At 34.2% G+C, this 107,800-nt stretch overlaps 10 protein-coding genes, 1 non-coding gene and 3 pseudogenes across 14 annotated transcripts; 6 read left to right on the top strand and 8 right to left on the bottom strand.

The window, feature by feature from the left end:
* Positions 1 to 3,586: 3,586 nt before the first annotated feature.
* LOC120208952 (sec-independent protein translocase protein TATA, chloroplastic-like) lies at positions 3,587 to 5,963 on the top strand. Its single transcript, XM_039208061.1, has 2 exons — positions 3,587 to 4,070; positions 5,666 to 5,963. The coding sequence occupies exons 1-2, from the start codon at positions 3,729 to 3,731 to the stop codon at positions 5,798 to 5,800; spliced, it is 477 nt and encodes a 158-aa protein (XP_039063992.1). The 5' UTR covers positions 3,587 to 3,728; the 3' UTR covers positions 5,801 to 5,963.
* Positions 5,964 to 6,014: 51 nt separating this feature from the next.
* Positions 6,015 to 7,110, bottom strand: LOC120208951 (auxin-induced protein 22D-like). Its single transcript, XM_039208060.1, has 3 exons — positions 6,834 to 7,110; positions 6,431 to 6,733; positions 6,015 to 6,321 (listed from the first exon to the last, which is right to left on the bottom strand). Exons 1-3 carry the CDS (start codon positions 7,019 to 7,021, stop codon positions 6,246 to 6,248), a joined length of 567 nt encoding a protein of 188 aa, XP_039063991.1. The 5' UTR covers positions 7,022 to 7,110; the 3' UTR covers positions 6,015 to 6,245.
* Positions 7,111 to 16,081: 8,971 nt separating this feature from the next.
* LOC120208940 (auxin-responsive protein IAA16-like) lies at positions 16,082 to 17,743 on the top strand. Its single transcript, XM_039208050.1, has 5 exons — positions 16,082 to 16,571; positions 16,891 to 17,129; positions 17,216 to 17,351; positions 17,429 to 17,490; positions 17,651 to 17,743. Exons 1-5 carry the CDS (start codon positions 16,330 to 16,332, stop codon positions 17,686 to 17,688), a joined length of 717 nt encoding a protein of 238 aa, XP_039063981.1. The 5' UTR covers positions 16,082 to 16,329; the 3' UTR covers positions 17,689 to 17,743.
* Positions 17,744 to 19,467: 1,724 nt separating this feature from the next.
* On the bottom strand, positions 19,468 to 23,116 carry LOC120208943. Its single transcript, XM_039208053.1, has 3 exons — positions 22,762 to 23,116; positions 22,350 to 22,696; positions 19,468 to 20,114 (listed from the first exon to the last, which is right to left on the bottom strand). Exons 1-3 carry the CDS (start codon positions 22,932 to 22,934, stop codon positions 20,032 to 20,034), a joined length of 603 nt encoding a protein of 200 aa, XP_039063984.1. The 5' UTR covers positions 22,935 to 23,116; the 3' UTR covers positions 19,468 to 20,031.
* A 1,742-nt stretch (positions 23,117 to 24,858) lies between these two features.
* On the bottom strand, positions 24,859 to 28,216 carry LOC120208950 (protein WVD2-like 1). 3 transcript variants are annotated; one of them, XM_039208058.1, is made up of 8 exons: positions 27,968 to 28,215; positions 26,649 to 26,916; positions 26,568 to 26,603; positions 26,039 to 26,136; positions 25,817 to 25,907; positions 25,646 to 25,717; positions 25,457 to 25,567; positions 24,859 to 25,306 (listed from the first exon to the last, which is right to left on the bottom strand). In XM_039208058.1, the coding sequence occupies exons 2-8, from the start codon at positions 26,910 to 26,912 to the stop codon at positions 25,004 to 25,006; spliced, it is 975 nt and encodes a 324-aa protein (XP_039063989.1). In that variant the 5' UTR covers positions 26,913 to 26,916; positions 27,968 to 28,215; the 3' UTR covers positions 24,859 to 25,003. The 3 variants fall into 3 exon arrangements, with proteins under 3 accessions (XP_039063989.1, XP_039063990.1, XP_039063988.1); XM_039208059.1 differs by having other exon boundaries at positions 26,649 to 26,893; XM_039208057.1 differs by having other exon boundaries at positions 26,568 to 26,916; positions 27,968 to 28,216.
* Positions 28,217 to 41,006: 12,790 nt separating this feature from the next.
* Positions 41,007 to 41,896, top strand: LOC120208944 (annotated as a pseudogene).
* Positions 41,897 to 42,171: 275 nt separating this feature from the next.
* On the bottom strand, positions 42,172 to 42,540 carry LOC120208953. The gene has a single exon (XM_039208062.1). It carries the CDS (start codon positions 42,538 to 42,540, stop codon positions 42,172 to 42,174), a length of 369 nt encoding a protein of 122 aa, XP_039063993.1.
* Positions 42,541 to 58,326: 15,786 nt separating this feature from the next.
* Positions 58,327 to 60,973, bottom strand: LOC120208948. 2 transcript variants are annotated; one of them, XM_039208055.1, is made up of 7 exons: positions 60,760 to 60,973; positions 59,798 to 59,941; positions 59,517 to 59,584; positions 59,354 to 59,404; positions 59,193 to 59,252; positions 58,670 to 59,110; positions 58,327 to 58,498 (listed from the first exon to the last, which is right to left on the bottom strand). In XM_039208055.1, the coding sequence occupies exons 1-7, from the start codon at positions 60,890 to 60,892 to the stop codon at positions 58,460 to 58,462; spliced, it is 936 nt and encodes a 311-aa protein (XP_039063986.1). In that variant the 5' UTR covers positions 60,893 to 60,973; the 3' UTR covers positions 58,327 to 58,459. The 2 variants fall into 2 exon arrangements, with proteins under 2 accessions (XP_039063986.1, XP_039063987.1); XM_039208056.1 differs by lacking the exon at positions 58,327 to 58,498 and adding an exon at positions 58,500 to 58,565 and having other exon boundaries at positions 58,623 to 59,110.
* A 576-nt stretch (positions 60,974 to 61,549) lies between these two features.
* On the bottom strand, positions 61,550 to 62,792 carry LOC120208942 (phosphoenolpyruvate carboxylase kinase 1-like). The gene is made up of 2 exons (XM_039208052.1): positions 61,890 to 62,792; positions 61,550 to 61,795 (listed from the first exon to the last, which is right to left on the bottom strand). Exon 1 carries the CDS (start codon positions 62,479 to 62,481, stop codon positions 61,909 to 61,911), a length of 573 nt encoding a protein of 190 aa, XP_039063983.1. The 5' UTR covers positions 62,482 to 62,792; the 3' UTR covers positions 61,550 to 61,795; positions 61,890 to 61,908.
* A 15,518-nt stretch (positions 62,793 to 78,310) lies between these two features.
* On the bottom strand, positions 78,311 to 78,383 carry TRNAR-CCG. Its single transcript has one exon. It is a non-coding gene; the product is annotated as a tRNA-Arg (tRNA).
* Positions 78,384 to 79,816: 1,433 nt separating this feature from the next.
* On the top strand, positions 79,817 to 87,100 carry LOC120208946 (cell division cycle 5-like protein). The gene is made up of 4 exons (XM_039208054.1): positions 79,817 to 80,169; positions 80,921 to 82,633; positions 83,140 to 83,421; positions 86,292 to 87,100. Exons 1-4 carry the CDS (start codon positions 79,993 to 79,995, stop codon positions 86,946 to 86,948), a joined length of 2,829 nt encoding a protein of 942 aa, XP_039063985.1. The 5' UTR covers positions 79,817 to 79,992; the 3' UTR covers positions 86,949 to 87,100.
* Positions 87,101 to 89,224: 2,124 nt separating this feature from the next.
* LOC120208947 lies at positions 89,225 to 92,223 on the top strand (annotated as a pseudogene).
* Positions 92,224 to 95,777: 3,554 nt separating this feature from the next.
* On the bottom strand, positions 95,778 to 103,695 carry LOC120208945 (annotated as a pseudogene).
* Positions 103,696 to 106,466: 2,771 nt separating this feature from the next.
* LOC120208941 (pentatricopeptide repeat-containing protein At1g08610-like) lies at positions 106,467 to 107,223 on the top strand. The gene is made up of 2 exons (XM_039208051.1): positions 106,467 to 106,682; positions 106,732 to 107,223. Exons 1-2 carry the CDS (start codon positions 106,467 to 106,469, stop codon positions 107,221 to 107,223), a joined length of 708 nt encoding a protein of 235 aa, XP_039063982.1.
* The last annotated feature ends 577 nt before the right edge of the window (positions 107,224 to 107,800 follow it).

Genomic DNA, 107,800 nt, shown 5'->3' with positions numbered 1-107,800 from the left:
ACAACTGAGATGAAAAATATAAAATTATTCAATCAAAAAATACAAAAATAAATAAAAAAATATAAATATATTAAGACATATGTAGAAAGAAAAAAACTCTACCAAAAAGATTAATCATACTATACTTGCGCATCTACTACTAAAAAACGTATTATAAAAAGAACTTTTAAAAGTAATGTAAAAAATAATTTATAAAAATAATTTCTATGAGTACAATTTAAAATATAACTGTTTGAGATTGTTTAAAAAAAATAAGTTTGAAAAGATAAATATCTATTATATATATTATGTTGAAAAAATATTAATTTTAATAATAAAAATAAATTGCCATTCTAGTTTTTAATTACAATGTTATAATATAATAAATAATAAAAATTATTTTAGAGTCGACAAAATTTATAATATATTTAACATGATACATTACTCTAATTTTAACTTATTAGATCAATCTCGAATAATCTCTCTTTTTTAATCAAAAAATATATATTTTTGAGTGTTATATCAATTAAAAAATTTATATACACAAAAACCTCTCTATATAAACTATATTTACTACTAGGACCATTTATTTTGGTTAGTTTAGTTTTATAAATATTTATGAATGAATAATACTTATGTATATTTATGTTTTAAATGGTTTTCTAATTACACAGTGTTTAGACAATTTTATATAGTTTATGATACAACACTAAACTGTCTAACTGTTGCCCAAAACTGGATTTGTTCGAACGATTAAATAATATTTTATGATTTTACAGATATCGGTACTGTTTATTTAGTACCGATACTCACATTCATACATGCCCTATTTTGGGCACAAAAATGAATCCCGACTTCACCCATTTGTCCTACTAAGGCTAGCAAAATTAATAGAGTCTTATTTGAGGTCTTAGGGGTCAAAAGTAGTCACCTTTCAGTTTAAAAACATCAAACATAGAATTACCATGGATTACTCTAACATGATTCATTAACTTAACTAACCATTTATGCACATCTAATGATCTACATGTGGTATGGACAAGTTAAAACATGGTATCTTGTTGCTTAGCTGCTGAAAAACATCCTTAACTCACCTAAGGACTAGCTTCTCTTTTCCCCTTGCCTTAGAGCTTTCTCCTTTCTATTTCACTATTCAAAACAAGGTAAATGAGTTGGTAACTCATTTTAGAACTTAGGATGATGCTAGAACTTTTTCTACAACTTAAACCTCTTCAAAAATGGATTTAAAATCCTAAGGTTCCATAAACCCTACCAAAACCCACTTTTGGATAACTAAACCAAATCTTGCAAATGAGGGCTTGAAATGGAGCTTGGAAAGAGTAGATTAATGTTCTTAAGGAGCTTGAAAGGAATAGATTGAGGTTCTTACCTTGGAGTTATGGTATAGGCTTGCAAAACTAAAAAGCTTGAACCTTTGCCTTGACTTTGAGAGGAAGAGAAGAAGAAGACAAGCTTTGGTGAGGAAAAAGAGATGGGGAAAACATAAATGGGAATTCGACATTTGTTTTGGAAAATAAATTATTTACTCATTTAGTCTTTCCTCTTTTGGTTCATGATTAAAGCACCCATTTTTTCTCTCTTATAAGGCTCATTCAAAGCCCAAACTGAAATCCACTTAAGTCAAACCTTTCATAAGCTAAAGGAATTTATTCTAAGGCCTAATTGGATAGACCCAAAACTCCTAAACCAAGATTTGGGGTGTTAAAAATGATCCGACTGTAACGGTCGTTAAAAAAAATCCCATTAGGTGACACTTATCGTATTATGGTAATTTTGAAGATTTTTTAAAAAATAAAAACTTAAAAAAACTTAAAAATTTACATAAACCTTAAAAAACTTAAAACTTTGAAAAAAATTATTTCAATCCCTCCATCCATGACATTCACCACCATTTGTCATCGTTGTTATCGATTGAACTCCTCTCGATCGATCCTCTACCAATGACACCATCACTGTCACTAACTTTGAAATCATTCTTGTTGTCCTCACCCAATTCTAATATTAGGTAATACTATAAAAGGAGGGGGAAGGGAGGGAGGGAGGGCTAAGGGGCTAAGGGAATGGGGGACGGAAGGCAGAGGAAAGGGTGCCAGGCAGAGGGGGAGGGAGGGGGTTGGGGGATTTTTTAAAGTATTTTTAATATAATAATTTATTTTTAATTTTTTAAATAAAATCTTTAAAATTATCATAATATGATATGTATTATTTAACTGAATTTTTTAACAGTCGTTACGATCGAAACACTTAAAATGATAACGTTTATAGCATCAAACATTTAAATTGACTAAAAAATAATTCAGACACCTAAATAAAAAAACGATATAATTTATACATTTATTTTTATATCGAAACTAAAAGATACACCCAATTCTAATATTAGGTAATACTATAAAAGGAGGGGAAGGGAGGGAGGGAGGGCTAAGGGGCTAAGGGAATGGGGGACGGAAGGCAGAGGAAAGGGTGCCAGGCAGAGGGGGAGGGAGGGGGTTGGGGGATTTTTTTTTAAGTATTTTTAATATAATAATTTATTTTTAAGTTTTTCAAATAAAATCTTTAAAATTATCATAATATGGTATGTATTATTTAACTGAATTTTTTAACAGTCGTTACGATCAAAACACTTAAAATGATAACGTTTATAGCATCAAACATTTAAATTGACTAAAAAATAATTCATACACCTAAATAAAAAAACGATATAATTTATACATTTATTTTTGTATCGAAACTAAAAGATACACCCAATTCTAATAATAGGTAATACTATAAAAGGAGGGGGAATGGAGGGAGGGAGGGAGGGCTAAGGGGCTAAGGGAATGGAGGGAGGGAGGGCTAAGGGGCTAAGGGAATGGGGGATGGGAGGCAGAGGAAAGGGTGCCAGGCAGAGGGCGAGGGCGAGGGTTGGGGGATTTTTTTCTAAGTATTTTTAATATAATAATTTATTTTTAAGTTTTTCAAATAAATTTTTTAAAATTATCATAATATGATATGTATTATTTAACTGAATTTTTTAACAGTCGTTACGATCGAAATACTTAAAATGATAACGTTTATAACATCAAACATTTAAATTGACTAAAAAATAATTTAGATACTTAAATAAAAAACGATATAATTTATACATTTATTTTTGTATCGAAAGTAAAAGATAATAAAAAATAGATCCTATCCTTTTTTTAGCGGGAATAAAATGATAGACGCATTGACGAAATCTGCATCTTTTGATAACTTGGAACATTATAGTTTTTCGTTCTCCACCTACTTGGATAGCTAATCTCTTGCACGAAGAATAAGATAATTTGGTTGTCACGGTTGATGGTCCAGTTTTGTTTTGCTGGTTTAATTATGTTTGTTTGTTTTTACTTGATGTAATTTTTCATTAATACACATATTATTTTCCTCCCATTAGATTTCAATGAGGAATGTATTAATTTTTTATTGTATGATTTTCTCGTAAAAAAATGATCATTTCGGTTGTTAACAAAAAAACAAACATTTCAATTAAAAATTTAATCACCTTTTCATCAACACATGTACTCCACGAGTTATGACCGTTTTCACCATCCAAATTACAAGGATAATCAGTTCCCAACCATACGCTCCCTGTTATCTTTTCCTCTTTGAAATTTCATTGCTAAAAAAGCCTCAACTTCACACTCGTATAAACTCTTAAATTCTCGAAAACATATCAAAGTTCTTCGAATTCAAAGATCTTGACTGGGAATACCATGCAGAGTTCTTCTATGACTCTTTCATTTTCAAGACCCCCAGCAGCAGCAGTTTCACTTTTTCTCTCTTCTCCCCAATCCAATTTTATCAGCAGCAGTAACACCATTTCTTTGTTGAGCAGATCAAAATCCCAGAAAAAATCTGTTTCCTTTGTTGTCGGTCGACCAGGACGGAGGACAACAGCCGAGCCTGCTAGAAAGGGCCTTACTTGCAATGCTTTGTTTGGTCTTGGTGTGCCAGAACTTGTCGTTATTGCTGGAGTGGCTGCTCTTGTGTTTGGACCTAAAAAGTTGCCTGAAGTTGGCAAGACTATTGGGAAAACTGTCAAGAGTTTTCAGCAGGTTTGTCGATTTCCTCACCTGGGTTTTGCTCAATATGTAAAATGAACAAGAATTTGAATCCTTTTCTTCCTCTGTTCAAAAATGGTTCCTTTGTTATTGGGTTGTTCTAAAAATGGAAGCTTTGGTGTTTTCACTGAGGAACTTTTAGGAGGGGAAATGAAAAATGAGGAAATTCTTTACTGCTGTTTAACTAGGTGAGCAATTAGAACATTCAGATGGCTTTTTATGGTGTATTGATTGAGATTCAAATTTGAGAGATGATTGAGCTAGGAAATGATAAATTTAATTTGATTGTTTCTTAAACGTCCCATGTTCTGCATTTGAGTGATATTTTGCATTTCTTTGAATCATAACTGAAGGTAGCTCTACAAGCTTGGGTTCCTTGGAATCATTACTGAAATTTCATCTGTAGATCAATAATAATGATTATTGAGTTTGAGTAACTTCAGTATTATACCTTTTTGACTGCCATTCATGGTGCACTCATTGTCTTTGTGGAATTTTATCTGAATAAGTAGGGTTGCTAGTTCTACCAGAAGTGTTCAAGTTGCTACCAGAAGTGTTCAAGTTGCTAGCAGAAGTTCGTAGCACTGTCGGATTGCTTGTTGTTGGTGAAGTCTTTATTTCAAACACAGATGAATCACATAGCGAGAATGAAATAAACAACAACACTAAATTACATTTGTTCTGCTAAAGCAATGTATAATACCAATGGAACTAAAACAGAAAAATTATGTACCTTCTTTCTTGTGTTCTGTCAAAAAAAAAAAAGACAGTAGGAAATCCAAGTGTGAGACAACTCTGTTTTCTTAGGAGTTTCGTGTTTCAGGTAAAATCACTACGTTATTCAAACTGACATCATGTAGTTTTCAAGGGATGGGTTATTACTTGATGGTTCCTGTTAGTGAACTTCCTATTCTTACAATGAACTGTGTTCTTTTGATAGGATTATTTGGGGACATTCTCAAACTTCGTCATGCCTGTCTTTCTGCATTCCGATAGCTAAAGAAGATAATATACATGTGTGTGTGTGTATTTGTTTAGGTGAACTTAATCTATGAAGCACCTCTTTGTGATCATCTAAACTTCAACAGTATAATACTGTTTTTGTTGCTTCCAAATCCCAATTGAGGGTAATCTCTTTGTATTGTATCACTCGTCTATTCCAAAACCATATTTTCAATGGGATAAATATGAAGAATGTGCAACTAGATGATTCGAAATCAGAACTAGGTACAGCTTGCTTTACATTCTTCCTGTTTTGAAGAAGGTTCATTTTTGTTTGCTCGTTGAAAAAAAATTCCATTTATGTGTCTAGTAACTGATGTGTGTTATAGATTGGTTGTTGGAATCGTTTCCTTCTGGATTGAATTTCCAATGATGTTCTTGTTTGGCTCGACTCGAGCATTATGAATCATGGAAAACATTTTGGCTACTCATGCCGAGTGTTCCAATGTCTCCTTGTTTGCACAAAGCTGCCAAGATCTGTTCTTCCACGTTGTCAAGATGTTTCAATATTTCCACTTGGATATACCCTTGCTTGCACACTACACCGATGATATAAGACTAAACTCAATATTATGTAAATATTGTAGGCAGCGAAAGAGTTCGAGACTGAGCTGAAAAAGGAACCTGAGTCTCAAACAGAGCAATCCGAGGAGAATTCCACAGCCGTTGGTGAAGAGAAGAAACCAGATCTTGAGGTCTCTATCTCAAAGGAGAACGTATGAGTTCGCGAAACCATTATTTAGTCGATAAATTTTCTGAACTCGTTTGTGTCTGTTGTACCATGAACATCGAACAAATAATTTTGAATGTAGATTGGTTATGTTAGTGATTGTTTAATTAAACGGTTAGACAATCTTTCAATACACTTGATTCCGGTAATGTTTTGACTGTTGAGTTGCTCATATAATTACATGAAAGGGGAGATTTGATTCACAATTTACATGGGAAAAAAAAGGAAAACGTTGTTATGAACTTCATATGTTTTCCTTTTGTACAGATTCCATAAGGAAATAAACACAAACTCGCCAGACTGTACATGAAAATATGTTTTTCTTCTTCCTTTTTCAGGTTATGCCTCAGAAAAAAAATCAAGGATCAATCTTCTTTAGATAGACTCAAGTTAAAAGGGTTTGATCTTTTTCTTCATGAGTTCCTGTCTTCATGTTTTCATACAACACAACCCAACCCTCTTGCATCTGATCCTTTCATGATCCTCAGCTTTTTGCAGCAACCGGTGAACATTCTGCATCCCAAATAAATTTTCTTAAGGCACATGATACATAAAATCGAAATTTTATGATTCGAATCTTAATATCTGCAATCCATACAAATAAGGGAAGAAAAGAACTTACTCCCAGGGGACATCTCCAACCAACATCCAATCACCATCTTTATCTTCATAAGTAGGCACAAATTCTGATCCATTATATCCTTCCCTCTCTGAGTATTCACCAGCTTTGAACTTGAACATGTCTTCCAAAGCCTTGATTAATTCTGGGTATCCTTTGAACACCTTCAAATCTATCTTTCTAAGGTAAGGAGCCCCATCCATGCTCACTTTCACATAAATCCCACTCATTTCAGCCTCACTTTTCTTGGGTTGCAGGCTGTTTTTTCTGTAAGATCTGATGGGTGGCCACCCCACAACTTGTGCCCTGCAATATTGTTTGTAATCAGTATCCATTAATCAATGAACAAGAAAAAGGAAAGTGGAATCTTTCATTTTCGATGGGAGAAAAAAAAGGATTTGCTTACTTGGTGTGTGGAGCAGTTTCTTGGTCACAGTTCTTAGAAGTTGTGGCCATATTAGCAGACACGGGTTGTTCGGGCAAGGCTCTTTTGTTGCTCCGGTGAGTTGTGTTCTTAGCTGACTCGTCGGAGGTTCCCGGTAAGCCTAGCCGGAGCTCCGTCGCCTCGAGGTTGAGCTCTCTCTCAGTTTCCATACCTTAATTCCTGTGTGTTTTTCAATAAGCTGCAGGCTAGCTGAGTTCTTAAAGGAGAAAGCACAGATGCATGCCTTACTCAAATTCAACGTTATCTTTATAGCCGGGAATGATAGGGTAACAAAAGCAATAATTAAGGCTAAATTATGGTTTTGGTCCCTTTATAATGTTTAAATTTGGAATTTAATCAATATATTAATTATAGTTTATTATAAATTTGGAATTGTGATTAAATTAAAATAATTAGATGGCATTTACATATTTTAATCATATATATATATATATATATATATATATATATATATATATATTAGGGGAAAGGGTATCTTTTAGCACATGGGATCGGACGTGGTGGGCAGCCAAGGTGTTTGCAACAATGGAACACCATAATTGAGGCACTTTGTCTTAAAAGTATGGGGACAAGGTCGGGACAAATCTTAGCTGCCCATACAATATTGAAGAAGATCAGAAAAAATCCAATGGATTCAATTGAACGGACCACCTCCAAAAGAAGAAATCTCGAGCGTTTGATATGATGACCTTCCATGGGTTAAGTGATCGGATTAAGCCATAACACAATTTTTTTTCGAGAGAAAATAACGTTCTCTTTAATCACCGAGGCTATTCAATGAATTAATGAATAAAAATAATAATTTAAAAGGATAATTTAGTACCTAAATTATCAGTTTTGATCAATTTTTTAAATTTTCATTTTTTTCAAAGTCATACCTAAAGTTTAGTTTTTATTTTATTTTAGTATCCCGTTCAAAATTTAAGGTTAAGTTTTGAATTTTTTTTAAGTTTAGGTATTAAAACGGACCAAAATTGATAATTTAGGTACTAAACGCGTTAAGTTTTTAATGGTATGGTACTAAAATGAAATAAGAACTAAATATTAGGTATGCTTTTGAGAAAATTGAAAGATAAGGCACTAAAACAGATCAAAACTGATAATTTAGATACTAAATACATAATTTACCCAAATTTAAAAGTTAAACTACAGTACTTATATTGCTACGCCGCTTTGATATGAAGTAATATCAATGCCATGGCCCTCCATTTTCATCCTTTTCTTTTGAATATAGGGCGGAAAACAGTAAAACGGCTCCTCATGGGTTGAAAGGGTGGGAATATTTATGTTTTCAGTCCCTAAATAATTATGACGTGACAATATATGATCTATGTGTTATAACTAACCATTAAGAATTTCGATTGTTATGATAAAAAATTGACAAAGAACATATATAAGACTTATAATAATAATAATAAAAAGTTGTTATTTTTTCGTCTACCGGGTTATGAAGATTTCAGGGTTTTTTATGTTTCGATTAATTATAATCTCTGAATATTTTCTTTGATAGACTCACGTAATCTAATTGTATATACCATCTGATAGTCACATTTATTTACCTTGCCAACCTACAAATAACTATCATCACCGTAAATAAATCATCACAAGGCTGAAAAAGGGAGCACTGACTCTCTCTATATCAAACGACTGTTCATTATCATCTTCAACTTGTTTGTTCTCTTTATCTCCTCCACTGCATAATCGATTGTAACTTTATGTTTAATTTAGAAGGGAGTGAGCGGTCAAAAATCGTCACACTCTTTTCTTCTGAACAATAATTATTATTATACAAATAGAGTTAATTACATCATTTTAAATTAGTCCTCAAACTATTGAACGTTTTAGTTTCACCCCCAAATTGTATCCTTTATTCTAAATTGGTCCCCAAACATTTTCAACATTTCAATTTCGTCCCAATTATATGTATATACTAATCACATTCCATGTTAATAAAATCATTAGGCCAAGTTATATTATTATATGTTTGAAAAAAATTAAGTTTAGGTTAACTTATGGTTAAAATTAATTACATATTTGGATGAATCTGAGGATGAAATTGGAAGCTTCAAAAGTTTATGAACCAATTTAAAATAATGGTTATAGTTTGAAATAAAATGTTCAAAAGTTTAAGGACTAATTTGGAATTAGAATCATAGTTTGAAGATGAATTAGAATATTCAAAGCTTAAGGACCAATTTAAAATGAGAGTCATGATTTATGGGCATATAATGCAATTAAATTTATTGAAATATGTCTGATTAAGGATGTGATAGGAGTACCGACAGCCAATGTTCAAAATTTCAATGGGTGATTGTTCTCTTCGGAAACCAGACATAGTATATATATATATATATATATATATATATATATATATATATATATATATATATATATATATATATATATTTGTGTGTGATTTATCTGGGTTAAGTACAAGGTAATATTTGTTTAAAGATAAATTTTTAATTTTGACATTGAACACTCACACTCTTGACATCTATAGTGTTCGAACCGGTGTCTTGAAGGAATTAAAACAATTTCTTTATTACGGAAACCACTTGGTTCATGCATACATATATATATATATATATATATATATATATATATATATATAACCGTTGCTTTCATGCATGCAGGAGCACACGAGTGTGTGGATGTTTGAACAGTACGAGGGTCGACGTTTCGCAAGTATAATTTTGGATCAACAACTTGGAGGTTTTCATTCAAAGCTGCTCATCCTAATGGAAGAACAAGGACCACAGTGGCTGAGGCACAACAAAAAGGGTCCACAAATTAATCCTTTTTTCCTTTCTCCTCCTACTGTCTGGCTGGGAAATGGGGTCTCCTCCGTCCCATCCGCCAGCCACTGCCAGCTTATCAAACCACTTCCTCTTAACTCCAATTTCGGCCCCCCCCTGAAAAACCATCCACAGCTAATTTTGGTTATGATAATCTCCTTAATCAAAATCTTAATCGTAACAACCGACATTTTATTGTTTTTTTAATCAATCATTATAATATACAAACAAATAGGTCGATAATTATTATATATCTATATAAAATTATATGCTGTAAGACTTAACCTATAATAAAATCTTCACTTTGGAGATGATACTATGCTCCAACTCATCGTCATTGTTATGTTGGATTGTGACTTCGGACTACAGTGCACACTACAACTGGCGTTGCACTGTAGATGAGCTACATTTTTTTTTCTTTTCTTCTGATTTTTAGTTATTTTTTCTGATTTGAATGTTGAAGATTTTTTTCTTCTGATTTTTGGTTTTTTTTTATTATATGTAGAGATAGTGTTGGAGATAATGCTGGAGATGAATTATTGTTTCATTTTTAGAGTTGAGATAGAGATGCTGTAGAGTAAGATGAGGGCTGGAGATAACATCTCTATATTTTTCTTGTTTAATTTCCTTTGTTTCCCAACAAGTAAACAGAACTTAATTTAGTTTTATATATATATATATATATATATATATATATATTATCAAAATCACCATAAATTAAGATTGAAGGATCTTCTCAGATTTTTACATTTTTTTTTTAAATATGGTGGCCCCTAGATTATACTTTATCGTAAATTTTTTATAATAGACATCCTAACCATAATTCAAAGGATTTAATCAATGGAAGAGTTTTCTATAATTGTACGTAGGAATATGAACCTATAATTCTCAATCCTTTTCTCAATTAAAACCATGTTATGGTAAGAGGGAGACAATTAACTCGTGAGCTTTATGTTGCCACGTTTAGGCCTTAAATTGTCAAAGATGATAATAGGAATGTGCATAGGAGATATTAACCTACATTATTCCATACTTAAGAAATAAGTGTTTTTGATTAAGTTGATGTGATTATAAAGTAATATATATTTTAAGTATTCTCAATCATTATTTCATAATGATTAACCTACATGTGTACGCCTTTCAAGAATGAATTTTACATGGAGCATATCTTTGTAGGCACTTGTACGACACATTAAGGGATTAAAATATAAAGAAGGAAAAATAACATATTTAAGAGGAAACTTATGTAAACTTTGTTATAAAAAAGGGTAAATTACAAATTTGATAACCGAGTTTTACTCTCTCCCTTATTTCACTAATTGCACTTTAAATATTTTCAAACTTCTTAACTGAAATTTAATACATTGGATTTTCTTTTTTCAATCACTCAGTCACTCTCTGACTAACGACGTTGTAAATAGGCTTTTAAATAGATGTAAAACGATGTCATTTTGGTAAAAAAAAATTAGACGCCATTGTTTTAACGCCGTTACCTATTTAACGGCTGAGTGACAAAAAATTCAATGTATTAAGTTTAGTGAATTTGAAAACTTTTAATATTCAGTGAATAAAATAGAAGATAAAGTAAAGTTTAATGACGCAATTTGTAATTTACCCTAAAAATAAATATAGACTTGTAGTACATAGCGGGCAGGAGCATAAATCGAATTGAACATTATTACATAAACCTTATTTTCAATTATGCAATGAGTGAATGTTCTAAGATTATATTAAAACAATTTTTAAAAAATTATGTATAATCCATGTGTGTATAGTTGTGTTATAAAAAAACTTATTTATGTTTATCTTTCAAACAGAAATTTATATATGAAACTTTATAATTTTGCTAATAAATTTTTAAAATTTAATTATTAATTATTGAAATATTTAATAATGATAGTCACTTGATTTATGATAGTAAAGTATACAAACACGAATTACGGTGGGAGATTCAGTGATTCACAATACAGATAAGGATGCACACGTGTGGGGTCAGGAGGGACAGTGACAGTGGGCTTTTGTGGGGGCAGAAAGCCCAGAGGAGGAGACATTTCCTACTGTAGATAGGCTGGCAGTGGGGCCTATCTCTTTAATTTTGTTTTGTTTTGGAGCTCAAGGCTTGTCCTTGTCACCCCCTTGTTTTCAGTGTTGTGTAACCTTTTTGGCGTCGATTAAATGCGGATCGATGCCTCTTGTTGGCCATGCACGTGTTGCCCATACTATCATCAATTTATCTGTCAGTCTTTTACTCATCTTATACTAAAATATCATTTTAAACACATTAATAATCACTGTGAATTTATTAAAAACAATTATTTGGTTAAATATGGGTTTTTCTTATACGATCTAATCTAACCAAAACTTGCACGCTCTTCCTCACAGGCTTTTTCTGTGGCACTATATCCATAAACGAGTCGAGTCGAGTTTGAAAATTATCACGTTCATTTATAACTCGAAAGTTCTAAAGTAGAGCTCGGTTCAGTTTTAGTATCATTGATGCAATGTAATATTTTCGAGTTTTGATCATATTGATTAATTAAATCTACTAAATGATCTTAATGATAAAATGTAATGTTGTTTTTTAGAAGATTTAAATCCGAGTGGTGTAATTTACATGGTATGTGTGCGTTGTCAATGACTAAAGAATATTTTGAATAAATATTATTTTATAATTAACCGATTGATTATAAAACTTCTATTTTCGATGAGATTAATCATATAATTTAATGTTTGCAATAATTAATATTGATTATTTTAGTTACAAAAAAAATTATTGTATAGACATTATTCGTGATAATCATCAATAAGATAGAATATTTATACAAACTTAAGTAATTCGTATACCTTTATTCTATTTATAATATTTAAAAACTGCGTCGTATTTTTATTGTTTTTTCAACCACGTAGTATGGCACATGCTGGGAGAGCTCCGAAGATGCTAATTGCATTGGGCAGTGTTTTGAAAATCGGATCGGATCGGTCGATTCAATCGGGAATCGTTGCCTAGTCCGATTTAATCTACACCTGTTGAACCGCTATTAGTGAATCGGCCGGAACCGTTGAACCGTTCGAACTGGACCGGCTGAAAACCGGGAAAAAACCGTCATTTTTTTAAATTAAACTAAACGACGTCGTTTGTTAAACGAGCCAAGTCAAACTCGAGTATTGCTGAGCTCGACTCGAACTTGAAAACTTTAAAAGTAAGCTCAACTCGACTCAAACTCACAAGCTAAAATTTATCAAGTCCAACTCGAACTCAAAATATAATATTGAAACTTGAACTCGAAAAGGCTTGAACTCAAAAAAAATTTAGAAGCTCGATTGAAGTGAAAGAATAGTTCACTCAATGCTCACCAAAAGGCTACATGATTTTGAATGCCAAATTACCTCTATTATTTGTAGAAGTTAGTTGGGATGTTCTTTTATGTTTCTTAGCCATGTGTTAGACTTTTGGGATGTTCTTTTATGTTTCTTAGCCATGTGAGATTATTTTTAAAAAAAATTAAACCAAACAATATCATTTTGTTATGAATTTTTTAGCCTCAAATTTAATTTTTAATTATAGTTATATAATTATATTTATTATTTAATATGTTTTACCTTAAATATTATGTTGTAGTTAATTTGAATCATTTTGTTTCACGTAATCCTTATATTTTTTAACTTATATATGTTATGACTTGCTTTGAATATGATTTGTGATATAAAAAATTATTTTTTATTAAATATTTTTGATATTTTATTTAATTTTTTAAATAATGATGACATCGTCCGATTCTTCCGATCGATTAAACCGATTCGATCAATTGAACCAATTAATCAATAGCATGGCGGGTTTGCTAACTAGTCAGGTTATGAAAACCATGGCATTGGGTGAGTGGTGTCCAAAATCTCGAGAGCAAGAAGACCGTGTTTGGAGAGAGTGGGACCCGATGGAATCCCTTCCCGCCCAATCAACGCCCACACGCTTTTCGCTGACCTTTAGCCAAACGCGGTGTTATGCTTTTTGCGGGCCCCACCATTGTCCACTTGTCTTTCCGTTTATTCCTCCCAATCTCACAGTCAATTTTTGGGATCAAACGACCCTAATTGTCATTTAAAATAAGTATTTCTAAGGTCAAGAATATAATCATTATTCCTTCGCATTAAAAAAATACCAAGAAATCAATGCAAATCATTAATCATGCCTAAAATGATTAATTTGAGTTATGTTCTAATTGTATATCATTGTACGAGTATATAACCGTCCCTATATGACTTGGTCCAAATTGAATTACATGAGATGAAATTTAGCTTTGTTATACAAATTATTGTTAATAGTTCATTTGTTCGTTAATATTTTAAATTAAAAACGTATAATTATGTAAAAATAATTTAATTAATCATTTTTTCCTAAAAAAAGTTGCAAATTGATAAATCTAGTCAAATAAATAAGTGTTTTATTTGGCGGATTGTTTTCATTTGTTTTTATAATCCTTTTAAAATATAGTTACGGATCACAATTTAACCTGAAATCGATAGATATTGACCGAAATTTGAAAGGGTCAAAACTTTTATAAAAAATCAGGTTTAGGTCAGGTCTATTCGGATTTTTTAAGGGAGTGAGGTCAAGTTCGGGTGAATTATGAAAAAATTTGGATCGGACCCGATCGGGGGATAATAATGTAATTTCTTAAAAATACTATTTTTTTTAATTAAATCCTTATTTTATATCGATTCAGGTCGATTCAAGTCAAATTTATACTCTAAAAATTAAGGTCGAGTCTGAGTCGAGTGGAGGATATATATATATATATATATATATATATCTTTGGGTCGGGTCAAATAAGGTATAAGTAGGGATGGGCATGGGACCCGAACCGAAGGGTTCCGACCAGACCCGATCAAGTCGTTTTTTTAAAATCGGTTTTGGGTCGGGCCGGGTTGTTTTTTTTAAAGGTGATGTTCGGGTCGGGTCGGATTCGAGTTTAGGGTGAAAAATACTCAACCCGAAAAAATATATAATTTTACCTTATATATTTAGGAATAATTACAATAATACTCCTTTATATATATTTCAATTAAATCACTATTTTTATTGAATAAAAATAATATTTTTTATTATTTCAGTTCAGATCGGATTCGAATTTTATCTTAAAAAATCAAGTCGGGTTCGGGTCTGGTGGCGTGTATTTTTTGGGTCGGGTCAAGTCGGTAAAAGATGTAAAATTTTTGGGTTGGGTTGGCCGAAACCTGACCCATACCTATCCCTAGGTATAAGATATATAATTTTTTTTTGATCTAATCAGATTCAAATAAAGAATATATATTTTTCAAGTCATATCGAATTAAAAAAAACCAGATCAGTTACAATCCCTAAATATAGTGGGCACCCAAATGGGCCATGATATCATGAGCTTTTTAATGGTTACCACAAGAAGTGGCCAGAGTGTGGATAAGTATGGCAAGGGTAAAAAAGGTTAGTAATGGATAATCTTGGACTTTAAATTTTATTTACTTGTCATAAACTAAATTATCAGTAATAATTAGATAATGGTACACCCAAAAATCTAAATAAAAACTAAAAAAAGTTATATAAAATCGTAATTGAAAAATAAATGGTAATATCCTATAACATTTTTTAAAATAATTATTTCAAATGAAATAAATTGATTGATTTAATTGATTAAGGAACTTTTAGTATTTTGAAAAAAAGAAATATCACAAAATTATTTTTCTATATAGCTACATCAATTTAAATTAAGTCGTTTCTCAATTAAATTATATTAGTTAATCATCAATTTAGTCAGATCTCAAATAATAATATAGATGCATAGATAAAAAAATATTTATTTTTCTGTCATATGAATCGATAATTATTTAATTAATTAATTTATTAATCATGCTCTATGAGCAATTAAGCAGATATATAGTAAAGGAAGTGAAATCAAAAGTATACAAACAAAATTCATTTTTAGTGCATCTTCCATCATTAGTTGGTGGAGCCTAAGAAACAAAGTAATGATAACATCACCCACTTTGTTTGTCATCCCAGTGGTAAAAATAAATAAATAAATAATTAAATATTATTTGTTTGTTTAAGATCTAATATGATTTGTTTTTGTTTTTGATAAATTTTAAATTTAATACTAATTTTTTGAAAAGAATAAAAAAAATAATAATCGATTCGATTATTCGATTAAATATGTTTGTTCGTATTATAATTGTTAATCATTCTTATATGTACAAAAAATAATTTTATGAATCATATTTATATATTACGGTTAAACTTGAATGTGAAAAAATATTTATCTGAAATTTAACCTAAATTTTAAACCAAAAGCCGATCTATATTCACTGACTCCATTACAATCATCCTAGATATAACATCATCCATGACATCAATTTCCACGTGGCAACATCGTAGCCATTGAAGGTCCATAACCCAGCATTCCAAAACCATATATTATCTTCCGGGAAATCCAATTTTCGGCCTTCTTTCCCAACGTTTTTCACATATTCTCCACCCACTTCATTTGCCATTCCTCTAGCAAATACACTACAAACAAGAGAGCTTTTAAGAGAGAGAGAGAGAGAGAGAGAGAGAGAGAGCAAAAAAGTAGATTAAAGTTGGATTATCATAGAGTTTTTCACGTAAAAACTTGTAGTTGATAGCCATTATGGAGCATGAAAGGTATCACATGATTAATTTCGAAGAGACGGAGTTGCGTTTAGGGTTGCCGGGAGGCAAGGGAAATGACGGCGAGGCGACCAAAAACAACGGCAAACGAGGGTTCTCGGAGACGGTTAACCTGAAGCTTAACCTATCAACAAAGGAGGCCGAAGGCGATGAGTCCGGGAAGATGAAGGAGAAGAGCTCTATTGCTCCTCGTTCGACTGACCCTGCAAAGCCTCCTGCAAAGTAAGCTACGATCAATTATTTTTTTCATTTTTAATGATGTAGCAAGAACAAATTAATATATTGTTTGTTATAGTTTTTTTTTAAATATTGTTGAACACTAATTTGAACTTGAAGAGGATGAGTCTTGATTGGATCTTGGCCTTGTAAAATGGAAAAGAAAAGTGTTTAATTTTGATACTTGATGGCTTGGATTGTTTGTCGGGGAAAACAACACAACATGTGGAATCTCTTAGTGCTTTTCCCACCAACCAAGCAATAATTCAAAAGATTTTCAACAGGAAAGTGGCCAAGAAAGTCTTACATTTTCATGCTCTTTCAGGGCACAAGTGGTGGGATGGCCACCGGTCAGGTCCTTCCGGAAGAACATCATGGCCGTCCAAAAAGCCAGTTCCGAGGAGGAGGGTGACGGCAAGAAGGCCGGCAACAGCATAGCCGCCGCCTTTGTTAAGGTCAGCATGGATGGTGCACCTTATCTACGCAAGGTGGACCTCAAACTTTACAAGAATTACCAACAACTCTCTGATGCCTTGAGCAAAATGTTCAGCTCCTTCACCATTGGTAATTGCCATAAACCCAAAATTAAATATAATATTAGCCATTGATAAACAGAAAACTGAGCATTATTATATGGGTTAATGATCTAGATAACTACGAGTCACAAGGAACGAAAGATTTCATGAACGAAAGCAAATTGATAGATCTTTTGAATGGTTCTAAGTATGTTCCTACCTATGAAGACAAAGATGGAGATTGGATGCTTGTTGGAGATGTTCCATGGGGGTAAGTTAATTCTTCAACTCCCAATTTTAATTAATAGTCACCTGATCTATCATTAATTTATCTTTTAAATTTTATAGGATGTTCGTCGAATTCTGCAAACGTTTACGAATAATGAAAGGATCTGAGGCGATTGGACTTGGTTAGTTCGATTTTTTAAATCCAAACTCAAAAATTATAATAATCGTAAACCGATAAAATTAGAGATTTTTGAATCACTCGAATGCTCCTACTGTCTTGATTTAGAGAGATGAAATTTATATGTAAAGAAGTTTATTTGATAAATGAAATTATTAATGCAGCACCAAGAGCAGTAGAGAAGTGCAAGAACAGATGCTGAAGTTGGTTCAACAACAACAAGAAGAAGAAACAAGATCAAAATTAATAAAAAAAAAGGAATATTATGAGGAATGTATTTGGAGAAATAATAGAAAAAATAAATGTTTTATTTTCAATTGTTTGTTTAATAATATCTTTAAAATATTAATGTTTTTGGTTGTCTGGGTGTTTTCTTTTCTTTTTGCACTCCATTCTGTAATATTTTGCATGTATGAAAAGATTTTCCGAAATTATTATATTTATTATTATTTTAATGAATTTTATAATATAATTGGTTGAGGAGACAGATGAACAAGATCCATGAATAAGGTGGAGCAAAGGCCATGTGCAATTTGTCGGGAATCATTTAAAGAATCAATTATTGCCATTTTTTAATTCATTTTCAGTGCTGGTACTGTGTATTTTTATTGCAATTTGTCATAGAATTTTTTGTTTTGTTTTGGGTGGTAAAAAAACTGGTATCTAATAATTAATCACTGCTGCTCGTGTCAGCATCGTCTCCAAGTGTGTTGCTATCATCCTGTTGAAGCAAGGGTTGCATCCCCGTTGGCGGTTGCTGTAGTATCTGCAGTCCTGGAGATTGGTGGTTTTCGAGCTTAGCCATGAAGTCGGCTGCCTGGTTTGTTTCTCTCGGTGTGTGGATAACTTGTATATTCCATTCATGATCAAGGAGGAGTTGCTGAATGCGTCTGGCAAGTGCTACTCGGTGTGTGGACCATATAATTTAAGGATGAATTTTAGTATTATGCCGAAAGTAATTGGATAGAACATAGGACCATATGCTTTATCTTTAGATGGGGGAAGATCATACGTATATAGGCATGTAAATGAATCGAACGAACACCAGTGATTGTATGTTCATATTTGTTTGTTTAATTTTAATTAGATAAATAAATGAATAAGAACAACTGAACGATTAGAATTTCTTGTCCGTGTTCGTTCATAAGAAATATAGCTTGTTCGTGTTTATTCATATTTGTTTGTTAAAATGATAAACGAACATACAAGAACGAACATAATATTAATTGGGTTTATATTTGAGAAGATTTTTTTCTTCTCAAATAATTTTAGGGTTTATATTTTCTTAATTGATTTAGGTATTTTTATTTGTGTTTAAAATTAATTAGATTTTAAAATATTAATAGGTTCAAGGTTAAAATTTATTAGGTCTTAATATTTTAAACTAGTCTGGAGACCGGGCTAAACAAAAATGAACATAAATAAATAAACATAAATGAACGAATTACCGAACGTTTACGAACGCAAATGAACGGACGGGCCCTTTGTTCGTGCTCGTTCATTTAATTAAACAGACATAAAATCTCATTCATGTTCGCCCATTTAATAAATAAACAAGCATAAACGAACAGATTACCAAATGTTCATGAACGTAAATGAATGAACGAGTCCTTTCTTTGTGCTCGTTCATTTAATAAAACGAACATAAAATCTTGTTCATATTCGTCCGTTTACTAAATAAACGGACGGTTGAACGTTGATTTCGTTTATAGGCGTACACATATACCCTTTTACTAAGGTAAAATGTAGCAAGGTTGTAGTCTTACACTCTTACTATCATTATTCGTAACTTTAGCCCTCATTGTTTTGATATTTATCGCAATTGACGTCCCATCGCATTTCCTTTGTATTTAAATTTTAAGTTTATTTTTAAAATTAATTAAATAGAAAATGAGCGAATAAAATTGGTCTTGAACGACACTAATCTTACACAAAATTGGAACGTAAGTAGATGAAACACATGAACAAAACTCCACCGTCTTTCTCTGTTTCTCATCAGTAATCATTTTACATGTGCCCTTTTTATTTTTAATGACATCTTTCAAAAAGAAACATTTTTCTCTCTGTCTCACTTTCCACACAGTTCACATGTACCGTAAATCCTTGAACACATTGTGCACACAGTTTCTCTACCTTCAAACTCATCATTCTCGAAATTCTCAGGTAAACTCTCATCCTCACCAAACTGCTAATTCCTCAACTGAACCGAACCTACATGAACATTACACCAACTCTTTGACATCGGAGACTCGAATTCCGACGTGAGCTATTACATTCTAAAAGGTTAAAGAACACATTGTGGCTGACCTTTACATCGTCTAGATAAGAGTTTGTTTTCGAACATACAGACTGATGAGGGCAAGGGTTATGGTCGATGTGAACTGTGGAAGAACAGTAAAAGGGTGATGTAAATAAGAAAGTAATTCTTTTTGGAAGGTTACTGTAAAAATTAAAAAAAAATGTGTGTAAAAAAGATTAACGGTGAGACACAAAGAAGAAGGGACATAGGATTTTTGTTTGAAAACAAATGAGCATTTTGATTCTCTCAGCAACAAGACTGCTTTACAGAACATGCCACAGCTTGGGCCCAGTGTCTTAGCTTCGTCTTCACTTGCTGAGGACTATCTCCTGTATATAAAAGATTTTATTATGAGAAAATCGCCTCAGTGACCAAAAATGCCTTATAATATACGATTTTAACCAACTTTTTTTTGATTTGCCAAAATGACCAACAAAATCGCAACGCGATATCAAAACCGCAACGCGATTTAGAAAAGCGCAACGTTGAAAAGAAGATCGCAACGCGATCTTCCAAGAATCGCAATCGCAATCATAAAATCGCAACGCGATCTTCCAAGAATCGCAACGCGATTCAGAAAATCGCAACGCGATTCAGAAAATCGCAACGCGATTCAGAAAATCGCAACGCGATTCAGAAAATCGCAACGCGATTCAGAAAATCGCAACGCGATTCAGAAAATCGCAACGCGATTCAGAAAATCGCAACGCGATTCAGAAAATCGCAACGCGATTCAGAAAATCGCAACGCGATTCAGAAAATCGCAACGCGATTCAGAAAATCGCAACGCGATCTTCCAAGAATCGCAACGCGATTAAGAAAATCGCAACGCGATTCCAAGAATCGCAACGCGATTCAGAAAATCGCAACGCGATTCCAAGAATCGCAACGCGATCTTCCAAGAATCGCAATGCGATTCATAAAATCGCAACGCGATCTTCCAAGAATCGCAACGCGATTCAGAAAATCGCAACGCGATTCAGAAAATCGCAACGCGATTTAGAAAATCGCAACGCGATCTTCCAAGAATCGCAACGCGATTAAGAAAATCGCAACGCGATTCCAAGAATCGCAACGCGATTCAGAAAATCGCAACGCGATTCCAAGAATCGCAACGCGATTAAGAAAATCGCAACGCGATCTTCCAAGAATCGCAACGCGATTAAGAAAATCGCAACGCGATTCAGTAATTCGACCACGACCACGACCACGACCCGACCCGAGACGAGACGGCGGCGGCGGCGGCGGCGCGCGAGAGTCCCCCTTGTTCTCTTTCACTCAACAAGGAAATGGGAAATCCAAGCCTTAAATACACTTCCCAATAGTGTTTCCAATACTATGTGGGATTGAGCATTACTCAACACTTCAAAGAAAATATAGCAATTTTTGTAGCATGTTTCCCGCTTAATCCATATTTAAAAATATTAAAACATTTTATCATATTAAAACTATATGTATAAGTTTGAATTGAAATGTAGATATCTACAACTCTTTTAATTCTCTTGATAAAATGTTTTAATATTTTTAGATATGGATTAAGTGGGAAAATACTACAAAAATTGCTATATTTTCTTTGAAGTGTTGAGTAATGCTCAATCCCACATAGTATTGGAAACACTATTGGGAAGTGTATTTAAGGCTTGGATTTCCCATTTACTTGTTGAGTGAAAGAGAACAAGGGGGACTCTCGCGCGCCGCCGCCGCCGCCGTCTCGTCTCGGGTCGGGTCGGGTCGGGTCGTGGTCGTGGTCGTGGTCGTGGTCGTGGTCGTGGTCGTGGTCGTGGTCGTGGTCGTGGTCGTACGTGTCTTCGACACGTCCGCGCGGATACTATCTTTTTAGAGAAAATTCTTAAGAAAGAAACAAATGCAACAACTTTTGAAAGAATTTACTCATTTTCTTAATCGCGTTGCGATTCTTGGAATCGCGTTGCGATTTTCTGAATCGCGTTGCGATTCTTGGAATCGCGTTGCGATTTTCTTAATCGCGTTGCGATTCTTGGAAGATCGCGTTGCGATTTTCTGAATCGCGTTGCGATTTTCTGAATCGCGTTGCGATTCTTGGAAGATCGCGTTGCGATTTTATGAATCGCATTGCGATTCTTGGAAGATCGTGTTGCGATCTTCTTTTCAACGTTGCGCTTTTCTAAATCGCGTTGCGGTTTTGATATCGCGTTGCGATTTTGTTGGTCATTTTGGCAAATCAAAAAAAAGTTGGTTAAAATCGTATATTATAAGGCATTTTTGGTCACTGAGGCGATTTTCTCTTTTATTATTTTGTAATTTCGATTTTATTTAGGGTAAACTATATGGATAGTTCCTTTTGTTTTCGGTCTATTCTGGTTGGTCACCAGTTTTTAAAAAGTTTATAGGTCGAATTAGAAATTAACAACTTCTGTTAACATATTATGTCAATAATCTAACAGAGGTTAACGTCCGAGTGATCAATATATTATAACCCGAAAAACGTTAGTGACCAAAACCAAATGTTTTCAAAACCAGTGACCAAGGAAAGGGACCATGAGTGCAATTTACCCTTTTATTTAGTATTTGTATTTAAGAATTACCCGGGCTGTAAATTTTCCAATCTGGCTCGTTTTTGGGGCTTTCGAGATACGGTGATCTGCAACCGACTGATGCTGATTGTGATGGTAATGGTGTTGATGAATAACTCTGGCTTTGAGGGGATGGAAGTGGAGAAAGGCAACGGTTTACAGCAAAATAAAGGTCTAAAGCAGGCAATGTGTTGCATAGTTTTTGATCTTCTTCTTCGTTGAATCCAAACCCTAATTCTATGCACCCTTTGAGCTCCTTCAAATCTTCATCCGTCAATCCGTTCTCGTTCGCGATCACCCCTTTCCTTCTTCTCTCCTGACGGAGAATCTGTCTCCGCCTTCTCTCCCAAGCAACCTCCCTAAACACACGAAACCGATAAGATTATGCAACAACCTCTCTACAACGAAAATAAACACGACGAACCTTGAGGTCTCTAGCATCGACATTTGCTTTTGTAGGAGTTTCTTGTCGATCATCAACGGCGGCGGCCGGTGTTTCGACGCACTACGTTTCGGAACTTTCGTTTCGGAGTCATGGAATGATGAGGATTTAACGGCCTTCTTCGTCGCCGCCGCCTCCGATCCGTCGTCCTTCATCGTCTTCTTTTCCGCAAAGCCTATGATTCAAAATAAAACACAAGAATTCCGCTGTCTAAACCTTAGAAGACATCGAATGATAACCTTTTCTTTTCATCTTTTCATTTTGATTCGAAATCAAAATGAAATACAAAAGAAAAGTTTATTATAGCCACGACAGCGGCCGAAGCTGGCTCGGCTTATCGATGATGGAAAGGTGAAGGATGAAGGGAGCAGTGTTGAAATCATGTATATATCGAAAAGGAACATCGGAAGAAAATGAGGCGGAGATGCTTTAATGGAGAAAGAAAAGGGTTGACATTCATTGGAGGGATTTGCATTTGTTATTCAACCATCCAAATGTAATATCTTCTTTAGTCCATGTTAATTTTGTAGAGGGACGGCTTAGGTAAATTCTTGTGATTCTAAGATTCTACTGCTAAAACAAATCTTTGATGGTAATCAATATCCATAGGTCTGTATGCATGTCGTTGATACGGTCTAGCCGTTTTATTTGCAACATGAACTTTATTTATATCTTTTGATTTTGATTATTATAAAGTACAAACCGATTTCCGTAGTAAATGAATTGTTATTGTTATTTGAGGTTATGAGTTTGAGCACCAAGAATAGGAGGGGCGTGAGCTTCAAATGTCAAATGGTTGAGATATTGTCATTTATATTTACCCGAGATTGATAAAAAAAATTATTATAAATATTGTTAATATTTTATTTTTTAGAATATTAGTAATTAGTCTTATTAAGTAAACATATTCAAAATTATAATAAGAGTTTATAACTATCATCGTAAATTAAATATGTTATTTGGATATTTTACTATAACATTGAAACTGTCACTTTAGATCATACGAGGACTATATAATGAAAAAAGTTATAAAAGCTCAATCAAAAGACTCGAACAAAAAATAGATGCAAACAATCTAACTGCATCGGTAAACCAACCAAAAAATGATATTAAGCTATTGAAAGAACGTCGAGAACCGCAAATCAAAATCGAGTATCATGAGAAACTATTCATGAATGCAAAATCGAGTATTCAAATTCAATCCAAGGGTACATAACATGGAAGTTCAAAATGACTACAAATAGACATCATCTTGATCAGTCGTGACGTTGTCAAATCTAACATTGATAAAATAAGAAATAAAAATGACTAAATAATCGAGAAAGATGGTTACAATATGTCAATTTGACCAACATTTTTCATAGTTGACCGTTACAATGCTGACGTGACAGTCCATAATGGTTGATGACATGAAGGATAACATGACAGATGGACAAAATTGATTTTTTTGTTTTGTTGAGGGTCAAAATGATTTCTTAAAGTTCAATGGTTTATTTAATTTAAAAAAATATTTTAAAATTTAAATATAAAATTATTCAAATATTTTAATAAATAAATAGTATTAAAAATAAAATTAAATTATTACAAAAATTGAACACTTGATTTCTAAAAACCCATAAAAACCCCATTTTTGAAAAGCTAAGCCTAACCTTGAAATTTATGGCTCTAATGGAAGCTTAGAAGATGAAGAATAGATTTTTTAGCTTGATTGCTTCAATCTAAGCTACGGGTAAACTACACTTTTAGCCCTTTTCCTTTATAACTTAAATTAAAAACATCACTTTGCTTGACTTTTGGGTCAACCTTTAAGCCTAATACCCTCTCTAAATGGTCCAAACTATCTTAGGAGATCTAATGGGCTCTATTGACAGATTTTGGGTTGACCGAAAGTATTGACCCGGATTTCGGAGCATTACAACGGAGGACCGTCGCTACATGGACCGTCCTTAGATGACTTCCGAGGGGTTGAGTTGCTGCTCTCTTAAGTTCGAATTTTGTTTCTTCTGTTTAAATATATATATAAAGCTACGTAAGAATACAAACTGACAAAACATATACAATTCACATGAATGTAAGCCATTGTAAAAACAAGCTGTCTGCTAAAAATGAAACAAGCCAATTACTATTCAGTTTCACAACATCCATATGGCATGACAGTGCAGGAATTCAAGTCTATTTCCCAGCTTAATAGTTAGTATTTAGTAAAAAAAAAAAAACTACATGTTCATGATTCAACCGTGATGTTAGCATTACTCGCCTCGGCGATTTTAGCAGGCGTAGCTTTTGTCGCCTCTTTTACCTGTTTTGCTCGATCTTTAGCCCTGCCAGCGACATTACCGGTCTGTCCACCAACCCGGCCTTTACTTTTTAACTCATTTGCAGTAGGGGATCGCTCAGTATGGTTACCTAAACTGTGACGGTGAGTCCGGGAGCAAGGTTTCGCCTTTTCGTCCTGAGATGAGCGGACTGCATCACCACAGCTATTTCTCCGGGTAAGATTTGGTGACTTTGGCCGAGTCAATGGCAGCTGAAATGAAATAAAAGCAGGAATGAAATGTTCCATTATCCAGTAAAACTGCATGAAACATATATAGCCAACACCGTATATTTCATCCATGTTCGAACATGCAACTCGAGGACTCAAGAAAAACAGGGAGAAAAGGTCGACAGGGAATACCTTCTTCAGTTCAACCTTTCGTGGAGGCCCTTCATAGTAGAAATCAGGAATCGGATTTGCTTTGACAACCATGCTCTTTCTAAGCTGTTTAAGGGCTGCTTCTTGCTCTTCCTGCAAGAAAGCAAGGAGGGCCATTTTTGTTAAATCTAACTGAGTCGTACATAAGGTCCAGAGATAAATGCCACCTACCTTGGTCCGGGCCTCGCAGTGGCTTCTCTCCGCCTCCAAAGCTCGGTGTTTTTCCTCTAACTTTTGGTAAAACTGGATTGATAAAAGAACATTTTGGATAGCTTGGTAAATGAAATACGGAATAGATCGACAACTGAAAAGGTATAAAAAAGAATAGGACTAAGAATTTACCTCCCTCCGTTTCTCAGCTCGTTCAGCACTTTTAAAAGATGGAGCAGATCCAATAGTTACCCTCGACCTTGCAGTTCGAACAGATGCAGCTGTACTAGATGTAGCTAAGGAAGAAATATGGTAATAGTGTTCGGGTAGGGAAGTCCCTCGATAAAAATAATAATAAAAAACTGCTACCAACAAGCCGATAGTACTATGCCGTAACACCAAAGAAAAGGATATGAGGAAGTGACGGACCAATTATCTTCTTCATCGGGAATCTTCCTGCCATATGGTTGCAATGGCTTCCTCGACATTGGAGGGGTCACCGGAGTGTATGGCTGAGAAAAATGGCAAAATAAAAAAGATCAGCACCTTACACATATATCAGCAAATAAGTGGCATCAACGATCCGAAACCGAGCAATTACGCTGATTTAGACAAACGAAGGAAAACCGGGCATGGAATAGGCATTAAAAGCAAACCGTCAACAGAATCGTTTCAATATGCATATCAAAATGACTGTAAACCACAGATAAAAATTTCATTTTGAAAGAAAATTCAACATTATCACTAGATTTCCTATCGGAAAATTCACTACTGCCACAAATGGAAGTCTCCAACTGCACATGAAGAAGCAGGTGCTTATCACTTTCTTACAGATCAGACCTCTTATGTAGAAAACTGCCAATCCTCCGAGTGTCAAAAACCGAACTATATATCAAATAAAGTGGATCACAAAATTTCACTCTTACTCAGGAATTGGAGTTACCTCTGAACCCTTCGTAGAAGTAGGGGAGAGTGTAGTGTCGACATTTGCGGTGCCATTTACGCCATTAGATCTCGATGCAGTCGTGTCAAACTCGTTGTCCATGGACTTGTGATCTTCAGCCTTTTCATTTTTCTCTTCAGGGATGTCAGTGCCAAAATTAGTGCTTTTAACACCCAGCAGTTCTTGCTTCTCATGATCAATCTCGATGACCGAGTTTTTTGCGGTGCATTCCTTGACCTCATACCCATTCGACTCTGTGCCTTTTGGAACTCTCGGATTACCGTTTGATTTCACCACCCCATTTGGCTTATTGTCCATGTCAGCATCTGTGAGTTCCCTCCTCATTACACTGCATTTGAACCAAGTTGAGCATCATAACAATGCGGAATCGGAAATTCTTGGCACGGAAAAGGCAAACTTCATTCATTTACCAAAAGATAGAAAGAAACTACAAGTAAACAGAGTAAAGGAAAAAAAGGTAACAGACAATTCATTTTCATATTATGTCGATATGCATACGATGTTTCATGCACTTAGATCTTGAACAAAGTAAACATCGATGGACGAATTACACCTTACCAAGGTACAGGCATTGAAAAATTGACTGAAACAGGCAATTTAAAGATGCTAAAACAAGAACTACACTAACAATGTCGAGCATTGCATGGTTATAAGAGATTTGAAACAAGATTCATACGTAATCCACAGACTGAAAACCCAAACATCAAATAAAACCGACATTTCGTGTAGATCGGACTCCGATCTGCGGCCTGAATTTCACATCTGAGCTAAAACATGCATCCTAGTAAAGATTGAACAAAAAAAAAGCTTTACATTCAGTGATATTCAACTTTGTCTCCTCCTAATGGGAAGCTGACAACATGCTCATCAAGTGATTGGATTCTATTTCCAGAGAATCCCTTTTTCTTTTCCAAGCCTTGCAATACTTTCACTTTGTTTCATCATTGGAAGAATCTAGAAAAATATTTATGGAACCTTCAACTACAAATTATAAGGAATTTAACTTTAGGATGCAAATATGTTCCATTTATTGGCAAACATTAACATAAAGAATAAAGAAAAATAAATAAAAATAGAAACTTTAGATTTAACTTAAGAGAGAAGGAGAGGAATAGATTTCCACAAATCCAACACTTTGAGACGAAACTGAGAAAACCCAGAATAGATAAATCCCAGATGGACAAATAAAAACCCAGAAATTCACCAAAAACTCCTCATTTCCTAGCAAACATTCACATAAAACAAACACAAATCCTTAATAAAAAAAACAGAAAGATGGAAAATGAGTTGAATAGATGAGCCACATTGCTCATTTTAAGACCAAAAACCCAAAACAAAACAAAAGATAATAACTTTGATACAAATAGTATATATCTCACAGGTTTTAGTAGCTTGATCTGATAAGATCTTCAAACCCTTCTCTTCTTCTTCCTCTTCCTCTTCTTCTTCTCTTTCTTTACAGTTTCTCTCACTCTGCTAACTTGGTGTGTCTTAGAAGCAGACAATGTGCTTTCTGTGATTTTCCTTTTATATAGCTCTCAGGACAACCTTTGAAACTGTGTTATTTTTCTTCTTCTTCTTCTCCTCCTCTCTTTCTGATATTGAATTGTTCATTACTTCACAGCATATTTGGGTTCCCCCCCCCCCCCCGGGGACTTTTAACTTATTTTTTAATAGTTGGTGCACATGTAACTTTTGTATTATTAGTGATAAATAATATATAAAATAATACATCATCGGTAGGCCTGCACTGTCTCAGCTTCTTTTTTGGATTTCAATATATTTATTTCATGAAAAATATATATTTTTTTAAAAAAACGAATATTTTCTATTATGAGAATATATAATTTAATACATTCATATGTTTATACGTTACAGTATTAACTTTTTAGTTTAAAATTTGAACTTAAGAATAGAAGCATAAGCAAGATAGTAGTACATTATTAATGTAGATTAGGTAATTAATGAATGTACAAATGTTGTTAGTGTTTCAATTTATTAATCTTAGTTAGCTTTAACGTATCTTTTAAATGACTAAAAAGGCAAAAATAAATGAAATGGGATTCAAATTAAATTTTCCATTTTCTTCTTGTGAATTGAGAACAATTTTGACAGTAGAGACTGTTTGGACGGTGGGAAAAAAAGCTGAAAAGGTGGTAGATTTTTGAATTCGAGTTGAGAAGAGTGGGAGGGAATTATGGATGTTTGTTTGGTAGTAAAAGAGGGGGGGGGGCACTGTAATTATTAATAAATAATTTCATGTACACTCATTCATCAACCACATATTATCCAAAAGTTAAATATAAATTGGAACTGAGATAAGGGTAAATTATAAATTTGACCACTTAACTTTCTTTCTCATTCTAATTTTGGCTACAAACGTTTAAAAATTTTCAGTAGACTAGTTGAACTTTTAATTTGTTCTTATTTTGATCAGTTGGCTGTTAAATCACAGACGAAATGGTGGCATGATAGCCACGAATGCTAATGTGGGTTGTTTTTATTGACATGAAATTCATGTGTTATCCACGCTATTTCTCCTTTCTCGATTTTATATTATTCCTCAAAAGATAAAGTTTTACTGTTTTATTCACGTGCCACGTTGGTGATGCAATTATCGTTCTTCGGTGTTTTCTTCGACCACTCAAGGTGTCGATAAACTCGCCACAATATCTCACTTATTTTCGATTTTATTTATTTTTCAATAACCTTTATAGGGATTTTTTAAAATTTCTTTTAGAATCGTGTAAGAAAATAAATAAAAATAAAAATCAATGTCATTTTGATTTTTATTTTTGGGACCCGAAAGCAAGTAGACGTACCCATGCTATTTATTATTAAGGACATTTTTATTTTACTTTTAGGGTTTAGGTGTACCAATACCATTTATTAAAGTTTTTGTTTCAACTTTACGCATAACTTTTCTTACCAAAAGAAAAGCCAAAATATAGCACTCTTTATAGGTAACAGGGAGAGATGAATATCCAACTCAGCTGGTAGAGCACAAGGTTGTTAATTTTGAAATCGTGAGATCGAGTTTCACGGTAGACATTTCATAATTCGGAAGTCTTCTACGGAAGCTGCTCTCAATCTGGTGTTGGGGGCAGCCTACTATCTTACATCCACCTTACCCCATTACATATGGGAACAAGAGACAACCATTTTATAGGTACTAGGGACGGGCAAACAATGGGTAAAATTAATTTACTTGTTGTTTGCAAATGTATTTTGATTTTCTACTTTTTTAAATAATTAATTTTTTACATAAACATATGTACTAAAAATTTGTGTTTTGCTTTTTTATTTGATTTGAAAAAATTATTAACTTAATAATATCTGATTATTTCAAATAATGATAACATATAAACATATTTCAAATTATAAAAATAATTTAATCTTACTTATTTAATATTACAGTCAAGTCAATTAAAAAAAGTTAAAATATCAATATGATCATTATAATTTTAATTTTTTGGGTACAATTTCAGGCTTTATGGAGATAGAAAAATCAGGGAATTCATGTGGATGGTATGGATTTCGTGAGTGTATTAAGGTTTTTACGCCTATGTGCTTGAAATAAAAGATAACCAAGAGGGGGGCATTGAGTGTGTAATTTAATGAGTCAAATCAGAGTCTCGTCTCAACCAGGTCGAGCTACTCAGTCAAACCACCGTTCAATGTATATTATGGTTTTAATCGGGAGAGACATTTCGTTAATGCTGTTAAGCACTGACCAAGAAGCATAACAAATGAAATAATGAAGATCTGGGATCTTGGTACATTTAATTGAAAGATTTTTGTTTGTGATTTGGGAGGGACATTTCATTAATGCTTTTATGCTTGGGGTGGACCGACGTATATTTTTATGTTAGATTAAGTGATTGTACCCACCAATCTCTTTCGATTCATCTCTTGTTTCGTCCTTTTTCGAGCTTCGTTCGAATGTGTAACGGTACCGATACTTCTTTTCGACATGGGCTTAACGATTAAATGTGTTCTTTAGAGGTAGAGCTTGTGTTTTTGGATCAATATAACTCGAGTTTGTGCTTTAGGCCTTCCTGAATGATAAGTATTTAATCGAGTCGGGTATAAAACAATTAAGTTAATCAAGTTTATGGGTATTATTTTGTTATTTAAATTTTATTTTATTTTTTGAATCAATCCTAGTTTATGAACTTCGAGTCTAATTAAAATATATATATTTATTTGAATTTCTTTTCAAATTTAAATGTTACGAAATTAATTAGTCTCAATTTAAACGATTCTCTTAAACCACAGATGATTTACATACATTTACGGAATAAGTTAAATTAAAATTTCTTCAAGTGCTAAAATAAAAATAAAGTATAGTTTTAGGGGCCAATGTATCATTATTTGTTTTGGTTTGTCTTATTTATTCATGCTACAATGAAATAAAAAGGAAACAAAACTATGTTGAAAAAGTAATTTGATGTATTAGGCGAAGACAAAAGGGCAGGTATGAACTAGGAAAAGGCCATTTTTATGCAAAATTGAGCATGCATGCATTTGGTGATTAAATCATATCATCCACACGTTAAGAGAAAGATTGTTCATTACAGCTGAAGTTGGTTGCACCAAAAGAAAACATCTACTTTTTGAGTTGAGTTCTCACTTGAAATTGCTTTCATTTTTGGAGGCTGGGAATTTACAATTTTTTTTTCAATAGGGTAAAGTAAGTGTGCAATATCTAAATTATTAGTTTTGAATCGTTTTAGTACATAAATTTTTATTTTTTTTCAAAATCATACGTAACATTTACTTTTTCTTTCATTTTAGTACCCCGTCATTAACAACTTAACAGGTTGGCATGCAGGCCGACGACGCGTCTATAGTTGCTGGCCGCCGATTGCTCGGCTGATGAAGCCCAAACTTTTCAGCCTGCACCTTTTTCGATCTCCTACACGCGATTCTGATCTATGTTTCACTGGGAAATGCCTCAGTCTCTCCAAATTGACGATGGACTCTTCAATTTATTTATCCTCCGATCTCCATGGTCCAACGTCTGATGGGCTTGAAACTGAACTATGTTGGTCAACTCGTCATTCTCTCATGGTCCACTGTTCGGATTGGTTGTCCACATAGAAGCTATGAAACGTCAGCCTATCCGTTAAGTTTTTAACAACGATGTACTAAAATGAAATAAAAACTAAACGGTAGGTATGGTTTTAAAAAAATTTGAAGTTTATAACTACTAAAACGAATCAAAACTAATGGTTTTATACACTAAATGAGTAGTTTACCATTTTTAAATTATCCTTTTTCAAAGTTTAGTCCAAACGTAAAAAGAAAAAAGAAAAATAAAAGGTTTAATACTTGTTTACTCCCCTCTATTTTAGGAAACCTTTTACTTTGACCATTCTACTCTCATTCTATCAACGTTGTTAATTCCTCAGTGGAAGTACCATTTTACTCTCATTCTATCATATATTTAACTTTTGAATCTTTTTAATATTATAATTTTTTCAAGGTTTAGTCCAAAATTAAAAAAAAAAAGTTTAATACTTGTTTTAGTCTCTCTATTTCAGGAAACCTTTCACTTTGGTCACTATACTCTCATTCTATCAGAGTTGTTAATTCCTCAGTGGAATTACCATTCTATTCTCATTCTATCATATATTAATTTTGATTTTTTACATAAATAAGTAACAATATATTTTTAATTTATTCAAAACTTGACGTACTTTATCTACATAAATAGAACATAAAATTCAACCGTTAGATTATTAAGATACCAAATTTGACGAAAAAAGTATATAAATATTTTTCTCATATTTAAAATTACCAAGTGAATACCCACTTGTTCCCCCGTCCTTTCATTTGACCTTGCATGAAGAAAGTGAAAGTGGGTTCATGTTGCTGATGTATGGACCAAATTGAAGAAAATGTAGGATCTATGGTTGGTTTTGAATTTTATTTATTTATTTGATGTGATTAGGATATAATTGTAGCCAATCCATTATTTTTCTTACTTGTGAAAGGGAAACACTAATCAATGAAGTTGGAGTGGTAAAGTGGGTTCCATAAAAAGAAGAATGAGATAAAATTAGGTGACAATTTTTAGGCTAAATTAGTTAAATTTTCTAGTTATTTATTTATTTATTTTTGGCACATTTTATAAATGATAATAATAGAAAAAAAAAAGAAATAAGAAAATATAAATTTAATAGCTTATAAATGTTAGAGTATAGTACATAAATGGTTCACATATGTTATTTTATTGAGTTCCTGATTATTAAAAGTTATAAAATAATCCCTCAAATATAGGATGTTGCTTTATTGAGTCCCCTAACTATTAAAAGTTACAAAATGACCACTCGAATATTTATTAATCTGGAGACCATTTATGTGTATTTTGCCCTAACTATAATCGAGAGATCATTTGTGTACTTTACACTAAATGTTAATATGTAATATAGTTTAACCTTAGTCACCCTATAATTTTGGTCATTCTACTCTCATCCTATAATTTTGGACCAAATAATATACGTTATCGTTTAATATGAGAAATAAATAAAATGATTACAAAGTAGTATCTATTCTAAATACTCTCAATCATTTGACAATGAATGTTCAATCACCCTGCTACAGTCGTTGGCGCTCGAACTCGTGACCTCTAAGAATAACAATCATTCCTTTAACCGCTGATATAATTTAATTCGTGCAATATGAGAAATAATTTTAAGTTGTTTTTAGTGATGGTAATATAATTAAATTAAAATATGTAAACTTAATATCAATCGAAATCAAGTAGATAACATGCAGCTATTATGAGTTTCAATAATGGGTTGATATGTTTATTTCTTAACTAATTTTGATTTTGATCAAATAGAAGGGACAACTATTGCACTTTAGTAGGAAATTTCATCAAATTTTGTTCATATCCTGAAAAAAAAAGGCAATACGGGAGTGCAGTGTTGTGTTCATTTCACCAATAATATATATGTATACATTAGTGACGGATCCAAAAATTTAAAAATAGGGTCCAAAATTTTAATATTCTTTTATTGAAATTAATGGGTATGCTTTTTTTCATTTTTAACATGTTATATTAAATTTAATCATTTTTTTCAAAATAATGGGATGCACTTGACCCCCTATGGGGCCTAGTGCATCTACCCTGATACATATAGAATATTTTTTTATTAATATGTGGTGATTATAAAGTAATATATATTTAAATTTTTTCTAGTCAATTAACAATAAATGCACACACACTAAATACGTAACTACTCGAACCATTGACCTCAAGAAAAAAAAAACAATATTATTTACGATCGAGGTCGTTTAATATAAGGTAATATATTCACAATTTTCTCAATCAATTGATAATAAATACACACACATTGTAGATACAACTACTCAAATCCCGAACTTAAAAAATAAACTCATTTTTACCATTAAGGTCACTTGATGGATTCACTAATTTGGTAGGGTTGGCCATACAAATGTTTTGTCCGTTAGTGTATTTCTAGAATGAAAATTTGTCCCGATAATGATTTTTATGCTTGTATTGGAAGTGTGTATTTCGCACTGTGGATGTTGGGGAAATGGACTACTCACAAGATACGGCCAGTAGTCCCAATTATTTAGATTTGCTACCAAACCCTAGATTATATTATATTCATAAGCAACGTCCATTTCGAAAATCACCGACAATATCTTCAATCTTTCGTGGGAAAAAGAAAGAAAACTCAACTTGTCTCACGAAAAAGGAGAGAGCAAATTCTAAATGAACTTGATCAACCTTTGCCAGGATTACCAAACATTGCATACAACTCTACTTGCACTTATTCCATGTCTGGTTTTAATGCTGTCTTCACCAATTATTGCATTGTTTGATAATGAAAAACACAAGAACAAGATCGTTCCATGTGTGATATTTTGAGCTCGAGTTTGGGTTGACTCATATATAGACCCAAATTTGTTAGGCGGGTCCTTTTTGTTGCACCGGCTAATTAATAATCAGTGAATTAATTTAAGTTCGAGTTTTTGTGAATGTGAAAAATCTCATTTATCAAAATTAGGTGTGCGACGCAAGTCGGTCCAAATTAATTAAGATACTTGGAAGGCTTGGAAGTGGGAGAGAAAGAGAAAAAAATACTCAATTCTGCGATAAGAAAAATCCTTGGAAGAGATATATAATTTTAAACATTAAGACAAAACATTATTTATCATCGGGATCCAGGGTAACCGTGCAATTGAGAGGGGGTGTTGTAATTTAGTGCCTTCTCTATCTTGTACTACTTTTATGTGTAGATAAATAAATGTTAGGGTATAAATGAATTGAGTTTCGACGAATAAAATTTTACTCATGTTTATTTGTTTATTTTTTAATGTGTTCATATCCGGTTCGTATTCTTTTATATTTTTAGTATTGTGTGCTTGTTCCTTAATCTTTATAGTTTGAACTTCAAAGTTAACCTTATATTCACTTTAACACCTATTTCCATCAATATTTAAAACATAAACAAGAAAAATGAAAAAAAAAATTGACTAAGCAAACTTATAAACAAGTTGATAAACAAACTTATAAATGAGCCAATGAACGAGCATGTTCGTAAACATAAACAAACCAAATACATCTATTTTCGTGTTTGTTCATTTATTAAATAGACATTTTTTTACACTTGGTTATTAACTTAATAAATAAAAGTTATACGAATAATTTAAGAGCATTTTATCGAACACTCTCTTCATTTACAACCCTAAATAAATGGTTATTACTTAAAGCATTAATTTATCTTAATAATCAATAAAAGATTAGAAAATAAAGAAAATAGTAAATCCTAGCCGTTCTCTTTTTCTTTTTCGTTCTTAAATTGTTTTACCAACGACGAAGATATTAATCTTAAACTGATCTTCAATCTCAAACTTCTATATTTCATTTTACATATCTCAATTATATCGTATTATTCTATTTAATTTTTTTTCTTCTTTTTATTGGAAAATGGTGGATGTTTGGTTTGTTATCATAGAATGTTTTATTTTGTTGGTAGAAACCTCACAATTATCAAAGATATATCATAGTTGAGTTATGATAAAATCAATTTACCAACGAATTATTGTAGTTGCATACGTTTTTAAGTTACTGTTGATAGTATTTATCTTTCACTGTCGATAACGATAGAGTGGACGAAGCCGAGGTAGTGAACCCCAACAAAGACAAGAGACAAAAACTAAGAGACGCAGTGATTCATTTCCGAGGAATCGAGAGGAATGGAAATGGCGAAACAAGTGAACCTCCATGCCGGAAATGTTACCACAAGGCCGATCATGTGGGAGTTGTGTTAACATGCATCGATTGCTTCCTTAGAGGTACCCCACTATCGCTACGAATACAATGTGTCAATAATTACCTTCAATACTACAATGAATGGGACGCTGCGATGAGCCTGATGTGGTAATCAAGGGGGCGTTTGATTTCTTCCATAAACAGAGCTTCGGAGATTATATCTATTACTTCAACAAATGCGAGCACTTAGCGACCGCCTGTAAAACTGGGAAGCCCCGTTGCAATCAGGCATCGTTGGGAGCTGGAGTGGCCGGTGTCATCGTTTATAAAGTCGCTAGACGCGTTACAAAGGGCATTTTGTGGTAGGATTTAGTTCACAAATCATGTGGGAAAGATGCATTCATTAATGATTAACTGATGAAATAGGTTGAATATTTGTCTAAATACTAATTTTTTATGTAATATCTATGCTAAACTCAATCGGCATTAATAACATTTTCATACACGTTTTATCACCTTGGTGAGAGCTATCCCTAGAGATAAAAAACCACCGTGTTCTTCCCCGAAACATTGGGTATCCACGGCTTCAAAGCCTTTGATGTGGGTGCGGAAATCCGAGGGCCGCAACATATCGAGTTCCATTGCACCATCGTGTGAAACAGTCTCGATCCTCCTTGAATGCCAAACGAATGCTTTTTCTAAACAACAAATCAGTACAACTAGTTTGAGAAATCCACAAGCAAAAACAAATCCAATCTAAACAGTTCTATGGAATCACATAAAAGAAATATAAAGCAAGGAATGTGAGGGTCGGGAATGCCATAAACAAATGCAACTCACCTCTGCAACAGAAAACTCATGAGGCCGCAATGCTGATGGCAAACTGGTATAATCAAATGGATCCAACATGTGAGTGAGAAACTAATGCAGTCAAATGATAGATGTCACATATCGATAAATATAGAATCAAAACAGCCATATTAATGCACTCGATATTAGTGTTTTAGAAGACTATAAATACCTCTTGGGGTAAAGCTTGGAATGTATTTTTTTTTTTCTTTCGGTTTTTATAAAATTCTCTTAGTTTTGTTAAAGTTCTTTTTCTTTCTTTTTACTTAAAGTTTTCACTTTCTTTAAAAAAATGCTAAGTATGATTTCCATCATATTTAGATAAACTTTTATTTAGTCGATAGCTTAGCAATGGCTCAATTCATTTGGTGAGAATTGAAAATCATTTAATATATTCGGATATCATTCTTAATTTTCGGCAAACTTGGATTGACAATTGATATTTCTTTTAAAAATCTCAACACTTTCATTTCAAAAAGAGTTTGTTGGTTTGAATGTTGTTCTGATTTACAATTGGGAGGAAGAGTCGGTTGGTAGCAAATTCGACTTCCTAAGAAAACACTTAACGGTGGTACGCTAAGAGAAATTGAGATCGTTTTCGATTCTCATTGAGATAACATAATCAGAGTCGGGCTTTTCTGACGCTTAAGGTTGCGTCGGTGCTAACAACGATAGTCATGGTTAGTCCAAGTAAGGACTGAATTCTTGAGGTTGACTTGGGAATATCGGTTTACCGGAGACAAAAGCAAGTTACAAGGGTTGACCTTATAGACTATAATCTGCATGAATCCCGAAGTAAAATCCCTATCGATGATCGAAATGAATTGAGGCAAAATGAAACTTGAGGGTATTTTTCATCGTTATTGTTTTCAACTATTTACTTTCGATATTCATCATTTTTTTACTTAATTCATTTTACTTGTCTTTATATCACTAACCCACACCTTTTCTTTTTCTTTTTATAGTTTTCTTGGATCAGGATCAACACGACTCGATATCGGAAATTCCAAGTCCCTACGGATCGACCCTTTCTTCTCGTATTACGTTTTAATTTATTTCATTTAAGAAAAAAATAAATATTTATTTGAAAATTATGACGCTTGTCAACTACTGACAATGTATCCACTCTACAGAACCGTTCGATTAAAACTTCAAAAAATATAACAATTCCTTTAATCATTAATACTACTAATAATAGATTTAAGGATATTATACATAATCCAATTGCCTTTTTATGTTTTTTTCCTACCTATTCAGATAATAAACAATTCCATCATCCCATTCAAACCATAAGTTTAATAGTCTAATAATTCAATTAGATGAACAATTCCATACGTAATTATTTTTCAATTTCCTCTGTTGGATCAATTAATTTGATCTAATTTCAATTGCATTGCTATAAGTCTATGGCATCGATTTAAAAAATATTTTATCATTATTAATTAGTTGAATGTTTAATATTTTAACAGTGAATACTATCGATAAATAAATAATAATATAACATAATTAATATATAAATGAAAATCAAATTATAACATAATATTAAAAATAAATTTAATTTTATAATATTATATTAATATTCGATTTATTATTGATGTAAGATCAATACATTAATACTTTATATTTGTAAACATTAGCAAGCGTGCCACGACAAGTATGAATTGCCGAGTCTGATTAGGAAACATGGCAGAGATCACATGAAAAAAGACTAATTCAAAATTAAAATAAAGTTTATTTAGACTTGGTAATATATTATTTATTGGGTAAACTACATGTCCAGTATCTAAATTATTAATTTTGGTCTGTTTTAGTATTAAAACTTTTATTTTTTTCAAAATCCTACTTAAAGTTTAGTTTTTGTTTCATTTTAATATATTGTTCAAAATTTAATGTTATGTTTTGAAAAAAATTAAAGTTTATGTACTAAAATGGACCAAAACTGATAGTTTAGGTACTAAATGCATTAAGATTTTAATGACGGGTACTAAAACAAAATGAAAACTAAACGTTATGCATGATTTTAAAAAACTTAAAAGTTTAGATACTTAAACAAACTAAAACTGATAATTTATATACTAAATACTTAATTTACTCTTATTTATTTTACGTGACTTTGTCAACGTTCAAAGCCCGTGACTTCCCACCTTATTCAAGTCTTTTCCTGCGGCTTTTTAAGCAGTCAAGTCGAACCATTAACAAATCTTATTATAAATCTATGAACCCTAACATCAAAATTTGTACATCAGTACACAAACCAATCAATTCTTTCAAAACCAAATTTATTTACTTTCTTTTCATAAATCCCAAGGTTAATGGCTTCCTCTAAAGTTATGAATAACTTCACTGTTACATTCATTTCCGCCATTGTTTTGTTTATGAGCTTTCAGCATGTTTTGGCCACCAGACCTCTAGATGAAGAAGATAAAGTCCCATCATTCGACGTGAACCCTATTCTTCAGTCACTTCCAAGAGGTCCGGTGCCTCCGATGGCCGGGAATCCATGCACAAACATACCTGGACGCAGCCGCGGACGGTGCACGTTGACTGAAACGAACGCTGTAGGTGGCGGCGTTGCTGCTTTTCATGCTGCACCGCCGGCGTTTCCCGAGCTCGTAATGAAATTTGCTTCAGCATCGGCCGGTCGTAATACAAATAATCAAAAATAAGATTTTTTTTTCCTTCAGTAACTTTGAATTTTCTCGTGTGATGTATTATATAACATACAACTTCACCCACAACAATTCATTGAAGAAAATGTATTTGTTGTAAAAATCGTCAAAAGTAATGCTAAACAATTCATTAACTGATATTATTCAATTTTTTTATTGTTTTAAAATAAATTTTATATGAATTATGTTACGCATCCCAGTTTAAAATTAGATTAAATTAAAGATTATATATATTAATATGATTCGAATCGTATATAAATATTTTCGCATGTGAATAATAGAAGGAATTCTGTAATAAAAACTTTTAGGAGTCAGGACATCAACCTTTAATATTCATCCTATCATGATTTATTAAAAATATTAAACACATTAAAACATATTTAAAATACAATAATAATTTGTAATATGTGCATTACATAGGAAAACTATTAGTATAAAGTAAAACATTTGTGTTATGTAGAATTGCCCGTCCAGCTCAGTTGGTAGAGCGTAGTCTCTTAACCTTGTGGTCGTGAGATCGAGACCCACGGTAAGCAATTCATAATTCCGACTGTCGGAGGTATTCCACGGAAGCTGCTCTTAACCCGTTGGGAGTAGCCTACTACCTTACCTCCCCTCACCCCATTACATATGGGAATAGGGTTAATTAATTTATTTATGTTATGTATTTGAATAGTGTTGAAGAAAACTAGTTTCGTTGACCCAACAAGTCACCACTCACCTCTGTTTTCTTTTTCGATTCCAAGGCTTTGTCTTGACTAATCCGTATCGATCCGAGTCGTAGAACTGATTTTGGTGGATAAGTCTCTCAATAGAAATTTTTTGTCTATACAATGACTCAAATTTGAGATATGCTTAAACGGTATTAAATTGATTATCACTTAAACGAATCTACATTGATCATGTTGAAAGTTTTTAAAACCCTCAATTATTTTGGTTTTAGAAGATGTCTTTTCAATGATATTATTTGTTATTAAAATATTTAAAAAGTTAGTATTATTAACCATTGTATATTTTGATATTTTTCAAATAAATAATCCAGTAATTTCGTACTAAAATCGAGTCATTTCATAGAATAATTAGAAACATTATAATTAAACTACTATACATTATCTTAATACAGAATATATTATATTTTCTTAATTAATAATATTTATTTGAGTATATAACTGTTTCTCTCTCTCTTTTATTTATTTTTTGTATATTTTATTATTGGCGACAATAAAAAATAATAATGGAGTGACATTAAGTTTGGTATTTAGGGCAGTTGGTTGGATAAGGATAGGGCAATAAATTAGCATACAGTGGTGGATTCATAAATATATTATAGTGTGTGCATACATATGTTAATAATATAAATTTTTTAAATGAAAAGAATATAAATAAAATTTTAGTGTAGATATCATTAATAAAATAAATAAATAATTGAAGAAAATTAGGATTTCAGGATAAGTATGTGTCCACCCTCACCAAGCTGCGGCTGTGGCCCTGCCACTGCTAGTAGAAGTCATGGGACCCTTTCACATCTCTCGTAGAAAGAATTCATATTCAAAATAATAGGTGAGAAATTAAACACTTCACATTTGGAACCGACATGACGTTCAATGGTGTGCAAAGATTAGTTAACTCTCATAAGGCATGTTCAAAATGCAGCAACACCTGATGCAGATGCAGCCGTGGTTGCAGCTTGTTATCCCAACAATGTCACTACTGAACATATTCATCTGGCCCTCCCTTCCCCTCCCCTCTCTCTATCTCTCTCTTTTCTTGAGCTGGTGATCTTAGTATAATGCTAGTTACATTCATCTTCTCTCCAATTCATTGTTGCATCTTAGCTTCTTTGATGAAGTTGTACTTTAATGCCTGCAGTATCTGGACGAGAACAAGTGGTTGATCTTAAAGATTGTTGAGAGCCAGAGTTGCGGGAAATTGAGCGAATGTGCTGAGTAAGTGCCGATTAACAGTCCTCGACTTGCAATATATTATGCTCAATGGCTTGTTATAATCTAACCATAAAGTACTTGTAAAGATATTTGTGGTTGATGTCAGAGAAAGGTTAATAACTAGCCCTGATTCTTGCAGGAACAAGCAAGGCTGCAACAAAATCTCGTGTACTTAGCTGCAATTGCAGATTCGCGAACGAAACAGCCCTCCGTGCACGCTCAAGGTACAAGCTCAACCGATGACGCTGCATTCACTTATGGCCTCACCGGCTTCGATGTTGTTCGGTGACCTACCATTTTCAGCCCTGAACACCAACAACAACAACAAGCCTTGCTCAGTCAGGTTAGCATGAGCTCTGGCCTTAACATACTGCATAGTGAAGCTAGCACTGCAGGCGGCAGTGGAGGAGCACTCGTGGGCGCAGGGTTTCCGGATTTTTGCGTGTCTTTCCAGCATGGAAATGGCTGCCAGAAGCAAGCTAGATATCGGGGTAGCGGTCGTGTCACCCGAAGGCCGTGGAGGGAGCTCCGGAGGTCAGCTTGATGAAAAGGGTGAAACCCGTTACTTAAAAAACAGCTGATGATGGGAATTGAGAGTTCGTTATGGAGATCAAAGTATTATTGAAAGAGATCATAAGATTTGCAGGTTTTGATCGTTACATTTATAATATATAGCAATTTGGCTTGTTTTCATCTCTTTTTGGCAAATGACGGTTGGAAAAGAGAAAAGAGTTACGAATACTGAAAATCGAACTTCAGATATCATAATATATATATATATATATATATTCAGTACAAACTGTGTATCTTCCTGCAGAAATTCTAGTTATTTACGGAACAAGTTATGCTTAAAAATATTGAAATCACAATCATACAAAAATGGAAGGAGATTGAAATCCAACCAAATTCTCTGCAACACCTCTCCAAACAAAGCTTTCATCGAACAGTTCCAGTGAAGACATATCATACGGAAATGTATTCGTATCATCGATCTTTGCAAGCGAATCGGCTTGAAAATTGGGAATATCACGAACTTGATTTGCTTCCTCGGTAATTGAGCGATGCTCTCTGATATCAGAGTTCTGGCCAGTGAGTTGTTGAACGACTGCCCGAAACTCTGCTTCATTGCATGCTTTAACCATCACTGGACTCGAAATATATCTTATTTTGATGGGATTTTTCTTGGGTTTGGTGGGTTTTTGGGTTTTATCACAACCTGGATCTCTAAGTTTCCCCATGCTTTTGCATGAGATAGCTGGGTTTTGGTTTGGTTACCTCGAAATGCTTTGTTTTTATAGGCAATGGCGGGCGGAAGAGATGAAGACTAAACTAGGAAGTGGCAAAATTGACCATGACAGAAAATAGAAAATGACTGTTTGGGGAGTGGGAAAATTTTCTTGTTTTTCCAAATTGTCTGCTCAATGTCAGAGTTAGTAGAAAATGGACAAATTAAGTTGGTTTGTTTGACTTAAAAGTAAAAGATAGTAGGATTAATTTGCGTCTTGTATGTTTCAAAGTAGATATTTAGTTGTCTAGTTATTGTTGTTGTCATATTTGACCCAGAAAAGTGCATTTCTAGGCATAAAAGGACTGTTTTTCATGTTTTTCATGAATGAACAAACAGCATCATAGGTCCCTAAATTTTAATGTTATCTTCAAAAAAAAACTCCTCTTTTTAACTTGGTTCAGGCCCGATTATCGAGTTTGTTTAGTCAATTACGATTATGAGGGTTCATAGGATATTTATCAAACATCCTTATCATCATCTCACGACAACTACATCACCATAATCATCTTCACGCAGCTAATACATACCAGGAGAATTTTTAATTCGAATTCTTTTATATTTTTATTTATCTTTTCGTAATTCTGTAGATTATTTTAGGTGATTATAAGATTATTTGTCTAAAAGATTTTTAATTGTTGATAATATACATATATTCTATAGATTTAATTATTTAAATTTAAAATTTTTAAAATAATATTTTCTTTTATCATTGTGATTGTCTAATGAATCTATTAATGTAATAGTTAATATCATTAATAGAGTTAAATATATTAAATTCGTTAACCCTATTCCTATATATAATGGGGTAAGGGGGAGGTAAGGTAATAGGTTGCCCCCAACGCTAAGTTGAGAGCAACTTCCGTGAAAGACCTCCGGCAGTCAAAATTATGAATTGCCCATCGTGGGACTCGATCCCACGATCACAAGATTAAGAGTCTTGCACTCTAGAGTTAAATATATTAATTGGAGCTTAATCTAAGCCCAGATCTCAAATTGGGCTGCAATACAAACCCTTAATCTGTTTGACTTGGAAATTATACTTGGGAGCAATACGAGACAACAGACATGGCAGGTGGTACAGGGACCAGATTTTTTTAGCCCAACAGAGCATTTAAAAAAAAGGAAAATAAGGCACACAAGCTTTTATTTTCAGATGTACGATATTTGTTATAGTATTTAAAAAACTCGTCATATCATGTTAACGAATACTCTTAAATAATATTTTTTATTCAAGCTCGTCACGTTGAGGTGATTAATTTCAATAAAATATAATTTTTTACAAATTTTTGTCACATTGCGGTAAAAAAAATAATTTTTTTTATTAAAACTCGTCACTTCGAGATAATGAGTTTCAAGTCATTGTACCAAAAGCAGTAAATACCTAAATAAATTGCTTTGTGCCGTATTGAGATAAATAATTAGCCTGCATACGGTGTTAGACTAAAAAATCCCAGTAACCAGTGCTGCTTGGGCTTGAAATTGAACTGATGGCAAAGTCAGCCCAATACCGTAGGCGGGCTAATTGTCTAATATGGTACTAGATATTTTATTTTGGGAAATATGACATCCGTTACAGTGGCTTGAAACTCGTCACGCCGGGTAAAATATATTTTTTATTAGAATTTGTCACTCTGATGTGATAAAATCCTAATAAAAATTATATTTTTTGAAACTTATCACCTCGACATGATGAGTTTGAATAAAAAATATATAATTTTTTTACTCACCTGCCCTATTGGACCAATTTTTTCTAATAACAAAATCGGTAAAATAATTACTTAAAATATTATTATTTTAACTTAAAACATTAATTTTTTAATATTTCCGATAAAAGTGTCAAACAATAATAAAATCGGTAGAAAAAATAACAAAATCGGTAGCGCTTTACCAAATCTAGTAAAACGCCTAATAATAACAAAACCGGTTGTTAACTTTTTTAATTTAAAAATGGAGATGTCTCGGGTACGACACATCAATATACAGTGAAGAAAATACCCTACTGGTAATGTTAATATTTTTTTAACATTTCTGATAAAACAATCATTAATACCAACACATGCATAGTTGGATTCCAACATCCAAGCAATCATTAATACCAAACTTTGGTTTTGAATTACTAAATTGCAAATAGGAGAAGTTAATTAATTAGGGAAATATAATTGAAAGAGTGGTTACTAAACGTATTTAACGACCGGATTATTGGGTCAACTTGACAATTCATTTTTATTTAATCTATAAAATCTTAATTTAAATATAATTATAAACACACATATTGATGTGCTGGTGGGTTTATATGTGGTCCGAGTGGTGCAGATCAGAAAAGCTACAAATATATTATACCAGAATTTAACTTAAATGACAATTTGATAATTTTATACTTAAACAAGCTAATTTTACCTATTGGAAAAGTTGAATTAATTTTTTAACCTATCCTTCATTATTTTAATTATAAATAATTATTTATCTTTTTTTTTATATTTATTCGATCATGAATTCAAGATCCATTGAGAGAAGATACATATGAGGAACAAAACATATGGAAAAATGGGTAAATTGATATTTTATCCCCGAATTATTATGGGTTTATAAAAAGACTCGTGATTAGTAATTTATCTAAAATTTAAGAGTTCAAATAAAAATTAAACCTTTTTTTAATCAAAACTTATGGCAGCTAACGTCTCAGTGACCATATCTTAATCAAAACTAAACGAAGGTGACCGTAGATTATATTTTTTGAATCCAGCTACCGTAAGTTTATAATACTAAAACAAAAGTGACTATTTTTGTAGTTTACCCCTATAAACTTTTTTGCCAATAATAATGATATAGTAAATGTGAAAGAAAAATAAGAAAATAATTATTCAGCGATGCTTATAAGCATCCGTCGACATGACAAAGTACATAAACACCATGATCATGGTGGTGGCCTTCTTGGATTTGGCACATAACCGTAGCGTCCGCGATAGCGATATGGTTGCGGCGGCGGTGGAGGTGGTGGAGGCGGGGGTGGAGGAGGTGGAGGAAGTGGCGGCGGCGGTGGGGGTGACCTCATAGGAGGGGCAGGGCTTTGATACCTGCCAAAATTAAATGTAGGTGGCGGGGGTGATCTTCGTCGAGGATAAAACACCCTGGCCGAAACCACATGAAACTTATGAGAAAAGAAACGGGAAGAAACGTCATCGAAAGAGGAGCTTCGAACAGCTTCAGACTCGTCATCAATGGCGGCAGAAAATGAAACAGCTAGGCCAAAAATGAAGAACAGAAGGAGCAAGCATGTGGCATTCATGGTGGCAGTGCACAAAGGGCTAAAACCACATCAGAATACTGAGAATGAAAATTTGAGAACAGATTTATACACATTGACGGATACAAAAATTTGTCGGGTGTAAACATAAAAGGATAAAATTTAAATTTTTAGGGTGTCACCGTACACTGTGAAGCCAGCTGGTTCCAGGTGTGCTCCAAGTCAATGGCCATGGAAACTTCAACGAAAATGACTTAACTTCTTTTATATTTTTGAGTGATATCCCTTTTATCCGTGTCCTAAAGTCAACTATAAGGAAACTGTGAAAGTATTCCAAATCAATTAATTAATTAATTAATGGAGTTGTAGGTTCAAATACACACACGACTCACACGGAATATTTTAATAAATTAATTATCAACTTTAATAATATAATTATATTTACTTTTTTATATTTTTCTCGCTGACTTTAAAATATATAATATTCGATTATTTTTATTTTTATTTAATTAAGAGGTGGGCATTTATCTTTAGGGGTGAACAAAATTCGATTTGACTTGGCAAATCGATTTTTTTACTCGGTTCGACTCGAATTAACTTCGAGTTACAATTTCATAAACTCGACTTGAAAAAATTTCAAGTTCAGATCTAGTTGTAAAATACAACTCGAATAAATCAAATTTTTTAGTAATTAGTGGATTGATTTTCAAGTTTGAGTCGTGTCTTTTAATTTTGTATGATATATGTATATCACATATGAAAAGAATATGAAGAAATATATTTGTATTGTATATATAGTTATAGAAAGTCATTTAAATTGGAATAAAAAACATTATAATATTATAAATATTTACAATTAAATTTAAGTAAAAACTCAAAAAAAATGACTCGACTTGAAAAAATTTAAATCCAACTTCGAGTTGTAAAACATGTCTCATAAACTCGAATAACTCAAATTTTTTGACTCGATTCGATCGAACGCTCATCCCTACTTATCTTATCAACTTTTAAATGCTTATTCACTTAAATTTTGATGTTAGCGAGGAAACTAAATAAAAGTGATCGCATCTTGAATTTTGACGTTAGTGAGGAAACTAAATAAAAGTGATCACATCTTAATTAAATAAAAAGAAAGTGATCAAATATTAAGTTTTTTTGAATTTAATAAGAAAAATTATACAAAACTAAAACTAAAGTGATTAATATTGTGATTTACCCTAAAGATATTCATATCAAATAAATATGTGAGTAATAAGGATCAAAAGTATATTTTTATCAAGTTTTGATTAATTTGATTGATATTATCTTAATAATTAAGTGACTTGATTTACCCATTCAACGTTTAATTTTGGGTCAAAAATCATCATCGGTGGATGGAAACCGTCAGTCAGTTGACGGTCAATTATTTATATTTTGTAAATTATAAGTGAAGAACTCAAAAATTTATTCGGTGTGATGGATTAATAATGTTCAATTATTTGATAATAATTATGGACATTTTTATATTTTTAACATTATTTTAGCATTGCAGACTAAACAGCTATAATAAAGTTTAGAATATAAAGCGAAAATAAAATAAAACAACAATAGCTTCAGCAACCTTATACGGAGCATTTGGGAAGACAGACACAAACAAAGGAATTAAACAGTGAATCGATCATCAAACGAGATATATGATGGCGTTGATGACGATGACTACGACGGTGACTGATGTAAATCATGCACAGGGCGGCGGAGGAGGTGGAGGATTGTTAGGAGGAGGAGCCAATTGATGAACAATAAAATTATGCACAGGGTGACTAAACATTTGACTTAAAAATTAGTTTAATTATTTTATAAAGAGAAAATCGCCTCAGTGACCAAAAAAAAGTTATAATATACGATTTTAACCAACTTTTTTTGGATTTGCCAAAATGACCAACAAAATCGCAACGCGAAATAAAAATCGCAACGCGATCCCCAGAATCGCAAATCAGTTTCCAAAATCGCAACGCGATTCTTGAAAATCGCAATGCGATAGTACAAATTCGCATTGCGATTTTCCAAAATCGCAACGCGAATATGAAAATCGCAACGCGAACACATAAATTGCAACGCGTATCCGTAAATCGCAACGTGTATCCGTAAATCGCAACGCGTATGGGTAAATCGCAATGCGTATCCGTATATCGCAACGCGTATCCGTAAATCGCAACGATAATACATAAAATCGCAACGCGTATCCGTAAATCGCAACGCGATATTTAAAGCGCCATTATAATCGCTACGCGTATTTTATTTTCAAATTACAAAAAGAATATTAAGACAAAATCCCGTAATCGAAACTCATAACCTAAAACCTAAAATCACAACTCAGTCCCATCTCCATCTCTCACTCTCTACGGCGAAGAAATCCGTCCCCATCTCCGAAGATTTCCGTCCCCATCTCCGGCGAAATCCCTCACAACCATTCACGGTCAGAAATCCCTCACAATATTCAGAAATGGAAAATCAACCTCCGAGGGTTAGTTTTTTAATTATTTTTATTTTGAAATGTTTGCATTATTGTAGGTTTTCATATTGAAACTGATGATAAGTTTACTGGTCATTTCAATAATAGATTAACCATTTCACTTAGATTTCATTTCGCGTTACGATTCTGTCGTTGCGATTTTCATTTCGCGTTGCTATTCTCTCGTTCCGATTTTCAATTTAGTATTTGTCTTTGTCTTTGTTCTGTCTTTTGGTTGAAGTAATGCAATCCATTCAAGTTTCAATTTGCAGAAGAGTCGCAACGAGATAAATGAAAATCGCAACGAGAGAATGACTGTCGCAACGAGAGAAATGAAAATCGCAACGAGAGAATCGCAACGCGAAATGAAAATCGCAACGAGAGAATCGCAACGCGAAACCAAAATCGCATTGCGATTTCATTTCGCGTTGCGATTCTCTCGTTGCGATTTTCATTTCGCGTTGCGATTCTCTCGTTGCGATTGTCATCTTGCGTTGCGATTCTCTCGTTGCGATTTTCATTTCAACCAAAAGACAAAACAGTGTTGCAAATTTTAGTTTCAAGAATAAACTACTACTTTTTATGTTTATTGTTTTTGGTATATCTTCACAGTGTAGTTTTTGGTATATCTAACTTGGTATGTTTATTGTTTTTGTAGAAATTTTTTTCGGCTCAATTGACCTTGAGAAATAAAGTCAGCCTGGCCACTACAATTGCAAAGAAGCTTTCACCTGCTCAAAGACAATTGTTTGAGGAAACCTGCTTCAGGCCATGGCTGAGAGTACAGCATCCGGGTGGAGATGCTAATTTGACCCATTTGTGGCTTCAGACCATGACATCAAATCTACCCGACAGTATACAACGTGGTGAGGAAGAGATATGGTTTCATTTTCCACCAGCGTATACTTGTTTTGGGCGGAAGGAGTTCTGCTTAATCACTGGTCTACGATTCGGACACGATGATGTAGGCCGGTACACTCGTCATATCGCCCGCCCATCATGGTTATCCCGGGTTTTTCCGGATGAGTCAATGGAGAAGCCGAACCTACATGTCGACGACCTGAAGAAATTGTTTAATAAGAAAGCTGGTTTCACTCGGATGGATGACGTCGATGTTGTCCGAGTATGCCTTCTACTACTTGTGTATGCCGGCTTTTTAGGCAGAGAGGCCAGACAACCTATTCATCGGGAGCTAATAATATTGGTAGAGGACCTGAATGCATGGAATCTGTTTCCGTGGGGTTCGTATATATGGAAAGCTACCTGGACTAAGTTGTCGTCTGCCTTTGATGACCGCAAAAGTTTGCGGGGCGATGGGTCCAAATACACTTTGTCAGGCTTTGTTTGGGCCTTTAAGGTAAGAATTTCTATATAATGTTTCTAAAATTATAATTAATTATTTAACAATTACTAATTTTGTTATTATATTGTTTGTAGATTTGGATATTCGAGGCTTTCCCCAGCATGCGTACATATGCAATAAAAACGTCAAATGATATTCCCAGGGCTATTTCCTGGAAGAGGAAAACTCTGTTGGATTGGGAAGACTTAATACCATATGCCACAATAATAATGTAAGTTAACACAAATACTTTCATATAATATATAAACAAGTTATTAATAGTAGACGTTTAACTTTGTTTGAGTTTTTATATTTTAGGAGGCTAACATTCCATTACAAGACTGACACCCACGGAGGAAGAGCTTGCCACTGATTGGTGGCAAGCTAGTCAGAATTTTTTTGATGGCACGAATGATGAGCAGCATCCACTTCCTCCAATTCGAGAGCCATCACCTCACCTAGAGCCATCACCCGATCGACCCGACTATACACCTCTAGAACGAGAGCCATCACCTATCCCGTCACATCATCGAGCCTCTTCTCCACCATCACCTCATGATAGGCGACCGGCAAAGATGCCACGACTCCTATCTCCCTGTTCTCCACCTCCACCTCAACGGGATGAGTCAAGGGAGTTACGTGATGAGGTCAATGCCTTGCGTGAGGAGATCGGTACTCTACGCGATAACGATGGTGCATGGCGTGTGGAGGTGTCAACTTTACGTGGTGAGGTTGCCGCTCTACGTGAGATGATAGTATCGTTGCAGAATGAGGTTCATACTCTACGCAACGAGGTAAGTTTAAGATTTTCCATATTTAACTTAATGATAAATTTACTCGTAATTTCACTTAGATTAGCCATTTCACTTAGATTGCTTAGTAAATTTATTCGGTTGCTGCCAATTCTGCTAAACTGTGTATTCTTTAACACTGTGAAATAGTATTTGTCTTTGTTTTGTCTTTTGGTTGAAAGTAAATTTGTTCGGTTGCTGCCAATTCTGCTAAACTGTGTATTCTTTAACACTGTGAAATAGTATTTGTCTTTGTTTTGTCTTTTGGTTGAAAGTAAATTTGTTCGGTTGCTGCCAATTCTGCTAAACTGTGTATTCTATAACACTGTGAAATAGTATTTGTCTTTGTTTTTTCTTTTGGTTGAAAGTAAATTTGTTCGGTTGCTGCCAATTCTGCTAACTGTGTATTCTATAACACTGTGAAATAGTATTTGTCTTTGTTTTGTCTTTTGGTTGAAAGTAAATTTGTTCCGTTGCTGCCAATTCTGCTAAACTGTGTATTCTTTAACACTGTGAAATAGTATTTGTCTTTGTTTTGTCTTTTGGTTGAAAGTAAATTTATCCATTCAAGTTTCAATTTGCAGAAGAAGAAATAGTTTACTTCGCAACACGAAACTTAAAATCGCAACGCGAAACCAAAATCGCAACGCGAAATGAAAATCGCAACGACAGAATCGCAACGCGAAACCAAAATCGCAACGACAAGATCGCAACGCGAAACCAAAATCGCATTGCGATTTTCATTTCGCGTTGCGATTCTTTCGTTGCGATTTTCATTTCGCATTGCGATTCTGTCGTTGCGATTTTCATTTCGCGTTGCGATTTTGGTTTCGCGTTGCGATTTTAAGTTTCGTGTTGCGAAAGTAAACTATTTCTTCTTCTGCAAATTGAAACTTGAATGGATAAATTTACTTTCAACCAAAAGACAAAACAAAGACAAATACTAACTTCAGGGTATTAGTTTGAAACATATTTTTCTTTGTTATCTGATGCATTTTGTGAACTATGATAGAATAATGACTTGGGTGAATACAATGCAAATTTGAAACATATTTGTCTTTGTTTTCACTGTTTAAATATCATGTCTGTTTATTTACTGATTTTTGTATTTAATTATTTAGCGGCCCGATAGAGTGGATGCTTTACGTCGGGTTATGCTTGCACGACGAAGTTCACGCATCAGACAGCGTGCACGTGCTATTAAGTCTCCGTACACCCCAATAGTGCGAAGACACCGCAAGAAGAAGCCCGACTCGCCTGTCATCCCTCAAGAGTCCACTCCTATCGTTGAAGAGGCCCCCCCTATCATTCCTCGAGAGTCCCCTCCCACCGTTCAAGAGGCCACTGTCATCATTGAAGAGGTCCCTCCCACCATTCAAGAGCCCGATTCACATGGCGTCATATGTAGGCTTCTTGAGAAACCCTCTGACGTGCCGGACATGATGGATTCAAGTTGGCTCTTGTATGAGTTACCGGCCAGTACCATACCGGTATCTGAAGAGGAGAGGGAACAACTACCGGACACAATTCTGGATAACACCCTTTGGGCTAAGACCGCTGTTGATTTTTATCTACATGAGCGGAGCCAGGGGTGTTTCACTGACATATGCAAGCTCACCGATGATATCTATTTGTTGCTTGATCGGTCTTGGTGGGGCGTATTATTAGGGGTCGAAGACAATGGCTATTTCGATGGGGGGGTAAGTCTTATATTTTTCTTATATTTCAATTTGATTAATTTTTTTTTAAATTTATGTAAGTCACTAATATATGTCCTTTTTTGTAAAACAGCATATCGATGCGTGGGTGACACGTCTTCTAATAATAAGAAAACTTAAGAAAAATAAAAATATACGATATACAATTATGCCGACGTCTTTTCACGCCGTTCACTTGAAGAATGCACGAAATGAATCATTTGATTTGGGCAATGGACAAGCTAAACTTTATCCTGCATGGTGGGAGGTCGATAAGGTTAGTATTTATTTTAGATTGAGTTTAAAGGTTTTATAAAATAAGTGCGCAAATGAATGAATTATTACTTATGATTGCAGGTGTTTATCCCTGTTTTGGAACGTAAACATTGGATTCTCGTCGAGCTTCAGCTCCCATCCCTTAAGACAATAGTGTATGACAGCATGATAAATTACATATCATTGGCTGATTTAAGAGATGTTATTAAGGGATGGAGCTCTCATTTGGCTAAATTCTTGGATGCGATCAATTATTGGACTCGTTCTGGAAACAAGAAGCCAAAGAAGCTCAATATTACAGTTATTAGAGACGAGACCGCGCCACAACAAACGAGCGGAGCCAGAGGAGATTGTGATCCTCTCGTATGCTTGGCGTTGGAGCGTTTGACGACGGGAAGCATCAAGTATCTACCTCCCACCGATAGAGATAGAGCTGCAGTAGGCTTGGTTTCGGCATTATATGGCTAAATCGATATATACGAGACGCTGCCTACCTGCATCCGCGTTATAAAAATGTCCATAAACAATTGGTAAGTTTATATACTTTTGGTTTGAAAATGTTTGGTTAAGTACCTAGAATTCAATAATTTGCTGTTTGTAGGTTTTAGATGTGTAGAAAGTGTTGTTTGAGCAAATGTTTGGTTTCTGCAGGTTAATCTCAGAAGTGAACTGCGTGAAAATGATGTATGGCTGCAAAAGTTGATTCAATAGTTTAATTGATTGTTTTTTGATTGTTTAATTGATTTGTAAAAGTTGATTCAATAGTAGATGATCGGAAATAAGAATTATTGCTTATTTTTTGATTGTTTAATTGATTTGTAAAAGATGATTTGTGTAATTGATGCGAATATAATTCTTATTTGTGCTTGTTTAATTGATTGAAATGTAATGGTTGATTTTGTTGATTTCAATCTGCATTATGTTGAAGGCAAAATTGACTATCGCAATGCGAAATGAAAATCGCAATGCGAAATGAAAATCGCAACGAGAGAATCGCAATGCGAAATGAAAATCGCAATGCGGAAATGAAAATCGCAATGGGAGAATCGCAATGCGATTTTCATTTCGCATTGCGATTCTCTCGTTGCGATTTTCATTTCCGCATTGCGATTTTCATTTCGCATTGCGATTCTCTCGTTGCGATTTTCATTTCGCATTGCGATTTTCATTTCGCATTGCGATTCTCTCGTTGCGATTTTCATTTCCGCATTGCGAAATGTAATGGTTGATTTTGTTGATTTCAATCTGCATTATGTTGAAGGCAAATTGACTATCGCAATGCGAAATGAAAATCGCAATGCGAAATGAAAATCGCAACGAGAGAATCGCAATGCGAAATGAAAATCGCAATGCGGAAATGAAAATCGCAACGAGAGAATCGCAATGCGAAATGAAAATCGCAATGCGGAAATGAAAATCGCAACGAGAGAATCGCAATGCGATTTTCATTTCGCATTGCGATTCTCTCGTTGCGATTGTAATTTCCGTGTTGCGATAGTCAAATGCATGCCTAATAGTGATAACAACTGAATAACAAGAGTTGGTTAAGTCAAAATGGTTGGCCTGAGTCATTAATTCAACTGAAAATGTTAAAAGTTCACACATAAAATCCACATAATACAACGTTTGCATTTAAAAATCACCTAAGTTAACAGTCCCAAAAGGTGAAGCCAATTGTGATTGGGATTTTGAAGATGGTTGCCTTTTGCTTGACACCATATGAGCTTTGGATTTTGATGAGGATCCATATTTTGGTAGAGGAAAAGATGATTTTGATGGCACTGGTGATCCACATGTCAACCTTGTATGACCACTTTCCTTGCACCGACTACATGTCGATCTCTTCTTCTCTTCACCCTTAGACGGTATACGATCGTGACTTTTTGGTCGGCCAGGTAGCCTTCTGTCCATGGCTGGTGGCAAAACTGTTTGTAAGTCATCTGGTATGTCCCACTCAGAAGGATGTGGAATAGGGTAGACAATCTCGGCATAAGTCTGTCGATAAACTTCTGTAGTGTAGCAATCCATAGCGTATGCGCTTGAATCATCTTGGTTTAAATGAAGAGCAACTTTTATAACATGGCCACACGGATAACCAGATGTTTGCCATTTCATACAACTACACGTCTTTGCATTTAGATCGACTAGCCCATTTAAGTTATTATCCAGTACTTGAAACAAAGTGTTTGAACATGGTTCAACTCTCCATGACGTTGACTTCACAACACGTTTCGTTATCTTTTTTTCAGTCCATGGTGTAACACGATGTTCCAATGTTCCTGTAAATTTAAATAAACAATACTTAGTAAAATATATAAATATGATAAGTTACGAATTCAAAGAAATAATACCTGCATGGTTTCTTTTCTTGTAGTACCACTGTTGAATAGAGGCTCGAAAAAACTCCATTAACATAGTAATGGGTAATTTCCGGGAATGACGACTTAGAGCGTTGATTGATTCTGCACTATTAGACGTCATGAAACCATATCTTGCTCCAAGTTGATGTACTCTTGACCATCTTTCAAACCCGACATCTTCTAGTGTTTGAGCACACTGAGGCAAAACACGTCTTAAACAATTTATATGCTTATTGAAATCCACTTCCCGATAAGCTTTTACAGCCTTCCAGTATGTCCATTTGTGCTTTTTTATACCAGCAGACCTTGATTTTAGATTTCTATACAAATGAACACCACAAAGTCCATGAAAAGCATCTGGGAAACACCTTCTAACAGCGTTGTCAATTGAGTTTGCCCTATCGGATATGATTGTCAGATTGCTAATAGGACCTATGCAATCCCTAAGATGCCCCATAAACCATGTCCATGAATCAGAGGTTTCAGATTTGCCAACCCCGTAAGCTATTGGCAATATCCCATTGTTAGCATCCATGGCTACTGCTAATAAGTTTACTCCAAGGTATCGACCTTTCAAATGTGCTCCGTCAACTATAATAACTGGGCGCATGCAAGTAATAAACGAACGAATCTACAAAATAATATACACAAGAAATATAATCATTTAAATGTGAAATGCATGTAACTAACAAAAATGAGTCAACAAAATTATATTGATTTACTAACCGTAGCACCAATGGCGATAAACAGCAACTCAAAGCGTCCATCTCTATCTGTTTTGATATGAGTTACCGACCCAGGATTTTTCAGCTTTAAATTGTGACAATAAGCCGGCAGTTGGGCAAACGATGCTTCTGGCGACCCCCTCAACAATTCCAAGGCATAACATTTGGCTCTCCAAGCTTGAGAATATGATATACTAATCTTGAACCGAGCATTCATGTCAGTCATAATTTCATGTCCCCGATATACCCTGCCATTCAAAAACATTAACTCAGCCAGAAAACCACCCAACACCTTTTTGTTTGCCTGTCTATGGTGAGGAAAGGTGTATGTTTGTCAATCATACACCTTGTTTCGAAACGATCTTTGCTTGATTTGTTAACTTTTAGTTGATAGCCATCTTCCACACATTTCGTATACAAAGCTATCTTCAAGTCTTCCTTTGTATCAAAACAATCATCTTTCTTGACACGAATAACTTTTGTGTAACAATCACTGCTTTCTTTGCCAACTCTTCTTCCGGTAACTGAAGTAATTCTGGCATATTCCAGTTATACTCCCGTGGCATTTTCTTTTCTTCGGGGACTTTTTCTTCTTCTTTTTCTTCTTCAGGATTATATGAATTACAGAATGGATGTTCAACATGTTCATTCACAGTCGTAACTTCCTCTTCATTATCATCAACAACATCTTCCTCGGCAACGGGTGTTTCATCATCAAAATTCGGGTATTGACCAATATTAAAATCATTACACACATGGTCTGTTTCTTCTTCTGAAACATCATCAAAATCCGTGTATTGACCAATATCAAAGTTCGGATATTGACCAAGACCAAATTTCGAATACTGACTAGTACTCACAATTTTTTCTGTTGGCTCATCATCGTCTAACTGGTCAATACGAAAACCGGAATTTGGTGCTGAAAGTTGATTGGGATTTGGATTAGAGAAAGGTTGTGGGTTTTGAGAAAAACTTAGTTGATTACTACCCGCTACTGACCCAACAATACTACTTCTAGGTTCAACAACATACAATGTAACATCATCTTGTGAAACACTAATGTAAGCAATGAATCGTTCAACATCTTCATTGTCGGTTAACAAATAAACTTTACCATTTCTCTGATAAGATAGCCTAAATCCACTTAGGGGCTCTAAATTCAATTTATTTGAAACACGTAGCATTAGAGTTTCATAAGTTAACTTTTGTAAAGACAATTTTAGTTGAAGATTCATGGGTAAAGGCATATATTGTAAAACACCATGAACATTATCCCATGACCCTCCAAAACACAAATCTATCCAAACATGATCAACATTAGATGATTTCATGGTTGTAAATTAATTTACTAAACAGACGAGCTGCGAAACTAAAACCTGTTGCCGGATTGGGAAGGATGTCGTTGGATATAGGAACGGATGTCGCCGGAGAGAGTGATAGATGGAGATGGAATGAGTTGCGATTTAGGGATTTAGTTTATGATTTCAGTGTTATATACCCAAAATTTCAGTGTTGTGATTTACAGATTCTCGTTGCGATTTACGGATTCTCGTTGCGATTTACGGATTATCGTTGCGATTTACAGATTCTCGTTGCGATTTACGGATTATCGTTGCGATTTACGGATACGCGTTGCGATATACGGATACGCATTGCGATTTACGGATACGCGTTGCGATATACGGATACACGTTGCGATTTATGTGTTCGCGTTGCGATTTTCATATTCGCGTTGCGATTTTGGAAAATCGCAATGCGAATCCGTATATCGCATTGCGATTTTCAAGAATCGCGTTGCGATTTTGGAAACTGATTTGCGATTCTGGGGATCGCGTTGCGATTTTTATTTCGCGTTGCGATTTTGTTGGTCATTTTGGCAAATCCAAAAAAAGTTGGTTAAAATCGTATATTATAACTTTTTTTTGGTCACTGAGGCGATTTTCTCTTTTATAAATCTATTTTTAAAAGTGATTTTTAGTAGACTTATTACTTGAATTTTAATATTTATTCTTTTCTATTTCGATTATGTAAATGTGGAAAGAAAATGGGTGTGGGATACATTTTTTCTTTACATTCCAACTTAAAGTCAATGAAATAAAATTTTTAAAATTAGTAGAATTTTAGTTTTAAACCATATTTCCGTAATGACCAGTGGCTGTTCACACTGTGTAGTAAGTACCAAAGCATGTGAGAGTTAAATATGTCAAAGTTTGCAACTTATTAGTCTATATCATGATATTTTATTATAAAGCCAACCTTCAATTTACACGAACCAACTTAGCTCAATGGTTAAAGGAATTGTTGTTATTTCTAGATGTCATGGATTCGAGTACCATCAACTGCAACAGGGTAATTGTTCAAAGCAATTGTGTTGCTCGAACATATAACCTCTAGAAACAATAACAATTTCTTTAACTACTAAAGTAATTTAGTTCGTGATTTTTTTTTTATATTTGTTTAGATTGATTTTTACTTTAATATATCACTTAATTTCATTGGATAATATATCTTAAAAGATTGTATTCTAAAAAAATATTGTTAAAGTTGTTGACTTGAATTTTATTTTAATTTTATCATTTTTTTCAAACTAATGCATATTGAGAATGTTTCTATCAACAATACTATAGAGCTTGAGTGCTTCAATGAAGATTGAACTTATGCTATAATGCTAGGGTTTAAATTAGTTGCTCAGAGTTCAATTTTTTTTTTGGGGGGGGGGGGGGGGGAACTACTCAAGACTCTTCCATCAAATACTTGTCGTTTCTACACTCTTGTCAAGATAATAAATTACAATCATCCATGAAAGTTCAGCACATAAAAACAAGACCTGTGAACCACAAACACCAATGGAGAATTTAATTGTACATACAAATGGAAAAGATTAATGAAGAAAATTAATTATACAAGCTCCTCTCCCCAACAACTATTTGACAACTTGGAGATTCATGATGGCTTCAGCCCCCTTAACGCCGCTGCGAAAATCTAAACATACCGGAGCAATCAGAACATTAGATGGTGCAATCTGAAGTTCAAATTGTGCCATTTTGTTCAAATACATTAAAAGGGGGGGGGGGAGTTTTTCATATATAGAGTGCAGTAACATTGTTCACGAGTTCAAACCCAGAAATCCAATCGAAGCAAATGACTGCTTACCTTAGATGGGGCACCAGTGTCCTGTTTCAGACGTGCAGGAGGTTGACTGCGACTACTGCTTCCCTCTTCCTCAACACTGTCGCTTTGGTTTGAGGCCGAATTTGCCTCTATGGATCCTTCCTTCAAGTTACCACTGGGTATTCTATCGTCGTCTATATATATCATCTGTGTTTCAGTTGACGTCGAATCAGGTGTATTATTCAGGATTGTATTTGTACGAATATTTTGGTCCTTTGAAAACTGTGTAGCGGCTGCTCGTGCACCGGCTATTGCTGCACTGAGACTAGATGATTTCTCAAGGGCAGATGCTTTTGAATCCTGAAAGGATGCTGCAATTGATCCTGGCTTCAAGGAGAAAGGATCTCTTGGATTTGGTAACAGAAATTTTACTGGTGCAGGACTATCAACTGGGACAAGGCCTCTAACAGCAGCCTCATATATCTGTTACAAATATTTCGATCGATATTAATTCAAAGCAAATTGAGAGAGAGCGACGTAAGCATAAATTCTTGCATGATGTTACCTTCTTTTCCAGATTATAAACACGTTGGAAACCTCGCATCTCAAATGGGACTAACAATTTCTACAAAAAAATAAAAAATAAAATAAATCACAATATAATATCTAATCGAAAAGAAATGGATTAAAAAACAAAAGAATAACAACTATCCATGTAAGTAAAACCTTTGGTTGCTCACAGAGCCAGCAAAAATCAGTTTGCCCTTCTAGCCTAACCTGGGAGCATGAAGAAGAAAAACGAGAAGGAATAAAAATCAGTGAATCGGAATCGTTGAATATTTTGTTGAGTACCAAATAACATAAGAGTGAGAAAAGTTAAGTTGCCCACCCCTTCAGGTAGCGCCTCCCATTGAACTAGTTCTTCACATGTCAAACAGCCAACCACTTCGACACACCCTATGCCACAGAATAATTAATCTAGATTAGAAAGAAATAACAAAATGTGGCCATTCGGAATTCCGGTAATCTTTCCACATTTTAGAAACCGAACCCAGAAAATCATTTTATCAATTTGTGATGTATTAATCTAGGGAAATAATGCAAAAAGAAAACAAGCAATAAAGCAACATTAATATCAAAAGAGATCAAATGAGTATAAAAAGGACTAACCTAGCAGTCTAGAAACAGGGTAATGCTCTGGAAATTTAATATCAGTAATTCCATTCACAGCGTAAATTTCCCTATAGAAATCCTCCATTGCTTTGATTGTAGATTCCTCCGGGACTTTACTGGCAGCATGTATCCAAAGGCGGCCTAGAACGAAAATATAATATTTTACTTAAGAGGAGCTTCATTTGGAAGGACAGGAAAGAAAATACATACTAGCTAAAAATGCATCAAAACCATCATTTCTCTAAAACAATATAGACATTCCGAACTTGGGGCTAATGCAATAACATTGATCACAAAAGATCTTGCTGGAATCATGTAGAAATATTTCTCCAATCGGGAATAGTATGGTTCAACCAAACATGAAAAAACTCATAGCTATGAAAGCCTGAATATCTAATTATAGTAAAAGAAAGAAAAATCAAAGTTGGCAATTTACCCCTTTTAGTTCACTGCCTCAATGTCCCTCCCCAGTTTCATGTTATGGAACCAATATATCAACTTTAATTAGAAGTGCCCCACAAACATATGAACAGGTCAAAAATAATCAAAGACAGTCATAATTGTGAGATTGAAAACATTCTAAAACTTGGACAATAACAAATTTGGTCCTTCTTTTACTCCTAACAAGCATGATTTATATAAAAAAGAAGAAGATAAGAACACCAAATTAAGTTACAATACAAAGCAGCATGAACAGTCAATAACAGCTGAACTTTTTCTTCATCAATTGAGTAAAAGACTAGATATCAACCAACCCCATGACTTAAAATCCTATAACAACTTATTATGGAGAAAATTATAACCATGAAAAACATAAATTTGGTACTTTACCAAAATTTTCCAAACATATCTTAGTTATTCTCTCGAAAATAAAAGAATCCCATGAAATATAACACAATAATAAGACATGGGTATTCGGTTAATGCATCAATTTGAAAGTTTGATTTAAAAGAGGCTACCTCTGATTGGAGCAGGCCAAGATCTTCCTTCAATACGTTTGATCCCATAAACTAACAATGAAGCCCATGGCTGGTGCATCGTTAAACATGGATTCGTGTAGTTCCCCTCCTTTCTAGGCCCTCCTTTTCTCATTTTATTTTTTTATTTTTACTTTCCGCTTTAGCGCCGTTTGCTTGGTGAGAAACGCTGGTAAAATCTGGGTTTCGGCAATTGGATTAAGAAGGAAATAGGGGGTTGGTTCTTATGAAGAAATACGTCACGTGACATTAGGGATTGTGCACGTGAGCTTACATTGGGACACGTTTGATTATATAGTCAAGACTAATATGACTTCCCAAAGTTCAACTTGAGAGAAATAATGATAACAACAACGGATAATGATGTAGAACTTATATTATTATAATATTTATTTATTTTAATTTTATTATATATATTAAGATTATTTTAAAGTAATTTATCAAATAATTTTAATAATAAAATATTATTTTTAAAAATTTTAAATTTAAATAATTATATTTATAGAATATGTGTATATCGTAAAAAATTTAAAAGAAATAAATGAATATTATTTTATAATCATTTTATAATTTTTTTTTTGAATAATTAAAATTATGAATTTTTTTATAACCTAAGATTAAGATTAAATTACTTTTATGATTTTAGTATAAATAAATTGTAAAACTATTACTGTCATAACTTATTATTATAATGTTTTTTAGAATTTTTCTTTAATCTTAAGCTGTTGTTTTATTATTATAAAACAAATACAAGAGGAAGATTCTCAAACTCCACTGCTCATCCATTAACAAAAAAAAAAGACTGGTAGCCTGGTAGGTTCATGGCGGTTTAACCCCACGTGAAAAAGGAAACACCGGATTCCGGTGAAAGCAAAGCAGCCGGTGGGCTTTCTGGGTTTGGGGACCAACTTGTCGTTAATATTTACATTGACGACTTATTCATACTTTGGTTTCCACTGATGATTTCAACCTCTTTTGATGTTATTTAAAACGCTCCATTCATGATCCAAGGGGTGCCCTGCATTTATAAACAATGAACAAATCAACAATCTATTTAGCTACATCATGTTCTTTAATCATTGCGATTCAAAAGAATGAAATTTTTTACTCACTCAAAACTTGTTCCGCAGATTATCTCTTAGAAACATCTCTGCAAATCATCTTCCTCAACAAGTCCTTAACCCCACCCGAAACCGATCTGAAAACCCTACAAGGAAACCTCAGATTACCTCTCAAAACAGCCTCGAAAATCTCCCCCGCCGTCTCACCGTAAAACGGCGGAACACAGACCAACGTAACGTACAAAACGACACCGGCACTCCAAACATCAACCTTCTCATTGTAAGCTCTCCCCATCACAACCTCAGGAGCAACATAATAAGGTGTCCCCACCAACCCATCGACCATTCCAAGTTCACCTAACCATGTTGCAGAACCGAAATCCCCGATCTTTAATTTACCTCTAAAGTCAAAGAAAATATTGTGGGGTTTAACATCTCTGTGAACAATCCCAAGCCCGTGACAACGAGCCAGACCAGACATGAGCTGTTGCATGTACGATGCAGCTTGGGGTTCAGACAAGTGTAAAATCCGGTCGTGGAGAGTGTAGGGTTGACAGAGGTCGAGGATGAGTTGAAGGGTGTGTTCGGATTCGGAGACGTCGTGGATCTGGACGATGTTTGTGTTGGGAGACGGCAGGGTCATGATTTTAGGCTCATTTTCTAGACATTGTCGATCGATGGGGGTCGGAGAGGAGGCGTTTGTCGATGGATTTGGAGGCGAACGAGGCTTGGGTTTCGGGACAAAACACTCGTGATATGATCCCGAACCGCCCTCTTCCGATCTCTTCACATACTTGGTACTTGTTCTTCAAGGTTTCACTCATTTTTCGTGGTTTTTTTTGTTGATCTTCTCAGGGTTTTAGTTTTCAAACTTTTTTTATTTTGTTTTGAGGGTTTTTAACAGAGAGGGAAGAAGGAATTGCTGGAGGATATTCGGTGGGAAGTGCAAACCAGCTAATAGACGACTGGTTTGTTTGGTTTTGGACACTCGAAAATCTGAAACCAAGCAGAGATTTAAAGGACTAGAGGTTATTTAATTTATATTCATCTTAACTTAATAAAGAAAGAGAAAAAATATATTCAAATTGATAACATAATTATTATTCTCTAGAAATATTGAATTCTAACAGTTATATTTATAAGATATATTATCAATAACTTTAAAAACTCTAATTAAATATTATCTTATAAAATTATAAGTTATAATCATCTCATATTACTAAAAATAAATATACTCACAGACAAACTATTCGCCATTAAAGAACTATAATACAATGTTTTATAAATATCCTCCTCCACCCCCATGGTATCGGCAGCTGCCCCAACATGTTATTTTCTGCCATCTAATTTGTTGGATTGAACTATATAATATTTCATTTGGTTGCATAGTCACTAACACTGTGAATGAGTTTTAAAATGGATTATTATTTATTAAATGGATGATTAAAAAAAGTATTTCTACAATGGTTATCATTTATATTTTCTTGTTATTATATCTTACAAAAATTATAATTATTATATTTAAAAAAAATAGAATTATTATATGATTGTTAAAGGTACGTAGTATAATTAATAGTTTCTCGTGTCCAAGTTTTCTAACAAGGAGGATGTATGTGGTTCCATTATATTAAGGTTTGGCAGTGTAATAACACCAAAAATGCCATGTCATCTCGACCCCACTAATCAACCACTTTGTTAATTGCAATCTTAAATAAAAATCATAGTTCATGTCCCATTAAATTAACTGTCAGCTTCAATGACATTATATAGTGGAATTATATAATTATTTTTCAATCACAAATAATAATATTCTTTTTTTAAATATCAATAGATTATGTATTTTAGGATCATGCCCACTTCAAAAGCTTGCTTAGGTTTTTCACAAAGCATGACGTGTCATCATCATGTCCATTAGATATATTTTATTTTGTATGATTTTTAAATTATTTCCCTATTATTTAAATTTAAACGCTTCAACTCGGAAGGTTGTGTCTTATTTTTTTTATGAGTTTATAAAGTTTAGTGTTTAGATTTTATACTTTAAAACTATTTAAACATTCAAAGGTTTGGAGGGTCCATTAAATTTAAATACTTTATAAATCTAAAACACGTAATTCTATACCTAAATCTACGTTCAAAATAATTTAAAATGAGCCTATATCAAAATCACATGAATTTGGAATCAAAGTTGGTACATAGAATCAAATAATACTAGGTTGCAATAGATTAAGCAAGAATACCAGTAGGAACGGACATAAAATTTTATATTAGAGGTAAATTTAAATTCATAAAATTTTAAGAGGACGAAAATAAATTTTCAATAGAAAATACATAAAAAAATCTAAAATCTAAAATAACTTTTAAAATTTCAGGTGGACGATTGTCTCTCACCCGTCGATCCATCCCTAAATACCACCTTTCTCCTATCAATTTATGTGTGCTATAATTATTACCACTAGTTTTTGCAAATTGAAGTACTATAAAATTCTTGGTTAAAACAGAGAAAGATGTACGGGACAATATAATAGAACAATATTTATACTATGTTTGCAACAATTCAAGTTATATTTGTTAAAATTAATTAATCTTGTATGCGGAATCAATTAACACATAAGGATGTTGATAGAGTAATTAAAATTAAGCTCACGACGTAATTATTAAGAATTACAGTAAAAGAAATGAAAACTTACTTGATGATTCTATTATGATAGTTGAATATCCCAAAAGCAATAAATAATAAATGTTATCCAATCTCAATACTTTATAATCCTCAATTTGACTTGTGATGATATCAAGACTTGTTTGATTATTGATGAAAGAATCAAAACCCCAAAACATATTGTCTTCTTATTTTCTTTTTAAGAGAAAAAGAGAGAGCTTTGAAAAAAAACTGTCAGCTACGTGAGTTTTTTTAAAAATGATTCCACTATGTTTTTTAAATCAAAATAATCGAAAGACCCATCTACTTTTCAGTTACACATAACACCACTCAAACTTATATTTTCATGGTATGAGACGGAGGGATTTACACCCGATAACTGCCTCCTCAATACTACACTAATCATTATTGTATGTACAACAACAACAACAACAAGTATCAATTACTTAAATTATATGAATCAATATTAGAAATCAAAATTTCTAACATTCTCCCACTTGATTCATATATGACAAGTTTATATCATATTAACATAATTTGAGCTCACTTAAATAATGTAATATACAAGTCACAACTTTGTAAGAACTAAACCAATCGAATCATGGTGGTCATGGGCCTGTCAAACGTCTTGACTCCTTCCATGTATTACATGTCAATCCAATTAAAACAGACATAATTTAATAAGATAGACACCCATAAATATCTTATTTGACAATGTCTTAAAATAAAATCCAACATCTATAATCATAACAAAATATGCATAACTAAAATATGATTCATAGATAAGAAAAATCCAAACCAACATCGATATCTAGAGTATCAAACAAACATAAATGTGCAAGACATATATTCATACATGTATGACTAATCATCCGCTATACAAAGACTTCACGACTACTCTCATTTCATTAACATGGCCAATAAATGTCTTAGGAGCTAGTCCTTTAGTCAACAGATTCGCAATCATATCATCGGCACCAATGTGTACTATTTGAACTCTTTGATTTTGCACCTCTTCTTTGACAGATAGATACTTTAAATCCATATGTTTGACACCCTTGGAGTATCTATCGTTCTTAGAGAAGAATACAACTATCGCATTATCACAATAAATCCTTATCGGTCTAGTAATGGTACCAACGATGCCTAAACCATCAACAAAATTATGTAGCCATAATGATTGAACTGTAGCTTTAAAGCATGCTACGAATTCAGCCTCCATAGTGGAAGTAGCAATGACAGATTGCTTACCACTCTTCCATGAGACAACTCCATCAGCTAGAAGGAACACTAGCCGAATGTGGACTTCTGGGTATCCGAACATCCAACATAGTCCGAATTCGAGTAACCAACATCCTCAAGGTTAATAGTTCTTCTATATGTGAGCATGTGATCCTTAGTGCCTTGCAAGTACCTCAAGGTTAGTAGGTACCCTATTCAATATGTATACGATAGTCCTCAATGCATACATCCACAATGAAACCTGTATAGAACTATCATTCATCATATTTCTCATCATTTTCATCAATGTACGATTACGCCTTTCCGCTACACCCTTTTGATGTGGCGATCCGGGCATTGCATACTAAGCACAAATGCCCTTAGACTCAAAGAGCTTATTAAATAAACAAGGAATTTGTCCAACTTTCGATGTCTTTCCATAATATTCACTACCTCTATCAGAACATATTACCTTAACCTTTCTGTTTAACTGCCTCTCAACCTCCGTAATGAATGTCTCAAGGACATCAACTGATTGAGTTCTTTCATATAGTAAATATAGGTAACAATACCTAGAGTAATCATCAATGAATGTGATAAAATACCTCTCATCGCCCCAAGATGGTATATCGAAAGGACCACAAATATTTGTGTATTACTTGTGGTAGTTTGTTTTGATACATGTTTTGTTGAGTTAATCGATCGATGGAATCGACCAAGAGGGGGTGAATTGACAATAAAAATTTTTGTGGAAGCTTTTGAAGAAAATTGAAAGTAATTGCACAATAATTTAGAGTGGTTCGACTTTATCAACTAAAGTCTACGTCCACTACCTTAGCTATCCACACTAAGGATTTTCCAACAAATTCACTAATTTGTTCTTTCTTTTGAGGCCAAAGAGATAACCTTACAACTCCCTCAAGAATATACCCCAATTCTTGAGAACACACTTTTCTCAAAGAGAATATTACAAATTTGCAAACTTACAAGAAAAACCTCACAAGGAAAATATGTTTGCACAATTCTAGAACAAAGAAAGAAAACTCAAGAATAAATACAATTGAGCACAATAAGTGTTCTTGAAAGTAAAATGAATATTGAATGAAAAATATGCTTGAAATGCTCAAACTTGAGGTTTGATGCTTTCACTTTGAATCTCTCTTGATTCTAGTTGCTTATTGTTTCTTGTTATTGATCAATGACTTCTAAGCTTGTTTAAATACACATTGAATCACTTCTGAACGTTGGGGATGATTAGTGGAGTCAATAGAGCCGTTTAAGTGTGAAAATAATTAATTAAAACAGTTGAGAGCATCAGTGCATCGATGCATACCCATGGTGTATCAGTGTAAAATTCAAATATTTTGACCGTTGGACCCTTAGTGCATCGGTGCACTAAGAGTGCATCGATGCATCAAGTACATTCGATGTTTCAAAATAGCCATAGTGCATCGATGCATGGCTGGTGTATCGATACATCAAATGCATTCGATGTTTTCATAAAATCCTCAGTGCATCGGTGCATGGTAAGTGCATCGATGCATGAAATGCATTCGATGTTCAATTTAATTCATGGTGCATCGATGCATGGATTGGTGCATCGGTGCATCACTCTGAAAAATTGATTTTAGGCTTGATTTTGGTTCAAAATACTTTGAAAATTGTTTCAAAAATATATTTAGTATAAAACACAATTGTACACATTTAGTAAGGTTTGAAATTGATCTTAAAAGACTTGGAGTAATAATTTGATATTCGATTAATTGAATCGAATATACTTAGAAAATCATTTGTAAAATCTTAAAATTCTTTTAAACTAATTTGTTATATCGAAATATCAAAATGTTTTCAACAATCTCCCCCTTTTTGATATAACAAAACACTTGAGTAATTTTAAGATTTTCTTTGAAAAAACTATTTTGAAAATCAAATTTGAAATTACTCCCCCTTACTACCTTACTATAACATTTTACACTTCTCCCCATTTTTGTTAAATCAAAAGACTTTAAAATAACTTTACACAAGGTTTTGAAAAACTTAGCCAATTTATATTTAAAAACTTAAAGATTAACCTGCTAAGATCAAAGATCAAAAGAGAGATTAGCCATTAGTTTCATAATCAATATTCATAATAAAATGTGAAATGGTTAATTAGTCATATTTCAACTAAAAAGTAAATAATGCACATATTGAAACAAACCAAAATATATATGAAATAAAAGTTCAAATATCCATCAAACAAACATCCAACAATCAAAGAAAGACAATCCAAAATGTTTTAACAATTTAAATTCAAGTTCAAACCCAAAAATAATCAAATCAAGATAAGTCTATTCATCCATCGAAGGATCGGGAGGAGGAGGAGGGTAACGAGCTCTCATCTCAAGCGTGAGTGCATCCAAACGATCATTCATATCTTGTTGTCGAGCTCCCAAGGTAGAGAGCTGGGACTCAATGAATGTGAAGCGCGAATCCATGGACGCATACCGTAAATCAAATGTCTCTAAAAACGAAAGAAAATATGGAGGTATTTGATCTTCTTGTGGAGATGGTTCCGGTGCAGGCTCGTCATAAGGTACGTGATCATCGATGTCTTGCATAAGTTGTTGAAATTCAGGATCATCGTCGGAAGTCAGAGCAGGAGGATGAGCACGAGAGGAGCTAGGAGCAGCTTGTGAGGAACTAGCTCCCGGAGTTTGCTTTCCGGGTCTAAAAACCCATTGACCAGTTACCTCGTCTTGTTTCCAATCCTCTCTTTCTTCAAGGATGTGAGATTGATTTGATTTTGGAGTGGGATATGATTGTCTAGAGAGACGTCTAGACCAAGTTTGATAAAGAGGTTACTAAGAAGACCTGAAATATTACCTTGAAAATTTTGGATTTGAGAGGAATATGATGTTGTTTTGCACGATTTGATGATAAATGCAGGATTAGGAGTTGAAAAACTTGAAGATTCCAACAATATTTTATTGATTTTAAGTAAAAGGATATTTTAGAGAGAGAGAGGCGAACGACGTGAGTGTTTTAGAGTTAGGAGTTTGAGAAGATGAAGAAAATAAGGGTTTTTATCTAAAACCCCGATGGATTCATCGATGCATGACCTCGTGCATCGATGCACATTCAAGGCGTTCATCGATGCATCAACACGATGAATCGATGCACATTCAAAGGGATGCATCGATGCAATGTTAAGTGTATCTATGCATAAAGCACAAAAATGTTAAAAATTCGTTTTAAACACTTAAAATGCTAAATTAATTAGCTCTAGTGGTATTGACAACTCATATATTGAAAATTAATCATGTTCAATCAATCAAATTAATCTTTAAACAATATTTGAACATAAAATTAATTTTCACCAAATAGCATAAACTCCCCCTAACTAATAGCAAGGAATGCAATCAAAAATTACCATTATAAGCATTTTTCATTTATTCTTAAAAGTGCTAAAATTATTTTAAACACTAAGTGAAGATAGGTCAGTTAAACCTAATTCTCTCCTAAGTGTCCAAAATATTTCCTTGTCTAAAGGTTTTGTAAAGATATCCGCTAATTGATGCAAAGTGTCAACAAATTCTAGAACTACATCTTCCTTAGTGACATGGTCTCTAATGAAGTGATGTCTTATTTCAATGTGCTTAGTTCTAGAGTGTTTGATGGGATTTTTAGTGAGACAAATAGCATTAGTATTGTCACACTTGATAGGAATATTACCTACTTCAATTCCATAATCAAAAAGTTGTTGTTTCATCCATAAAAACTTGTGCACAATAACTACCGGATGAAATGTATTCCGCTTCGGTGGTAGATAGCAACACAATTTTGTTTCTTTGAAAACTAAAAAATCAACATATTTCCAAGGAATTGGCAAGTACCGGAGGTGCTTTTCCTATCTAATTTGCATCCTCCATAATCCGCATCAGAAAAGGCATGCAAGCTAAAGCTAGAGTATCTAAGATACCAAAGTCCTAAACTAGGAGTGTCCTTAGGGTGCGTTTGGTTCACGGAATGTAAGATTACCAGTGGGAATAAAAGATTACCAGGGAATAGGATTACTGGGAATGTTGTATTTTGTGTTTGGTTGGTTTAGCAGGAATGTAAGATTACCGTGTTTGGTTAAAGGAATAAAAGATTATTGGAATGTATATTTGACCAAATTGTCCTTATTATATATTTGTATAATATTACAAATTGTAAAATATTTATATATTTTCTTTAAAAAATTAAATATTTAATATTTATATAATTCTTTTTACAAAATTAAAAATATAGAAAAGGTTTAATGAAAGGGTAAATTTTTTTAACCCCTTAACTTCGTATAAAATTTTAATTATAGATTTTTTTGTAAATCTAAAATAATTTAAGGATAAATTTGTAATTTAACCTTCGTAAAATTTTTATTATTTCAATGACAGAAGAAGTTTATTTTTGAAAAAAAATAATAATTTAAGGGCATTTTAGTCCAAAACGCCGGTAATGTTACAATACCTAAGGGAAGGGAGGTAATGACATTCCCGGTAATATACCCCACAATCCTTGAACCAAACACCCCCTTAAGGTATCTAAAGATTCTCTTAATAGCTAGTAAATGTGATTCCTTAGAGCATGATTGAAATCTAGCACATAAGCAAACACTAAACATAATGTCCGGTCTACTTGCAGTTAAATAAAGTAGAGATCCAATCATTGACCTCTATAATTTAACATCTACACATTTACCTCCTTCATCTAAGTCAAGCTTTGTTGAATAGCTCATTGGAGTGTCATGAGGTTTGCCATTTTCCAGTCCAAAACTTCTTGAGCATATCTTTGACGTACTTAGCTTGATTGATGAAGATGTCATCTTTTCTTTGCTTGATTTGGAGTCCCAAGAAAAATGAGAGCTCCCCCATCATGCTCATTTCGAATTCGCTTTGCATTAGCTTAGAAAATTCTTGGCAAAGAACATCATTAGTAGAACCAAATATTATATCATCAACATAAATTTGAACTACTAATAAATCTTTACCTTTATGCTTTAAAAACAATGTAGTGTCAACCTTCCCTTTTGAGAAACCTTTTTCAATTAAAAAGTTTGACAATCTTTCATACCAAGCTCTAGGAGCTTGTTTTAAACCATAAAGTGCTTTTGTCAATTTAAAAACATGATCCAGAAATTTTGAATCTTCAAAACCTAGAGGTTGTTCCACACACACTTCTTCTTTTATAAAACCATTTAAAAATGCACTTTTAACATCCATTTGATATAATTTAAATTCATGAAAACATGCAAATGCTAATAACATTCTAATTGCTTCTATCCTAGCTACGGGAGCGTATGTTTCATCATAGTCTATGCCCTCTTCTTGAGTATACCCTTGAGCAATAAGTCTAGCCTTGTTTCTCACTATATTACCACTCTCATCAAAGCTTATTCCTAAATACCCATCTAGTACCTACAGTAGATTTATTACTAGGCCTTTCAACTAATGTCCACACTTGACTTCTCTCAAATTGATTTAATTCTTCTTGTATAGCCATAATCCAATGTTCATCTTTTAATGCTTCTTTGATGTTCTTAGGCTTTATGCATGAAATAAATGCAACATAATTATAAATATTTCTAAGAGAGGATCTAGTTGTTACCCCTTTTGATGGATCACCTATAATCTCACCATCGTTGACATAGTTGTACTCTCTTGGATAAGATACTTCCATTTCTTCAATGGTTGGATTCTCGAGAGGATAATGAGCTTCCTCATATTTCGTTTCTTCCTTTGATGATGATTCTCCAACGTCATGTCTAACGTCATTTGCTTGTACAATACCTACATCATCATTAACACAAGAATCCTTCCTCAGAAGGAGATTATCATCGAAAACAACATGTATGGACTCTTCTACAACTAAAATTCTTTTATTAAATACTCGATAAGCTTTAGAATTTAAGGAATAACCCAGAAAAATTCCTTCATCACTTTTAGCATCAAATTTGCCAAGGTTTTCTTTACCGTTGTTTAAAACAAAATATTTACATCCAAAAGGATGAAAATAGCTAATGTTAGGCTTTTTATTTTTGAAAATTTCATATGGAGTTTTCTTTAAAATTGGCCTAATCATTACTCGATTTACAACATAACAAGCAGTATTTGTGGCTTCCGCCCAAAAATATTTTGGCAAATTATTTTCACAAAGCATGGTTCTAGCCATTTCTTCTAAAGTTTGATTTTTCCTCTCAACAACTCCATTTTGTTGAGGGGTTCTAGGTGCTGAAAAAATTATGGCTAATACCATTAGAATTACAAAACTCATTAAATCCAAGATTCAAATTCAGTGCCATGATCACTTCTAACACTAGTGATAGAGTAACCTTTTTCGTTTTGGATTACTTTTGAAAATGTGATGAAATTTTCTAATGCTTCATCTTTAGTATTTAAGAATAGAACCCAAGTATATCTAGAATAGTCATCTACCAAGAAAAATGCATATTTGTTTTCCACCCAAGCTAGTAGTTCTGGTTGGCCCAAAAAGATCTATATGGATCAATTGTAATACTCTACTAGTTGATACGTCATTAATGGATTTAAAAAAAATCGCTTTTGTTTTCCTTTAGCACAAGCATCACAGATTTTATCATTATCAAATTTGAGCTTAGGCAACCCTCTTACTAAGTCTCATTGAATTAGCCGTTGCAAAACACTCATACTAGCATGTCCTAGTCTCCTATGCCATAACCAACTATCATGTTCATCCTTAGCAACTAGGCACAAATTAGTCATATCAATAGAATCTAAATGCACCATGTATAAGTTTCCTATTCTATGACCAACAAGCATAATCCGATTAGATGCAATGTCAATGACTTTACAACCATTAATTTCAAACATGACATTGAATCCCTTATCACATAATTGACTAATACTCAATAGATTATGCTTTAATCCATTCACATATAACACATTTTTTATTTGTATGGAAGAGGTATTACCTATAGTACCAATACCTTCAATGTGACCTTTTGAATTATCACCAAAAGTCATTTCTCCTCCATTTTTGGCGTTAAGCTCTATGAATCGGCTTTTGTCTCCGGTCATGTGTATCGAGCATCCACTATCAAGGTACCATGAATTTGGATTTGTTTCCCGTTCCTTGTAGCAATGCTCCTTTTCCTACAAACATAGATTAATTTCTAATTTTTGGTACCCAAATTCTTTTGGGTCCATATTCATTAGTTTCTAAAATCCTTGTCCCCTTTGGTATCCATTTATTAATTACATTCTTATCTTTAGTAGTAATGAATTCTTTAGGAACCCATATACTTCTAAAAATTTTACCATTCAAGGTTCGTTGAGGACTTCTATGATTGTAGCTTCTAAAACTTTTCTTAACAAAGTTGGATTTTGAATTCTCACCTTTTTCAAAACTTTTTGTTCCAACCTTATTAAAAGAAGTTTTAAGATCATCAATCTTCTTTTGATGATCATCATGAACTTTTGAAAGTAAGTTATGCAAATCATTATTTTTCTTTTCAAAATCATTAATTTTGATTTGCAATTCTTTGATCTTACTTTCAAGCTCATTGTTGGTCTTGGATATAAGACTATTTTCGTTTTTCAATTTTGAAATATCATTTTTTTATTTTGAAAATAGAGTCTTAAAATCTGAAGCCAACCCATTATAATCCTCTAATAACTCATCATAAGATAATTCATCCAAATCGAATGAGTTAGAGGTTACCTTAGAATCTTCCCCGATAGTCATCAAGCACAAGTTTGCAACTTCTTGTTCCTCTTCATCGTAACCTTCTTCATCGCTCCATGTAGCTACATAAGCCTTGTGCTTCTTTTTGGATTGACCATTTTTCTTCAATTGTGGGAAATCATATTTGACATGCCCTGGCTTTTTGCATTCATAGCAAATGATCGGGTCTTTCTCCTTCGATTCAGTTTTGAAGCCTTCATGACGTTTGAATTTTCTTCCTCGGTTGGGCATCATCAATTTTCTGAATCGTTTGGCAAATAATGTCATTTCCTCGTCATCATCATCGTAATTCGAATCACTCTCATCTTTTGTGGATTTGAGAGCAACTCCAATATTTTTCTTCTTCTCCTTCTTCTTTGGTGTCTCGTCAATCTTATCGAGGTCCACTTCATCTTCAAGCATCATTTCATGAGTGAGAAGGAAACCGATTAGTTCTTCAAGAGTTAAGGACGTTAGGTCCTTAGACTCGATGATTGTCGTCTTCTTTGATTGCCACGATTTTAAAAGGGAGTAGACTAACTTCCTCACAAGCTTTTCATTTGAAATGGTCTCTCCATATGATTTAAGATCATTGACAATCGTTGAAAATCTATCCGTCATAGCTTTTGATATCTTCATTTGGTTTCATCCTGAAATTTTCATAGCTATGCGTTAAAATACTAATTTTAGATTTATTTACCTCATCGGTACCTTCATGAGTGACTTGAAGTTTGACCCATATTTATTTGGCGGTTGTACAAGATGAAACTCTTTCATATTTATCTAGTCCAAGAGGACAAAATATGATATGGATCACTTTGGAGTTGAGCTGGAATATTCTTGTCTCTCCTTCACTCCACAATCTTAGATGAGTGAGAGGCTTGATATATCATTCTTCTATGGCATTCCATGCTCCCATGTCATTTGCTTGAATGAATTACATCATCCTATTTTTCCAATAGGCATAGTTAGCCCTATTGAAGAAAGGAGGCTTGTTGACGGGCATCGAATCGAGATTAGAGTAGTAATTTGAAGCGGAGGCCATTGATGACTTGATAATCGATGTAACTCTTCCCGAATCGACTCAAGAGGCGATTAAACCTTCAAATGAGTGAGGTTCTGATACCAATTGTTGAGTTAATCGATCGATGGAATCGGCCAAGAGGGGGGTGAATTGGCAATAAAAATTTTGGTGGAAGCTTTTGAAGAAAATTTAAAGTAATTGCACAGCGATTTAGAGTGGTTCGACTTTATCAACTAAAGTCTACGTCCACTACCTTAGTTATCCACACTAAGGATTTTCCAACAAATTCACTAATTTGTTCTTTCTTTTGAGGCCAAAGAGATAACCTTACAACTCCCTCAAGAATATACCCCAATTCTTGATAACACTCTTTTCTCAAAGAGAAGATTACAAATTTACAAACTTACAAGAAAAACCTCACAAGGCAAATATGTTTGCACAATTCTAGAACAAAGAAAGAACACTCAAGAATAAATACAATTGAACACAATAAGTGTTCTTGAAAACAAAATGAATATTGAATGAAAAATAGGCTTGAAATGCTCAAACTTGAGGTTTGATGCTTTCTCTTTGAATCTCTCTTGATTCTAGTTGCTTGTTGTTTCTTGTTATTGATCAATGGCTTCTAAGCTTGTTTAAATACACCTTGAATCACTTCTGAACGTTGGGGATGATTAGTGGAGTCAATAGAGCCGTTTAAGTGTGAAAACAATTAATTAAAGTAGTTGGGAGCGTCAGTGCATCGATGCATACCCATGGTGCATCGGTGCATCGGTGTAATGCATCGGTGCACTAAGAGTGCAACGATGCATCAAGTGCATTCGATGTTTCAAATAGCCAGAGTGCATCGATGCATGGCTGGTGCATCGATGCATCAAATGCATTCGATGTTTTCATAAAATTCTCAGTGCATTGGTTCATGGTAAGTGCATCGATGCATGAAATGCATTCGATGTTCAATTTAATTCATGGTGCATCGATGCATGGATTGGTGCATCAGTGCATCACTCTGAAAATTTGATTTTAGGCTTGATTTTGGTTCAAAATACTTTGGAAATTATTTCAAAAATATATTTAGTATAAAACACAATTTTTACACATTTAGTAAGGTTTGAAATTGATCTTAAAAGACTTGGAGTAATAATTTGATATTCGATTAATTGAATCGAATATACTTAGAAAATCATTTGTAAAATCTTAAAATTCTTTTAAACTAATTTGTTATATCGAAATATCAAAATGTTTTCAACATGTTTGGTTTGCTTACCTTTAATGCAATCTACACAAGCATCATTCCAATTAGTGAAACCCAATTGAGACAAATCTCTACTTTTAATTAGCCTCAAAATCCTTTTAATAAGAAAATACCCAAATTTCTTATGAAACTTTTAATAAGAAAAATACTCAAATTTCTTATGAAATCTTTAATAAGAAAAAATACCCAAATTTTTTATGAAAATTAAATTGGTAATTTAATTTCTATCAAACGTGGCTCTGAGGCCAAATGTTAAAATCAATTAATCTTGCATGCAGAAGCATTAACACATAAGGATCTTGATAGGGTTATTAAATCAACCAAATCAAGTTCATGGCACAATTATTAAGAATTACAGTAAAAAAATGAAAACCTACTTGATGATTCTATTATGATAGTAGAATATCCCAAAAGCAAGAAATAATAGATGTTATCCAATCTCAATACTTTATAATCCTCAATTAGCCTTAGCCTTGTGATGATATCAAGAATTGTTTGATTCTTGATTAAAAAATCATAACCCCAAAACAAAGAGTGTTCTTATTTTCTTTTTAAGAGAGAAAAAGAGAGAGCATTAACAAAAGCTGTCAACTATGTGAGTTTAAAAAAAATGATTCCAGTATGTTTTTTAAATCATAAAATAACCGAAATGCCAAAATAACCGAAAGGCCCATCTAGTTTTCAATTACACATAACACCACTCAAACTTATATTTTCATGGTATGGGACGGAGGGATTTACACCCGATAATTGCCTCCTCAATACTACACTAATTATCACCGTGTGTACAACAACAACAATTATCAATTACTTAAACTATATGAATCAATATTAGAAATCAAAATTTCTAACAATATATAAGTGAAATGTCACTATATATATAAACCTAAACGGGTTTGATATAAAATAATTTTAAATTTAAATCGATGAAACTTGACTTAAAATAAAAATAAAATTAGAAAATAAATTATGGTCTGACCCATCAATACCTACCTCTAAATCAATGTTTTCATCAACTATTCATTATTGTAATATCATTTGACGATAGTCATTGCCTCCGTAAGAACTAAGACCTCAATTGGACTTATTATTCTTTTCAGATATTACGAGTTCCTAATACTGACATGATATGATCATTTATTGTCAGTTGATTGAGAATCTTTAAACAGATATTGTCATATATTCACTCCATATTTAAAAAAGAAAACAATAATCATTGCCCTTCATTTCGAAGTTCTTAATAGGATTATGTGCAATATTAATAATGATATTAATCAAATTAAAGAAGAAAGAAAATTATATTTTTAAGGTAAAAGGGTTACTTTTGCCCCTGTAGTAGACCCAATTTATAATTTTTGTTCCTATTGTATTTTCGTATCAATTTAGTTTTCAAAGTTGCTCAATTACATCATTTTATACCTTACCCCCAACTTAAATCCTAAATTAATAATATGGTGTGAGTATAAGATAATACTTTTCATAACTGTTTTAGTCTTTTTTTTTAATGTATGGAGAAAGAGCCTAGAACTTAAACAGTGATGTCGTGGCAAGAATCTTCAGCGAAATAAGAATAGATCTCCAGAGAGGGGCTATGTTAAAGATGAGTCCCCAAAGACAGTCACCATGCGAATCGAGCCATTCCATCAGCTACTCTACTACATTCCCTCGGAACATGAACCAATCTAACCCGAAATGCCGCTTGAAGAGTGCATCAATATGATGATGCAACAAGGAGCGATTACCACCACTTGGATCATAAAAATTTCGAACAACCTGCTCATTATCTGACTCCGCCACAACCGATCGGAATCATAGATCCCAAGCCAACATCAAACCTTCAGGAATGCCCCAAGCCTCCGCATTTATAGCCGAACACCGCCCAATAAGTTTAGCAAAACCCGAGACCCAAGCCCCTTCACTATCCCGCAGAACACCGCCGCAAGTTGCCAAGCCAGAATGTGGATTATGGCCACCGTCAGTATTGATCTTAATACAATCGAGCGAATATTTCGATTTATCCTGGCCTCACTACCTTGAAATAAAGCTCGCATCGCCAGCGAATGCACCGCTTCATCCTGGAGACGGGAGCTCTGAACCAGGATCGATTCCGACACACAGAAGCTTCGATAAAAAAATCATATGATTCCTACGAATCCATAAACACCAAGTAATGGATCCAAAAAGCAAATCCCAATCTGTAGCGACAACACTCCCTTGAACGAAAGAATTTTGATATTCATAATAGTAAAACTAGTACATTCTAATATACATTCAAATAGTCTGAAGACTAAATTTAAATAAGATACGTTAAATTCATATCTATATAATTTATATTTTTAAAACTATATTTTTTATTTTTCAAATAATACTTTAATTGAATTAAACTTTGATTTATGAAGCTCATTTCAACTCTTAAATCAGTAAAAAGTTCTAACTAATCCTCTTTCTAGAAGAGGAGAAATATGCATGCAATGAATACTATTAATGAACAAGTTAAAATTATGCATACAATTAAGAATAGGAAATTATTATTGAGTTGCATGAAAAAAAATGACACTAAGGCAACAATCTTAATTTGTTCTATAAATAAAAACCGTTCACGATGGGACTCGAACCCACAATCTCCCGCTCCGGAGGCGAGCGCCTTATCCATTAGGCCACGCGAACCAGCTGCGGGGAATTGGAATAAAGTTATTTATAATTATAATAAATGATAAACACAATAAGTTCTAAGGTAAACTACAGCATTGATCACTTTTTTTTAATATTTATATATTTTTGCTCACTAAATTCAAAAAACACAAGTTTTGATCACTTAAATTATCGTTTTATTAAGATTTGGTTACTAAAACATTAGCCGTAATTAATTTAATGTTGTGACACGTTAGAAAAAAGATTTAATTTTTATATTAACTCCTAAACTTTAGATAAAATATTAATAACGTGTCTTTTATAAACCCAAAATAATTTAAGGATAAAATATCAATTTATCCTTTTTTTTTTTAATATGTTTTCTTCCCAAATTCTATCTTCCACCGCACAACTTCGTTGTTTTCTGAATTTGTAACAAATATAAAAAGTGTGAGCATAAATAACAAATATTATTATAAACACTCTCATATGTATTATGATAAATATCAATACTTTTATTTATTTATTGAGATTAATCTACATTTTTTATATAATGAATATGTAATTTACATACTAAGCATCTTTATTTATAAATTGAAGGAGATTGAACAATTAAGTATCTTCAATATTTTCTATTTTTATATATAACGTATCAATTATAATACCAAGGGTAAAGTACACAAATGGTCCCCCGGTTATAGGGTATTATTTTATTAAGTCCCTCGACTATTAAAAGTTACAAAATGATCGTTCAACTATAGAATGCTGCCTTGTTAAGTCCCTTGACTATCAAAAGTTAAAAAATGGTCACCTGACTATTCATTATGTTTCAAAGTCATCATTATGTTTGAGGCTTTGGTATTAGATTTTATCATATCATGGTCAACAAAGTTAGCGTGCAACTAAGAAAATTGTTCATTTTTTAATGGAAAATGACGAATTTAGAACATAATGAATAGTCAGGTGATCGTTTTGTAACTTTTAATAGTCAAGGGACTCAACAAAGCAGCATTATAGTCGGAGGACTATTTTGTAACTTTTAATAATCGAGTGACTTAATAAAATAGTACCCTATAATTAAGGGTCCATTTATGTACTTTACCCTAATACTAATTACATTTAGTCGATCTTTAAGATTCAATTGACGTTCCATGACCATTCCTCTTCTAATATTATAAAAAATATATTTACAATTTTTTTTAAAGTATACAAAAAATTTTCACTTTCTAATCTAAAATATTTATTTTATATCAATAATGCTGTTAAATATTTAACGATTAATGACAAAATAAAAAATGTAAGATTAATGATAAGTTTATTTGATAGTTAAATTAGAAAAATGTAATAGATCAATGAGTAATGTTGTAATTTTTCCTATTATTTATGGCCCAGAGACGGAGAGAAGGTCTTAACTATACAAACCTTATAAGGGGTCAAAAATAAAGACTTTGCAATATTGGGTAGCTCCACACAGTTACTATAGCTTTTCCGCTCAATAATTTAATTATAAAAGAAAGAAGAAAAGAAGCTAGGGTTTGAATAGCTTTGAATTCTGAGCTTTTAAATCCAAGAATCTACGGTTTATAATTTTTGATACTTTCTGTTCAATTAAATCTTTCAAGGTAACAAAGAATCGTGGGCGAAAATGAGGATTATGATAAAAGGAGGCGTATGGAAGAACACGGAGGATGAGATATTGAAGGCGGCGGTTATGAAATATGGGAAGAACCAATGGGCTCGAATTTCTTCTTTGCTTGTTCGTAAATCTGCTAAGCAATGTAAAGCTCGCTGGTATGAGTGGCTCGATCCCTCAATTAAAAAGGTAAATTTTTCTTTTCTTTTCCTTCTAAAGAATTTTAATGTTTGTTCACCTGGATTTGTTTTGAATTGGAGCTTTACATTAGAAGATCGAATCAATTTTAGGTATTTTAGTTTTTCAGTGTTTCGATTTATGAGTTGAAATTTTCCATAGACACTTATTATTAATAGGTTTTTCTTTGGTTAGAGAAGTTAAGTTTCGTTTAGATTGCTCTTTGATTTGATGCCTTTGGTCAGAGTAGCTAAGCTTAGTTGAAAGAAATGTTCTTGTTGTTTCTTGTTTTTTGCTTTTTGCTTGCTCGAATGTCTGGTATGCAGACAGAAGCTAATGGTATATATATATAAAAAGAAAGACTAAAAGTACCAAATATTTAAAATGTTGCGTAATGCACATTGGTTTATAATTGTATCATATAAAAATAAATTCACAAATTTCAACTCTTATTGTTCATTTGCTTGTGTCAAATAAGCTTCTTTTTTTTTTAACTTCTGAGAGTTTAAAAAGACGTGGCAAAAGTAAGAATTGAGGATGGTCTAATCTAATTATTGGGGATTGCAGCCTTTTGTTACTCAAACTGCAACTTTCTTTCTTCTGAGAATATGTTATTGTTTGTCTTTCTGTTGAATTATTAAGTTTAATTGAATCGTTTCTACTTGATTCCTTTTGATGAAGAAAACTAGTAATAATTTTCATATTTATTTCTATAAAAGTAAGAGCTTTCAAGTGATCATTTGTGTTTTTGTGATGTATGTAGACTGAGTGGACTCGAGAAGAGGATGAGAAGCTGCTTCATCTAGCTAAGCTCATGCCAACGCAATGGAGGACGATTGCCCCAATTGTTGGCCGGACACCTTCTCAATGTCTTGAACGTTACGAGAAACTCCTTGATGCAGCTTGTGCTAGAGATGAAAATTATGAGCCAGGTGATGATCCCCGGAAATTGCGTCCCGGAGAGATTGACCCAAACCCTGAATCAAAGCCTGCTCGTCCAGATCCTGTCGATATGGATGAGGATGAGAAGGAAATGCTTTCTGAAGCTCGTGCTCGATTAGCTAATACTAGGGGCAAGAAGGCGAAGAGGAAAGCCAGAGAGAAACAGCTTGAAGAGGCTAGGAGGCTTGCTTCTTTACAGAAAAGGAGGGAGCTTAAGGCTGCTGGAATTGATACAAGGCACCGAAAGAGGAAAAGGAAGGGAATTGACTATAATGCGGAAATTCCTTTTGAGAAGAGGCCTCCTCCAGGCTTTTATGATGTTGCTGATGAAGATAGACCAATAGAACAGCCTAAGTTCCCAACCACCATCGAAGAACTTGAGGGAAAAAGAAGAGTTGATTTAGAAGCACAGTTAAGAAAGCAGGATATTGCGAAGAATAAAATTGCACAGCGGCAGGATACCCCATCAGCAATATTGCAGGCCAACAAGCTGAATGATCCAGAAACAGTAAGGAAGAGATCAAAACTTATGCTACCATCACCTCAGATTTCTGATCATGAATTGGAGGAGATTGCAAAGATGGGATATGCGAGTGATCTTCTTTTAGGGAGTGAGGAACTTGCTGAAGGGAGTGGTGCAACACATGCTCTTCTTGCAAATTATTCCCAGACACCACGTCCAGGAATGACACCTTTACGGACCCCACAAAGAACACCTGCTGGAAAAGGCGATGCTATCATGATGGAAGCTGAAAATTTGGCTAGGATGAGAGAGTCACAGACGCCATTACTTGGCGGAGAAAACCCAGAGCTGCACCCTTCAGATTTCTCAGGGGTCACTCCTAAAACACAGATCCAAACACCAAATCCAATGTCGACTCCTGCAGCAACACCTGGAGCTTCAGGTCTTACTCCTAGAACTGGAATGACACCATCAAGGGATGGCTCTTCTTTTGGTTTGACTCCTAAAGGAACTCCCATGAGGGATGAGCTCCGCATAAATGAAGACATGGATCTACATGACAGTGCTAAACTTGAGCAGCGGAGACAGGCTGATCTAAGAAGTAACTTGAAATCTGGACTTGGTAGTCTTCCACAGCCAAGAAATGAGTATCAAATAGTCATTCAACCACCCCCAGAAGATAACGAAGAACCAGAGGAGAAGATTGAAGAAGACATGTCTGATCAGATAGCTAGAGAAAGGGCTGAGGAAGAAGCACGGCAGCAGGCATTACTTAAGAAGAGATCAAAAGTGTTGCAGAGGGAGCTACCAAGACCTCCTAGTGCCTCTCTGGAACTAATTAGAGATTCTTTGATGAGGACTGATGGAGACAAAAGTTCTTTTGTTCCTCCTACTTCAATTGAGCAGGCAGATGAAATGATAAGAAAGGAGCTTCTGTCCTTGCTGGAACATGACAATGCTAAGTATCCACTTGATGAAAAGGCATATAAGGTGAAGAAAAAAGCTGCCAAGCGTCCTGCAAATGGATCTATTCCCAGTATTGAAGATTTTGAAGAAGAAGAAATGAATGAGGTTTGTCATGTTTTTCATTGGTTATGTTGATGTCATTTTATGTTTTCATACCTTAGTGAACTCGTAGGTTATTATTGGCACGAATGGTTTATTATCAATGCAAGAAAATTTCATTTTGGTGCCTGCTATAGAATTGAGTTCTGTTTGGTGATATAAACCATCTATCACAAGTTTTATTAATCATGGATGCAATCAACCTAAACCTCATACTATTAGTTGAAACTCGATTTTCATCTGGCTGCACATTATAAATATTTTGGTGTCTGTAATTTTGCAATCTATATCTTTCATAATTTTTTTCACTTCTAAGGTAATTTAATTTGAATTCATATGCTGAAAACCTACTACTAACACTTTTCAGATTCGGGTCCCTGTCAGCCTGTTCTTCAGATTTCTTTTCCTTTCTTTTTGGATCATAATCTTTGACTTTTTTAATATCAGAGATGATATTATAGCATAAATGAGCCCTCTTATGAACTCACCGACGATTTTATTTTTGTTGGCAGGCCAATTCCTTGATTAAGGAAGAGGCTGATGTTCTTCGTGTGGCGATGGGGCATGAAAATGAATCTCTTGATGATTTTGTGGAAGCACATAATACTTGCCTAAATGATCTCATGTACTTCCCTACTCGTAATGCATATGGTTTATCAAGTGTTGCTGGAAATATGGAGAAACTTGCGGCCCTGCAGACTGAGTTTGAAAATGTGAAAAAGAAGATGGATGCTGATAAGTTGAAGGCAGAAAGCATGGAGAAGAAGTACAATGTTCTCACACAGGGTTACGAGGTAATAATTTTTTTAAAAGAAATAGGAAGCCTCGTTAAAAACCCTTTCATAACCATCGAACTACTAGCATAGCTCAACGGACATTGGAAGGAGGAAAAGAGTGCCTCAATAATTTTATTACTAAAAACCAAATACACCTAGAGTTCAATAACACCAATTACAACCAGAACAACCCGAAAACTAGAAACAAACCCATTACAACAAAAGAAAAAACTTTTTAACCTATCCCTAACTTAGCAAGTTTATCCGCTTCCCAATTAGTTGCACTCATTACATGCCTAACAATAACACCTTTATCCACCACAATGGAAGCGATGTCTTTCACCAATGGGTTAAATAGTGGGGTGCTGGAAGCAGGGCTTTTAATTCACTCCAAAGCCACCGAACAGTTGGATTCTAAAATAAGCCTACAACACGCTGAACTCCCGAACTTCAAGAAGAGCAGCAGCCCACTTTTAATTGACAAAAATTCTGCCAAAATTGGAGGGCCTGGACCAACGCTCTCTGAAAAGTACCCAATACCACACCGTTCTCATCTCCAAGCAGCCCACCAACCACCTTTCTGCCACGACCACTCCGTAGCACTGTCCACATTCAATTTAACAAAACCAAGGGGGTGGAGACCAACACACAGACCTTGATGGAACCGTCTTAGAATTCTGAGTTCAATCTCCTAAGGTAAGATCCCCCGCTAGGCTGTGAAAAGGAATTGATACCTTAGTAAATTTTGAAGAAAACCATGTTGCCACCCTATACCTTGTGAGAAAAGATAGCAAAGCAGAATCAAGCTTCCCTTTATTAAACACTATTTCATTCCTCATCTTCCAGATCGACCACAAGATAGGCCCTGGGATAAAATCCCAAATGGTCGATTGGGGCGCGAGATCAAACCATACAGAAATCAAAGCATCAGGACTTTCAGGAACAACAAGCGAAACATTCCATAACCGCAAGAAACTCACCCATAAGTCCCACGACACTTTGCAGGAAACAAACGAGTGAGAAACAGATTCGGTGCCGAACCACAAAATGGACAAGAAGAATCCTCAATCCTTAGAACCCCGTGATTAATTAGCTCCGCTTTAACTGCCACCTTCTTATGAATCACCTGCCGATTCCACCCGATGAGGAGCCACACCGTTCCACACATACCTTAACCACAGAAAACTCTCATCAGACCTATCAAAAAGGAGCCTTAGACAAGACTTACCGAGAAACAACTATCTCCTTCACCTGTCCAAAACAGACTGTCTTCAAGCAGAGGTGGAGAATTAAAATGATACGGCAATGAAATAAAATCGTTCCATTGCATCATCTCCCAATCGGCTAATTCCTTCTCATTGGAATGTCCCAAAATCCAACCTGAGGAGTTCGATTTCCTGAAATCAGCAATCTTCCCCTCTTTATTACTCGACAAGGAAAACAATCTTCCCCATTACCCACCTTCAATTGAAAATTACTCCGAAAACAAGCTCCAAAATCATCATCCGAGCAGCAATTTCTAACCACCCCTTCCATATCCACGATGCTTTGTAGGAAGCCATATTTTTCAACCCAATTGTTTTTGGATAAATCTTTTTATTGCAACAAATTACCCTTTTCCACCACGAATCCCTCTCATTCGCAAATTTCCATGCCCATTTTTGTAATAACACTATTCATAAGCTCCAAATTGGGAACGCCAAGCCCTCCCAACGCCTTGTGCTTGCGAACGGTGGACCATCACCCAATGGATTCTGGTCTTATCAACCGAGTCCCCTCATAAGAATTTCGCCATAATTGAGTTTAGCCTCCTTAAACCACAACTCGGCTTTCTGAAAATTGACAGAAAATAGATCGGCAAGGAACACAATACTGATTTTATCAACACAACCTTTCCAGCAACTGACAAAGAAGATGCTTTCCAACCAGCCAATTTCTTATAAAACTTCTGAATAACTGGATCCCATAATGATACTGAGTTTTTCTTCGCCCCAAGAGGCAATCCCAAATAATCCGTGGAAAGGAACCCACTGCACACCTGATTGTAGCAGCCCACTCACTAAGGGCATCTTCATTAACGATGATTCGAAACAGCCTACTTTTGGATAAATTTAATTGCAAGCCGGACATCATTTCGAAAATCAAAAGAACTCTGTTCACGTTCTTCAACTCCCCAATAGAAGCGTTACAAAAAAATCAGTAAATCATCAGCGAATTGGAGGTGAGAAAGGACGAAAGAGTTATCCTGATTTCCGAGCACAAAACCTTAGATGCACGCTGATAATTTTCTTATGCTACCATCATCTCAATTTTTATTGCAACTGTAGCATGTGCGTTATAATTTCTATCATTCATTTTCTATTATTAGACTTCATTTAGAATTTTCGTACTGCTTAGTAACATTAACAAAATCTTTTATACAGCATGCTTTCTTTATATGTGTAAGAACATGAAAACCTTTATGCCTTAATATCTGTGTTTGTGAATTGTGAGTTTGCCTTTGGAAATTGGAATTATGTGGGTGTTGGATTGGAGTAGGATGTGATTAAATAAAACAATTAGCATGTAAAGCTGTATCTGTATAAAGAAAAGTATCTGTTTTCATATTCATTTGATAGGTTGGAGTGCTGATAATTTTATTTATTAAAGCCATTTTAGTAGTTTATTTGAATTGTATGCACACCATCTTTCTTGTCCTCATTCTGATGCTGAACTAAGAATTAAATCATTTATTAACACGTAATGGATGATAGTTGCTTCTATCCAGCTTATAGCAATTAAATTAGTGAACTCCAATCCAAAAATACAATATCATACTTTTAGTAATTGAAGTTTGTTTGAAATTTCAATTCCTGTTGTGCTAAACAACCAACAATTTCAATGGTCAGAAACGGGCAGCAACTCCTTGGCGTCAGATTGAGTCAATCTATAAGCAGATGGATACCGCAGGAACAGAACTAGAGTGTTTTCAGACTTTACAAAAGCAGGAGCAATTAGCAGCATCACACAGGATAAATGGTCTCTGGGAGGAAGTCCAGAAGCAGAAGGAGCTCGAACAAACCTTACAAAGACGCTATGGGAATCTCGTGGCTGAGTTAGAAAGAATACAAACTCTGATGAATGTATATAGAGCAGAAGCTGAAAAGCAAGAAGAGGCGGCCAAAAAGGATCGAGCTCTTGAGTTGTCCGAGCCTGCATTGCCATCAAGCCAAGTTGATCTGTCAAGCTCAGGAATATCAGAGCATGTTGAGTCTTCTCTTGATGGTCAACCAAGTGTGGAAACAGATGGAAGCAAGTCCGTAAATGCGCCTTCGGTTGTGGAAGACAAAGGCGGTGATATCCCACAGACAGACAATATGGTGACCGAGGATGCTCTAAGTTCTGAGGTTGCCACAGAATCTATAAATCCAGATTCAGTCTCTTCCAAACAGGAAAGCATCCGAGAATCTCATGAAGCTGAAAGTTACCCTGACCACACCGAGGCCGACAATTCTTGTGTCTCGGTTGGGGATAATGCTGAAAAACAACTTGGGATGGAGGAATAACTTTTTGAGCTCTGAACAAGTATCGAGTTTCATCGGACAATGAGAGACTAAAGTCATGAGATCCGTATCTGCTTCTCTATTTTCATAAATCACGATTTCTACATGGATGTTAGCTATGTTGGAGTACAGCTTTTTATGTTGTGTTTCTTTGCTCTTAGAAGGGACCTCAAAAAGAAATACCAGTAATGTATAACTGGAAAAGATACTCTTTCTATTTTGGTGGAATCTTGAAGGAACATAGTTTCACATTCATGATTATCTAACTTCATCTGAGTTTTTGACTAAGGTCGTCCCAAATCTTTTTTTTTTTTGAAGTCATCGCAAATCTAAATGCGTTGTAGATAGATTTGAGGAATACATATTTATTTATTTATTTATTTTAATGTCTGGGAAGAGATTAGAAAAAAAGTTCCTCCATATCCATATCCGTATCTAATTGAGTCATAACCAATGTAGCTATGATGGTCACATAAGGGAGGAGTCAGAGTTCCACCATTTCGTCAAAAAAAGAAAGTTTTTATTATTATTTTGTCTCCGTTCAATTGGTATACCAAATTCGGTAGCAGCAGGCAGCCTTATTATGACTGCTGACACCTAAATCTATTTTCAAGAATACAACATTTCCAATCCCACCATACTGGATAAGCTTTGACTGCTTGACCCTCATCATAAATAACCTTTCTTCCCAATCTCCCTGCGCATAATCTTCATCAAACAATCCCCTAGCCTGACGCAGGTATGAATATATATGTATATATATATATTACAAAAGAAACTACGTTCTTCTCTCCGGAATGCTAATTTCGTGGCATAAATGATCGACCATGCAATCAATCATGCATGCGTGTTCTGACCATTACCATTCTATGGTGTAAAAAGTATCCATAATAATGTTTTTTGCTGCAGTCACAACGTTGAGAGCGTGGTAGTTGCTTTAGACATGATTGATTTGATTCTTTAAAAGAAATGATACTATCATCATTTACTTTACCTATAGTTACAGCCACCATTTACTGTTACTTTTGTTTTAAATGAAGATTGTACGTGTAAAGAATTGAGTGAATCAGCAGGTATTGTGGGGTTGGTTTGCTTTTCAATATGATGTTCATTTTTCATTGGGTACAATGACTCAGCCATCCAGATTTGGATGTCTTTCTCTCGTTTACAGATTAATCATAAAAAAAAAAAACTGAATTCATCCCGTAATTAGGTGGGGAAAAAAATCAATTTGCAAACATCATATGCAACTCCAGATTACTAGGAAAGCCAGAAGCAAATTTTCTTCTTGAAGGTTCTTCCACCTTTGACAAAGATAAGAGACTGGCCCGCGCATTCATGTACGTTTGTTGATTCTTTTCCGGAAACGAAACAACAAAGAAACAAACAAAAAACCATAATTCCCTTCTCCTCGTTCTTTTTCTGACAATAAAATTATTAAAATAGCCCAATAAAATGGAATTTCTTTCCTTGGGGTGTATATATAAGTTCATGTTTCTCTCGTGATTCTCTTAATAACATCTTTTTCGTCGTTTTTCTAAGGCCTTGGAAGACAACAGGTGTAGTTGGGTCAGTCACAAATTTTAAATTAATTAATTAATTAATTTTTTGGGTTGTACATGATCTTTGCATACATGCATGACAAAATACTATTAAAATTAGGAAAAAATTCTAAGAGTATCCAAGTAGGGGTGTCTATATTTGCATGCAGAAAGTATATTTGTTTTGAAGTGTGAAATTTTGATTCTTTGGTAAAGGTTGTATTTTTTTGTGTGCAGAAAATAAGAAGCTGTTCAATTGTTTCTTTCAAGGAAATCCTCTGAAATTTTCTGGGAAAAGGCGTTCTAAGGCAAAGAAGAGGAGCTTGAACTGGTAAAATATGGTTCTCTCTCTCTATGTATAATATTGCTGAATGTTGTTTTTAGATTTCTAGTATTTTCTTTCTTTTTGTTCATGGATGGATTTCTTGAATTTCCTTGAGATTATTTGAACTGTTCAACATGTTGGCATGGTGTAAATTTCCCTGTTAAATGGTTATGGCAGTGAAATATTAATTATTAACAGTTGGAAAAAGAATTTAGTCTTGAACTGAGGGTAATCAGTGACATTCAGATTCTCATAATTTGGTTTAAATCTCAGGTTTTTTTAACTCTGTTCCTGTTAACTCTAAATGTCTAAGTCTAAAGGATGTTACTAAGGATCACTTTGCTTGGTGTAATTAACCGAAGTTATGCATATCAGATTGTTTTGGTTAATCTTCTTTATGGGGTAAATTTCAGCTACAATGGTGACCAGAACAGTCGATCTTCGATCCGACACTGTCACGAAACCTACCGAGGCAATGAGGCTGCGATGGCAACTGCTGAAGTTGATGATGATGTCTTGGGTGCTGATCCGACTGCGGCCCAGTTAGAATCAGAGGTTGCAATAATCATGGGCAAAGAAGCCGGTTTATTCGTTCCATCAGGCACAATGGGTAACCTCATTAGTGTTCTTGTTCACTGTGATATAAGGGGAAGTGAGGTCATTCTTGGAGACAATTCTCATATACATATTTATGAGAATGGTGGAATTTCAACCATTGGAGGTGTTCATCCTAGGCCAGTGAAGAACAATGATGATGGAACTATGGACATCAATTCGATTAAAGCCGCCATTAGAGATCCGAGAGGAGAGATTGTTTACCCAACTACGAGGCTGATTTGCTTGGAGAATTCACATGCAAAGTAAGATTTTGTTTCTTGCTTATGAAATTCTTTTAAACTTGATTTGTTTGGACAATGTTAAAGATGAGCATTTAGGGGAAATTACCAGCCTCACATTGTGATACTTCTCTGACTACTTTTTAAGTTCGACATCAGATATCTGTGTCCAGTGTGAATCCAGGCATAAGAATGGAGATATGACCCTCCGAGGTCTCTCCAAATACATTTGCGAGACATGACCAAGTATCTGTAAATGCATCAGAAATCGGTACTTCTAGAAAAATTAAGGCTCAAAGCAACATGAACAGAAACTGCTGCATTGGCATTTGGCACTACATTAGAAGAATGTGTCATATATGATATATAATTATATACATATATAGAGTAATCCTCTGGTTTTCTTTTACTCAATCCATGCAGCACCGGGGGTAGATGTTTGTCTGTGGAATACACAGACAAAGTTGGTGAGCTAGCTAAGAAGCACGGCTTGAAGCTTCACATTGATGGGGCTAGAATTTTCAATGCATCCGTGGTGAGTAACACATTTTTATATTTGCAGTCTAAGTTACTGGGTGTCTGTTACAAATGTGTCTGATACGGGCATGTTCAATTTATTTTTCAAGCTATTTCATATATTTGGAGGATCATGAATCGCCATACCATTGTCCAAAACAGGCTTAAACGAAGAATCTGGCAGCATGACTAAGCCTTCTACTGTAGTTGTAGTCTCTTGTTTAACTGTATACAGGAAAACTAGCATTTATCATTGTATCTAACTAAAGTATCGGTCTGTCAGGCCCTCAGAGTTCCTGTTAACAGACTTGTACAAGCTGCAGATTCCGTCTCGGTATGCTCCTTATGTTACCATTGTTTGCTTATTTAAGCTTCTTCATCTTTTCAATGTTCTTACTAATTGTTGTTTCAATTGTTATCATATACTTCAGCGTAATTTACACTGTCGTTATCCAAAATAAGCTTCTTCGTCTTTTCAATGCCCCTTTTTTCATTGCATTTGTATGCTATAGGTATGTTTATCAAAAGGTTTGGGTGCTCCAGTTGGATCAGTCATAGTTGGATCCAAAAGTTTTATTAGTAAGGTAAAATCTGAAGTTTTTGTCGCTAAAAACCTCTGCAACATATCAAAATTTATCTTTGAACTCCATTTCCTTCGGCTTTTTCTTAGGCTAGAAGACTTCGGAAGACCTTAGGTGGCGGGATGAGACAGCTTGGTTTCATTTGTGCTGCTGCTTTTGTTGCTGTGAAAGAGAATGTCGCAAAGCTTGAAGGTGATCACAAGAAGGCTATGATGTTAGCAGGTAAATTATGGTTCAAGTAAATGCTACTCTGTTTCTTTATTTTACATGAAATATCCGTGTCCGACACCTATATCGGACATCAAATTAAATACATTGACTTCATGCTGGTTTTCTATTGTTTCAGAGGGGCTAAATCAAATTAAAGGTCTAAGAGTTGATGTTGCTGCGGTGGAAACGAATATCGTGAGTATGCTTGTTGTATAACTTACAGAACAATGTTCTCCTTGGCTTTGCATTTCCGGATTTGAGGTTTTACATACTTGCAAACTACTCGGGTTTGGTTCGTTCGTTATTGAATCAAGCTAGAGCTATCAAGTGAGTTGAGTTTCGAGTCTCAAATTTCAACTATAATGCAAGTTCGTGCTTATCTTGGCTCGATGATAGACCCCTAGTTGCGATTCGATCTATGAGTAAAGTGTAAAATAAGTGCCCACCCTGGTTTTATGTACTAGTTGCTGCCATGCTCACCAAAAACTAGTGGAAAACTGAAGGAAAAAATTGCATCAGAAAACTGCAGAGAATTTACTTTTACCAACCGGTAAAAGCAAAAGTTTTTCATAATTACCTATGTTTATATTCTTCATATTACTGTATTTCACCAGATATACTTTGACATAGTGGAGGAAACAAAAATCACAGCAGAGAAACTATACAAGAACCTAGAGGAACATGGTGTACTTGTGATGCCAGAAGGCCCATACAGGTCAGCATGCTTATGTTGTTCCGACTCTTCGTTTTTTCTTTTACATATAAACGTCCGATATCCGAATAACGATCATAGACAACCCGAATCGATGCGGTTTCTTTCCATGTTTATATTCAGGATGAGAATTGTCCTCCACCACCAAATATCATCAAGTGATGTGCAGTACACTTTGTCCTGCTTTCAGGTAATCGACACTGTCCCTGTTCCGAACCCGGCGCATAAGAATCGATTAGATTCGAACATTTGCGACGACTCTTACCGTATATCATCCTTGTTTCTTGCCTGTTGATCCATGTAATGCTTTACTTACTATTCCTTGTTTGAGTATTTGCAGCAAGCATTCAATGGAGTGCAAGAAGAAAATGGCTGCCGAGTCTGAAATTGGTACAACTCTTGAAGATCAGTTCAGAGGCAGGGGGAACATGATCCCTCGTATTATCATAAATAATATTTAGAACCCATTAGTATTAAGCCTTTTAAGATTTCATCATCACTTCGTCGTACCTATAAACCTGTGTTATTCCCTGGCAAATAAAGTTTAGTTTTATTTATATTTTATTAAATTTCCTCTTTATCTTTCGATAAAGAATTGGAATCAGGAATGAACTAATTGAGTGGACTAAGAGGGTGTTGTTTTCCTTTTAATTTAATATTTAAAATATATGATTTTTCACATAGTGAAAATATAAATTAAAAAATATATATAATTCTACCAAGAACACATTACCTTGGATGATAGTAGTGCATATTTTGGCCCAATGGGGGGAAATTTATATTATTTTATAAAAACAATAGGTTAAAATAGTACCTTGAATTATTTTACTAGTACTTATTAACCATTTAAATGGCCGAGGTCGCGAAACCCCATACCTCCCCTTACTTTTGGCCGCGCGAGAGAACTCCAAGAACACCAATGTATTCCCTTACCTGAGCCACTGCTACGCCACCAAAATTTTGCCATCGCTTGCTCCATGGATCGACATAGCGAGGAGCGAAAAAGAAAGCATTGCATAGCATAAACTGGGATCGCCTGCAACACGCTTTGAATTAAAACCTCTTTACCCCCATGGACAATAGTCGAATCCCCCAGTTTCCGACTTTCTTATTGATCCGATCAAGATAGTAGGTAAAGGTTTCTTTTTTACGTCTTCCTACCATCATCGGCAAACCCAAGTAACGCTCAGGACTCACAGCCACCCGCACGCCCAAGACCGAACCAATCTGCTCCTTTAAAGCCATCGACACATTTCCACTAAAGAAAACGAGGGAGTTATCATAGTGAACCCGTTGCCCAGAAGCAGCACCATAAACATTCAGAACATTTGTAGCCCTCAATGGAAGACTCGTCAAATAAAATACTATCATCCGCAAAAAGTAAATGACCAACTACCAACCGTTCTCGACCAATCGTCGCTCCCCTAACCATTCCAGTCCAATTAGGAGCATTTAGAATGGAAGACACACCTTCGGCACAAACCAAGAAAAGATACGGACTTAACGGATCTCCTTGCCGTAGGCCACGAAAAGGGTGAAACTGAGAGCCCATTGTACCATTCAAACCAACCGAGTAAAGACACAGTAGACACGAAGGTCATAATGATAGCAACCCACCGCTCGTTAAAACCTAAACTCAGTTTTTTGTTGAAATTTTGTTTATACTAAAAATTGGTATTTGTAGGCTCTTTACTACGTATTGTGATTTTGCATTGCATGAACGTGAGTGTTGTTGTGCTACCTTTGGATGCACAAGGAACGATCCCCTATTAAAACAAAAGCAAGTGGTGTCCGTACAAACAAAATCCCCGTAATCTACGGTGAATGGTACGTTGGTTGACACGTGCATCCATCAGGTGGTCCCCACTAAGCGGCGCACTCCCACGTGGACGATTGGACTCCTTGTCGGGAACGGAGCAGTAAGTTTTGTTTGGGCTCGTGCACCGTGTCTCCTCTTTCTCGGTTGTTCGATTGAGGCCACGCGGTTTGATCTCATCCGTCGGATGCCTCTGTCCGTACAACATATTAGTATTTGTTGCTATTATTTCTTCCCTCTCGGTTTCTTTTCTTGCCTTGCTAGGGAGTCGCCTACTTTTTGCCATTCAGGGGTGAAACCTTACGGTTCTTAAATTAATTATTTATTTTGTTCTCCCTAGATTTAGAATGATGAACTCTTAAAATAAAGTTATAAATGTATAAAACAACGTTGGATGTAGAGGCGGTAATCAAGTCATTCCGATCTGATTCGGGTCGGGTCATTTTGGATAAGGTTATTTCGGGTTAGGATTGTATTCGGTTTGGATTCGATTCGGTTTGGGTTATATCAGGTTCGGATTTAGTTCAGGTCAATAAAAATTCAGTTCGGATTGGTTGATTTTCGGGTCGGATCAAAATCGGGTTGATTTCGGGTCGGATTGATCTCGAATCAGTTGGTTTCGAGTCGGATCAATATCGGATCAATTGGTTTCGGTTCAGATCAAGCTTTAGATTTTTGGGTCAATTCGAGTTAGCTTTGGTTCAGATCAACATTTAGATTTCCAAGTTAATTCGGGTTGTTTCTGTTTATGTCAACTATCTTCACTTTTTATCATTTTAATTATTTGATGCTGCTCTTTATAACTTATAATTTTGAAAATTTATGTGACTATATTTTGCCACATCCCAATTTCCGACTTCAAAGTTTTAGTTTAAATAAATTAAATTAAATTAGAATATTTTGAAGTATAAAATTAACTTTATAAATCATAATAAATTTTAGGATTGATTGTAGTTTTAACTCTCAACAATTTTTTACTTTTGTTATAACCAATTATCATTTATCATATTTAAAAAATACATGATATATATATATATATATATTCACTTATTTCGATTTAATTTTTTTATATTATTTTGGATTGATTTAGAAGTTATTAGATATAGAGATGGTCTTTTAACAGGTAAATATTATATTGAACTATTAAATTATTATTAAATGTGGTGATGAAATAATTGCACAATATAAAATGAGAATAAAATACATATCATTCTACTATTTATCTAATTACTAAAAAATATATAATAATAATAAATTTTTTGAACTTAGACTTAATGATAGGGTTAAAATCGGGTCAAAGTTCAGTTCGGACTGGGTATGAGTAAATTAAATTTGGATTGCTTTCGATTCCATCTGTTTTCGGTTCGGGTTGATTTCGGTTAAACTATAATTTGGGTCCGTTTCGGTTCGATTCGATTTATTTCAAGTTTCGGATCAATTTTGGGTTATCATATTCGGGTCTCGGTTCGGGTGAATCGATTCGAGTAATCGGGCACGGGTCAAATTTAGTAGGTCTAGTTGGATGTGGAATTTTTTTTCAAGTAACGTAAATATGAGATAATTTTCGGAAAGTAACATAAATTTATATTTTTCATATTGTAAATTTGTATTAATAATTTTAATAGTTTTTCGTTAAGTAATTAAAGAAACCTTAAGATTAGTAACTAATTGATAGCAGTATGTATGAATAATCGAATGCTGCATTGTTGACGACCACTCTAGCGTCTCCAGTTTAGTATTCATGCTACGTTAACTTTGACGAAAGTTTGGTAAAATGTCTCTAATTGTATTGTTTATGAAATAAAATAATTTTTATAAACACAATTAAAGAAGAGTTTAATTAATTAATTCGGCTCTAACTTGAGTTATATACTTTTTTCAATAAACACACTACTTAAATAAGATTTAGAAAAAAAATTATGATCTGATTTTTAGAGATGAAAATTCGCTTTGAAGAAACAATTTTATCATATTTGATAAAATAGAAAAGTAATTAGAAAAAAATATATATAATTGCATTACAATAACTATCCCCAAATATATAGTTATTTTCAAATATATTTTTTGAATCAGTTAGTTATAGCGTACCATATGATTATTAGTTTTATTATATTACAATTATGTTTTAATTCATCCATATTTTGTATAGATTATTATATTAATTCAATTTAGAAAGTTACAAAAATGTTATTAAATTTATCGAACTATTATTCATGTGTCGAGTAAATGAAGGCAACAGCCTACGGTAGAAAATAAATAAAAGAATCTTATAAGGTTAAAAAGGTTTCTCTCCGATATAAAAATTCAGTTAGCATGAGCTTTGTTTACATGAAATTGTATGAAACTAAACTATCGACTCAAGGTAGAAAAAGAAATGAAAAGCTTTGCAGATGCCGATATGGGTACCCGCTAACTCAGGGCCGGAAGTCAGTTGACGAGGTTGAGTATCGATCGGTATAAAAAATCCAACAGGAAACTAACTAAAGTATGGTTATCAATCTTCTTTGGCTCTAAAGAATGATGATGGATTGAATGAAAGCTGTGTATGCAGTGACTGAGAGCAGGATGTGGATATCTACAGAAATCAAAAAAGGAGGGGAAATGGGCTATACCGGTCTTGATCTCGAATCCGCATGACCAAAGAATTTTGATCATCTTCGACGACTTTGAATCTCTTCGTTTAGGAGTTGATCCACCAGGTCTACATCCATTGGTGATCTTTTGTCACTTAAAATACTACAAAGTGAATGTAGTTCTTCAGAGTTGGCCTTCTTGAATAGGTCTCTGAGTAGAGTGTTAACTCCATCAGGCAAGCACTCTTTCCGAACAGCCTCTCCATTTTGTTCCCCAGTTGTTCTTTCCAAGTTCTCGCCATTACAGGGGGGCTGAAAATGTTGTACAATCTGCCCTCGAGGCCGTGGGTAAGGACGAGAGTCCCAATACTCATTGCAAACTTGATTTCGGTCCATTGTCTCAATTGCCTATATTATATGAAAACCACAGGAAAGATGAGTTTAGTTCTTTTAGAGTAAAGCATTTACCATAAAGTTATAAAGCCATTAAAAGTCTGTGAGGGGAGAAAACAGTGAAATAAACTAGTTGGCTAACTTTTACGAATCAAGTGGAAAGGAAACAACTTTTCACTTGATATTGAAAATCGTCAATATTCCAGATTGTACACATGGAATGGGATGTTTAATCTTTCTATAACAAAGATTCTAGAAAATAGTGATAACTTTCAAAAACCAAACTATAATAGTGGTAGGGTTGGTGTAGATGGAATGGAACCAAACATGAACTCATCACAGAAAAAATCTCTAAAATATTCTGCCAACTCATTTACCTGAACAATTTCTGGTGAAGAAAAACCAAACATTTCTAAGCCATCAAGGCTTCCAGGAGGCTGCAATGGTGGGAGGTTGGTCCTTCCCACTCTATGCTGTTTTGTAATCTCTTGATTCACTTTCTCCCTCACCATCTCCCAGCATCTGGAAGCTGAAACGTGAATGAATACTTCACAGGGACAACTCTCCACAGAAACCTGAAATCCAATCAGCAGTTAAGCCAAACACGCTTCAAAACCAGTATATTTCTGATAATTATTAGCTTACTTCTATGGTAATAAAACAAATTTTTTTTATCTTAATGATCAAACAATGCTAAAATGCATAGCTGGTTTTCTCTTCAAGCATAAGAAGATTAACATCGGAGACATAATTTAATGCTCAGCAACGGACATAAATCTATCCTTATCTACTATGAATTTTTTAATATGACAGTTTTCTAGCGTAAGTAGACAGATAAAATGTGTTTACTGATAGATAGAGGTGCGAGCTGTGAAAACATAGATGGTACTATAAAATTTTAATTACCATGAACAGAGGTCCTTCCCTCCCTGCATCCAGAATTTCTGAGACATAGTATGCCATATTTGTTGGGTCCAGAACACTTATATACCTAACGCGACTCTTAAATCCTGCATTAATTAGAATAGGAGTAAATATAACTAGCTGGCCTTACTTAGCATAATGACATGCATCAGCCATAATATACCGCAAATGCAACTTACCTTTAGGGAAAATGGCCTGGCTGTTACACCATAGCTTCCTAGAGAGAATAACTCCGAATTTCAGAGGCTCAATATTACAGTTGATTCTACGCACTACCTTGGCAATTCGAGGGCCTTTCTGCCGAAAATTTCTATCCAGATTTTTTTGTGAGCAAGATGACCCTCCTACATTACTTCTCACATTGTCAACTGAATTTGAGACAATGGATCCATTCTCATGTTTCTCCTTGATAGCTTTTTCACTGCCCAACAACAGCAGTTTCTGATGATTGATTTCAACAGTTACCCGATTTTTCTTGTTATCATCCATCCCCATATTAATAGAAGAATTCTGAACAATTCCACCAGGCTCTGCAGTGCCAGAGTCTAAAGAACAATAAATGTTCTGGTCATTAGATCCTAGTGATGCGATGCCTTTTCCTGTATGCTCATCTTTCCCTTGACAATATTGAGAAGAACTATTCCTTAGTAAATCAGGGGAACTGGCATCCCTCTGTTTCATAACTAGAGGGATAGTTAAGATAGGCTCATTCTTGTATGAATATGGCTCACTTTTTCAACAGACCTCGTTGAGGCTTCTGACTGCTTAGGGGCAGGATGTTCTTTTGGTCTTTCTAAAACTGGTTTCTTTGGTTCATCATCTTCATCATCACTAAGAATAATAACATTACTATCTACTGGAGCAGCAGGCTTTTTCACTCTACTTTCCACAGCGGTTTGAAAACCAGTCTTGCTTAAGTTTGAATCACAAAGAATCAAATCCTCATTCTTCAACTTAAGTTTTGGATCATTTGGTGGTAATGCAGCCTCTGATAATTTATTTCTTTGCAGCAATGGAATCTGATTAGATATCAGAGCTAAAATTAAGGGCTCCTCTTTCAGCATTCCTCCTGGCAAATCTTTGAAGGAACCGGCCAATGGCTTTGACTGAATCTCTTTAGGTATTACTTCCAAGGAATGTGATATTCTACCACCCATTATATTGTCTTTGGAGACGTATGAACTCAGAGCCAGTCCAAGGTCTAGTCTTGCCCACCTATAGATTGCACTTAGTTTTCCTTCCAATGCCTCAACAAGGATATTTAATTCATTTATGTCGTAACGAAAGAGGAAAACTTTGGCACCCCTAGGACATGAGCAGAGCTGCTTTGCATGATTGAGACAGGAATACCTATCAGGGGAGCAATGACAACCTGCTGCAGAAAGATGCAAATCAAAAAAACATATACTGCATTCTCTCTCACTCGTAGCATCAAAAAAGTTGTCCATTTTCACAGTCTGAGAGGAACTGCAAAGAAATTCCCTTGTTAGGCGTTCCATCTCGACACGTGCCTGTGCGCAAGAAAACAAGATTAATCAAAACCAACTCTAGGTAATATAAGCATTGGATGTCATATTTATCTTTATTATCATAAAGATAAATATGACGGGACTTCAGCAAACATGGATTCCATTTCAGAATTTGAATTGAAAATAGATAAAAATTAATTAATAACACTATATCCAAATCAACTGAACGTTGTAAATATTTTATACAATTCTCCAGAGTCTGGACCAATATAAAACCAAATGATAATTTTATCAAACATTAGATGCAAATTGGTGGCTCAATTCCGACTTAGAATCAAACCACACCGCCTATAGAGACTTTGAACTGACTAAATAAGAACTCATAAAATCCCACCCTTAAATCAGCACAAAGACAAATTTAAATAACAGGCATAATACTTACCTTGAGAGTTTTAGCTAAGACTCCATCCTTTCCGCACACATCTTTCCACCTAAAGTTATCAGAAGTATACTTTCTAAGTAAATTGAGTTCCCATTGAGCTTTGATTGCTTCCCTTGCTGCTCCAAGCAATAGTTTGTCATGTGAGATGGAGGTTTTTCTTCTCTGTTCACGGTATAGCTCAGTAGCAATCTGTCCATGGGGCAACCAATCAATGGGAGCTACATTTACTGCCTCCGCACAATTGAAACCTGAGTTGAAACCTGCATGATATGCTCTAGGAAAAGTCAGAACAAACTCTCCAGCATTCTGAACACATCGATAGACGGGCACTCCTTCAGAGTTTAGTATGGAAGGGGACAACTGAGTGATCTGCATGTAAAAGCGACATTAAGGACATCATTAGTATCATGCAATAATATTACATTCAGCAGACAAGGGGAATAGAGAAGATCCTATGATAAAGTATATGTTTCATCTATAAATGCAATCTTCTATACTATTTAACCAGGAACAGTTATCTTAAAGCATTCCCTACACATTTTGCATGGTAATTGTTTACATATTTTTATGCACTTACACCATCGTTTCCTTTTAAGTAGTCTAACAGGGATCATAAACCAAAGAAAGCTTCCTAACCTCTCTCAGGTATCCCAAACTAGAAATACACTAGAGCCAGTATATGCACTCTCGGTGTCTATAGCACCTAAAACTCGTTCAGGTTAAAAATCCCTCATGTTAGAACCAGAACCTGGCTCAAATATTTAAGGGGTGCTGAATAAATATCCTTCATGGTAGAACAAAATCACAGAACTCATTAAAAATCCTTCATGGTAGAACAAAATCACAGATCCACCCTTTCAAGCCACCAGAAATAGATACATCAAAGTAAAACATGTTCTCCCAATAAAGAACTATTATAATATTTTGTTACCACTTAAGCGAGAGTATCTTTTGATACATTTGAGTTTGCAGTACAAAATGACATGCTCCTAAACAGGGACAAAGTCAACTTTAGCTATTATTACAAATCCAAACACCACGTTATAGAACTTTTAGCTCACCAGTTTGTGGAGCAAATCAGGTTGTTCATCAAAAAGGTCAGGCAAAATCTTTCTCATAGCAGCCTCCAGTTTAGAAGCATCCTTTCCTGGGACACCATACCAAATTTTTGGAGCACCCAAATGCATGTAATTCATTGAGTACAGGTGGTGGTCTTCAACATGCTGGTCGCATCCATGTAAAAAGAATGAAAAAAAAGCGAATTAGCAATCACAGAATCCTTAAGTCATCCTTTGATTGTAAATAGCTGCCTAAAATAAAAGAGCATGTATAATAAGTAATGGCCTTAAATGTGACATAAAACTTGCAAGTTCAAAAGAATTATTTCTCCGACACCACAAAAAAATGTAACTTTTGACAGCAGAATTTTGCAGTGGCCTAGGTGGTTTAAAATTTCACTCCATTTTGGCAACAAATGGATGCACATTTTCACATCAGCACTATATTTCAACCTGGATCTGATCATTTTAAAGCATGCCAACTTCTTAACTGTTCTTATTATGCCGTATTACATGCACATGATCAATATTTGAGAACATCTTGGGGTAAAAAGTAAAAAAAAACAAAATAAATAGACATGAATTCCCTTGTTCACAAGTTGGTAATGCAAAAATTATCAAAGAAAAATATTGAAGTCAATGGTTCAACTCATGCTAAGGGAAAAGAGGTTTATAGACCTAGAAGTCTTACCCAACAAAAGGAGGAAAAGCACATTCCTACATACAACCAAGGAACTAGAACACCAGAAATGTCACTGCTTTCATAAGAGAGGACAGATCCAGAAAGTCTGGGAAAGTTATTTAAGTTCCAGCCAGATTTTATGCATTTTTCATCAAAGGCAAGTCCAACTTGATTTAGCTTCTTAGGAAACCCACTGCCAAAACCCGCAGTTTCCAGATCAGCCCCATATAAGACCTTAAAAAGTAAACAAACGTTAGAATTAGCAACACCTCTTTGCAACTGTAAACTGTTTATAATTAAGAAAGAATACGGCAGACCATAAAGGAAATTAGAGCTTGCTGGCCTAGTCATAGATTGGAAAAATAATTTTGTTGATGTAAAGCTTTTTGGAAATAAATATATAAGAATAAATTTATTTGAAATGACAAAATATTTTTCCTTCGTCAACTTGAACCTCCACTGTTTTTCCTTTGTCAACTTGAACCTCCACTGACTTTGTCCATCAGCTTCTCATTGTGACTCTTTCTAGAATCTCTAAAATTTGAAGCTTCAACTCCGATCCCGCAAAAACCCATTTTCAACATTTCAGAAGCCAAAAGGAAAGTTTTATTTCAAGTCCCAACCATAGCTTTCTGGAGTTGGAAAGCAGCTCCAGTAGCTTTGTAAATAAGGCACAAAATAAATTAATCAAAGGAGTGGTGACTTATTTTTCCAAACAAGTTTTACCTCTATTTCCTCAGTCGCTTTCTCCACTATCCGCCAGTATTCACCCTCGATATTCTGAACTGAAGGCTCATGGTGTTCTGGAAGAATGCTCATTTTACCTTCTATATTTATATCATTTTCCTTCTGCATAAAGTACAGGGCCTTGAAATCATCTGCATACTTCTGAAATTTATCCAGAGTAAACTCAGGGCCAGCTTCAAAGCCAAACCCCTCTGCTTCACAAAATCCAGCATCAGCGGACCCAAAGATATTTCCACTACCAGACCCACAGTCTATATCCATTCTCATGCATCTTCTCCTTTTCCTCTTCATATTATTATTAACTTTTGACATTTTTCTCATCGAATTGCGATTCTGAAGCTTATCAACCTTCTGCACACGAGTAGCAAATCTAGAATTCTCCCACATATTCTTCTCTTTAAGAGGACAAGGAGGCTTCCAAGAAGATGGAGGAACAATGCGGCAAATTCCATATTGTTCTGCTCTTGGTCGTATACTTGCTATATACTTCAAAGTATCTTCAAACTCCTGCAGAAACAATATAAAACCAGTTAAGTTAATTATTTAAAGAGGAACTCCAAATTTTACAAATAACAAGTATCCAGGCAAACTAAGATATTCAAACAATTCAAAATACTGCAATCAACATTAAATACCTCTTCTGTTGGGTAGAACACGGGTACATCCTCAAGATTTGGCCTACATGCCTCTTCTGGACGCCATCTTGCAGTTACCTGTTTCAACACTTCACATATCAATGAAATAATAAAATAATATTTGAAGACACCGGTTAACATCGTAAAACAGCATATCAATTATACAGTCTGGATAGTCCTTGAATTAACTAGTTATCGCTTTAAGCTACACTATGATATAAATTAGTCATTATGGCATCCTGCCAAAAACTTAACTATAAGGGACTTCTGAATCATTATATATATATATATATATTAGATGTTGCTGCTACAGAATTATAAACATAATAGCACGAAGAAACAATTAGATGTCAATATAGGAGCTGTGCTGCCTGAGGCGAATTATGAAAGATGAAGGAAACGAGGAAATTGCAAAAGAAATTGGCAATCTAACCTTTTGGCAATCATTACATTCTGGACAGCCACGTATAACACCTTTAGGAAGATTAAGTCTCAATCTTAGATTCTGCAAAATGTGTGGCATAGATGAAACTACTAAGATGCAGCATTCTCAAAAAGGAAGAGCATACTTTAAATTTAACCAAACAGGACAACATTTTCAATAAAGAGAAAAAAAGGAAAAAAAACACAAAAGAAACAACTTAACGAGGCTTTAAGAAACTAACTTGATCAAGCTCTCCATGATCGTCGTAGCCTGAACTGTTATCATATCCACAATAGTTTATCCAAGTTCTGCGCCTCTTAGTCCATGTAATCTTTGTACTTTCATCCAACCCAGTTTCCTTCTGAACTGAACTGGCATCAGAGGTACTAGCAGAGGCTGAGCAACAAATCACAGTAGCACTCTCATGTTTCTTACTGTCCAGCTCTCCACTCTTTAAGGTAAATGATACATGAGACTCAAAGACTGATGGAACTGACGGAATATCATCAATCTCTTCTTTAACACAAACTCTTATAGGTTCTGTCCCCATCTGTACTGCTACACAAGGCAATAGATAACACTTCAAACACTAAATTCTGTACAAGTAATAGAAAACAGATGAATATGAAAGAGCCCTACCTTAAAAACTAGAACCAATTCAGCAGCCCAATTTAGGATACCTAATTTGACTTAACGGCTGTAAAAGGAATATTTATCTGCACAGAAATGAAAAAATAAATAGAAAATCATAATTCAAAAACTTTATTTCCATTCAAAATAAAGCCATGAACATAAATGTCAAAACTGAAGTAATGTTACAATAGATTTAAGGTTTTAACCAGAACACCACAGTTTAGCACTTAGATCAAAAAGATACGAGGATAAGTACGTTCCAGCATCTAGTTAGTTCTTTGGCAATTCCTATGATACTTGAGAAGCCATTTTCTGACCCATCCTCAGCAGAAGAGCTAGAGAAAGAGATCGAATAAGAAAAATTCAAAGATTCGGGTTTTAGCATTAATAATGTAAGGATGTTAGGGAAGGCCGTTATTTTTTAGTCTCTAATAAGGCTTAGGATGTGATTTTATTTCTTTCTTAGATTTTGTTGTGCTTTTATTCCAGTTGATTTATTTCTTCTCTAAAGTAGGCTTTCTATTAATATCATAAGATTGGTAATTTTTATTATAGAAAATTTTATAATGAAAAAACCCTAAAGCGGTCTAGGTCTCTCTCTCTCTAATGAGTCCTAAGATTTCAATCTCCCTTTAATGAGCTGAGATATCAATCTCAAACACACAGTTGTAACAAAGGATCAACGCTAAAGCATGTTGGTGATTCTACCACTTTTGAAGCATTATTAATCATATTGCTTCATCTCATGCATAAGCAAACCCAAATTTTGAATCATGCCACTTATAAAAGTTGAACCAAAAATACAAATACAATTCTCTAACAAAGCAGATTAAAGTCATCCAAGGGCCATAAGGACAAAAATTAAAAGCATGTTGCTGAGACTAACACTTCCAATCATTATTAATCATATTCACTTTATCTCATGCATAAATCAAGCCCTAAATCCTACAATCATGTAACAGATTATAGCCGAAAAGCAACACAAATATAATTTTATAACTAAACCGCCTGAAGTCATTGAAGGGTCATACATGCATTCAATAAAACTCCTTACCAAACTACTATTATAATCTAATTTGTTGAACCAACAAGATGAATCCCTTCTCATTCTCCAATGAGTTGATTCAAAGCCCAAAACTGACAATGCGGTTGAAAGTAATTTAATAACCTTAAAAATCACTATCCCTTATATTAATAACCATTGTGATCAAATTTCTCAACAATTGTTCCTAAAAAGTTCATAAAAACAAGAAAAGATCACCATTGCAGACCCTTCTGGGATCAGCTAAGTTCGTCCAACAAAACAATCAAACATAACATTCAGGAATATAAATACACCATATATAATTGAACATCAAATCCAGCAATATTCATTTTAGATTTTTTTTTTTAAAATTTGAGACCTAAATAAATCCATGCATTACTTTCATCACAAATAAGTCGGATTAAATAATCATAAACCCTACAATGTCACTACCAAATTATTTGATTGAGAAAATTTTCAGAACACAATCAATCATTAAGCAATAAAAGTTCAAAATAAAATTCCAGTTTCCTCTTTCATCATCATCGGGTAAAAAAGTACGGAAAAAAAACAATTGAGTTTACATCGTGTTGATACGCAATATTTCTGCAATTTGGCTTTAGTCAGAGCAGCTCTGAAAACTCCTTATGAGTACACCATAAACCTTTCCAGGTTTGAGATCACTAAAATTAAAATAAAATTATAAAAAGGAAAAAATAAATGCAGAATCTGATTCTAGACAGATCTTAGCGTAACCCTAACCCTAACCCTAAAACTCCAAAATTGCACAATTGGAAAAGAAAAGGCACCAAATTCAACAGGAAAACAAATGCTATTTTATGATTATAAAATAACAGCATATTTTTGTTCTTCTAAAATTGGTGTTTTCAAGGTGACCCACCACAAATCAAAATAATACCTTGAGAAAAGAAAAATCAAAGCCAAGAACAATTCCAATATAGAAGGGAGATGGTAAGGGACTAATTCATCAATTCTGAAAATAACAGAATTCCATCAAAGTTAAAAAGGTCAAAATTAAGTGTACCTCTTGCCTTTTTTAGCAGTGACCTAATAAATCTGTTGTGCATTTATGTTTGTTGAAGCAATTTACAGCATTTGTACGCGGCAAAATATTTTAACACATAAATGCAATATTTTAATTGAATAAATATCATAAATTATATCGCATCGATCCAATTACTAAATTATTATAAAATAAATTTTAAATAATTACTTTTTTAAATTTTGAAAGACCATTCACATTCTCTTAATAAAGAAAAGGGTAAATTATCTAATGGTATCTTAATTATTTGGGAAAATTATGCATTTTATACCTAAACTATCAATTATGATCTATTTTAATACCTAAACTTTCAATTTTTTTAAAACCATACCCAACATTTAGTTTTTGTTCCATTTTAATACCCACCATTAGAAACTCAATACGTTTAATACCTAAACTATCAATTTCGGCTTTTTTTAGTATTTAAATGTTCAATTTTTTCAAAACTTAGTGTTAGATTTTGAACAATGTACTAAAATAAAACAAAACTCAAACAATGTACTATCAATTTCGGTTTGTTTTTCATTGCCTTTTTTTTGGCAGCAGGCTTTAGCTGTTTTAACGCTGGGACATGGCAGTTTAGGGTTCAGGGTTTGCATTATCTATTCATGGTTTGCTAATTCTTATTGTTCATATATGTATCTGCCATGCAATTCGTGGGGTTTTCTTTTTTGGTATAGGAGTTATGGTTTTGATGTTGCTTGCTTCTACTGTTGCAGGTTTGATGTTTGTTCTCGATTTGACGAGCTGGGAAAGTGAGAGAATTACTTGTCAAGCATTTAAAGTTTAGCCTAAAATCATCAGATTAAGAGATTAAGGAATTGTTTGTTTGCGCGGGGAATTGCTCGTAGTTGAGTCCTTTAAGTCATAACTGCGGTGTTTTCTCAACATATCATCTTTAATTAAGTGATCAGAAAATGGGATTCACAGTTGCCCTTCACAACTCTCCAGTTGAGATTTGTCGTTTTCATGGCGTGCAGTGGGGTTCGACACAACTTGGTTTGGGTTGTAGCTCCATGAAGTGCTCAATAGTAAAAGTATCTACTTCTCATTTAGCTTTCTCGAACAAATGCAGTCATGGAATTCACTCTTGCTTGCCATGGAAGGTCGATAATGGTTCTGAAAGAGAGGCAGTATCTTTAGTGTGCATAGGACTGCAAAGAAGTGTTTGTATTGACACAGATGAATTTGATCAAGATGATATGTCTGAACTCAGAAGATTCGAATGCGAGTGCTAAGAGAAAATTCAAAGAGCAAATAAATTCGAAAAAGCTTCCGAATCCTTTGACATCTTCTTTAGATGGACCTTTTGTTAGAAATGAAGAGGAAACGAACAATGATATTCTTCAAAAGTTCTGCAGCAGTGGAAAACTTAATGATGCAACACGGCTGATAGAAATTAGGCGTCAGAATCAAATTCCTCATTTCCCTTCTTGCATAAACTTAACAAGGGGCTTTGTAAAAGTAAATGAGCTCGATAAAGCCGACAAAGTTCTTCAGATTATCATAATGTCTGGTGGGATCCCTGGTAATATTACATATAACATGATGGTTCGTGGTCTTTTTAAGAGAGGACGGATACGATCTGCTATTGACCTCTTGGAAAAGATGAGCTTATGTGGTTGCCCCCCCAGATGTGATTACGTACAATACAATAATCCGCTGCATGTTTGATAAAGGGATTTTCGATCAGGCCATCGGGTTTTGGAAGGATCAATTGAGAAAGGGTTGCCCTCCATATCTAATCACCTATACGATTCTCATTGAGCTAGTCTGCAAGCATTGTGTGTCACACCCTGAAATTGGGGTAAATAATTTTTAGAGACCAAATTGTGTGATTCTCAAATTTTATAGTAATTTTGAAATTCCTGAAAGTTCAAAGACCCAAGCATGAGATTGTCCCTCCCTTTAGTGATATTATGGAAAACAATTAAAATAAATAAGTGTTTGGTGGGATTGAAACCGTGTCCTGCAATAATGGAGCTATGCTTTTGTCAACTAGTATAGGGTCCTATTTAATACTAAATTATTAAAATTATTTTATAAACTATAGATGGCAGTAGCTAATCATCTTCTCCATTGGGGGGGGGGGGGAAACAAAACCAGTACCCAAAAGCCATGAACTTCACCCTTGTTCGTCACCGGCAAGTTCATCTCTCGGTCATTCATGGCGTGCACCGTCTATATCAGTGAGATCATTCGTTTCGCAACTCATCCTAACATTCCTCTCATCATGAAACATTATCGTTAG

Source organism: Hibiscus syriacus, unplaced genomic scaffold, assembly GCF_006381635.1.
Source record: "Hibiscus syriacus cultivar Baekdansim isolate YM2019G1 unplaced genomic scaffold, ASM638163v2 tig00017934_pilon, whole genome shotgun sequence".
NCBI classification, from domain to species: domain Eukaryota; kingdom Viridiplantae; phylum Streptophyta; class Magnoliopsida; order Malvales; family Malvaceae; genus Hibiscus; species Hibiscus syriacus.
Note: the sequence above shows the minus strand (reverse complement) of the source record. Positions and strands in the feature narration are given on the sequence as shown.

Coding starts and splice junctions, on each gene's coding strand:
- LOC120208941 (XM_039208051.1), top strand. CDS start 106,467: ATGGGATTCACAGTTGCCCTTCACAACTCTCCAGTTGAGATTTGTCGT. Junction 106,683..106,731: donor ATGGTTCTGAAAGAGAGGCA/GTATCTTTAGTG, acceptor GTATTGACACAG/ATGAATTTGATCAAGATGAT.
- LOC120208946 (XM_039208054.1), top strand. CDS start 79,993: ATGAGGATTATGATAAAAGGAGGCGTATGGAAGAACACGGAGGATGAG. Junction 80,170..80,920: donor TCGATCCCTCAATTAAAAAG/GTAAATTTTTCT, acceptor TGATGTATGTAG/ACTGAGTGGACTCGAGAAGA. Junction 82,634..83,139: donor AAGAAGAAGAAATGAATGAG/GTTTGTCATGTT, acceptor TTTTGTTGGCAG/GCCAATTCCTTGATTAAGGA.
- LOC120208943 (XM_039208053.1), bottom strand. CDS start 22,934: ATGAAGGACGACGGATCGGAGGCGGCGGCGACGAAGAAGGCCGTTAAA. Junction 22,697..22,761: donor TCGATGCTAGAGACCTCAAG/GTTCGTCGTGTT, acceptor TCGTGTGTTTAG/GGAGGTTGCTTGGGAGAGAA. Junction 20,115..22,349: donor TTGGAAAATTTACAGCCCGG/GTAATTCTTAAA, acceptor TTTTATATACAG/GAGATAGTCCTCAGCAAGTG.
- LOC120208952 (XM_039208061.1), top strand. CDS start 3,729: ATGCAGAGTTCTTCTATGACTCTTTCATTTTCAAGACCCCCAGCAGCA. Junction 4,071..5,665: donor CTGTCAAGAGTTTTCAGCAG/GTTTGTCGATTT, acceptor TAAATATTGTAG/GCAGCGAAAGAGTTCGAGAC.
- LOC120208951 (XM_039208060.1), bottom strand. CDS start 7,021: ATGGAAACTGAGAGAGAGCTCAACCTCGAGGCGACGGAGCTCCGGCTA. Junction 6,734..6,833: donor GAAACTGCTCCACACACCAA/GTAAGCAAATCC, acceptor ACAATATTGCAG/GGCACAAGTTGTGGGGTGGC. Junction 6,322..6,430: donor GTTGGAGATGTCCCCTGGGA/GTAAGTTCTTTT, acceptor TTTGGGATGCAG/AATGTTCACCGGTTGCTGCA.
- LOC120208940 (XM_039208050.1), top strand. CDS start 16,330: ATGGAGCATGAAAGGTATCACATGATTAATTTCGAAGAGACGGAGTTG. Junction 17,130..17,215: donor GTTCAGCTCCTTCACCATTG/GTAATTGCCATA, acceptor TTAATGATCTAG/ATAACTACGAGTCACAAGGA. Junction 17,491..17,650: donor ATCTGAGGCGATTGGACTTG/GTTAGTTCGATT, acceptor TTATTAATGCAG/CACCAAGAGCAGTAGAGAAG.
- LOC120208950 (XM_039208057.1), bottom strand. CDS start 26,912: ATGAGGAGGGAACTCACAGATGCTGACATGGACAATAAGCCAAATGGG. Junction 26,137..26,567: donor CTTCTACGAAGGGTTCAGAG/GTAACTCCAATT, acceptor CATTTTTCTCAG/CCATACACTCCGGTGACCCC. Junction 25,307..25,456: donor GAAAGGTTGAACTGAAGAAG/GTATTCCCTGTC, acceptor ATTTCATTTCAG/CTGCCATTGACTCGGCCAAA.
- LOC120208953 (XM_039208062.1), bottom strand. CDS start 42,540: ATGGGGAAACTTAGAGATCCAGGTTGTGATAAAACCCAAAAACCCACC.
- LOC120208948 (XM_039208055.1), bottom strand. CDS start 60,892: ATGAGAAAAGGAGGGCCTAGAAAGGAGGGGAACTACACGAATCCATGT. Junction 59,405..59,516: donor GGGAGGCGCTACCTGAAGGG/GTGGGCAACTTA, acceptor TCATGCTCCCAG/GTTAGGCTAGAAGGGCAAAC. Junction 58,499..58,669: donor ACACTGGTGCCCCATCTAAG/GTAAGCAGTCAT, acceptor CGGTATGTTTAG/ATTTTCGCAGCGGCGTTAAG.
- LOC120208942 (XM_039208052.1), bottom strand. CDS start 62,481: ATGACCCTGCCGTCTCCCAACACAAACATCGTCCAGATCCACGACGTC.